This window comes from Hyaena hyaena, unplaced genomic scaffold, assembly GCF_003009895.1.
Source record: "Hyaena hyaena isolate Hyena2069 unplaced genomic scaffold, ASM300989v1 scaffold_90, whole genome shotgun sequence".
Lineage (NCBI taxonomy): Eukaryota > Metazoa > Chordata > Mammalia > Carnivora > Hyaenidae > Hyaena > Hyaena hyaena.
This window is the reverse complement of record NW_024080722.1, coordinates 1,143,211-1,287,389: the sequence shown is the minus strand read 5'-3', so window position 1 is coordinate 1,287,389 and position 144,179 is coordinate 1,143,211. Positions and strand designations below refer to the sequence as shown.

At 43.1% G+C, this 144,179-nt stretch overlaps 3 protein-coding genes across 7 annotated transcripts; 1 reads left to right on the top strand and 2 right to left on the bottom strand.

The window, feature by feature from the left end:
- Positions 1 to 983: 983 nt before the first annotated feature.
- On the bottom strand, positions 984 to 23,600 carry TRAF1 (TNF receptor associated factor 1). Of its 5 annotated transcripts, none has more exons than XM_039234660.1 (9): positions 23,509 to 23,600; positions 20,548 to 20,814; positions 20,395 to 20,448; positions 18,065 to 18,149; positions 8,802 to 8,867; positions 7,892 to 8,302; positions 6,241 to 6,418; positions 4,198 to 4,346; positions 984 to 1,967 (listed from the first exon to the last, which is right to left on the bottom strand). In XM_039234660.1, exons 2-9 carry the CDS (start codon positions 20,574 to 20,576, stop codon positions 1,749 to 1,751), a joined length of 1,191 nt encoding a protein of 396 aa, XP_039090591.1. In that variant the 5' UTR covers positions 20,577 to 20,814; positions 23,509 to 23,600; the 3' UTR covers positions 984 to 1,748. The 5 variants fall into 5 exon arrangements, with proteins under 5 accessions (XP_039090591.1, XP_039090594.1, XP_039090592.1 ...); XM_039234663.1 differs by lacking the exon at positions 23,509 to 23,600 and adding an exon at positions 22,886 to 23,044; XM_039234661.1 differs by lacking the exon at positions 23,509 to 23,600 and adding an exon at positions 21,695 to 22,754.
- Positions 23,601 to 33,366: 9,766 nt separating this feature from the next.
- LOC120233432 (39S ribosomal protein L30, mitochondrial-like) lies at positions 33,367 to 34,047 on the top strand. The gene has a single exon (XM_039234668.1). The coding sequence runs from the start codon at positions 33,482 to 33,484 to the stop codon at positions 33,965 to 33,967; it is 486 nt and encodes a 161-aa protein (XP_039090599.1). The 5' UTR covers positions 33,367 to 33,481; the 3' UTR covers positions 33,968 to 34,047.
- Positions 34,048 to 45,997: 11,950 nt separating this feature from the next.
- Positions 45,998 to 134,355, bottom strand: C5 (complement C5). The gene is made up of 41 exons (XM_039234608.1): positions 134,291 to 134,355; positions 130,118 to 130,310; positions 127,341 to 127,503; positions 123,688 to 123,758; positions 120,609 to 120,700; positions 117,934 to 118,016; positions 115,085 to 115,175; positions 113,128 to 113,242; positions 111,354 to 111,480; positions 109,044 to 109,159; positions 106,835 to 107,020; positions 105,351 to 105,554; positions 103,365 to 103,574; positions 103,076 to 103,228; positions 101,990 to 102,119; positions 100,909 to 100,971; positions 99,378 to 99,575; positions 96,722 to 96,812; positions 94,478 to 94,551; positions 93,617 to 93,756; positions 91,416 to 91,643; positions 89,889 to 89,949; positions 81,897 to 81,986; positions 79,588 to 79,800; positions 79,027 to 79,102; positions 74,921 to 75,080; positions 72,392 to 72,487; positions 70,961 to 71,132; positions 68,292 to 68,497; positions 66,570 to 66,722; positions 63,899 to 63,961; positions 61,963 to 62,044; positions 61,378 to 61,435; positions 57,012 to 57,114; positions 56,541 to 56,615; positions 56,084 to 56,189; positions 55,158 to 55,241; positions 54,134 to 54,223; positions 52,032 to 52,115; positions 46,983 to 47,121; positions 45,998 to 46,407 (listed from the first exon to the last, which is right to left on the bottom strand). The coding sequence occupies exons 1-41, from the start codon at positions 134,353 to 134,355 to the stop codon at positions 46,269 to 46,271; spliced, it is 5,043 nt and encodes a 1,680-aa protein (XP_039090539.1). The 3' UTR covers positions 45,998 to 46,268.
- Positions 134,356 to 144,179: the final 9,824 nt, after the last annotated feature.

Below are 144,179 nucleotides of genomic sequence, written 5' to 3'. Positions count from 1 at the left end.
TTTTACAGATGACAACACTGGAGGTGTGAGGAGGAAAGCCTGCTGCAGCTTTGGCAGGCAGAGGATGAGTAAGCTATAGAGGGCTGGTGGGGAGGGGAGTGAGGGCCTGAGCTGGAGCCCCGGGAGGCAACGTGATGTCCCAGGGTCCCTGTGGGACCCCCACGGTGGGAAGATGAGCGTGGGCCACAGCGGGGCTGTGACAGGCGGGCTCTTCTGTGTGGCATCCCCTCGGAGGCTCTCAGAGCTCAGCTGGGCTGGCTTTCTCCAGGAGAGAGAGGAGAAGCCCGGGGACAGGAGGGGACACACCTGGGTGTCATCTGCCAAACTGGCCGCACCAACCAGGACTCAGCGCCGGTCTTTTCCACCTCGGCGCCGCTAAAACCAACTCCCATAGCCACGCGCTTCAGGAAAGCCTCAACAGAAATGTACAAAAATCTCTTTTTTTGGTTTTACACATATTTTTTTTTAAATTTTTTTTTAATGTTTTTTTATTTATTTCTAGGAGAGAGAGAGACAGCGTGAGCAGGGGAGGGTCAGAGAGAGAGGGAGTCACAGACTGAAACAGGCTCCAGGCTCTGAGCTGGCAGTCAGCACAGAGCCCGACGCGGGGNCTGCATTCTCAGACTCTTTTTGTTCATGTTGCTACAGTGTCTTCAGACTCGGTACTGGTCACATGAAATTCCATCTGGTGAATTTGCCATAATTTACTTTCACTCTTCCCTTCGTGAGGTCAGCCATGGTTGTTATTTTCTTTTTTTTTCTTTTCTTTTTTAAAATAGTTTATTTATTTCTAGGAGAGAGAGAGAGAGACGGTGTGAGCAGGGGAGGGTCAGAGAGAGAGGGAGTCACAGACTGAAACAGGCTCCAGGCTCTGAGCTGGCAGTCAGCACAGAGCCCGACGCGGGGCCCGAACCCACGAACCGCGAGATCATGACCTAAGCGAAAGTCGGACGCTTAACCGACTAAGCCACCCAGGCGCCCCATGGTTTTACACATATTTAAAGGACAACGTCTGCTCGGTGGCTCGAGGCCCCGATCAGTCAAGAAGTAAATACCTTGCTTAGTTCAGTGACGTGACATGCAGGGAAGTGCGAAGGTGGCGGGGCGCCAAGGGAAGGAGAGCAGAGCGTCTGTGGCCCCTCCTTCTCCACGTTTCTTCTGGCTGCTCCTGGGACCTGAGCGACCTGCTTGCACCCGGAGGAGGTGAAGGGGGGCCGTGTGGGTGCGGGCACAGGATGCAGGGTCCGCGCGGCCCCCGCATAGCGAGGAACGGAGCTGCCAGACCCAGTGTGGCAGGTGCTGTGGGGGCCAGCCCGGCCCACCTGGGGGTCCTGAAGGGGAGTCAGGAGGCTGGCGGGCATGAGGTTTCTGGATGTTTCCAGAACCCTCTGCAAGTCCTAGGTCTCTTCTGGGCCAGAGGCTCAGAACTGGAGATGTTCTGGACTGGAAGGAAACTGAAGGTCTTCAATCCAAGCCCGGACTCGATGTCTTCCCCGCCCCGGGGCAGAGATCTTCCCGTCCGTCCGGAGAGCTCGCCTATGCTCCCCATCCACGCCCCAGCCCCAGGTCCCGCCACCTAAGCCGATGGCCGGCCGCAGTGGGTCTGTCAGTCCCGCTCAGACCCTGCCAGCCCCGCGCAGCATCGTGTCCTGGGATCTGGGGCGCCAAGGGCAGGACTTCAGTCATCTTACTAACCCCCCAGCGGAGCTGGCTGCGGAGTCAGGTGTGGCTGGCCCAGCCTACCCGCGCTAAGCGCTGGTCTCCACGATGCACTTGAGGAACATGGTGTCGTCCTTCACGTAGGCATGCCTGGGCGACTGCAGCCTGCTGAGGGGGAAGAAGAGCGGGCAGCCACTGGCCACGTTGGTCTCACTCTGGGGCCGCTGGAATGACGCGGAGCTCAGGTCGGGCCGGAAGGCGTCGATGGCGTGCTCACGGTTGTTCTGGTCGAGAAGCATGAAGGTGACCTGCGCGGCAGGGGACAGGTGGGACGTCAGACCCCGGGCGGCAGCGCCGAGGGACACCTGTACGGCCCCTCTGCCCCTGAGCTCAGGCTGACTAGCAGTCAAAGAAACAGTGTGAGGGCCACATCTGGCCTGTGGCAAGACCCGGAAAACGGAAGCATACGGCTTCTGAGCAGTCTTCAAGGGTTGCCCAGCGAGCAGGGATCAGAGGTCCTATCCTACAGGAAGGGGCAGAATTCAGAGCTATGGTCAATTCTGATGAGCGCTCTGGGTGCTAAACGTGGTACCGAGCGCCGACAAGGAGGCCAGGACCTCTGGGGCCCCTTCCTGCTCGGAACTGCTTGATCCACCAGCCACGCCTGGAACTTCCTGGGGCGAGGCTGGGGGGCGAGGACACACAGCCCTTCTGCACGGGGCTGTCAGTCCATGCCCTTCGACGTGAATGGAGTTTCTGGGATGCACAGATATGTGGACCCCGAGAAGCCAGGATCTACGTGTGACACACCCCCTTCTCCTGCACACGTCACAGAAAACACCCGTTGCCTACCACGGTGGTTCTCCAAGTGGGCTGCGCTTTATTTATTTTAAAATGTAGATTCATTTATCTGGAGGGGGGTTGCCCAGAGAATCCCAAGCTGGCTCCTCGATGTTAGCGCGGAGCCCGGTGAGGGGCTGGAACTCACGAACTGCGAGACCATGACCTGACCCAAAACCAAGAGTGGGACGCTTAACCGACCGAGCCCCCCAGGCGCCGCTGGCCGCACTTTAGAATGCCCTGGGAAAGCTTTAAAAACCCTGATGCTCCGGCCTCACCATTCGCAGGAGTGAGACCCGGCCGTTGGTACTTTAAAACTCTCCCTGAGAGCCATGGGAACCACCGGCCTGGTGACTGACTCATATCCAGACCGCTGTGGCGTCCCCACCCCTGCGCCACCTGTTTTCCCTCCTCTCACTCCACCCTCGCTGAGGTCTGTGTTCTCCACCGCACCCCTTCCTTACCCTGTCGCTCCCGCTCCCTCCTCCCCGCCTCCCTCCCGGTTGCTGTTCACGCTGTTCACCTGCAGGGAAGGCCTAGCCTACCCCCTCCCTCCTATTGTCCTTCTAAAGACTTTTAATAGGCTTTATTTTTTAGAGCAGTCTGTGCAGCAAAAGCGAATGGAAAATGTAAAGATTTCCCACATACCCTCTGCTCCCACACAGCCTCCCCGCACCCAGTCTCAGCACCCACACCAGAGGGGTACATTTGCTGACAAACCTATAGCGACACATCCTAATCACCCGAAGTCCATGGCTGACCACCGGGTTCACCCCTGGTGCTGTGCGTGCCTCCTCTGGGTTTGGACAAACGTACCATGACAGGTATCCTGAATTATAGTGCGCAGCATAGTTTCACTGCCCTAAAAATACCTGTGCTCTGCCTATTCATCCCTGCCCCCACCCCCACCCCAGGCAACTACTGATACTTTCACTGTTTCCATAGTTTTCCCTTTTCCAGAAGGTCATATAGCTGGAATCACACAGTCTGTAGATACCTTTTCAGACTGGTTTCTTTCACTCAGTGATTTGCATTTAAGGGTCCCCTGTGTCTTTCCATGGCCTGAAGCCTCATGTCTTTTTAGCACGGATAATATTATCCCCTCACCTACCGAAAAACATCTTGGCTACTTCCAAGTTTTGGCAATTATGACCGAAGCTGCTATGAACATCTGTGCGCAGGCTCTCGAAAACAAACGCTTTCAACTCATCTGGGCAAATACCAAGAAGTGCAGTTTCTGGATCATATGGTAAGAGTCTGTTTAGTTTTGTAAGTAACTGCCAAGTTGTCTTCCAGAGCGGCCGTACCGCATTTTGCGTTCCTGCCAGCAACGAATGAGAGCTCTGGCTGTTCCGTGTCCTTGCCAACATTTGGTATTGTCAGTCTTTTGGCTTGTGGCCACTCTAAGAGGGACACAGCGGTATCTGCCTCCTTCCCTTGTTTTCTGAAAATGCCGCCAATTCAGGCTAGCCCCCCCACCCCAGCACCTCCTCCAGGAAGTTCTCCTTATTCACACCACCATGTGAATTTCACTTTTGCGTGCCTTCCGGGGGAGCTGGTCCAGGCTTTTTAGTCCCTGGACTCATGATAGCCATGGATACCAGATGTGAACTCTGGCTCTTGTTTTATAAAAGGTGAAATGGAAACGCAGAGGCTTCCCCGCCCCACCCTGTCACCTCCCCACCCCCCAGCCCGTACCTTGTTCCGAAAAGGCCAGGGCAGCAGAGCATCATATTCCCCTCTCATGATCACGATGAAGAGGGACAGGTGGGTCCTCTTCCCTGTCCCATCCCCATTCAGGTAGAGCCGCAGACAGAGTTTGTAGCCGTACTTGGCAGTGTAGAATGCTGAAATGTGGAAGCCAGAGTCAGCACAGAGGTAGCTGGAGGGCGTTGCACCTGCAGATGAGGAATCTGGGATCTGTGGCCAGGCATGGCCAAGGTCAGTGGCTCACAACTAAGCAAGCCGGGGCTGGAACCCAGCACTCTTCTCCATTCTAGGGCATCAAGGAGGGCGAGGTTCTCAGGCAGTCAACCAGCCGTCAGAATCACAGACCGCCGGGCCTGGAGTGGGACGCACTAGTGCTGGGCGAGGCCTGAGAATGTGCATCTCCGATGGGGGATGGTGATGCTGTTGGCTCCCACACCACACTTTTGATTTAACCGACCTGCATTTTGCAATGGGGAAACCAAGCCCAGCAAGGGGAAGTGGCTGGCCCTGGTCTCACAGCGTGCCTGGGGCAGAGCCAGAACTAGGGGCCAGGGCTCCTACCTCACAGCACCGACCTCTTTCTGCTGCCCTAGGCCAAGTGGTTGGGGTCTCCTGGAGGCTGGGGGAGACCGAGGCAGCTCACAGCCCTGCCTGCCACCTCGGCGATGGCCCCCGAGGGATGAGTCGTCATCCCTGGGTGATTATGCAGAGGTGCCCATGGACTTGCTCGGGGGGCAGCTGAAAGGGCCATGCAAGCATGGGTGCCAGCGGCTGTCACCACGAGGGCCCCTCTGGGAGGGGCTGATGGAGGACGGTGTGTGTGTGTGGGGGGGCCAGGCAGAAAGAGGTGGAGGAAGGTCGGGCCGACAGGCTGACTCCTCTGTCCCCTTACATTTTGGTAAAACAGGAAGCCAGAGACAGTGCTTGCTTTTTCCTCTCTTTGGAAAGAAGTGAGGAAAAAAGGCCTACGTGGAGGAAGCGAGGCCACCCCACGAAGGGGCTGCTCCTGAGGAAAGGGGCCCGGCTTTGGGAGCCAGCCCTGCTCTGCCCTGTGGGGCAAAGGCCAGTGCCTGCCTTCCTCCCAGCCTTGTCGGTGGTGGTGCATCAGAGGAGCTGATGCGCAGGAAAGGTACGAGGCCGGGGCAACTGTGAGAGGCGAGGACTGTAATGGGCAGAGGGGTGCCGGGGTGGCTCGGTCGGTTAAGCGTCCGACTTCGGCTCAGGTCATGATCTCTCGGTTTGTGAGTTCGAGCCCTGTGTTGGGCTCTGTGCTGACAGCTCAGAGCCTGGAGCCTGCTTCGGATTCTGTGTCTCCCTCTCTCTCTGCCCCTCCCCTGCTTGTGCTCCGTTTCTGCCTCTTTCTCAAAAATAAATAAACATTAAAATTTTTTTAAAAATCCATAATAAGGTCGTAACTTGCAGAAATCCTCCGAATGATCCATCCCCTTACTTAGATGCACGTGTGTGAGGTGTGAGGAAAAGCACATAAGTCTGAGAATTTTGTGCACAACTATACACATCGTTACAGAAACAGATACCAGTTAAGTAAGAGAAACCTCTACTGAGTAACTAGCCAGGCCCAGGAGCCCCAGGAATGAATGAGAAGTGTCCCGATTTTACAAAGCACTCACTCGTGTCCTACCCACAACCTAGAAAAGTATTTACCTAACTCTCCACTGGCCTTAGTTCAGGCACAGGCTCCCTGACGGCAGGGCCCTGGGGCACGCACCTGTGGGAAGCATCCTCGGCACCCCTCTCATGTCCCCGAGCTCTGGCTCAAGCACTCGCTCACACCCCACATCCACATGAAGCAGGTGACAATCTTATTCCTATTTGCAGAATGAGACTGATCTCAGGGAGGCAGAAAGCGTGCCAGGGGTCAAAGAGCCCACGCTCCTTGGCCTGCCTCCTCCACGGTCCCAGTGTGGTCCCCGCATGGCAGTCAGAATTGGCTGCTGTCCCCGCTTGCTTCCTGGGTCCCGGAAAGCCTGCCTCTCCCTGCCGGTCTGTGCCCCCCCAGGGAGCCGGTACCTGGAGAGAAGAGGCTGACGGTCCGGCCACAGGCTGACTCGTGGCAGCGTCTGGTGACATTGGTGATCTTCCAGAGGAAGGTGCCGTCGAAGGAGGCCTCCTCCATGAGGCGGAGGCTCTGCTCCAACTTGCCCAGGGCCTGGTCTTTCTGGGCCAGGGTCTGCTGCAACTCCACCACCTGTGGGGGAAGCCCGTTCAGCCAGGGACACCGGAATGCAGCTTGGGGAAGGGGAGGGGACAGATCTGTTCCAAACATGCCTTCCTGACCACGCCTGCCTCATGCATCTGGCTCTGTTCGTGCTGGAAGTCCTTTGCCTTTCTTCTCCATCGGCCACCTTCTATTTCTCCATCAGGAATCTGATTGCACGGCCCTTCCTCTGGGAAGCCTCCAACTAGTGCCCTCGCTCGGCTAGCCTCTCTTGCACCTGTGTTCTACAGAGCCTTACCAACAGTTTTATAGGATACGTCTTTCTGCCCTTCCTACCAGATAGATGGTTCCTCCTAACGGAGGCTGGGCCCATGCTCATTTTCTCTCCGTGTCCGGCCTTGCAAAGTTCCTGGCCTGTGAGGGTAGAGCCAGGAAGGCTGTTGATAAACTGAAGACATGCGCTCACGGAGCCCTCCTTCTACCTGGGGCAAGAGTTACATAAAGAGAGGTTTTACTCGGTCCCTCAACCCAATGTCTTGCTTTTCTGGTGGGTTCCCCGGCTGACGTTTGGAAAAATACAGATTTATTCTTGGGTGTGCTCAGGTAGGGAAGGGAGTATCCTTAAAGGACATCGAATCCCTAATTTTACTGATGGGAAAGCTGGAGTCCTGAGAGGGGAAATGACTTACTCAGACCTACCCAGCAAGTTAATGGTGGAGCTAGAACTAAAATCCAGGCCTAACTCAACTTGAGACAGTGATATAGTGTTGCTGGAAGAAAAACCTCACCCCGTCACACACACACACACACACACACACACACACACACACACTCAAATCCCCCCAAAACCAAGACCCAACAATAACAAAAAATGACATTAGCATGGTGGCTGGTTATATCAAGAAAAGTATAAGCTCTGGAAGAAAGGAGGGCAAAGTCCTGCTCAACCAAGAACTATCAGGCGAATTAATTAGACTGAGACAGAGCATATAAGGACAGCATGAAGCAATATGCTCTGATGAAGGTGTGAACGTGCCGGGAGTGTTTAGCTTCAAGAAGGCAAGACTATATCTGAAGGGCTTCCATGGGGACTAGAAGGCAGATTTGTTTTGTGGGCCCTGAAGTGGGAGGCCAGGCACAATGCAGGGGAGACACAGAGAGGCTGCTTTTAGTTTAGTATAAGGAAGCACTTTCTCATAGTGAAAAGTGTCTACCAGTGGAAAGAAATGCTTGGGAAGGGACTATCCTGTCACAGCTGTTGTTCAAGCAAAGGAAATGAAGCACACTGGGCGGGGGAGTTTGACCTGAGCTATAATTTGAGACTCGGTGCTCTTCTAGAGGGTCTCGGAACACAGGAGAGATATTTCTGATGGGCAGGGGTGATTGCTCTGCTCAGGGAGGATCCTTAGAAGGCAGGCAGCTGGTCCACAGCTCTAGAGACAAGGGGGGGCCAAGGGGAGGCCCTGAGCCAGCCTGGAAGGTAAGCCCGCCTCCCCTGCTCACCCTCTGTTCCAGGCTCAGGATGTGCTCACGGTCGAGCTGGCTCTGGTGGATGGAGGCTGCTAAAGCCAGGTGGGAAGCCTCCACCTCCTTGTTGAGGACAGCGACGATGTTCTCAAACACACGCAGCTTCTCCTCTAGCTCGGCCAGGAGCTTCTCCTTCATTAAGTGCTGCAGGGCCAGCTCCTCCTGGCCGTCCGAGCAGGGTGCCCGGTAACAGTCGACTTCCAGGTCCCCAGCCACATCCACGGCCGCCTGTAGCTGCAGGTCTGACAGATTCTGCTCCAGGGCCATGGGCCCGGAGCCCAGGCCAGAGCCCAGCTGGGCCTTCCACTGTCTCATGAACGCCAACAGCAGGTTCAGGTGGCTGGTCTGGGAGGCGACCTCATGCTCCTGCATGAGCTTTGGGCTCCCCTGTCAAGAGAGTGGGCTAGTCAGTGAAAACCGAGAAGGTCGAGGAGAACCAGGGACCAGGGGAGAGCCCTGCGACCCAGCGTTGTCGAGGAAAGTCACATCCATTCACTCAGCACAAGGGAAGATGCTCTGTGCGTCGCAAGAGGGATTTGGATGAGGATCCTGGTATCAGACATGCCCAGGCTGAGCCTTGTGCACCCCAGGCTCTAGAGCAAGAATTCTGGCCTGCCCTAAAGTGCAGTGATCATTCAGGACCACGGAGAGAGGCACGGGGGCTGGGGGAGCATACTTTAGCGACACTACGACACTAGACACTACGGGGGCCCACGTGAGACATTAAGAAGAACTTCCCTGAGTATGGAGATGACTTACTAGTGGCATTAGTTACTCAGGGAAGTTCATTAATGTAAGGGACACCCAGAGGAGTAGCGTGGTGATGTGGGAAAATCTGGGAGAGGCTGAAGTGGGCACGTCTCCTTTCTCACATCCAGATGCTTACCTTGTAGGAGCAGCCAACACCAGCAAAGGGGCACCCAACTTCAGCCTCAGCCACCTCGGGGTGATCCTGGAAACAATACCCATGTCGTTAGATGTCACATGGGTCCCAGTGGCCACCAGTGCGCCTCTCTGCAAAGCACTGGGATCTGCCAGGCCATGAGCTGGGCTGGCTCACATGACTTGGCACATGCTGTTCCCTCCGTTTGGCTGACTCTCTGCCACCCTTAGAGCATCAGCCCTTCCAGGACTGTCCTTCAAAACAGGATCAAGGCCTCTGCCGCCATGCATGTTCCACTCGGCCCTACAGTCATCATGGGCTCTGTGGTGGGCCTGCTGGTCTGGAGGGCTGTGAGGGCCACAGCTGTGTTCCCAGCATGGAGGACAGCGGTCCACACACTGGGAACATGCTGGGCTGCATGACTGAGCACCTCCCTCCTCCTGAAGCCCGGGGGGCCTCTGCTCCCACGTGCACCCCTCCTTGGCAATCCATCCTAGACCAATTGAGGCATGTCTGCTCTGCACTGCTGTCCCTCACAGATAATGTGTACCAGAGGGGAGGGACATAGACAGGATTCAGTATTCAACCCGACTTGATAATACTGTTAATCTCCTATGGGTCTGAGGAGTTTACAAAATGCTTTCATGATCACGATTCTGCCCAGGGCCCCTAACAACACTGTGAGGAAGGCAGAATGGGGTTCTTTTGTTCCCATTTTACTGATGAAGAAACTGAGGCTCACAGAGGGGGAGGAGTTTGCCCAGGAAGGAACAGCTAGGGAGCAGCAGCACCACAGAGCTCTTCCCATACAGTATCACCATCTCTTATCAAGAATAAGCCCATGCGAGGCTGAGCCTGGGTGGCTCAGTCAGTTAAGCACCTGACTTCAGCTTAGGTCATGGTCTCATGGTTCATGAGTTAGAGCCCCGCATCAGGCTCTATGCTGACAGCTCAGAGCCGGGAGCCTGCTTCGGATTCTGTGTGTGTGTGTGTGTGTGCGTGTGTGTGTGTGTGTGTGTGTGTCTGTCTGTCTGCCTGCCCCTCTGCCTTTCAAAAATAAATAAACATTAAAAAAAAAAAGAATAAACCCATGGGAGATTGGCAGAAAGATTTTTCCAAAACATATTATCTAGAAAGGGCTTGTATCCAGAATAAAGAAATCTTACAATTCAATAACTAAGACAAACGACCTAATAAAATGGGCAAAATAATGAGCAGATACATTGCAAAAGGAGCTGACAAACCTATGAATAGATGTTCAATGTCACTCATCATCCCAGAAATGTGAATTATAATGAAACACCACAGTGAAATACCACGATCTACTCATTAGATGGCCAAAATTAAAAAAGAGGGACAATATCGGTTTTTGGTGAGGATGTGGAGGAATTGGGAGGGCAAAATGGTACACCTAACTTTGGAAAACTTGATGCAAGTATATCATAAAGTTAAATCATACTTAAAAAGCAACTTTCTTTTTTTAAAAAAATTTTTAATGTTTATTTTTGAGAGAGAGGGACAGAGCATGAGTGTGGGAGGAGCAGAGAAAGAGGGAGACACAGAATCTGAAGCAGGCTCTACGCTGTCAGCATAGAGCCCGACACAGAGCTCGAACTCATGAGACGTGAGATCAACATCTGAGCCGAAGTCGGACGCTTAATCAACTGAGCCACTCAGGCGCCCCAAAAAGCAACTTGCTTAGAAACTATGCATATAAAGTTACTGTGCAACCCACACACTGCATTCCTAGGAATTTACTCGAGAGAACCTAAAACAAATGTCCCTGGGTGTATGTGAATGTTCAGAGTAGCTTTATCCATAATGGCCCCAAACTGGAAGCAAGCCAAACATCCATCAAGTGGTGACTGCACACGCAAAGTGTGGTGTATCCATGCGCTGGAATGTTCTCCAGCCATCAGATGGACCAAGCTGCCAATATGTGCAATGACACGGAAGAACCTCAAAAGCATTACGGTAAGTGAAAGAAGTCAAACACTACAAGAAGTCAAACACTACTACGTACTATGATTCCATCCTTATGAGATTCTAGAAAAAATAAACTCTAGCAACAGAAAGCGGATTCAGTGGCTGCCGGGGGCCCAGCTGGGGAGACGGACAGGCTGGGGGGCACAAGGAAGCTTTTCAGGTGCGGAAACATTCACTCCCTTCGCTGTGATGGTCACACGACTGTATACGTTTCTTGGCATTCGTCAAACAGTACACTTGAGTGATTTTTATTACATATAAATCATATCTTGATTTTCCCAAGAGGTTTGTTGTTGTTTTTTAAGAAGAATAATGTTATGCGGCAGAATGAAGGGAGATTTGGAGAAAAGTGGGGGGAAAGAAGAGGTCTTTTAGGCTGAGCAAATACAAGGCCATGCTAGTTATTATTCTTTAAAAGTAAAATAAACAAGAGCCGTGAGTTTAATGAGTACAGTTGGTTTGGAGCACAGAGCACAGCTCAGCAAAGGGCCACCCTCCCCTTCACCCCCTGCCCTGGGCTTCAAGCACAACTTGTTCCCAACAAGGAATAGAACACAGATGTTTCACTGGGGCGGGGGCGGAGGGCAGCTTTGGCAGAGACCGTGCTGGCTTCATGGGGCGTGTGGTGACGGGGCCTCTCCCAGCAGGTAGCCTTCAACACTTGGGACAGTGGAGGGCCTGAGGCTAGGTGTGGACCTGGTTCTTGGGTAAGCTCCTGCGCCCTAAGTTTGAAGCGAGTCATAGAAGGGATAAAGAAGCAAAAGCGATGAAACTAAGGGTGGAATTGCAGATGTCACCAGCGCGTGGAGGGGCACATGTTCTTCTGGCCCCTGAGCCTAGCCGGTGTGGTTTGTGCAGGATGGAAAGCGCCATCCGGATGTATTAGGATGCGCGGATGGGAGTGGTCTGTGATCGGCCTCCGATGGCTGACAGAGGACGGGCAGGTGGACCCGGGAGGCCTTCAGATGCCTCGGTGGCCTCCAGGCTGCCCATAGTCCCACCGCCAGTCAGTCACTCGCTCCTTGGAGCCCACGCGGGTTAGTGGGCTCTGGAGTCAGCCCGAAGGAGTGTAAAGCCCATCTCAGTCACCTCGTTAACCTCTCCCTGCCCCAGGCTCCTCATCTGCAAAATGGGGATAATAATAGTACACCCCCCAACGGCCCCCATGGAGTTGTGAGGATGGCATCGGATAATATTCGGCCGGTATTAGTTACTTATTGCTGCTGTAACAAAATACCACAAACTCAACGGCTTAAAACAACACAAATTTATTCTCTTAACAGTTCTGGAGATCAGAAGCCATAACGTCAAGGTGTCGGCAGGACTGAGTTCCTTCTGGAAGCTTCAGGAGGGGAATCTGTTCCCTTGCTTTTTCAGAGGCCACCGGCATCCCTCAGCACACAGTCCCTTCCTCCACCTTCAGAGCTGGCAGCACAACATCTGCCAAGCTCTCTGACTCCTACTCTTTTGAGGACCTTTGCAATCACCCTGGACCCATCTAGGTAATCCAGGGTAATATCTCCATCTCAATTCAATCCTTGATATAATCACATCTCCAAAGTCACTTTTGCCATTGCTATGGATGGTGTGTTCCTCCTCAGCCCTCCCCCCCCCCCCCAGAACATGACTGTATATGGAGACAGGGCCTTTAGAGAGGTAGTGAAGTTAAAACCAGGGCATTAGGATTGCCCCGAACCTGAAATGACTGCTGTCCTTATAACAAGAGAAAGTTGGTTGCAAGGGAGGGTGATATGAAGATACTGGAAGAAGACAGCATCTTTTAAGGCTAGAGAGAGAGGCCTCGGGTGAAACCCACCCCATCTTCAGATTCTTGCTTCCAGAACCATGAGAAAATAAATTTCTACTGTTTGTGGCAACGTGGTCTGTGGTGTTCCCTGACGGCGGGCTGAGGAGACGAATCCGGCCACGTAAGGTGGCACAGTCCCAGATTCCGGGAGTTAGGATGTGGATGTCTGTGAACACTATTCTGCCTACCATAGTGTTCAATAAACGTTAGCCGTTAGTAGCGGCAGTGGTATTGTTATTCGTCTTTTTATTCCTATGGATTAAGCACTGCCCTTAGCACAGGTTTTTCCCTTTCTCCCGTTGCTGTCACATACGTGCCTCTCACCTACTTCTCACATCTCGAACTCTTGATAACGAATTCTGTAAAACCCTATTTTGCCACTGGATTCCTCGGGGAGTGAGGCACATCCTCGGCGTGTTATCTGTCCTTATACTGTACCAAAGCACTCTTGAGTGTTATCTCGGAGGGTCCCTGCAGTGGTCTCTGAAGGCAGGCAGGGTGCAACCAGCCTCGTCTTCATGCAAGTGGGAAACTGAGTCATGGCTGGCTGAGGTGACACCAGGCTTGACCACTGAGGGGCCGCCTGGATCTGGATCCCCTGTCCCATATTTCTGGGACCCCGCGATGGTTTGCTGCTTTCTGGGCACCTATGTGAGCACTGCCCCATCAGACCTCACGGCACTGTGAGGAGGAGGTTGGGGCTTTGAGGTCCTGCTTGTCATCCAGGTGGGGAACGTGAAGCTCAGGGACGGCCAGTGATCGCAGGGCGCGATGCAAGTTCAGGGCAGGGGCGAGGTAGAGGCCAGGGGCCTGGAGTCCATGACCAGTCCCGCCTCTCTACCGGGGAGTCCTCGCCTTCACCAAGGGGTGGCCTCACCTGAAGGCTGGGGACCGAGGGGGCAGGAGAGGGAATCAGGCTGGGGTCACAGAGGAAGAACTAGGCCTCTGTCCCGGGCCAAGCCTGGTACAGGTCTGGTGCCACAAGCGGCCCCTGTATGAGTGGCCTCATTGCCTGCAAACTGCTAAAAATAAAATTCGCAGTGGAATTTTCTCTGAGGAGGAAAGAGAAACAGAAAACAAAACCCCAGCCCTGAGGGAACACTTGTCCTTCTGTCTGGATCCGAGAAGTCTGGGGGCGTGTGGTGTTCCCAGCCACCCTGCTTACCCAGGCCCTTTGTGATGGGGTCAGCGGGGGCGGGGGGCATGCAGAGGCCCCCCCCACTCGGGGGCCTGTGGGCTTCTGAGAATGTGAGCATTTAGAGAGTGCCAGAGCAGAAGAAGGGCCTCTGTGAAGCCACTGCACATAGCGCAGGGCCTGCAGCGGGCCAGGCGCTGACCACACTGCTGCATGAGACACAGAGGCTGGTTCAGGTCTTGCCCTGGTGTCAGCTGAGGGACAGGTACTTTACGATGACAGGGTGGGCTGGGTCAGTCTGCATCCACCTGCCAGTTCCTGCCCTCCTCTGTACCTTAACCGGTTTCCTCTTTGGTACCTTCTGCTCAGCTCACCACCTCCTCCAGGAAGCCCTCCCTGAGTCTCCTAGTAGAAAGCAGTCTTGCCTATTCCTGTTTTTCCACAGCGCTTGGTGGAGTCCAGTAGTTAGGGCTGACTGTGTTATTTAAACCTGCATAAAACACTTGGGGTGATCCACCAAGAGAAGACGCCACCAGCCTAGGTTTGCCCCCACCCCTTTGTCATATGACTTTGGTTAAGGCACACCTTCTTACTGAGCCTCAATATATTACCTAAAATCTAGGGAAAATAGGGCTATTACCACCACCCATGACTCAGGATGTCATGGGGTCGACAAGGTTACAGATGCTATGGTCAAGTTCAGAAGTGTAAGGGTGCGGGGGTTCATTTCCGGGCATCATGCATCAAGAGACAGTGAGGGATGGGAGAAACAGTCACCTCAAATGCATAGACACTGGGGACAGACTCAAGAGGGACATGGTCAGTGTCTTCTCACAGATGCAAGCTTGCTTTGGGGGACAGAAGGCTGAGTGACTGGCCTTTCGTGGCCCCAAGGAAAACAGACTTCAGCTCAGTACAAAGAGGAACACGATGCAAGAGTCCCAGCCCCCCTTGGTAGAAGTGATTGTTTCATGGGGTAACGAGCCCCCGGCTTATTGTAAAGCCACCGGCGTCGGGTGCCAGCTTGCTTTTGGCCTTCCTGAGCGGTCTCCGAGGGAGGAGAGTGAGAGACGCCCTCGTATTCACAGTGTCGCAGGCAGACAGAATTGAACATGATTTTCCAGCCACTGCGTTGTCCCCTATTTCACTTCTATAGGAAGGTCATTCCAGACAAGAATGCAGCCTCTAACTAGGTCAACCGTGATCCTTTAATACCTGCGTCTTACGTTAGCTAATCAGCCCATGGCTGTGAGCATTTCTGGAAGGGATATTAATCTAACGAAGTCAGAAGACAAGGACATGCCGATAAGCAGATGGCATGGAAAGTGATCACAAGGCTGGGCGCCCCTGGGCTGGACTCGGCCCGGCTCTGGCCACCCTGCACCTCATCCACCAGGTTTCCCCGGACGCACAAACTTCAGAACGACCACACATGTGAAGTGCTGACTTCTGATCAGCTGCTTTGGTCAAAAGTCCCCCAAAGTTCCCATCAGTGGCAGGAGTCAGAGGAGCCGCTTTCCAGCGTGTGGCTTTGTGCAGGTGTGAGACTACTGGCTCGTGCTGGCCCCTGGCTTTTCGCCGGGGGTGTGGTGCCGACCACCTCGGGCGGGGAAGCCGGGGTGGGGATGGGGTCTACCGCTGCCTGCACCCAAGAGGTCTTTACCTCCCGTGCAGACAGCACCCACTCCCACCTCGAAGCATGTCAGGTACCTATAATCCCACCATTGGAGTCATTTCACTGGATTGAAGGCGACAAGCTTCAAACTGTGCCCTGTAGGCCTCCAGGAGCCCCCAGAATTCCTCGGAGGCTGGGACAGGAGAAAGAAAGGGGACCACTAAAGTTATGGGGCGCCAGGCTCACCCTTAATCAGAGCACTTGTACTCTCCTCTTCTCTTTCACATTCACAAAGATGAAAAATTAAGCCCCCTGGAGAGATCCAAACTGTCTCTTACCTATATTACCCAAGATTTGTACAATGAATGCATATTGATTTTGTTAAGAGGCAAACGTGAAACAAATTGGAAACAATCTTCCTGGAGCACTCAAGCAGGGAGGCACTTCAGAAGGCATGTGGCATATGGCCTCCCCTCGGCAGGTGGAGTGGGGAGGCCCCCAAGGAGCCAGGGGGCTGCTGGGGTCTCAGGGTTAGCTCACTAACACATCCAAAGAGGGAGGCCTGCCTCAGTTTATCCAAATAGAGCTTACACCACGTTGCAGGGTGTACAGTTCTGGGAAAATACATCGGGTTCTCACTCTTATTCTATTGAGGGTCTGCGGAGGGGCTGCTGAGGAAAGGGTGGGGGACCCCTCAAAACCAGCTCTGAGTGGGGGAGGGGCAGGAAATTCCTCCAGCTCTCTGAAGGAAGGGGGCCAGAATGGAAAGGGAGAGGAAGGTGTGAAGCCTTGTCTGCCTCTGGCTTCCATAGGTGGGAGGTAATCTGGGCACCACAGGTCCTGGAAAGGCTTCACAGAAGCCAAATTAGCTTCTTTTTTTGACAGATGGAGAAGCAGACGTGGACATTATCTTGGCCGTGCACTGAGCCTACAACCTCCCTAGACACCAGGCTCCCGGTCGCTGGGCCGTGGCTTCCGGACAAGGAAGGAACTTAGGCTGAAAGAAGCCAGGAGCCTCACAGATAGTGTGGGTGGCCAAATGGTGAGACCCTGGTCACCAGGGAGTTTGACGCTAAGACTTCCCAGTGGGTGTCAGGGCCCTGCGTGGGAGACCCAGAGGCTGGATTTGGAGCTACGGTTCTTACATCCTGGGACCAATTTTTTTGTTTTTTGTTTTTTGTTTTTTGTTTTTTGTTTTTGTTTTTTAAACCAGAAGATTCACCTAAAGACTGCCACTTTTTTCTTTTATCTTACCAAGTAAACACTTTATCAAAAATCCTATCATCTACTGTCACCATCATTTCATTTGTACAAAGGCACACATACAGGGAGGACGTGATCGTAGGGTAAAGATTGATTCTACAAATGGAAGTGATTCTAGTTTTATGAAAAACCCACTACGATTTCCTTATTCTTATCAGTCTTGTCATGTACTGGTGCGGCTGGACCAGCTCCGGCTGGCACGCGGGAGCCTGACCTGGAGGGATGATCGGTGAGGGCTCTTCCAGCTTAGCAGGGCCAGAGATCGAAACTGTGCAGCCTGAGAATGTCTTTTTGGCCCCTCACACTTCCAAAGCTATTTCTTTCTTTTTAAAATGTTTTTTTTTTTTTTTAATTTATTTCTAGGAGACAGAGAGAGAGACAGCGTGAGCAGGGGAGGGTCAGAGAGAGAGGGAGTCACAGACTGAAACAGGCTCCAGGCTCTGAGCTGGCAGTCAGCACAGAGCCCGACGCGGGGCTCGAACCCACGAACCTCGAGATCATGACCTAAGCGAAAGTCGGACGCTTAACCGACTAAGCCACCCAGGCGCCCCTCCAAAGCTATTTATTGTTCCTAGAAGCACAGCAGAGCCTGAGAGATAAGCTGAGAATGACTTTTCCCTGCCCCTGGGGCAAGGGCAGAAAGAACTGTCTGGACCAAGAGGGGATGAACCTCTTCACATAGGGCCAGATAGCAAATATTTAGTGCTTTGAAGTCTCTATTGCCATTACTCACCTCTACTGCCGTAGGGCAAGAGCAGCCATGCATGATACATAAAGGAGTGAGCTGTGGCTGCATACCAATAAAACTTTATTTATGGACACGGAAGTCTGAATTTCATAAAATTTCCATATGTCACGAAATGCCATTCTTCTGACTTCTTAAAACCATTTGAGGGGCACCTGGGTGGCTCAGTCGGTTAAGCGTCTGACTTTGGCTCAGGTCATGATCTCGTGGTTCATGGGTTCGAGCCCCACGTCAGGCTCTGTGCTGACAGCAAGCTCAGAGCCTGGAGGCTGTTTCAGATTCTGTACCTCCCTCTCTCTTTGACCCTCCTGCGCTTACGCTGTCTCTCTCTCTCTCTGTCTCAGAAATAAGTAAAACATTAAAAAATTTAAAAAAACAAACCATTTGGATTATAAAAACCATTCTTAGTTTTGAATTGCTCGTGGGTCATGCAAAAACAGGTGGCAAGCTGGATTTGGCCCATGGGCTGAGCTTGCAGACCTCCGGTCTGACTGGTGTTCTCACCCTGAATCCATCACAGATCTGCAAGATGTCTTTGGGTAAGCCCCTTTGCCACTGTGAATGTCAGTCTCCCCACTGCTTACAAACTGGTGCAGTCTACACTCCAGACTCCAGACAGTTGCCTGCCACAGACTTTGTGGGCTGCTGCCCGATGGCTTCAACCTCGACAAAAGGAAAAAACGGACAAATACTCTTTCCAGGCCATGCCACGTACCTTCTCCTGAGACAGAAGGCTTCCTGGGCTTCCAGACTGGGGGTCGTCCCCTCTGCATTTCGGACACCTCCGATCCTCGCCGTTCCTGGGGACACATGAACAGACCCTGCTGAGTGAAGCATTCATGACTTCTTGGCACCCACCTCCATCCTCATCGCTGCAAGAGCCCAGGCCTTGACGTGTGCGGTCCACAACCCCACACCCACCATTCCCACACTTCCAAAGTACTGGGCACCTGGTATCTTCCCGCAGTTTGCAGTGAGCTCAGTTAGCGGCCAAACCTGACCCGGGGTGACGGGAGGCCATAACCACACTTAGCTACCCCACTTAGCGTGAGCACTTCTGTTTCACTGTGGAACTATTAATAATGCCCCTGTCCCCGCTGGAAGAATTATGTAGTAATGCACTCACTTCCTTTTCTAAAATCTGAAAAAGTCCTGAATTCCAAAATGTATCTGAGCCCAGGGGTTTAGGGAAGGGATTTGTACATGTGTGGTTATATCTACTCTTCTTGACTTCCTCTGTTTGGCTCTGGGTCTCTTATTTCCAGTAATTATGGATGACCACAGTCAGTTAGAACATGATAGAACACGAAGGGGCCTCGGTAAATCTGAGGTTCTTACCCAGGAGTGGGTATCAGGCCCTGAACGCAGTGACACATGGACCTACATGCTTTGAGAAAGCTCCCAAGGGGTTCTGACCCACAGTGAGAGCCAATGCTCAGGCCCGTCTTACACGAAGGGAAATGAGGCCTCGGGGATGTATGGCTCGGCCAAGTGCAGACTGATTTGGGAGCTGGGCAGAGCTCTTCAGGCCCCGGGCCTGGGTCTTTCTGACATTCATTGAGCCAAGAAAGCCACTGCAAAAGCCTGAGATGAACCCTCCCCCACCCCCCGCAAATCAGCTTGAGTGAAAGCAGTCAAGCTTTGCTCCCCACCCTCCCCTCCCACCCCGGCTTTTCCACGGCCACATCCTCTCCCTTCATCACAGCCTCCCCTTCGTCAGAGTACTTGAGCTTCTTGAGCTCGCCTGACTCAGTTTTCCCCTCTTCTTAAGCTGTGAATCCCCAATTAAAGGTCACGCTGGCGCGTGGCAGTTTGGGAGCACATTGGCTGGGAAACTGCCCTGGGACAAGCTGCCCCAATCTCTCCATTAGGCCTCACTGTCCCCATCTGTACAACAGGGTGATAATGGTATCCACCTTTCCAGGTTCCTCTGAAGATCCAAAGAAACAGTCTTAGCACATAGTAGGTGCCTTAATAGTTGCTTCGAATGGAATGCTGATGATCATCCCGAGTTATTTATATTGTAACTACAAATCCGAGTTATTTATATTGTAACAACAAATATAGACATAGTTTTACATATACATATACATGTATATCATATATGATACATATGTAAAATGTGTATTCTATATACATACACATATCCGTATGCATATGCAGATATACACAGTTTACTATATTACACGGAAATAGACAAATACAGATGTGTATAAACATAGGTGTCTGTGTCCCCTTGAAAAGCACTGCCAGCACCCAGTACAAGGCGGTGGTTGGTATCGCGGAAGGATATGTATTTTATGGCACTTGGCATTCGCCACGGGAGCTTATGCTCACCGTGACAAGAACTTGCTTGCATACTGACTGGGCCTCGTACCAATCCTGGGAGGCAGAAAAGAGCTTTGCAGGCCTTTTACAGATGAAGAAGCTGAGGCTTCTAGGTGTTGGGCGCTTTGCACAGGCCACACAGGCAGAAAGTAGCCCCGCTGGGTACAGAGTCCTCCCCACCCCACCCCCCTGGTGGCTGTCTGCAGCCGGGGCTGACAGCTTTCAGAGCCTGCTTCTCCCTCTACCCCTAGTCAGAAGGGCCAGCACCATGGACTGCATGGAAAAGGTGTGGAATCAGGCCCAGGTGGGTGGTCACCTGCCTAAAGCCTTCGGTGCTTCTCAGCCTCTCCTCCCGTCACGGATCCCTCCCTGGCACCTTCTCCTCACCCGCCCTTTGCCCCTCCGACCCCTCACCTCACGTTCTCAGAGAGGCAGGCGGCACAGCAGAGGGCCTTGGGCTCTGGTGGGTCCGGGCAGGCGGTGGGGGGCCACCCAAAGGGAAACTCGTTCTCATCAGGGGCCGGGCGGGGGCTGCTGGCGGAGCCAGACGCCATCCCGGGGTCCCAGGCTGGCCAGGGCGGGGACCAGCCCTGTCAAGTCTGTGCAGAGAGAAGTGAGTTCTCTCTGGTGCGCAGGAGTCTGACAACTTTATCTTTTCGCTGGCTTGTGTGGTTCAACGTCACGGCTGAGTCACAGCAGGGATGGGGCAGGAATTACCCTTTGTGGTGCAAAAAATCCCCTGGATGGTGACTGAAGGAGTGTCCAGTCATTCTTTAAAGTGAGAGAGAAAAAGAAAACAAGTCAGAGAGAAAAAAGAACTGCGCCGCGGATTTTCAGGAACTGCAGTCAAGAGTTCCCCCCTCTGAGCACCTTGGGCTGCTTCCTGCGGGCTTCCTCATCTTCCTCCTCCTCCCTGGGGACTTTGGCGGCACACAGTCACAGCTGGTGACTTGTCTGTGTTCCCTGGCATCCTGAAGCAGCCTAGAATTCTCGGTGGGGGTGCTCACCGCCCCGGTGGAAATCCCCAGATTTCTGGAGGCTGGTCCAAAAATGCAAGTTCCAGGCGCTTTAGCTCTGTGCTGGCCATTGGGTGTCAGGTAGAGGTCACTTCCTCATAGTGCGTCTCAGTAACCTCATCTATAAAAAAGAAAAAAAAAAAAAAGGAGTTGTTACAGGTTGTCGCCAAGGCCCCTCTGGGTTCAGAGATTGTGGAACCCTGTGGCCAAGCCACCTGAGGCAGCTGGGAGGCTTCTGATGTCCTGGCCCTGCCCGTGGCATTTCTCATCAGTCACAGTGATGACACAGCCCCCTCCCCCACCACCTTTGAAATTAGGCCTCAGGACCACGAACTGCTCAGGGCCCTCCCCCGGCAGTGCCCCACTCAGGAAGTCACAGGTAGCTACACACTTGGGTCAGGCGCTACCACTTCCCGGCTCTGAGGAGAACGAGGCTCGAAATAAATACTAGGTTGCAGGGAGTTGGGCTCAGTGGCCAAGAGGGACGAGATCCATGGCTGTGTAGGAACTAGGGCTCTGGGCATGTCTACTGCGTGCTGGGTGACATTTTCCCTCCTACTCCTTACAGCAACCTGCTGAGGATTTAACAGCCACGTAGAGGCACAGAGAAACAAGGTGCCTGGTCCAGAGTCACAGCCCCTGGTAACAGAGCGTTAGCAGCAGGTCTGTGGGACTCCAAGATCTGAGTTCTTTTACCCACATGAGAGAGACAAGAACGAGGCGACTTGGTGGCACTTATACAGCTGGGATGGAGAGCAGAACTACCAGCCTGTTTTCTCATCTACCGGATGGAAGAGATGATCTCTCATCTTCCTATCCAAACATCTTCCTGTGCAAACTTCCATAGTGGTTTCAAATCATGGGCTTTGAGGTCTCACAGGTCCGAGTTGGGATCCTAAGTCTTCCATTTACTACCTTTGGGTCCTGGGACGTGGTCTTTAACTTCTCTGAATGTCAGTCCTTGCCTCTGTGAAATGGCATGATAATAGTATCGACCTTACCCATGTGTTGGTGAATGAGGTGAAGGGCGGAAACCTGGCATGGTGCACGGCCCAAGCGGACGGCTTGGAAGGCTTTGACATTGAATTCCAGCGGTGGCCACAGCCCTTCCAGCTCCTCAAGATCAGGGAACAGAACTAAGATGGTAAATTATGCTTACATGGCGTTTCCATATCCATCAACTTTACTTGAGCCTCTGAAGTGGGCAAGTTAGGTCTGACCCTAGAAAATTCAACTGCCCCCCCTTCCCTGGAACAGTATTGGGGCTCCTGGCAAAGAGGGCATGGCACCCTACCACTGCAGTGTAAATTGGGACCTCTCCCCTAACCAGGGCCAGCTGTGCCCTGGCCCTCTCAGCTAATGACCTTGAGGCCTACCTCAGAGAAAAGACCATCGGAAATGCACCCCCTCCCTTAACCACATACCCCAAACCTGCAAACTGCCCTGCGTCCCCACCAATTCTCGCTTTCCCTTCCTTTGGCATAGATTGGCACTTATCTCGCTATCCAAGGTCTGGGTCCCTCTGTCCCTAGTCCCTTTTCTCTTCCCTGTCTTCTATGCCTCCCTATCAGCTCTTCCATACGAGCATCAAAATATACACAAGCTGTTCCAATCATAAAAGTGAAAAATGACCATTAGTGCTGTGTCGAGTACTTTTAACCGCCTCGTCTAATCTTCACATGCTCCCTAAGAGGCACAAGTGTTGTTCATCATTATCATCATCATTCCCATTTTACAGATCAGCAAGTGAGGCACAAACTGGTTGAGTGACTTGCCCAAGGTCTTGTAGATAGTGCATGGGGACTCCTGACCCCAGAGCCTGTGCTTTAACCACACATCCTGCTTTTAAATCCTGCTCTTCACCCTTACCCCAAAGTCCTATCCTGCATCTACACTCGCTCCTCACTTTATCAGAACTTCTGGAAAAGACTGTCTACATAGAGAAATCCTCGCTCGAATCTCCAGGAAACACCTCCCCGAGATCCTCAATGTTGGTGTCACCGAACACCCAGGACCTGTCCCTGCTGCTATCCAACTAGCCCTCTGGCCAGCACCTGACGCCACTGTGGGCTCCTCCTGTCAAATTCCCTTCCTTCCCTTGGCTTTCGCACCCCCCCATGTACTTCCCCCCTTCCCCACGTATCCGGAAGCTCTTTATCTTCTCCTTGACCCCCTTCTCTTCCGCTCTGAACCTCCACTGGCCCCATCTCCGTGGCTCCTCGGCAGGATCCGCTCGGTTGGAGTCTTTGCGCCGCATACACCCAGTTCCCACAACCGTCCACTTGAACTTTGGGTGCCCACTTGACCAGAGCCCTGGGAGTCTCTGTGGGCTGCCCCACAACGGGGTCGGGCGCCCGGCTTTTCTATCCCATAGTGTCCCCAGCCCGAGCACAGCCCCCTGCCGCCCGGCTCGATGATGCCAGAAGATTGCCTGTCTATGCCCCCGCCGCCCGTTTCGTGCTCCCCCCCCCCCCCGGGCAGGTGACTGTCGCCTCGCCACCGCCACATCAGGTGCGTGCCCAGGGCAGGGAGCAGAGCAGCGCCCTCTTCGAGGACGGGTGAACCCCCGGGCTGCCCCGGCTGCCCGCAGGAAGGCCTGGCGGGGGAATCCGGGGGCGGGCTCCGCGGCCGCGGGGTCCCGGTCCCGGTCCCGGGCCGCGCCGGGCGGGAGGCGGGCGCGAGGGGAGGCCCCCGCGCGAGCGAACGCCAGCCGGGGCGGCCCGGGGCCGGGGAGCGCGGGGGCGGGGGCCGCGGGGCCGCCGGCAGGCCCGGGGCGGGGTGGCCTGGGGTGGGGGCGGGGTGCAGTGCAACCAACCTCGGCGCCGCCGCCGCCGCCGTAGCCTTCCCGCCGCCCAGCGGGAGCTTCCGGTGGGGCGCCGGGGACGTGGCCCGGGAGGCGGAAGCCGGGGAGGCCGGGAGCAGGTCCCCGCAGCGCCCGCCGGCTCCCGCGGCCGCCCCGGGGGCGGGGCCAGCGCTTCCCCGAAGGGGAAACTGAGGCTCGGGGCGGGGTCTGCAGCGTAGGGACTGGCACGCCGCCCTTGCCCTTGCCCTTGCCCTTGGCACCAACGCAGGACTCAGTAAAGCATTCGCAGAGTAAACGAATACAGACCTGGGACCCCCCCCCCCCCCCCCCCCGCCCCATCCTGCTTGCCTGCAATCCCGCGTGGGGATGGGGAGAGCAGTAGCAAAAACCCCAGTCTTCGCTCCCCTGGCTTCGTGCCAGGAGCCCAGCCCAGTGCCAGGCTCGCTCGGGCTTCGCCGCGCTGGTTTGCAGCAGGCCGCAGAGAAACGGGACAAAGCAATCCAAGGGCACGCCGCGTCGGCAAAACTGGATGTTTTAAGGAACCATTTCTGATTTCACCTAAATACACACACACACAAGGCCACTTATTCGCTATGAATTTGTGTATATGAGTCGAAATAGGTATGGAGCTTAGTGGAATTTTTAAGAGATACGAACAGCCTTTATTTTTATGAATTTGACAAAGGTTCCTTCTTCATCACACCTCTAATATCTGAAGGACTGTTAGCTGAGGGAGGAGTGAGGCTGCCCAGCTTGGTGGTCTGGCTTTGGTCGTGTGTGTGTGTGTGTGTGTGTGTTTAGTTACTTGGAGGCACCTAGTAAATTCTCTTTATGTATCAGGGTTTTCTGTGTGTGTGTGTGTGTGTGTGTGTGTGTGTGTGTATAGCCAACTGGAGTTGGGAGCTGTGTTTTTATATTTTTTAATGTTTATTTATTGAGAGAGAGAGAGAGAGAGACTGAGAATGGGGGAGTGGCAGAGAGAGAGAGAGAGAGAGGAAGAGAGAGAATCCCAAGCAGGCTCCACACTCAGCCTGGAGCCAGAGGAGAGTCCCGATCTCATGAACCCTGGGATCATGACCTGAGCTGAAATCAGGATCCCGATGCTTAAGCACCTGTGTCCACCCAGGTGCCCCTGGTTTTATTTTTTTTTATTATTTTTTTTAATTTTTAATGTTTTATTTATTTCTAGGAGAGAGAGAGAGAGACAGCGTGAGCAGGGGAGGGTCAGAGAGAGAGGGAGTCACAGACTGAAACAGGCTCCAGGCTCCGAGCTGGCAGTCAGCACAGAGCCCGACGCGGGGCTCGAACCCACGAACTGCGAGATCATGACCTAAGCGAAAGTCGGACGCTCAACCGACTAAGCCACCCAGGCGCCCCCCTGGTTTTATTTTTTTAACCTGAGCTGTCTTTAAGCCTCCTACCCAGAGCAGACCTTCTTCTGGCTTCTGAGGGAGGAGGTGATGCTGTAGGCAGGGAGCTTTGTGGCTGAAAGGCGACCTTCAGGTCCTCCCTGGAGGGGAGACCCCTGCTCAAGCAGAAGGTCCCGGGCGCCTCCAACACCGGCTGTCTGTGGGAAGTTTGACCAGTGGTGTCCTCTGTAGGGTCCTTCAGTTCTAAGGGAAAAGGATTGAGGTTTGCGTCTCTGGTTTAAAAACTCATTGATCTGGGGCATTTGGGTGGCTCAAGTCTGTTAAGCATCTGACGTCAGCTCAGGTCATGATCTCAAGTTTGTGAGTTCGAGCCCCGAGTCAGGCTCTGTGCTGACAGTTCAGAGCCTGGAGCCTGCTTTGGATTCTCTGTCTCCCTCTCTCTATCTGTCCCTCTCCCATTCGTGCTCTCTATCTCTCTCTCAACAATAAATAAATGTTAAAAAAATGTTTTTAAATTAAAAAAAAAAAAAACTCCTGATTCTTAGTCCAGTCCATGAAGGATTTGGGACCTGTGAAAGCCATTCTCTGGTCCCACCTCTCTCCCAACCGCCCTTTCCTCTCCGCCCCCCAAAACAAAGCAGTGTAAGTGAACCAGCAGCCTGACCTCACTCTCTTCATGTGTCACTTCCTGTTTTCAAATTAATGAGCTCATTTGGTGGAAATTCACCAAGGGAAATAGTTTAATTTTGGAAAGTACCAAAAACTTATCTGTAGTCATTTGGCTTATTTTGGGGGGCTCTTGAAATTGAGGGGGCATCACCAGAGGACTGCTGAGTGCTCAGGGGGACGGCAAGGCTGAAGAAATTGAAAGCCAAGCCCTGTGAGGCTGAATCTGACTCAGAAAGGAAATGAAACCTTTTGGAGACCACTCATCTCTACCCAGTAGAGACTTTTTTTTTTCTAAAAATAAGTTTAAAAAGAAATGCAGTCCATCTGGCTCAGCCCTGAGATCTGGTGGTCTGAGCATGCGGCCGTGACTGAGGCACAAGAAAGCGAACACAGGGAAGCAGGGAGTGTTTGAGCCTCTGCGGTTCCTTTCACATCCAGATCTGCTGGGTTTGTTGTAAGAGGCACCAAAAGACCCGTTCTCCAGCTTTGCCCCAGATCTTCAGGCACCGCGCTCTTGATATTGAAGTTGCCCTCCCGCTCTCCTAGCCTTTGAGCCTGTGGCTCCTGAAAGGAGCTGTGAATGACCAGAAGGATGCTGGGTAATTACATTTCTGTGAGCCGTGCCGCACTGTTTGAGCACACATGACAAGCCCCTTATGTGTCCGACCACCTCCTGGCCCGCCCTATTTCCTAGCGCAGAGATTTTTTTCAATCCCTTCTAAGACGGAGAATAGGAAAACGGTAAGAGCTGACCAAACTCTGACAATTCGGTCCTGGGAGGGAAGGAATTCTTATCTTCCCCATCTCTACCCCCACGTGAAATCTCTAAGCCATACACTGGACGATATATTTATATATTGGACTGAGCACTGGATTAGAAGTCAGACTTGTGTTCTGTTTGTTTTTTTCTCTCCTCTAAACCAGTTGTTTGGGATAAATAAATGAATGCTTAAGAGTTCTAAAAACATAATAGTTCATAGATTTTTTTTTATAGTGGAAAATAACCTTAAAGATCATAGAACCTGTTGGGTTTTTTTCAAACTTTGTATTAGCTGTGGGACTGTATCTTTGAATGCTTTCTCTCATGGAGCCCAGATAGACAAAACTACTAGAAGCAGAGATGATCTGTCAAACAGAGGAGGTGGCCCAGAGCCTGTGCACTGGGCTTTTGTCAACCCTAGGCTGACCTCTGGGCTCTGGGGACGTGGTTTGCAAATCACGGGCCTAATGAGGGCTTCTCAGGTCCCAAATGTGGAAACTGGGATTCTCTCCTGGTCTGACTTGCCTCAGCGGTCCCAGACCATCCACCCTGTACTCTGACACCCGTGGCTTTATGTACACTATATAGTGCAGCTGCTCGTGACCCAGAGCATTAGAGGGAGGGAGACATTACCCTGGCCGGGTCATCAGCCTTCTGGGCAAAGGCAGGATTAGGTTGTAGCCCAAACATCTGGAGGATTGAGGTCTGTGGTCCTGGCAAAAATGATAACAGCGACAAGAAGGGAACAGTTAACTCACGGGGACCCTTTGCACGCCGCGACTTTCAGCTTAGAATCCAGGTCTAGGGCACAGGTAAGTGAAGTGGGTCCACCTGACTCCTTGTTCTAGATCAATATGGCAGCCCGCTCTCCAGCCCCTTAATTCTTGACTTTTCTTGAACGAGAGACAGCTTAATGTCTTCTTCAGGGAGAGGAGAGGAGATGAGTCATGGTGATCCATTTACAGGTCAAGAGGAGCCTTCCTGAGGGTGGGTTAGAGGAGAATGAGATCAGAGAGTCCATTCTAGGGCGGGTGGGGAATAGAAGGTGGGTCACAGTGGCTGCAGACATTTTCACTGACTTCACCCCACATATATTTGTTGAACACTTTCACGGTGTTAGGCCATAAGCAAGGTCCCACACTACAGCTGTGAATGACACCGACATGGCTCCTTAGCCCCATCACGGCTCCCATCTAGATGTACGTGAACCCCCTGCGTGAATCAAGTCAGCTAATGACAGCCAACTGGGTGTGCTCCTATTTGTCAACAGCCCTTAAAATATGGAGCCCAGAATGGGCTATCCTCCCACCTCTAAATACCGAGGGCTCCTAACTTTGTCCATATATTCCTTCTTTTTGTTGCTAGTAACCTGCCTCGTTCCTCATACTCACAGCTTGTGTTTAGTAAAAACAGTTAGTGAACAGCTTTCCCGTTAGCATTACCTTAATCTCCTCTGATAACTGCTGATTCCTGCGCCAGGAAATTTAATTAAGCAGATGATTACAGGCTGGCTGTCACCTAAGAGAGGAGGAGACCAAATTATACTGGGTTCTTCAATCCAAATTCAGTACTTCTCCGGCGTGACTTTTGTACCAGGGATAGCAGCAACAAAATAAACAAATACACCAAATGATCTTGTGAAAACCGTAGCCCGTAGGATGCACTTTCTGCTTTGGCGTGATGATTAAAAATGTCCCAAGTTTCCTTCCGTTAGCCTCTGTTAACCCTCCGTAGGAAAATTATAATACACTCACGGTAACTGGCGATTTACAAAACGTGCCTATTTGCAAGTTTGTTTTTTCTTTCGGCCCCACTAGAATATAGGAATTATAGGGATATAAGAAATTAAATGGATGAAAGTAGAGCTGTATTTGACTTCTACATTATTGTCAGCTCAGCACAGTGCCGGGCACATGTGTGGGAGGCATTCGATAAACATTTGTTCCATGGGGTCTGCGATTCAAGACACTATCCATAAACATTTTCAGGGCAGGCGAGCATCGTTAATGATGTTTGTGATCATCAGAACACATTTCAGTACCTTTTGGCCATTTTTAGGGTATTGTGAAGACAGAGGCAGCACTCTAACGAAAATGAGATAAGAAATCTGGGGTTGTTTGTTGAAGGGAGTTTCTACATCTGGTGACTTTCACCCTCTTAACAGATTTTCAGACTGTAAGGCCGGGAACAAAGTGCCTCTGAAGTTCCTTGAATTGTACGCTTCAGAGCTTTCTCTAGGGTTTTCCCAATTATTTGTGGGACTGGCCGCTTTGAAACTGCAATGGGGATTTCAATTTATGATACAAATGCCAATGATACTCATGGGGATAGAGACGTGGTTTAGGCAAAGACCTCGACTGATAGACCCTTGGATAAGTACAAGCTCCTGAGAGGCCAATAATGAAGAAGGCAAACGTCTTTGGATTAATACTAGTCGACCTACACCTTCTCTTCGCTGTCTCTGGCCACCTGTGTGCCCCGCTCTAAAAGACTGGGTTTATGTGTGTTAAATTTCTTCTTTCACGGACTCTGACCATAAAGAGTCTCCTAAAGGTGGACACCCCGGGTCCGGCCTTTTGCTGGGCGACAGACACACTGCTCCGCCTTTATACATACTTTTGAGAGACTGGGTTTCCCGGGCTTTCGGCTGGTGCAAAACAAGAATAACTGGATGTTTTAGCTCAACAGCAGTCAACCTCCGGCTAAGGAGGGGCGAGTCTCACTCCCTCCTAAGGACTCAGCCTGAGAGAGAGTGGGAGTTTTTGCTTAGGATTCAGGACTGGGGGGAAAGTCCCTCCTATCCTTGGGCCTCACTTTTCCCCATCTGTGAACTTGGGAGAATGACCTCAGAGGAACCCTTCAGGGCAAACCCTTTAGCCACTCAAGCCCTGGTGCTGGAGAAGGGGTACTGCTCTCCTACCTGTCTAGGGGCTCCTCTCCTCACCTGGACCAGGAACCCCTAAACGGATACCGGAAGCTTCCACCGGATGCCTCGTCTTTTTGGACTCCAGACTTTTTTTTTTTTTTTTTTTAATAAGAGGAAACAATGTGAAAAGCCTCCTCTGATGAATTCTTTCAGAGCTCAAGCCAGATGAATTCCCAGCACAAGTCAAGACTTGGAAGCAAGAATGTGGGCTGGGGAGTAAGAGGCTAAGAGCCAGAGTTCCAGCGAGTACTCCCTCAAAAAAAAAACAAAAAACAAAAAACAAAACAAAACAAAAAAAAAACAGTGCCCAAGCTAGGGGCTGGGAAGGCTTGTAAGTGCGGGGTTGGTATTTGTCCATCTCTTCTGACCTTCTTACCTTACAGAGGGGAAAATGGGGGCCCAGGGAGGGAAACGAGCTTGTACAGTAAGTCCTGGGCCCAGAGGGTCTTCCTCTATGTTCTGATGCTCATTTGTCCCAAAATGTCTCAATAATACCCTGTCCTGTCTTGTTCCAGCCTACGTGTTGCACACAGTGGGGGCCCGGTAACTATCTATCATGAGGGGCTGATTTGTCATAAGAGGATCCAGGGATGGTAGGAAGACGTCAGCCCTGCCGTTCACACCTGGAGGTTCCCAACGTGTATTTTAACAAATGCATTTTTAGCTTAAACCATGAGCCTATTTGCTCATTTTATTATTTATTTTATTTATTTTTAAAGTTTATTTATTTTGAGAGACAGAGACAGAGAGAGAGAGAGAGAGCAAGCAAGGGAGGGGTAGAGAGAAAGAAGGAAAGAGAATCCTAAGCAGGCTCCACGCTGTCAGCATGGACCCTGATGTGGGTCTCGAACTCCTGAACCGGGAGATCATGACCTGAGCTGAAATCAAGAGTCAGTTGCTTAATTGACTGAGTCACCCAGGAGCCCCTATTATTTATTTATATTTAAAGTGGGCGTGGAGCGCCTTTGTGGCTCAGTTGGTTAAGTGTCCAACTCCAGCTCAAGTCATGATCTCATGGTTTGTGAGTTAGAACCCTGTGTTGGGTTCTGTGCTGACAGCTTGGAGCTTGAGGCCTGCTTCTAATTCTGCATCCCCCCCCCCCCGCCCCTTCACCGCTCATACTCTGTCTCCCTGTCTCTTAAAAATAAATAAACATTAAAAAAATTAAAGTGGGCTCTACACCCAATGTGAGGCTTGAACTCACAACCCCTACCTAGATCAAGTGTCGTGTGCCCTACGGACTGAGTCAGCCACAGGCCCCCTATTTTCTCACTTTAAAAAGAGCCGTAGTATATACAGTCAACAACACTTTCTGGGGAGGTCGTTGTCTTAATCATTCTGGAGCTATAACTGAGGCATTTTGGAAACGCAAAACTCAAACAGGCCGGAAAGCCATGCCATCCAGCTGCCACCCTCAGTTACTATCATTGGTAACCAGTGTCCGGCCACACAGCCAGAGCCCTGGGTAGGGTCCGTGGGCCTCTCTGCGCCTCTGCTGCCTGAGGCTGGCGCTGCCCCGGGAGGCTGGGGCCCTGGCACTGGCCTCTGCCCAGGGCTGCTTCTCCTTTCACAGAGAACATGTCTGCACACAAGCCCTCCTGAGCCACCTTGGAGTCCCTCCAAGGTCAGACCTGGAGGCCAGCCAGGAGCGAGGGTGCTGCTGGGAGGGACACATCCAGGGGAAGCAGAGCCCGTGGCCGGCAGGCACACGCATACAGACGCTCGCAGGAGGTTGGAAGAAAAACTGGAAATCTGGATTTTTATGCGGACTGTCCTGATGTTTAAAACGCTCCGTGAGCCACAACCCAAACCCAAACTGGGTGAGTCTCCCCACAAGCTATGTCTGTGGCTCCTACTCGCGCCCCCTGATGGAGTCTGGCACATGTACGGCCTGAGCAGAGGTCACCCAGACTTTGCAGGAAGTGTGTACTCGCCCAGGTGCAGACCTTGCAGGCACGTGATGGAGAGAAGTCATCAAACATTTACATACACTTGCTGTCTCCTGTGGTGTCACTGTAGTGTTCACTTTCCAGCTAAGGAGACTGAGTGTCGGAGATCTCCAAAGTCGCGTAGCTGGTGGGCGGCTGGACTTGCACCCCGGGCCACCTGACCGCAAAGCTAGTGAACGACCACACAAACCGCCTCCCAGGTGCCTTTGCTCCGAACTGAAAGCCTGCTGATTTGCATCCCTTGCTAAACTCAGCTCCCTGCGCTTACAGACTGTGTCTTGTCTATATCTGCATCCCCAACCCCTAGCACAGGGCACAGCGGAACATAGCAAGTGCTCAATAAATACTTGGTTGGAGGCGTTGCCCACCGGCAAATGGGCAAGTGTGCACAGACGGGCACCTATGAACCCACCTACCTCCACCGTGCCCGGGAACACCTGAACGCTGTGGCCTCCACAGGAACACCCCCCCTCCCCATTCCCCACTTCCCAGGGCAACCAACCGAGCTGGGCCTCCCTGAGCCTCCCCGCCAGCCTTGCCCCAAACCTTCACAAATCGTTTCCTGGAAATCTCAAGACGGCTGCGGTGTTCTTTTTCCCTAACTCAGGAGACAACTCAGCAGTTTTGTTTTTCAAAGTCTGGGACTCATAAACCTGGAACTCTTTCTTCGTTTTTTTCCACTAGAATTTTCCTTGGCTGGATGCCTTTCCCCAGGGCCTTGGCCAAGAGGTTGCGCTCAGCACGCCCTCTGCCGGGTGCGGCCCTCCGAACCCAGTAGGCAGTTGCAGAGGGGGAGAGACGGGAGCTGTCTCAGATGCAATCCCTTTACAGATGGGGAAACTGAGTCAGACAGTGGCAATGGGGAGAGGCTGGGGAAGGTGGGCTTTTTCTGAGTATGTGCCGATGCATGTAACTACTAAGTGGCCTTGTGATTTTTAAAACTTAACAGAAGACCACGGGGGGAGGGAAGGGGAAAAATAGTTTCAAACAGAGAGGGAGGCAAACTCATCAGAGACTCTTAAATACAAACTGAGGGGGCATGTGGGGAAGGGGCGGGGGAGAGGTGAAACATGGGTGACGGGCACTGAGGAAGGCACCTGTTGGTATGAGCACTGAGTGTTGTATGTAAACGACGAATCACGGGAATCTTCCCCCTGAAACCAAGAGCACACTGCATATATTGTACGTTAGCTAACTTGACAATAAATTATATTTAAAAAATAAAATAAATTTTAAGAAATGATAAAAGCAGAAATAGCTTCCAGAGCTCAGACATTGCAGGAAAGGCCCTCTGCTCTCGCTGGCCTCTGTATGGGGCAGAAGGCAGAGGTTTGGGAACTTGGTCAGATTCATCTTCTTCCTTGATTCCCTATCACATTTAAGCGGCAAGGATATCAAGACATGAGAGATGTCGGGGGAAGGAACAGGAATAATATTCCCAGAGCGGCGGCTCTGCGGTAGTGGTGTGGACCAGCTCTCTCTTGCTTAATCTTCACACCAACCTGCTGCTGAGGTAGGTGGTTTTGTTTCCATTTTACAGATTAACGCATAAAGGCCGAGGGAGGTCAGAAAGGGTAGGAGCAAAGCTGAGATTTGAATCCAAACCTGATGTTTTCTTGCCTTTGCAGCCTCCTAGAGTTTTCCCATTTCCCTTCAGTGGGCCCAGGGTGAAGCCTTTGTGGCTGGGCTCACGGACGCAAGGTTTTATGGCCCTGCTGCTCAGAGAGAGCGGCCCTCCCCTCGGCCTCTCCCAGAGCCGGCTTGGGGGCCGCCGGGAGATGGTTGAGCAGCCCCATCGGGCTTGAAGTGAGGGCCCCGGGGCTGGAAGGGGGGTCCTGGCACTTCCAGCTGTGCCAAGGCCCCTTAACTAAGAGTGGAAAGAGGATCGGATGTCTTTATAAGCCGAACTCAGGAGAAGATCCAAAGGGCAAGGGTTTTCCTGGAAAAGAAAGCAAGTCCTGGAAGGTTTTTGTTTTGTTTTTCTTCTTAATGGGACCCTGGTTAATGACTCAAGGAAATGAAGAACACATTTCACCAACAAGTAGTCACTGCCTTTCTCAACCCATTCTGCATCTCGCTGCCCTTCAGAACTGACTTCCTGCAGACAAAGAGCCAGACCCCTTATCCTGTTGCTTTGGGGTCTGGCTTGGTCTTAGCTTTCGCTTGTCCCATTTAAACAGACTACTTAGGGTGCTCTCCTGTCTGCTCTGCTTTCCCTCGAAGTAGGCACCCGTCCATTTCCAAGACATATTTGACCCATGGATCTATTTTATGCTTGTCACAGCCTTTGAAGAGAACAGCCACCACACTCATGGCAGGGATTTTGCGCTCATTAGTTCAGAGACCCCCAGGCAGACTCCAAACTGTAACAAAAGGTGTGGAGTCTCTCATTTGTACAGATTGGATTCGTCACAAATTTACCAAGTCAAGAATTCCAGATAAAGTATTTCAGCCTTCACCTGCAGATCATGAAAAATATGGTGGGGATCCACAGCAGCCTCATAAACTACATATTGTTACTAGAATGAAGAGTACAAAAAGATGTCCATATTGGGAAAAAGATATAATAAAGATGCTTGGATTAGAAAAAGCACATACTCCTCAAGTTCACAAGAATATCCCTTCAGTGAATGCAAAACTGAAAGTGGTTAAACATTTGATAAGAATCAAGCCCCTGAAGTTGCCACAAGGACTTCCAGCAGAGGAGGACATGTCTAACACGTGCCTCAAGAGCACTGGGGAGTTAGTGGTGCGGTGGCATCTAAACCCTGTAGATCAGGGAGCAGTTAAGTCCTAATGCCAGAGCAGGGTCATATTGAAAAATGTGCATCATTTTTATTTAAAGATAGAAAATGTTCTCATTAAAATATATTTTAAATACTAAAAAAAAATAAATAAAAAATAAACAGACTACTTAGTGGGGTCTGTACATACCTCCCTGATTCCACCACGAGGCATTTATTCACACAATTCCCTCTCTGCAAAGACTTCGTTTCAGCTTATGCTTATCTTCCTCCTTCTTTGGGACCCAGCTCGGAGGCTGCCTTCTCCATGGAGCCTTCCCTACTGTGTCCAGCAGGGATGGTGCCGCCTCAGGCTCACCTTATGGATACAGTTCCAGTTCTCCTAATAGACTGAAATTCTTGAGAAATGGTGGTAGGAGCATTTTTGATTCCCTTATGTGAGCACGTGTGTGTGTGTGTGTGTGTGTGTGTGTGTGTGTGTGTGTGTCCTGCATGCTACTTAGCGGTACAGTGCGATAGCAAAAGCCCCGAGACCCTTGGGGCTGGCTTTAGATTAGAGTTGAATACTGTGTTGGAGTGAGCTATTGTGTGTCTCCCTTTCTCAAGTCAAGAAGGAGGGGCTTCTTTACACCTGAAACTAATATAATATTGTATGTTAATTATACTGAGAGAGAGAGAGAGAGAGAGAAGGAGGGAGGGAGGAAGGGAGAGAGATGTTCCATGGAATCTACTCAGAGAGCTTAATATATGTCTATGGTAGTTTGAGATGGGGAGACAGGTGGACTGGCCTCTGACAGCCACCATAGGAATCTGAAGGATGAGAGGGGCGCTTGGGTGGCTCAGGTCATAATCTCACATTTTGTGAGTTTGAGCCCCGCGTCAGGCTCTGTGCTGACAGCTCAGAGCCTGGAGCCTGCTTTCGATTCTGTGTCTCTTTCTCTCTGCTCCTCTCCTGCTTGGCTCTGTGTGTGTGTGGGTGTGTGTGTGTGTTTCTCTCAAAAAAAAAATTAAAAAATTAAAAAAAAATGTTTAAGGGATGGGAGATGGGTGTCATCATAGGGCAACAAGACAGAGGGGGAGGTGGCACTGCTCAGATCTCCCTGAATGCCCCGAGATGGTTTGTGCAAAGGATGCTGTTCCCAGGGACTAGAAGAGGGCCATGCATTGGAAGAACTGACGTGAAGGCCTCTTAGGTGTGTCTAATGGAGGCACGAGCTGAAGTTATCTCTGGATTTTTAGGGTCACAGAAGGAGTGAACAGCAGGATCCAAGGTGGTGCCATGCCCACAGAAGGGTGAGAGGTCCTCAGAGCTTGCGGGACAAGCGTCTGAAAAGTCTATGGATGTGTCCACACAAGAGTCAGCTTTAAAGCCATCTTACGATAGTGTTGGTCAGGGAAGAGCTCGCCTTTTTTTTTTTTTTTAATGTTTATTTATTTTAGAGAGAGAGAGAGAGAACACGAGCAGGGGAGGGGCAGAGAGGGAGACACAGAATCTGAGGCAGGCTCCAGGTTTTGAGCTGTCAGCACAGAGCCTGAGGTGGGGCTTGACCCATGAACCACGAGATTGTGACCTGAGCCAAAGTCTGATGCCCAAATGACTAAGCCACTCTCCTTTTTTTTTTTTTTAATGTTTATTTATTTCTTTTTGATATATAGAGAGCACACAGGAGGAGCAGAGAGAGAGAATCCCAAGCAGGCTCTGCACTGTCAGCGCAGAGCCCGATGCAGGGCTTGAACCCACGAACCATGAGATCATGACCTGAGCTGTCCAAGAGTTGGACGGTCAACCGGCTGCGCCACCCGGGCGCCACTCCTGCTCTCCTTTCTTCTGCCTCTCCTCACCTCGCCACTCCCCACCCCTCTAGCCCTGGAGAAGTCAGAGTCACAGTTAGCAAAGTGGGGAAAAGAATCAACTGTCCACACCCCCGTCCCCAGCTATAGGGTCCTACCTGCAGCAAGCCCTGTTGGAAGAAAAGGCAGAATTTTAAATCAAATTCGGGATTTTGCCTTTGTTTGTGACTGAGCATCTCATGTATGAATAGTGTTTGTTTGGTGATTGAAGTGCTCCCCAAACTTCTCATTTCCTGGGAGTGAGCGGTCAGACAGGTTGGAGGATGCTTGAATTCTCACGAAAGGGCAGAGAAAGGGCGTCCCTCCTGCAGGGGGTTGGGAAATGAGATTAAGTTGATTTACGATTATACACTGTATTGTAAAATAGGCCATCTTCCTTGGTTATATTTTTCTACTCACCGGGGTTTGGTGTCTGCTTCTGTCACTTCCTCCAAAGCAATCAAGTCCCTGTGCTTGCCTTAGATAAAGTCACTTAACGGCAGTAACCATTCAGCTGTGCTTCAGGCTTCAGATCCTATCTTGAGGGAGATTTTAAGGAGCCTCATGTCCAAGGGCAACAGACTTGGTATCAATTTTCCTTTGTTGCACATTCCTTTTTTTTAAATTTTTTATTAATGTTTTTTTATTTATTTCTGAGAGAGAGAGACAGCGTGAGCAGGGCAGAGTCAGAGAGAGAGGGAATCTGAAACAGGCTCCAGGCTCTGAGCTAGCTGTCAGCACAGAGCCCGATGTGGGGCTCGAACCCATGAACCATGAGATCATGACCTGAGCCGAAGCCGGACACTTAACCGACTGAGCCACCCAGGCACCTCTGAATTTCTCTCTTCTTACAAAGATGCCTGACATATTGGAATAAACGCCTACCCTTCTCCAGCAGGACCTAATCTTACCCTGACTAGTTATATCTGCAATAACCCAATTTCCAAATAAATTTACATTCTGTGGTGTTGGGGGTTAGGGTTTCAACATACCTTTTTTTAAATGTTTATTTATTTTTGAGAGAAAGAGAGAGCAGGGGAAGAGCAGAGAGAGGGGGGAACAGAGGATCCGAAGTGGGCTCTGCACTGATAGCAGAGAGCCTGATGTGGAGCTTGAACTCACGAATCATGAGACCATGACCTAAGCTGAAGTAGGACGCTCAGCCTAATGAGCCACCCAAGCACCCCTCAACATATCTTTTTGAGGGGGACACAGTTCAACCCTTAATGTCTTTCCTTCTCACTTCCCAAATTTTCATCTTCTCCTGTCTTCCCCAATGGTATAATTGGTACCTGTAGTAGCTCAAGTCAAGAATCCATGAGTAATCCTTGATTTCTCTGCCTTCGTCACCCTATCCCAATTCCTTCTACGAACCTTTATAGCCCTTCTTCCAAAAATATCCCCAATCCAGCCATTTCTCTTCTTCTCCATTTCCACCCTGCCAGTTCAAGCTACTATCCTTTTTTACTGGAATAGCTGCAAGAGCTCCTAACTGGTCTCTTTGCCCCTTTCTCTTCTACAGTCTGTCTCATACCCTTGGCTTAGTATTTATTATCTACTGAATAAAGTTCAAACACCTCACCCGTGCTTACAAAATCCTATTGATCTGGCCCTCCCCCCTCCTCCAAACTCATTTTGGATCACTCGCTTTAATGATCAGCTTTCTTGCAGTTCCTTGGACCACTGGCCTCCTTTTCTGGAATATTCTCTTCCTGACCTTCGTATGGGTGCCCCTTCTTGTCCTGAGAATCTCAGCTTAAAGATCATCTTATTTAGTGACATTTAAGAGGCCTTCCCTGACCACTTAATCAAGAGCAGCCGCTGAGTTATTATCTACCACAGACCTTTATTTTAATTCTCTGCAGAGAATTTTGTAAGTGGATTGTTTTTCTCTTTTATGTAGGTATTTATTGTCTTTTTTTCCCAAATTAAAGTTAAAATGTCCTTCCTAGGAGAGCAGGGACCTTGTTGACGGTTCCACCATCTAGAACTGTGTCTGGCACACAGGAGGAACTCAACAAATATTTACCCGATGAATAATTAATCCTGCACAGGGGATCTTTGTGTATGAACTCCCCCTCTCCCTACCCACTTTTGGAAATTTATTTTATCATAAATAATCCAAGAGGGGAGGATTCCTGGATCAAGGAATAGAAACATAGTTTGGCTCTTGTAATGTACTGCCAAAAGTGGTTTGCAGAGATGTAAGGTCAGTTTTCATTTGTTAGGCAGCGTTTAGAGTCCCAAGTGCCAAGGCAGTGGTGTCTGGTGTGGGGGGGAGAGCGGGAGGGGGGGGAGGGCTTCGGCCACAGTAGGGATGGCAGGGTAGGGCTGCTGTGGCTCATGGGCCAGGCCTCGGCGGCAGCAGAGATCAACCATCCAGCAGGCCCTTCGTTCCGGTGCTGGTTGGGAGGGAGGCCCGCCTGCAGCTGCGCACACAGGGGGCCTCATCTGCTGCACGAACTTGGGTGCAGCTGGAGGAGCCAGACTGAGCGGAAGAGCTGGATGGTACACCTGCTCCTTGGCGCAGTGGGGCCTAGTTCTGGAGTCCAGGTCAGGAAGCAGAGAGGGTGTGGAAGCTGAGGACACACGGTGGGGCTTGCACCCGGTATACTGGAGGCCCCTTTGCAAAGGTTTTTTCTGGATTGGAGCTTTTCTGCTTAGAACATGGAGTCTGGAACTTTAGGCGTCTGAGCGCCTGCCTTGCACAGTTCTGCACACAGCCAGGCCCACGCAGCAGTGCCTTGTCCTGTCTCCTCAAACTGCTGCAAGAGCTAAAATAGCAGATACACGTAAGGCGCTCAGAATAGGGCCTGGCACAGTATCGGCATCATCCAAGTGTTGATTATTGGTCCTTTGCCCTTGCTCCTCATGGGACAACTGTAAGCTTCCTGATGGCAGAGACTATATTTGAGGCAGAATAGTGTAGTGCTAATGGGTCAGGCTGCCTGAGTTCTAAATCTGGGCTCCAATACCTACGAGCTGAGTGATCCTGGGCAAATGACTTAACTTCTCTGTTCCTCAGTTTACCCCTCTGTAAAATGGTAATAATGAAAGTACTGGCCTCGTTGGGTTTCTAGTGGGTTAAGTGAGTTGATGAGTGTAAAAAAGCACAGACAATGCCTAACATATGGACAGCAGTGGATTTAATGACTGAGTGGATTTAATGGATGCTCTGATCAGCCCTGCAAGGGCAGCCTATGCTTTCCTTAGTGACCTCCTTCCTTCTCTTTTTTTCTTAAGACCTCTTTCTCATTGCCGCCCTATGTTTCTCTGGCTCCCAGAATCCCTCAGCCTTTCCTGCAACCCATTCCTGAAAGGCCCGTGCATAATTACTGTTAACTAAAGTGTTGGCTACTAAGAGGTTGCTTCTGTTCATGCAAAAATGCTGACTTTATGGGACACTTCGGGAACCTTGCTGTGTCTGAGAACCAGCACCATGGGCACCATCTGGGAGATGCCAAATCTCAGGGCCATTCCAGACCTACAGAATCAGAGTCTGCATTTCCACGAGCTCCAAAACAGTTCCTCTTAAACTTTCATGTGCCTGTGCTTTTCTTGGAGATCTTAAAATACAGATTTCTAGGCTCCACTCGGAGTTTCTGTTCAGTAGGTCTGAGGTAAGGCCTGAGAATCTGCATTTCTACCAGGTGATGGGAATGAAGCCCGGGGCGCCTGGGTGGCTCAGTCGGTTAAGTGTCTTAACTTTGACTCAGGTCGCGATCTCACGCGGTTCTTGAATTCGAGCCCCGTGTCGAGCTCCAGGCTCACAGCTCAGACCCTAGAGCCTGCTTCAGGTTCTGTCTCCTTCTCTCTCTATGTCCATCCCCTACTTGTCTCTCTCTCTCTCAAAAATAAATACACATTAAAAAAAATTTTTTTTTAAAGCAATGAAGCCCAAATAGGAAAACTTTGAGGCCCTGTGGGAGATGGCTTTTTAAGACAGCAGACCCCTTCCCAGTCTTTTAAAATCCCATCAGGCAGTCTCTGCCTGTGGGATCTTAGCACAAAGTTGCTTTTGATGATTAATGCTATTTCCATACTTGTTCACAATTCTACAGCTTATAAGTTCTTTCATGTGTTTGATCTTATTTCATCCTGCAACCACCCTGTAGGTTGAGTCAGGAGAAAGGCTCACCTCATTTCCAAAAGAGAGCACTGAGGCACAGAGAGTTACAAGACATAGAAACCCCACAGCCATTGGCCACCACAGACCGCGTTCCCTGGGCTGGCACTGAGGTTCTATTTCTCATCCTTGAAACCCCCCCGAGGCTGATCATGCCAGTCTGTCTTCCCAGAGAAGCAAACAAACTGAGAGGCTTGCTGACATTCAGGAACGTTCTTGAGGTCACAAACAACGGCAGTTCTTACTTCTTCACCATAGTTACTTCCCCTTAGTAACAGGTCCTGTCTCTGTCACATACACACACACACACACACACACACACACACACACACACACCCGACAACCCCAACTCCAGCCAAAATAGAACACCCTCTTTCTAAGATAGTTCTGACTTCTCCCATCTCATCTGCTGAAAATGTTAGCCCTGGACCCCACCGGGGGCTCTGGCCTCTGCTGGCCGGTTAGGCGCTAACAGGAAGGAAGAGGAACCTGGCACTCAGGTTGTGGTCCTGACTCCCCTGCGGGAGCCTTGAAGAGTCCCTGCCCCTTCTTGGTCTGTTTCCTCATCTGTGAAATGGGAGAGGTTGAACAGATGATCTCAGGGGGATCTTTAAACTTTCATATGTTATGATTCTGTGTAGGAGGTTCACAAGGGAGGAAACCTCAACCCTACTGTCAAATTAGAGTCCTTTCGAGGGCAGGAGGGGGAACATGTCAATTCAGAGTTCTTCAGGTTGTATTGTATCCATGTGGGAAATGATTTCAGGACACATTTGGCAGAGTTCATCTCTGGTGGGGTCTTACTTCGATTTTGCACACCAACCCCAGCGTTCCTTCTGCCCGTACCCTGTACCCAGAGCCCTCATCGGCCACACTCTGCCCTACCTGTGTCCCAGTGTGGGGTGGGGTTGGGGGTAGGGGACAGCTTTGGGAGCATCCAACAGAACACACGCGTTGGTTAACGGGTGCTGAAGCCCGGGGAGGCAGAGACTGGGCCAAGGTTCCACTCCTTCCAGTGTGTGAGAAGGTCGTCCAGCTCGGTGGCTAGGAGCCTGGGCCCCCAGGCCCAAGAGCTGCCTGGTCACTTGTGAAGGTGTGTGATCTAGGGCAGATTAGGCTCCCAGACCCTCCGCTGTTTGCTTCCTAAAAGTAGGAATGGCGACAATTATGTCGGTAGGTGCTCCACGAAATGCAATCAGTGTGGTGCCAGGCAAGAAATGTGTTAATGTCGGCATCCACGGTGTGCCAGGGATGTGTTCTTAGCCACCCAAGTTACATTCGTCATGCCAGGCTCTGTGTGCATCACTTTCTGTGCGTGATCTGTATTCTCCCATTGGGAGGCAGAAATCCTCCCAAGGAGGGGGGGGGATTATTAGTATTCCCATTTTTCAAATATGAAAATGGGGCTTAAGGAAGTAAAGCAGATGCTTTTGTTTCTCCTAATGACCTCTCTGAGTTGAAGGCATGTTGGACATCATCGGGGCAAACCTCCCACACTGAATGGTTCCTGTAACAGTCCTGGAAGGGGTTAGTGATGGGACACTAACTCAAGAGCCTGGTCTGTCTTTGAATGGCTCTGGCTGGAGGAAAATGATTCTTTGGAAGGAGCCAAAAGCGATTTCTCTGTAACTGCCCCTCATTTGTGTGGTGGAAAGAACGCTGGGCTAAGAGTCAGATGCCTTGGGCTGGTGTCCCAGCCCTTCCACTTGACAGTGTTCTTACCCCCAGGAGGCTGCTCCTCTGGGTCTGTTTTCCCAGGTGAAAATGAAGGAGTTGGATGAGATGCACTCTAGGTCCTTCCTGGCTTGGACATTTCAGGATCATATAATTCATGAGTCTCTGTGTGTGTAATGCACACATATCTGATTATAATGATGGAAACAGTGAAGGGGTGGACACTGTGTTCCAAGGAATAGATCTACTTCTGCCAACATGTCTGTCAGGGCGGGGACACTGCCAGCTGAGAAGAATCCAGAAGGTTCTTAGAAATGGAGTTCTCATCTTGTCTTAAACCTTTCCCTCCCTCCTTCCCTTCCCCCTCCTGCTCTTCTCCACTCTCTCTCCTTCATTCTTTCCTTCCTTCCTCTTCAATTCCTTTCGGATTCAGAACCATAAAGGCATATTTCAATCTCCCAAACAGAGTTAAAAATCACGTCCCTGGTGACTCGTTTCTCACATGACACCAAGCGTGCAGAATCAGTTTGTTTTCAGGAGCAGAGAAACCTACACAAACGTGACACAGAGCTGCCTTGTGTCTCCAAGGGCCTCTCCCATCGAGCAGCCGAAATCCCAGCTCCTGAGGCAGGCATCGGGCCCACGCGTGGACTGTCACGGGGGCTCCTGGAATCGGGTGCAGATCTGGGCACTGTTTGTGAATGTGCATTTTCTAGGAAAAGGAGTCTATGCAAGAGAAGACAGCTGGGTGCTAGGCTGGTAGCTGAGCTTGGTGACCACAGGGTTTGACCAGATATTCAGAGTTAGGCTCTCCTGGTGTCCGTGTCTGATGCCACAGAACGTAAACATCAGACAAAATGGATCAAGATGGAGAAAAAAAAAAAAGTGCAAACTTTTCCATTATCATGTTTGAGCAGAAAATAAGAACATTATCCAAACCACAAAAATGACCAAACATCTCCCACTTTCCTGGGTAATGTGACTGTTGCTACTTCTCTTCCTTCCACTTAGATAAGAATTCAGATACTCGTGGGATTACTGCTGCTTCCTGACAGCGTCCGATCCAGGGCAAAGCCCTGCTTCCTTAAACTCTCCCTAAAATCATCCACCGCAATCCCGAATCCTGTAGTAAGTCCATCTAACATCCTTTTCTGAGAAGCTCCGTGGTTCCCATGGTGTGTGCTCTCCTTCATCGCAGAGTCAGCGAGCTCCGCCTTGTTCGGTGGCATCTCTTGTCTGTTTTACAGCAGTGGCTCCTGCCACGCTCCTCTGCTCAAAGCCTTGCAGTGGCTCCCCTTTCCCTCCGAGGAAAGTGAACGCCCCTTCCTTGACTGGCCTGATTTGGTGTCTGTGCTTTGTCTGGCCTCGTCTCCACCCACCTCCCCCGTGGCTCACTCTCCGTTATACCAGCCTCCTTGCTGCTCTGTAGGACACCAGGCCTGATCCTGCTTTGGGCCTGGGTACTCAGGGCTCCCTCTGCCTGGAATACTCTTCCCCTAGGTGGCCACATGGCTCCCTTTCTGACCACCTCCAAGCCTCCGCTCAGGTCTCACTTTGAAGCCCACTCTGACCAGACTGCTCTACTTAAAACTGCAGCCCCTCCCTCGACTACTCCCTGGCTCCCTTACTCTGCTCTCCTTTTCTTTTCCCCTTCAAACAGTCAGGGCCAGGTGCCCAATTATGTCTTTACTGTTCATGGTGTGTCTCTCCAGCCAGGATCAAACTTCCATAAGGGTGGCGATCCCGGTACCAAGCACCTAGAGTTGGGCTTGGCCTACAATTACTAATCAGGGCATGTTTGTTGGATGTTGCTGAATAAATTAGCATCATCAGGGCTGGAACGTAAGACTGGACATGACTTTGGCTCAGGATCCCTCGCTGAGAAATACAGAGCGAGGCTGCCTGCCTCAAGCTGGGGTGCACAGTCAGTTCCACATATTTTCTTAAGACAGAGTTGCCTAAACGTCAATCTTGTACATGCAAACCTCATGATTTTCTCCCTAAGAACAACTTATACTCCTGTTTACTTGAAGCTTTTCCTTAAATAGACTGACTTTTTGACAAATACATTTATTTTTGAAGAAAATTGTGTATCATGGCTCTGAGGTGCTAGTTGTATTTTTTCTAATATATGTTAACACAAACATAGAGTTCAATCACTATTATTATCTATCTGAGACTAACATAAGCCTGTATACTAACGAACTGGAATTAACATAAAAATTAAACAAAAATAAACATCTAGCTACTAAAATGAACAGCATTCTTTTGTAGCATCATCTAAATCTTTTTCCTGCCTCCAGTGGAAACCTGCCTTATGCTTTTCCCTTCAACGGGAAAGATCCTTCTGCCTCCCTCTCCCTACCCAGGTCTGCCCAGCCTCCTTTCAGAGGTCCTTGGAAAGCCCCCCAGCTCACACACTCACTCCTTCCTCTGGGCTCCCTTCGTACTTACAGAAAGAGACACATGCCATGCTTACATGCCTTGTGGTTTTGTTTTCTGTTTCACAACATAGGATTATCAGGTACCTTCTTCCAGCCATAGAAAGGTGATTGAGTGTTCCGCTCCCTTGTTTACAGACCACCAAAGAGAGGAAGAGGCTTGTCCCAAGTCCCTGCAGGGGCAAAGCCAAGACTGGACCCTGGGCTTTCTGATGCCCCACACTCAGCGGGAGTCTGCAGACACTTAAGGAGTCCCTGTAGCGCGTCCCGCGTTGCTCCAGGCACCGGGGACAGTGTGAACAGAACAGATCCAGACTGGCCCACACAGGGCTTACAGTGGAGCTAGGCAGCTGCACGCTGAATAAACAGTATACGTGATTACAGAAATAGCTGCCAACGCCTTAGGAGAGACATGCAGGGCGGAGTAGCTACCCAGCCTGTTTGGAGGGTTGTGAGAGCCTCAGTAGAGAAGTATGTTTAAACACACAGGCGTGAGGTGAAGAGGAGCTGGTGGATTTCTAAACGGTGCTGGGCGAACGGGCTAACTCACAGAGTTCTGAGTTGATGTTTGAAAGCGCTGAGGCATCGTGGGCTGGTGGGTCCCAGCCCTGCAATGGTTCACTCCTCCATACTGCATTCGGCAAGAAGGGGACAGGAGACGCTTCGGGTCAACTCTGGAGCGGGGGGTGGGGGGGCTTACCCCTTGCTGGCAGAGAGACGGGGCTCATTGGACACATTGGTTATTTTTGCCAAGGGAGTGCCCACAATGTGAGCCTTGACATTAATAAAAATAAATTCTCAGCTCCTGGAAGTGGAAAATCTTAGTATTACTTACAAGGCGTACTGCAAGCCTCGTGTGGTTTCGCCTAACTGGTAAAATGCAGATTTTATAAACGGGGAACGCATTACAGTCACTGTTACTGCTACATCCAGAGTTTATGTTTCCTTGTGGGATTCCAATGGAGCCGGTTAAACTATACCTAAGAAACTCCAATGGCGTCCTACCTTGGTCTTATAAATTAAACCTGATAAGCATGGGATGGTCATGATGTGGAAGAGGGATGGGTCTGGACAGAGGGAAAGCCTTGGGGTTTGGTCTCTGGCACGCCCCCTTACCAGGCCGGGAAAATTGCTTCACTTTTCTGAGCTTCTGTGTCCTCCTCCATAAACTGGGGATAATAACCCCTGTACCTTGTGAGATTCTTGAGACATTAAATGGGACTCTATGGGGAAAATTCTTTCCTAAGATCTAAAGTGCTACAGAAGGTCAGTTAGGGGCACCCGGGTTGGCTCAGTTGGTTAAGCGTCCAACTTCGGTTCAGGTCCTGATCTCATGGTTTGCGGGTTCGAGCCCCGCGTCGGGCTCTGCGCAGACAGCTTAGAGCCTAGAGCCTGCTTCGGATTCTGTGTCTCCCTCTCTCTCTGCCCCTCCCCTGCTTGTGCTCTGTCTATCTCTCTCTCTCAAAAATAAATAAACATTAAAAAAAAAAAAAAGAAAGAAATGAACATCCTGTTATAGACCCTCTTTTAGCAAAGCTCAAACACGGCTCCGAGGCCTGGTTAGGGGCCAGCACGAAGGTCTCCTTCTCACCACTCGGCTTCTCTTCACCAGGCTGCTGCCACCTAGGGCAATTCTTGGCAAGGGCGAGTCCCTGGGGGAAACCAACAGGTGCTGGGAGGGAGCGGAGGGGGTTGTCGGACTCCCAGGGGGTGGGGTAGAGGAGGCTCAGGGGTGGTTGCTCCCACCTTCTCAGTTTGCTGAGGGCTCTGAGGTTGGGCCTTCTCAGGTCTCCGTCTCTCAACTTGCCCATCTGTGTGGGTACAGCTGTGGCCTCGCATAAAATAACAGGCTTCTTCGCTTTTTCGCACATTTCGAAAGCAAAGGCAGGCTTTAATGACCAGCTCTCTGCTCCTCGGTATTTTCTTTCAAGCAAAGGCCATGTTATTGTAAGATACTACATTTCAATGGGGGCTATTCTTTGGTCCTCAGAAGACATTCCTGAGCGGTAGGGTTTAGGAGGCGGCCCAATTTTTATTGCTTCTGGTGTCCGATAACCTTGGAATGGGTGTCTGTCTCCATGCCCCCCAAGGCTGTGTTATTTCAGAAAGTTACAGCTCTTAAAATCGTTCTCTACTAAAAGCAAAGAGCCACTAATTCTAAGTAAAGTGAGCTTTCCAAATAAGACCAGCTGTGAATGTTTAAAAAACAGAAAAACAAAAAAGAAAAGGAAGACACTTGCACAACGGGAGTCCACAGCGAAAATGCCACATGGTTGACCTTCTTCAGGGGTTTTCACAGCCATTTAGAAAGATGTCTTCAGCAAACTCATCTAAATTGGCCAAGAATGCCTGGCATGATGGACACATTGTGTTTGTAGGCCAGTATTCAATCCAGGTGGACGAATCCAAAGGGTAGATGTACCTGCCGACAAAAAAGGAAAATGAATAGTGATGAGCTCATTTCGATGGCGCTCAGTGTGCTCAGGCCACTCTGTCAACCACTCTGCTGGGCCGGCCTCTCCTGGGAAGGGCGACAAACCCACAAATCTCGTGAAGCCCCTTGGGGCCCCATGACTAGAGGCGGGAACGGCATCTGTTTCAAGATCTATTTTTTAAGAAGAGATCATACGATGCATATTTAAACATCTCCTTCTTTACAAACAGAATAGTCTGAAAACTCATGAGGGGGCAGATGTGGCGGAGAGGGGTCGGAGGGGTACCTTCGGAGGCATCCACAGACCCAGGTGCTCAGTTGGTTTATTCATCAGTGAGTTCTCAGCTGCCCTGATGGTTATAAATAGTTCTTTGTTTTCCATTCTCATTGTTTCATTGCTTCTTGACCTTTTGGCTAAGGTCAAGGGTAAATTCAGATTATTTTATTCATGCTCCTAATGGTTTGTTGGTTAACAGCAGGACACATGAGAAACATATAGTGTATTAAGAGTAAATTACACCTAGTTTTGAAGGAAAGATCAGAGGGACTCCAAAATGACTTACTTGAAACTGAAGTTGTATTTTATCTGGAGGGCTTCTTTACCCATAATCAAATATTGTCTTCCTTGTTCCAGGTCAGCGTTAGCACACGTTGCCTTTTTAATGAAGGTGATTTCAGAGTCTTTCTGGACAACAGCTTCGCCTAAGAGGCACACATGTGAGGTTATCACATTCATGTTACAATGTCACGATCATAAACTCTCTCAACAATTTCAGTTCCTCATGGCTATTTACTGAAGAGTATATGTTTATACTGAGTGGCTATTGGAAAGTGACAATGTCTATATGGTTAAGACTTCGGAATCTGGAATCAGGCTCTCTGGGTCAAGCCTCAGCTCTGCTACTTGCTGGCTGTGTGAACATGGACAGATGAGGCTCAGCTCCCTCATCTGAAAAATGGGAATGATGATATAACCCACCTTGTGAAACTGATGTGAGACTAAATGGGTTAACATATGAAAAGTGCTTAGAACACAAGTGCTATGTAAATAGTCGTTATTATTACTCCTGTAGAACCAGGAATTAAAGGAATGTCTCTATAGTTGAACAATATTAATCCCCAGATGTTATATAGCAAAATAAAAAAGTATTTGTGTAGCTGGCAATGGACAACTGTGTAGAAGGGTGCAAGATGTGTGAAAGACTTGGAAAATTTGAAGGAGGATAACTTTGGGATTCCCAAAGAACTTTGAGGTGGGCAAGAAGCTGTCTCCCCTACCTGGAATGCATTTCTCCCCATGTTGTCCTGTTGAATTTCTATCCATCGTTAAACTCATCATCAATTCTGAAGGTATCCAGTAAACACTCCTAGATGTTCTTTCTCATAAATAACTCTCTGTCTCTCCCTTATGCCCATTATACTTGAACTTCTATCACAGTGTTTCACCCCACATGTGTCTTCAGCTAGGCTGGAAGCTTCCTGAGGCAGGGACTGGGTCTGATTCACTGAGATAGATTCAGGACTGATGATCAGTTATTAAACTCTGACAGAGCTATCCTAAGTATTAAATCCTGAAAACCTTTGGAACCTGTCCATAATAGTAACTACATCAATGGTAAACTTTAATTAGTATTATTTAACTAGTGGGCACACATCAGCTCTCCTGATGACCATTAAGACATGACTTCTCTGGGCGGCAATATCTAATCAATATTCCCAGCACCATTTACCAACTCAGCCCCTGTCATGGCCTTATCATTATTTTTAAAAGTCTTTGGTTATGGAAAATTTCAAGCATATTCAGAAAGATGGAGTTAATTAACCTCGGCTTCAACAATCACTGATTTTTTTTTTCCATTTATATCTTCACTCCAAGCACCCTGTGTTTTAGGGGAAACACCAAGTTGTCATTATCCTTGAACTGTACAGTTGCTTTTTGTTTTAAATTGTTTAGGTTTTAGTTTGGCTTATTGTGAGTGTGCAGCAATTTTGGGTAAGTGGTAAATGTGGTTTTTTGATATTTATAGACATTTAAAATTCATATATATTAAAAAATAAACACCCAGAAAGAAGAGATAATTAATTATGCAAAAATGTCTTAACATTTCCTTTTAAATGTCATAAATATGAATCTTCTGAATGGACAGGAGAACAGAAAGACTTGATATTAAAAAAGAACTACAGCTTAGGGGGCACCTGGGTGGCTCAGTGAAGTGCCTGGCTTTGGCTCAGGTCATGATCTCGTCAGGCTCTGTGCTGACAGCTTGGAGCCTGGAGCTTCTTCAGATTCTGTCTCCTTCATCTCTCTGATTGCTCTCTGTCTCTCAAAAATAAAAAAAAAAATTAAAAAAAATTTAAAAGAGCTACAGCTTGGGAATCATCTGATACTGCATAAAATTCAGAACGGTCTGGAATGTCTTTTGATACGGTGCAAGAATTGGTGCAAAATAAAACAAATAACTTGTATTTCTGGAATGAAAAGCACTTGATTATTTCAGTTAAAATAGGAATGGCTTATTATTGCTCATAATGTGAAAGCTGGATGCAAATGGTGCTCAAAGTTGGGCTGCGAAACGATCGAAGTGCTAAACACCTGTTTTGTCAGAATGACAATCATGGTTCAAATAAAGAAAACTTGCGATCATCAATGAGAAAAACATAGAATGAATGACATCATGTCAATTTCATACAGTGAAACATTTGGAACAATAAAAACCAGAAAAACATTTTATCAGAGTATTGATCCAGCAAATTAAGATTTGGAAAGTATTGCTAGAATCCAACTCTAGTCTATGGCTAACAATGATTAGGCATTTTCATACTCAAAACACTGGATAGAATTTCAAAAGAGAAAGAAAATCAATATAAACATATAGTTGCAATTCAGATTTATGGTCCTACTTATTGCAAAATTTGTATCTACTGAAATGAGAACATAGCTTTTTGGAAAATCTAAAGAAGGTAATAAAATTAAATTTCAATCATTTTTTAGTAAACTCTTTCTTAAAATGTTATTTATTTGTTTATCTATTTTGAGAGAGAGAGAGAGCGCGAGCACACGACAGTGGGGGAAGGGCAGAGAGAGGGAGAATCCAAAGCAGGTTCTGCACTGTCAGCACAGAGCCTGATATGGGGCTTGATCCCATGAACCCTGAAATCATGACCTGAGCTGGAATCAAGAGTCAGATGCTTAACTGACTGAGCCACCCAGGTGCCCCTTAAATTTCAATCATTATTGAGAAAATCAAGTACTTAACATCAAAAGTGTTTAAAGTAAATGTAAAATTAAAAAACTGCAGACTTTGAAGATCAATCACTTAATGGGTTTTCTGGTATCAAGGTACTGGAGGGAACAACTGATCAACATATCAAACTGTCTGAGAGAAAAGGAGTCAGTGAGGAATAGCCACGTGAGCACCTTACTGGTACAGATGTAGTGCCAAAGAGGAGTCTGGGCTTCAGCAAAAAATTCTGAAATTCCTAGCTGTTCAATCTGGTATTAACTGAATTACCTATCAAGTAGATATCAGTTGTCTCTAGACAATTAAAAGATACAGACCAAGCAAAAGATTGCTTTAAATATTGTCTTCATAAATTTAGTGTTTACTACCACATACTTAATACCCACTAGACAGGAGTAAGTAATAATAGTAAAGCTTTAAAAATTGCAATAATGAAAAAATTGCAAAATAGAAATTGCAAAATTAGAAATATATTGGGATTTTGATGGGCAGCTGGTAGTGCTAGAATCATGAAGGCAGTCTGGAAATTGTAAGTCTGATAGATTTGCTTCAATAGGTAATTGTGTTATAGGAGCAAATATTTAGGAAGTGGATAGATATACTTTTTGGTGATTTGCTTGTGATAGTCTAGCAACTTTAGCTGTTCAAGAAAAGATATTTCAGCTTTGATAAGCTCACAGATTAGAAGACAATGAAACTATATAAAAAATAAAGGAAACTACAAAAGCAGAGCAAGAGCTGTTATAAAATCAAGAATGATCATAAATTTGATAAAAAACAAAATAAAATCAAATTAAGGGAAAAGCTAATAATATGAAAATATTTTTGTTTTAGTGACAAGAGTAAAATATGTGACAAACTTTTCAGTTTTTAAAAAAAAATTATGCAGTCTAAAACTGTGCCTATGACATTTGTAAAACTCAGGGTTGAAGGGGAATAAAAATTAAGAAAACTGGGAAAACTAAATATGACATTTCAACAAATTGTTTTTATGATTCAACAGAGATATATTGAAAAATAAAAATGTCAGATAGTATCCAAAGGACTAGAAACATTTTGAATGTAATTACTACCAATTTAGCTTGACCTGAGAGAGACTTTGTTACCATGAACAATATTGTCACTATTAGGAGAAATTACTTACTGAGATTATAGGTTATGTAAAGACTATCAGTGAGTGCAATAAAGATGCAATTGGTTCCTCATTGTCAAGTCAAAGCTCAGACGGGCAATTCTATAGTGTGTCAAGCAAAATAAAACCGACAATTTCTAAAAATTAAAAAAAAACTTATTTGGAATTATTAGAATGATTTAACGCAGATGCCTGTGTGACTCAGTCAGTTAAGTGTCCAACTCTTGATTTTGGCTCAGGTCATGATTTCACGGTCCTGAGATCGAGCCCCACATCGGGTTCTGAGCTGACAGCACGGAGTCTGCTTGGGATTCTCTCTCACCCTCTCTCTCTGCCCCTCCTCAGCTTCATGCCCATGCACTCTCACTCTCTCAATATAAATAAACATTAAAAAAAGAATGATTAAATGAGTCATTTGTGTGGCAATTTATATAATTTGACTAGCGGTATTATAATAGTTATAGCTTAGTTTAATTAGAGAATAAAAGGGAACATATTTTAAAGTGTTTTATATGTTATTTTACATACGAGTTCATTTTATTGTATTATTAAAACTCTCATTTATCCTCACTGGTTCTCTAGCCCAAGGCTCTGCTCTTCACAGATGTCCTTAATTGGTTTCCCTCTTTCTACTCGTGTTCTCCCTCTGAGAAGTCAGAGTAATCTTTTAAAATCATAAATCAGGTCATGCTATTTGTCTACCTCAAACTTTTAATTAGATTCCCTTTGGACACCTAGAATAAAATCCAAATTTCTTGCCATGCTTTATAAATTGTTATATGGCCTTGTTCCTTTCCCTTTTATCAGCCTCATCTCATGTGGGGTCTCCCTGCCTCGTTACAGCCCAATCACCCACTGGGATTTGTCAGTCCCCTGATGGTGCCAGAGTGCTTGCTGCCTCAGGGCCTTTGCATATTTGGTTCTCTTTCTGCCCTGTCCCTTTAAGAATGGCTAGCTCCTAATATCACCCCTAAACGATGCTGTCTGTTATCACCCTACAGGAACTTTCCATACTAATTCCATATCTCAAATATAGTGCTGGTTATGATTGATAATTGTTTAACTTGTTTTTTCATTTCCTCTTTAAAACATGTGTCTCCTTACATTATGGAATAGAAGCTTTATGAAGGCAAGAACCCTGGCTGTGTTATTCAAGTTGTTTTCTCAGTGTCTAATGTAACGCCTGGCCTATTATTAGAATGATATAATGTTGGTGGAGTGAAAGAATGAATGCTCACCAGCTTTGTAGATATCCAGGAGGGTTGCAGTATACTTAACAAAGACATTTTCTTTGGTGATGGATGTGATACGAACTTTATAGGCTGGTAGAAGAAACAACACAAGAATTCATGCTTAATGTCACTAATTCCATGTCCAGCAGAAGCCAGTGTTTGTCAAACAAATGAGAAAGGAAGCAGAGCAAGCTTTTACAGTCACCCTGAGTTGAATCTCATTTCCTCCAAAAGGCCTTTCTAGATGCTCTCAGTCTGATTGTACTGATCATGACTCATGATTCCACGCTACTTAGGACAATTTGCCCTCGCCACTGCTACAGAACAGGATGTTCGGGATAAGAGCAACATTAAATTAAAAGACAGAAGCACACTAAACAGACAAAAATATGCCTTTGTTAGATGGAAGGTTCAGATTCTGGTCCTTTAAGTTTAGTTGGGTCGCGAGCATGAGGAACGTGGAGGAGATCCTTGCTTCTCCGTAGGCCCACAGAGGGGTTAGCTACCATTTGGGCCTGTCCTGTGGGCCTCCTCTCCCCTTGCCTTGATTCCTTGGCTACCTCCACTGGCTTTGATCTTTGGATTTTGACAGGATTCCATTTTCTGACTCATCTTTGCTCAGATTGACAGCTGTCTGACATGAGACATCCCCTATCCTGGTTTCTTCTCTTCCTTCAGGAATTACCTTTTATCCATGGTATTTGATCTGTTTTGGAATGAATGGGCAGCTTGAAGAGACCTACCCCTTCTCTGCGGCCTAAGAAAAGATCTCGTTTTTGCTTTTGATGGGGTTGAAGTGGATGATCTGAAAGGTTTGCCCAGTTTTGAGATCTTAACTAGCTAGCTAGATGAATGAACTCACTGTGCCAGAACCAAAGGCTGAGTGAATTAGTAACTTAAAACACATGTTAAAACGTCCCTAATTTCAGATTTATGTCTCTATGGTGCCGTATGGGCAACGTGCCTGCTCTGGGCATAGGTGGAGAGAGGGAACTATTTTATTTTGTTTCTATTTTATTATTCTAATACCAACCCATAGTCTTCAAAAAAGCCAGATAAGTCTTTTCTTGAGAATAATAAACTAAGTCCAGATTGCATTTATTCTATGTGTTACAATAGGTTTTTGAGATTTAATAGTTAAAATAGATCTAAAATGGAGGGAAGAAATAATTTGGTGAAATTTTTATTCATTAAAACAGTATAGTATTTAAGTCTTAATGTATTTTAAAAACTGTAGTGGGTCTTGGCTGAGTTAGGCAGCTTTTTAGCTGGCAAAATATAGGTAATTCTCTGTTACCTCAAAGAAGTCTTAGAGGACCCCAGTGAGGAACCATATATGAAAACAGTTGGTAAACACAAAGTGCTGAATTAACTGTACTTATCTTTCATTTATAAATAACACCCTACTTTCACACACACACACACATACAGGTTTGCGATGGCATACGAAATGCTCTCTTTCTCTCACTCTTTAAAAAAAATCAGAAATAATAAACATTGGAAACTATGGATAGAAAACAAAGAAGCTAATTTTCTGAGGAGCTTGAAACAGGAGTATAGCCTTACGTGGGCATCTTACTTAGCTTTGTGCTCTGGATAACCAGAAGAAGAGGCTCCTTTTGAAGTGAAAGATTGCAATTCTGCATATATTTAAAATGACTTAGTACTGATATTTCTACCTTGTCTATGAAGGGAGTTTGAAAAAACTCTAAGTCCCCAAAGCACCTTTGTCTCTGTCTCTCCTCTATTGGCTAGAAGAGTACACTAGTGAAGTCTTATACCTTTGTGATTTCTCAAAAGTTTTCTTTAACTATATTTTAGTTCAGTTTAATTTGATATGTTTAATTCAGTGTGATCCATTGGAGTAAAATATCTTGGCTGAGTGTGTACATCCCTCCTATCATTTTAAACAAAAGTTACATTTCTTTGCTGAAGGACAAATAATTTTTGCATGTTAATGCTGAAAATTGATGGCATTTTCCTTTAAGGGAGCACATGGAATACAGCATTCAAATGATCACTGTGAAAAGTTGCTGAACTTTCTAACTGATCACGTATTCATAACATCTCATGTTTCATGGAACTCGATATTGAACCTTTGAACTTACCATAGGCAATGTCTGGCTTACATGCTGTTTCTTTTCTAGTATCTGCAGAGATTGTCAGATCCAGTTCTGTCTGCATCTGTCCACAGTCAGCTGGGTTTTGTGAAAAATGCTAAAAGTTAGGTTAACGTAAAGAAGCAGCCATTCCCTTTGCATTAAACACAGTTCTCGTGAGCCCTCAGACAATCCAGTATAACCTTACAAATACCAGACACCTACAACCTGCCCATTTTCTCCTCTTCCACAAAGTGAAACAGTATGCAAAGCCAAAACAAAACAAAACAAGCACAAACTAAATCTTGAACATGAGGGCTTAGAATGGGTAGTCACTCCACATTTGCTTCTTTAGAAATGTAGATGCTTTCATGGAAGAAAGGAAGAAAATTTCCCATTTTGAGTATAATTAAAAGTCCTTTGGAGGAAACAATATGATAACTGGACAGATTTACAGCTATAAAATGTATGGTGAGTGCCTAAGGAATGTATAGATGTTACAGTTTCTGAAAAACAAAATAAATCCAAACCAGCCCAGACCCACATGGAATTGGTTGTTGACTATTATTGAGTTCTGGGTCTTTTTCTCAATCAGGAAGACTCTCTTAGGTTTATAGAAGACTGTAGGTAACAGGACATTAAACAGAGATGTCACAAAGTGGGAAGGACAAAGGGGGGGGGGGAAGAGGAGCCAGTGGCTCAGTGTTGAGCCTCTGTTCCCTTAGGCTGTGGTCCTGTTACATTAAAAAGACCATGTGAAAAGTAAGAATTTCACATCATGTTATCCTGCTGATATCCAACAATCGTCTAGAAGATGTCCCCCCCCCCCCCCCCGCCGTACAGTAGAAGTTAGCAGGCTGTTCAGGCGTTGTCGGGAAGCAGCTTTATACTATTCAAGGAATCAGATTTCAATCAGCTGAGATTATACGCCTACTTCTGAGAAATGAGTTTGTCAAACAGCTTCTGTAAGCCTTGGATGATGAGTGGCTGCTTTAAACAAACATGTAGGCTAAATATGTTAAACGAAGTTTACCTTCTATGCATTTGCACGTTACTCCTTCACAGACTTTCTGAAGTCTGGCATCGAATGGGTTATAAAACATGGTGCACTGCTTATCTGTGGCAATGAAAGCACAGTTAGGAGAGGTGGCTTGATTAACACTCAATCAATCATAACACTCATTATGGATCAGTGAGTCTCCCATGGGGACCTGGAGATCAAACCGTTTGTTTTTGTAACTTGTATAGGGAGGTTAAATTGTGAATTGCCTCTCCTAGCATGGGCCCCCTCTACCCTCCTTCAAAGATTTCCCCTTCTATGCTTGAAATTTTACTGTTCCATATTTATTTCTTAGAATTAAAATATTTGGTGCTTCCATAAATGAGAGTAAATAAATTGTGTTACATGAGAGTCTTTTGAAAGAGCAGTAATTGTTTAGGCTGAAGAAAAACAAGGGAAGAGGGGCTCAGTATGTTCCAGGTGATTCCAGAAGATACAACTAGAATGAGTGGATATGAGAGTTTGGTTCATTTTAAGAATTTTTTTGGTAACATGTAGAACTGCCTAATGTGGAGTTGTCTGTGATGTGACCCAAAGAGCTCTCCAATCACTTAGTATTCGAGGCTGAGTGATCAAAAGTGGGGTCATTCATTCAACGTTTCTCAATACGTGTTATATACCGAACATAGTGTTAGCAAGTAGGGACATGTGGATGAAAGCCTCTGTCTGGACTTGGCAAGAAAGACAGGCACACAGATAACGACAAAGCAATGTGATAAGTGCTACAATGGAGCCCTCAGCAAAATGTGACGAGAATATAGGTGGACAAGGTGATTCTGGGAGGATGAAAGAAATAAGGGGGCGGGGGAAGTGGGCTTCTCCAAAATGGAGAGATGCAGTGAGCACTGTAATGAAGGCAAAGTCATCCTCGGCAGAAATCTTCGAGTCGAGCTGATTACCTGGCCTGTGGTATTCATACACCGTGAAAGTAGCAGGATTCAGAAACCCAACTTGAAACAGCTCAAATATCCGGAATCGAACACAGAGGAAGTCATCGGAAGGAATCTGTCCGACAAATTCAAGGTTTGAGGAAATTATGGAAGAGAAGAGACTCAGCATTTTTTAAAATATTTTAAAAATTTATTTCTAGGAGAGAGAGAGAGAGAGACAGCGTGAGCAGGGGAGGGTCAGAGAGAGAGGGAGATACAGACTCTGAAATAGGCTCCAGGCTCTGAGCTGGCAGTCAGCACAGAGCCCGACGCGGGGCTCGAACCCATGAACCGCGAGATCTTGACCTAAGCGAAAGTCGGACGTTTAACCAACTAAGCCACCCAGGCGCCCCATTGACTCAGCATTTTTAGCCTGTACATTTTGGATAGGGATTGGAAACAGAGAATGGTGGGAGGTGGAACTTACCGAATTCAGTTGCAGAATAATATGTCCATCTTTGATTTGGTAATCAGTTAACAGCTGGTCCACCCCTTCCACAAGCTAAGAGAGGAAAGAGAAGGCTTGAATTAAATTTCATGATTTAAAAAAAAAAAATTTATCAAAGTTGATCTTTTTGCTTAAATGCATTCATCCGATATTGGGATGTTAGAGATGGGGATGTATACCACTATTCAAAAAAGTTGAATAGAAGCTCCTCCCCTTGAAGAAGTCTGGATGTGTTATCATTTGCACTCTCATTTTGTTCAGACCACGCACGTATGTGCCCCCACTTTACTCTGAGAAATCAAAGCTTTGGTAGATTGTTGGTTAGGAAAGAATATTCTAGGTGATTCCATGAAAGCGATATATTAAAAGGAAAGGAAATAGCCTTATCTGTAAAATAATGCAGCAAAGAAAACCAAGCATCCATAACCATATGTAAAAGACAATATTTACAGCTTTTAAATCATCCTGGTTTGCACTGATTCCAGTAGGCAAAGAGATATCCATCACCGCATGGGAAGACCCTGATGATGATTCTTCTTTGCTGGGCTTGTAGCTAAGAGAAATTAGAAATTAGGAAATGCAATAAATAAGTGGACAAGATTCTTTAAGAAAAGGCTTTATGTCTTAGTATCCTTTAATTTTTAATTAGGGTTTCTACTCCCTTGCCTCTCTATGATACATGCATTGCAATCTCTAAATTTTAAAGTTGCAAGCTACTTTTGAGTCATCTATTCTAACTATTTGCTCACTTGGCCGATACTTTAAATGGACCACCATTCTGGAGCTGGAAAAAGTCATAGAAGGCATTCGGTCCAAGCTCTTTAATCAACTAGTTGAGGAAACTGAGGATGAGAGTAAGGTACTTGTTCAAGGTCACATGACTAGTTTACCCCAAAGCTGCATAAACCTCTTGACTTCCATTCTAGTTCTTTTTTCTAACAGCACATTTGAAAAAGAAAATTTGTTCTATATTGGAAAGAGACTCAATAAGCATGTTTAGGAAAAGACTAGAAGGAAATACCCTAAAATGTCACCATCTACTTTCTCTGGATGATGAGATATAAGTGATGATCTCTTTTCTTACCCATGGTTTTCTATGCTTTCTACATTTTCCACAATAGATAATTTATTTTTAAAATTTTTAAAAATGTTTACTCATTTTTGAGAGGGAAAGAGAGAGAAAGAGAGAGAGAGAGAGCGCACAAACAGGGGAGAGATAGAGAGAGGGAGACACAGAATTTGAAATGGGCTCCAGGCTCTGAGCTGTCAGCATAGAGCGTGATGTGGGGCTCGAACCCACGAACCATGAGATCATGACCTGAGCTAAAGTCTGACGCTTAACCAATAGAGCTACTCATGTGTCAGAATAAATAATTTATTTTTAAAACATGTTTTGAGGACTATCCTTTGTCTAGGAATTGTGCTTGGGAGGAAGCTAAGGAAAAAGCAAAGGGGGTAAAATGGGAGATTTGGTGTTTTTTTTTTGTTTTTGTTTTTGTTTTTCTGATAAGAGAGAAAGGAAAAGACACTGAACTGGGGAATCAGGAAACTTGGGATTCACCCCAGTTCTGCTGAGAGATTTCCCCAAATCATTCTCCCTTTCTACAGATAATTTTCTTTTTTGTAAAATAAACTGTGAAGAAGAATAAACTTGTATGTTAAGTTGACCTTTATAATTCCAAGGCTTCGTTTGGAGTGGCAGAGGTTGGTGCTACCATTAAGCAGAATTAGAAGATTTAAAAGGGGCAAGTTGGCAGGTTGGGGACTGGGGAACTGGGGACAGGGGCAGAGTGTGGTTCTGCAAAGATTGAGTTTCAGGTTCCAGCTTCACCTCAAGATGCTTGACAGGTAGCTGGACTTTTGAGAGTAGAGCTTAAAGATCAGTCAGGATTAAGGAAAAAACGATGGAGAAAGGATCACAGGGAGGGAAGAAAAATTGATCTCACCTGAAGGAATGAGTATTAATTAAATGGGAGGTTTTATGAGTTAGAGAGTTGGCAAGGGATCTCTTTCTCCTAGTTGCACCTTCTCAGGACAGACCCCATTAGTTGTCTTGTATGTAATAGTTACTATAATAGCTAAAGACATTATAAAATCTCTGGTTACAAAAATTTAACCCATTCTTCACTAAATTAACAATTAACAACAGACTGTGAGACAACGTGGAAGTGTAAAATGATATCTGGACATCTCCCTGTAATTGAGTGGGTGAGTATCACCAGAAGCAGAGAACTCTTGCTCATAGATGCAAATACTCTGCCAACAGAATGGAAAAGGGCCTCCTGAATGGAGAATGTCTACGAAAAGTTGCTGGAGCCTTGATGACTGGTTGCCATGGTGACTGTTTCAACCATGGAACAGAAACCTTCCTTTCAAGAAGCCCTTTGCCTGCTGCCAAAGACAGCAATCTCCCCCAAACGCATTTTGTTCAGAGAGGAGAGAAATGAAATCCTTTTTTCCTTTCTTATGGATACAACAGAGAGGTTGTAAGAAGCTAAATACAGGAAAGAGCCTCCCTGAATACAGAGTCTGTATGCTGGTGTTTTTGTTTTTGCTTTTTTTTTTTTTGCTTTAAATCAGAAGAGAGAATATTGGAAGGCAAAGAATTTTTCACATGAATAAGTACTACACAGTTACTTTTTGGACTTTATCCAACCTAACTTCAGCTTTACAGAGCCGAAGCATGTTCCCCCTGGCTTTTTGAACATTCTGTTCCCAATGTGTAAAAGTGAAAAAATAGAAAATTCAATATTACATCTCTATTTGCCTTCTTTTGTATATTAGCAATCTGGAATTAGACCTCCTGTCAATGAATTCAAATGAATGAGGTTTTTTGGTTTTTTTTTTTTTTAAGTTTAATTATTTTGACAGCAAGAGAGCACGAGCAGGGGAGAGGGACAGAGGAGAGAGGGAGGGAGAGAAAGAATCCCGAGCAGGCTCAGAGCTGTCAGTGAAGAGCCTGATGTGGGGCTCGAACCCACAAACCATGAGATCATGACCTGAGCTGAAATCAAGAGTCAGAGGCTTAAAGGACAGAGCCATCCTGGAGCCCCTCTTTATTTCTAAAGTAAGGGATTACAATATCATCCCTAAAATCCTTTTCAGCTTGAATCTATTACACTCTGAGTTATCCATACTGAGTGCTTTGGCATCACGTGATTTTCAGTAAAATCTGCAGAATACCAACCATGGAAATCAGTTATTGAGAATGTGAAGAACAAGGAAACAGTCCAGCAGGAGGGGCTGAGGGTTAATGAAAGGAGGAAGGAAGAAGCATGCGCTGTCACATGGCTTTGCCACTGTCTGACTCAGTGTGATCACTAAGGTATGTACGCGTATTTTGAAAAGCCTGCACTTTAAGAAGCATCTTAAGATGGTGGATGGGGTGAGCGGAATAATGGCCCCTGACGATGTCCACATTCTAATCCCTGAACTTGTGAATATGTTATCTTATGTGGCAAAGCGGACTTGCTGATGTGATTAAATTAAGGGTCTTGCAATAAGAGGTTGTTCTGGATTATCTGCGTGGGCTCAGTGTAATCACTAGGGTCTTTATAAAGGAGAGACGCAGGGGAGGCGGTAGCCTCCAGCATCTGGAAAAGGCAAGGAAGTGGATTCTCCCCTAGAGCCTCTAGGAGGAAGGCAGCCCATTGATTTCAGGACTTCTGACCTCCAGAATTGTAAGAGAATAAATCTGGGCTGTTTAACCATTAAGTTTCTGGTAAGCTGTTACCGAGCAGCAACAGGAAACCTTTACAGTGGCCACTTTGGGGCTCTGGAGTTAGCCTGTGGAGGGTGGGCACCATGGCTCTCAACGCTGGCTGCCATCAGGATAACCTCTGGGGGTGAGGCCAGAATTCTGGATAGTTCTAAAAGCTCTCGAGCTGACTTCCATGTGCAGCCCGAGTTGAGAACCGCTGACTGTTAGTGGCTAGGGAATTTTCTGGGTGAATGGGATCTAAGTGAGAGAGTAGAAGCTACTTGTAAGAAAATCTTCTGCTTTTTCTTCTCCTCATCCTTCTACCTCCTCTCTACCTTTCTGGAAGACATTAAAAAAAAAACCAAAACCCTGGATATTATAGTGTTTGAATTAGAAGAAGGCCAAACATGGGGGTGGGTGGGCGGGAACAGCAAAAACGAAGCTATTCCATAAAGTAGCTGTCTAAGATTACCCGTTATGCCCTGCATTTTATTTTATTATTATTATTTTTTTAATGTTTTATTTATTTCTGAGAGAGAGAGAGAGAGCGAGCGAGTGAGCAGGGGAGGGTCAGAGAAAGGGAGACACAGAATCCAAAGCAGGCTCCAGGCTCTGAGCTAGCTGAGAGCACAGAGCCCGAAGCAAGGCTCGAACCCATGAACTGTGAGATCATGACCTGAGCCGAAGTCAGATGCTTAACTGACTGAGCCACCCAGGTGTCCCATGTCCTGCATTTTATTTTATTTTATTTTTTTTAATTATTTTTTTTTAATGTTTTATTTATTTCTAGGAGAGAGAATCAGCGTGAGCAGGGGAGGGTCAGAGAGAGAGGGAGTCACAGACTGAAACAGGCTCCAGGCTCTGAGCTGGCAGTCAGCACAGAGCCCGACGCGGGGCTCGAACCCACGAACCGCGAGATCATGACCTAAGCGAAAGTCGGAAAGTCGGACGCTTAACCGACTAGCCACCCAGGCGCCCCTCATGTCCTGCATTTTAAAAAGTGTGCACAATTTTGCATCTTCCAGCCATCTTAAAATTCTAAACAGTGTAAAGAGATAATCCCATGGCACAAGGGAGGCCCTGGGTCTGAGTTCGCCTCTGTGGGAACATGCTCACCTGGCACATGCTATTATGCGCTTGAAATCCATGTCGTCGTAGCGCCTGTAGTTGGATGCTAGCACATATGACAAACAAACAAGCAAACAAAAAACAAGAGTGAACCATTTTTAGCCATGTTGTGCCCTGTTGCAACAGAATAATTAATGAAAAAGTCTCTGAACACACTTAAACGTGAGTTTTGATTTGGAAGCTGGCACTGATGGTGATTTTAATGGCAATTCATGGCTACCGACAATACCAATAATTATAACAGTTCTCTGCTCTCAAAGAGGTTATAATTTAAGGAAGGAGTTATTGAAGGTAATGGGTATGCGGAAGATTGGAGGGAGAAAGGGCCAATGCCTGGATATGCTGGTAGCCGAAAAGTTTCCCGTAGGAACAGACCTTTGAGCCACAAATGGAAGCCACCAGGGCAGAGGAGAGCATGCACCCTGACCCCAGGGCTGGGGTTAGAGGGGTACTTCAGGGCGCAAGGGGGCTTGCTTTTAGAGTGGAGGAGAGTACCAACCCACCAGGAGAGGGGTGTGCAGGCCACAGGTAGAAAAAAAAGGCACACAATTACAGCATAAGTCATTGTTTTACCTTCTATGTCTTGGGCTTCAATCTTTAAATGAAAGCTGCAAACCTCCTCAGAAGTACTGGTTTTTTGAACCACAGTTGTTACCTACATTGGGACATGTAAACAACAGTCTATTTAAAACAGGACAGGGTAACCACTATGGAAAACAGTGTAGAGGTTCCTCCAAAAATTAAAAATAGAATTACCCTATGACCCAGCAATTGCACTACTAGGAATTCATCCAAAGGATACAGGAGTGCTGATTCGAAGGGGTACATGGGCCCCAATGTTTATAGCAGCACTTTCAACAACAGCCAAAGTATAGAAAGAGCCGAAATGTCCATCAATTGATGAATGGAGAAAGAAGATGTGGTTTATATATATATATATGTATATACACACATATAAATATATTCCATTATATATATACGTATATACATATATGTGTATACATACATATATGTATATACGTATATACATATGAAATACTGCTTGGCAATGAAAAAGAATGCAATCTTGCCATTTGCAACAAATAGATGGAACTGGAGGGTATTATGCTAAGTGAAGTATGTCAGTCAGAGAAAGACAGATATCACATATCTTCACTCATATGTGGAATTTGAGAAACTTAACAGATGACCACGGGGGAAGAGAAGGAAAAATAAGACAAAAACAGAGAGGAAGGCAAACCATAAGAGACTCTTAAATACAGAGAACAAACTGAAGGCTGATGAGAATGGGGAAAATTGGTGATGGACATTAAGGAGGGCACTTGTTAAGATGAGCAGTGGGTGTTACATGTTAGTGATGAATCACTCGGTTCTACTCCTGAAGCCAAGACTACACTGTATGTTAGCTAACTTGGAATAAACAAACAAACAAACAAACAAACAAAAAACAGCACAGTGGGAAAGGCATCATGGCTGCACTGTTGCTGTGGATGGAATGCCTGAAGTATTGATTCCACAATCCAGTACAAATGGGGTGCAGTAAAGACTCATTTCCCAACAGCTGGACTTTCAAATTCCACAATTTGAAACATACCTGAGAAGCCCCGGTAGGCCAAAAAAAAAAAAAGACATCTAGCCAGGCAGAATCTTGCCAAATCCCACATGGTCAAATCTGAGTGCTTTACTATACAGGAAAGTTCCTAAGCCTCCTCTCCTTGAACCTGTACACTCTCATTGTATGCATAACACTTCAAGGCCCAGAAGTATGGTTTTCTCCTAACCCCCATACCACCATGGTAAATGACAAATTATAGGTGTGCAGGGAAGGACAGGGGTGCTTCCAGAAGCAGTTATGATGAGAGCAACTAGAAGTGACAGAGAAGTCCACAGTCCATCTCCACTCCCCCCAACCCAACCATGCGGTCATATAAAATCTTACAAGTATGAATGTGCTATAGGTAGGAGCATAATTGAAATCAGTACAATGTTAATTTATGCTTAGAATATGTAGTTCATCTTAGCTGTTTGGCAGTCAGTTACACATTTCTCTAAGCTGTTTGTGTGTGTGCATGCAGGCTACAACTAAAATAATAGAAACCTAAGACCTTTCATATATACATCAGTCTGCAGTGATGCTGGAGAGCTGCAATGTGACTATGTTACTAACCACAGAAAAGAGGGATATGTACGTGTGTATATACACGCACATGCATCGTATGTACATATACATATAGAACCATAAAATTATACATCTATATGTATAATTATATATATAATTCCACAAATACAAAGACATATACATACAAGGATTAACATAGCCATCTGCAAGAAGAAATCGCGAGGACTGCTACTGAGATAGCTAAAAAGAACGAGATAAACGAATCCTGCTTTAGTCATGATTACCCAAGCCTAGATTTCTGTAACTTTGTGGCAAAGTCCCTAACTTTCTTTCATGTTACTTAGTACAAGCAGACATATCACTGAAATTGGCTCTCAATGAAATACTTACGTGCACTGTAGCCAAGCCATTGCTATACCCAGTACTGACGATGAGGTCATCGTTGAGAGGCACCTGAAAAGGCGAATGAGAAACGGTGTTTTGTTTCCTTCTTCAATAGGCGGGGAGGACAGAACAATGAAAAGAGTGGCCTGATACCTGTCAGGCTCCTCTGTCTGAGCTTTTCTGAGATTCAATGGATAAGTAAGTGAAGACCCTGGAAATTCCCCTTTCCCTCATCCATGGAAATTTGAGCTCCCCTGAGCAAGCCCGCAAAACCAACATAGCAGAAGCCACTTTGGGTTATGTCTTCCTTTATATAGGGTTATGATAGAACTGGATCTTCATCTCTTTTTGCCAACAGAATAAATCCCTTCCAGTGCCTCAGGAGGGCGCTTGTCTCCTTCACTTCCTGCTGGTCTTTTTATAGAAACCCATGGCCCCCCTGGCACCTCCCTTACGGCTGCCAGATCCTTATGTGCTGACGCTCTCCTTCCCATCCTTCCAGGAGGAGAGTGGAGGTAAGGACTGCGTTAAGAAATTCTCTGTGGACTGCGTTAAGAAATTCTCTCTCCCCTCCAGAAAGCTTTATTGTACAAATGCCCTCTGATGTGTGGAAAGCATGGGAGAGGCCATTCTGGGCAAGAGGCCCGAAGAGTTGGTTCCTTGCTCGCTCCAAGGCTGTCCTTCTCTCACTTAGCACCCTTTGGCAAAGGGGATTTGGGGTGCATGAAGAGCTGTCAGCCTTTCCTCTAGATTTTAGTAAATGTAGATAACAAGGCCAACTCTCTTGTTCTCCCTGATGGAGCAGCATTTACTGAAGTGCCAGTGCATCAAGGGGCTTCACGAAGAATGGGTTCTATGAACATGAGTGACAGGTAAGTTTGGGAAATGAACACTGTTGCCCTGCCCCCGTCCCCATGTCCCTCCATTGCCCATTCTTCCCCAGAGTCACCACACTTATCCATATACACATGAAAGGTGAGGTAGGTATCCCTCTATGAACAGACTTGATTAACTTCATTTAAACCAGACTTTTCCACAGTAACTTGACCACCAAGCCTTTGTTAGGTAATGCATTTCAGGAAATGCTGGCATAGAGATATTCCAAACTAGATACTCATAGCCTGAGTTTTATACAAAGACAGCATCATGGGCTGAGGTTTACATTATTTAAAAAATGGTGAGAGATCCTTCACCACATCAGTCCTGTAGAGAAGAACTAACCGCAGCTGTATCTCCAGTGGGCCCGCCATGTGGTGCGGGTCAAGAGCTCTTCATGAGAGTTTAGACCACTGGCTCGGAATGAGAATCTCTGGTGAAGTCTACACGCTCCCAGAGAAAGGGGATACATTACCAACTCTGGGCAGGGGGGTGGGGGGGGTATAAGCACACATGCCTGCAGAGGCCCAGGCACCAAGCAAGGGCAGACAAAGGGCACAGACACTTGTCACGTGACTGCCAGAACTGGGCCGACTGAAGAGTGCCTGCTGTGGCCAGTACCCTGTTGCCACATCGTCTGTTTTTTTTGAGTTTGGAGGCAGACTTTTCTTTGAGGTCTCTGGACTTTCAAGTGTTGGAATATGTCTATATCTCTGTCTATATATCCATATCCATACCTATTTTTTTTAACTATAGGCCGATAGTTTTTAATTTTTGTATTCAATTTTATTTCTCATGCCTATTTACTTCTCCCAAACATGGATTTGTAGAGGATACAGACAGTTAAAAACTATTTCCAGTCATTTGTACATTTAAATATGACCTAAAATAATCTAAAATGTGGTAATCAGAAAAATATATATTAGCAGCTGTTGACTGGCAGCTACTATTATTTTTTTTAATGTTTTTTTTTTTTTTTTTTCTGAGAGAGAGAGAGAGACAGCGTGAGCAGGGGAGGGTCAGAGAGAGGGAGGTACAGAATCTGAAACAGGCTCCAGGCTCTGTCAGCACAGAGCCCAACGCAGGGCTCGAACCCACAAACAGTGAGATCATGACCTGAGCTGAAGTTGGACGCTTAACTGACTGAGCCACCTAGGCGCCCCTGGCAGCTACTATTATTGACACAGAAACTAGTTTTTCCAACGTGTCCTTTATTTTGGGAAATTTTCATAGGCCATTGAGGTTTTCATAAAAAAAATCCAATGAGGTACACAGGGTAAGCTGTCAGGGGACCCAAAGGCCAATCTCCCATGTTGGCCACACTTTGCGTGTGTGGCAGGGCCATGTGGAACCACGGTGGATGCCCACAACATGTCTTCCCTCTTTCTCTACCACTGCACCTTTGTGCATACTGTTCTCTCTGTCTGGAATGTTTCCCTCCCTTTCTCCACCTGGCTAAGTCATTCTGATTCTTCCAGATTTAACCTGTGCATCTGGATGCACTTGACAAATTCCTACCTCTCAAATTCCTACCTTGGGTCAGGAGGCCCTGTTCTGTCTTTCCATGTCCCTATCAAGACTCTTAGTTTTTACTGTCTGTTAAAACAACGGTCTCCCTGAGTACATGGTTTCTTCATATACTTGACTTTTGAATTCCTAGGGCCTAGGACATAGCAGGTACCCCTGCCTAGGACACTGCAGGTACTCAATGTATTTTAAAGTAATAAATAGATAAATATATAAAATATGATTTCAAAGGGCCCATCCAGTTACAAAATATTATAAAAAGTCCTCCATTTACCTCTATTGGCTTCCCAAGGAAATTCTTCTCTGTCATCTTATAACGGTAGAAGTCACCTTTATGCTTGTAAGAAACATTGATGTCCATGTTCAAGTGGAGTTGTTTAATCAGGAGTGAATATTCTGTCAGGCCCTCAATGGCATTAATTGTATCCTATCAACAATCAGCAAAGCACAAAAACAGGTTTAGCTCATTTATATATTCCCTGTATTTACAAATTCCCTTTCTTTGTTTTTTTAAATTATTTTTTTTAAGATTTATTTATTTTTGAGAGACAGAGCATTAGCAGAGGAGGGACAGAGAGAGAGAGAGGGAGACAGAGAATCTGAAGCAGACCCCAGGCTCTGAGCTGTTTGTCAGCACAGAGCCTGACGAGGGGCTTGAACTTACAAACCATGACATCATGACCTGAACTGAAGTTGGGTGCTCAACCAACTGGCCACCCAGGTGCCCCTATAAATCCGCTTTCTTATGAGAGGCTGGGGATGTATTGACCAGTGTGGAAACTTGAGCTGACTGAAATTGGTGAAGGGTCCCCAGGTGGAGGTGTCTCCCCCCCCAGTGAGGATGCTGCTGCTGGCGAGAAGAGGAAGGAGGTGCGGTCTCAGGTCCAGGCTCTCCGTGTGTCCTGGATGCATGACCGCAGGCAAGTCTCTCTTTGCAGAATGCCTCCTAATCCTTGCATGACTGTCTCCTTTTCATCTTTAAGTCTCACCTTAGATATCTCCAGAGTCACGCCATAAATACACTCTTCCTCCCCATTTCTTATTCTGTTTTAATTTTCTCTTTCTGCCCACTGTATTGTAAGATGCCTGGAGGCAAGTCGTATACCTTTCTTGGCATCCATTACATTTAGTAGACACACATGGTAGCTACTCAACAAGAATTTGTTGAAGGAATGAATGGATGGACTTTATTTTTCTAGGCCTCATCTTCCTCATCTATAAAACTGGGAAATGTGACTGACTAGGTCAGAGATGTCATATATGTGGCTACCCCATCTGCCTGTGACATGGTGTGCTAATCAACAGCACACTCTTCCCTGCTAAGCCTACACTTGTCTCCAAGATGAAACCCATTTGCCTCCTCAGATTAGATAATCACTAAAGTAATCCTGAAGGACCCCTCTAGCTCTAAATTTTATAAACATGTCCAGATACATTCCATGATCATCCAAACATCCAAGGAACTGAGAAGATGCTAATATTTGAGCTCATCTTTGAATACAGAGGCATATTATACAACTATGTAGCAGTTATAAAATATAGATACATGAATGAGTTTACTTTGGTAGCTAGATAAACCATAACAATCAGTATTTCTCTCACTTTTTATTTATTGGGGGGGGGGGAGGGAATATCAGTACTTTGGTCCACATGGTAGCCGCTGTTTCTTACATAGGATGTGACAGAATCGCTGATAACCTTACTAACCCTTCGTGATCATTAAGAATCATAAAGGAAGTCCTGGATTTAGAGCCAGAGGCGAGTTTTGATTTTGGCTGTGCCACTATCTCCATGAGTGAACCTCTTGGGGCTGACTTCCTCCTCTGTAAGAGAAGGGTGTCACTGCAGATAATCTCAAAGAGTCTTTTGATTCTAGTCATATATTCAGATCTCATGGGGCAGACAAAAGCATGGATGCCAGAATGAATGTGGCCCAGGTAGTACGGGAGGAGGACAAATGTTTTCAGGAGGGTAAATCAAGACAGAGAAAAGTTACCTGGGTTGAATAAAAGCCGCCTCCATACCTCTGCTCTTCAGATAGCCATTTGATGATTGGGTTAACATAGTTGATGTCTTTCAGGTTCAGACTGGCAAGTAAAGCATAGGCAGTGGTTTCTACCATGTGAGCCGTACTGGGGTTGGGTGTGGACCTGCTTTCCTGTTGAAAATCGTCTTTCCAAAAACGATAAATGACTGGATCACCTGAACGTCAACAAATCACATTCATTAATGTATTAAAAAATGCGAATTTGAGGGGCGCCTGGGTGGCTCAGCCCAACTCTTGATTTCAGCTCAGGTCATGATCTCACAGCTTGTCAGATGGGGCTCTGTGTCGGGTTCTATGCTGACAGCATGGAGCCTGCTTGGGATTCTCTCTCTCCCCTCTCTCTCTGCTCCTCCCCTGCTCATGCTTGCTCACTTGCTCTCTCTCTGTCTCTCAAAATAAATAAATAAAAATTAAAAAATGACATGTAAATTTGACATAATTCTAGCAGGTTTCTAGAAGTTATTTCCGGTAGTGGCCTTTTGATTTCTAGAAGTTTTTTACTCTTTTGTAAGAAGAACTTCCTTGAGGTGACCTACACAAAACAAGATCCCTTGATACAGTGCTATTTGTCTTTACTCAAAAAGATCCTCATGCAAAGTCCACATGTACTGGGGAGAAGCAGTACAGTAGAGGGAGAAGTATAATCAATTGGTAAGTAATACACCCAGGTTCTAGTCTCTGCTCTACTAGGAACTGACCAGGTCAACTTGGAAGAATTCTTTTTTGTTCTATGGGATTCATTTTCTAATAAAGTGTACATAGTACTTATTTCCTTATGGTAAAAATCAGGTGAGATACCAAATGTAACTTTTTCTCAACCAGACAACACTGTACACCTAGAAAGCTTTACTGTTATTATTATTTAGTGTTATTGTTATTATTATTTAGTTATTATTTAGTGTTATTATTGACAACTTTGAGATAAACTGGAGAACTTTTCTCCCTGACAGAAAAAAATCCCAAAACCTTGGTTCATTTTATTTTAATTTCTTCGAGTTTAAAGCATGAAAGATAATTTCATGCTTGTGGCGCTTCTCATAAATTAGGTTCTAAATTATATTTGTTATTGGTCTAGTAATTTAAACTTGTCATTTTAAGTCCTTTTTTGCACACATTATTTTTGAAAAAGAACAGTAAGGCATATTTGGAAATAATTTTTTAAGATTAGTCAAAATTTTGATGTATCTGTTTACAATTCATAATTACATTATTTACATGACTTTGGACAATGCTTTCCCTCCCTCTCAGAGACTCAGATTTGCTGTATTTAGAATGAAAGATTTGTTTTTTAAAGATACTTGCAGTTCAAACATTATTTGAATTATTAAGACCTCTTCTAGCTCTTAAATTCTGTGATTTTATGATCCCTACCTTACAAGACCCAAGACATTTCTTTTGTGTTATTTTAAAACCACTGTACAAATGGTTTTGAGGTATACTTTATGACTCAGTCATTTTTAAATGATGACAAATCAAATCTTGTAAATAGTGATACACCTCATGTCAGATTTATTAAGCTTTTAGAAAACCTCAGTCAGGAGAGGGCTTGGAAGTACCCAACCACACCCATGCTGGTGCAGGCATGCTGGCCAATGATCACTGCTACCCTCTTACTTTCTTTACTTCTGACCTAGGAAGTGGTATCTTTATTCTCAAAATGAAATACATAGATAGCCAGCTCAGTACAATATAAGCCAGAGTGGAAAGTGCAATAAACTGGTAATTAGTACACCTCTGATTTAAAAAAAAAAATCCTCCAATGTCTTCCCTTTTCACTCAAAGCAGAAGTTAAAGGCTTAGTGCTTCCACTGCCCCTCCCCCCTCGCCCTGCCCCCCACCATCTTGATATGAATGAGACACAGGTACCCTTTGTTCTGGACAGAAGCAGACGCAAACTGGGATGCATGGCTAGGGGGATGCACAGGCTGGATTTCAGCCTCAGTTCACTGGCTTGGGTGGGAGCTGTGTGCATTGCACAACTGTACACAGGAGTCTTGCAGAGCTCCTGTGATGACCTCCAAGGCTGTATATGACCCTCCTTGTCATTCTTGGAGCTCCAGGCACCCTGCTGCCTCAGGCATTTGCACCTGTGGCTTGTCCATCCAGAACAACCCTCAAGATAGCCACTAGCTTGCTTCCTCACCTCCTTCAGGTCCCAACTCAAGTACCATCTTCTCAGTGAGGCTCAAGTCTGACCACTGTATCTAAACTTACAACCTACCCCTTCTCCTTGTCTTCCTTCCCTTCTTTATTTTTCTTCATATCAATCATCACCAACCTATTCACTATATGCAGTATTTTACTTACCATGTTTGTCTGTCTCTCCATAACTAGAATGTAAGTTTCACGAGGACCTGGATTTTTGTTTTGTTTTGTTTTGGTCTGTTGCTTTATCTCCAGAACCTGGAACAATAGCTGGTACATAGGAGGTACTCATGTACCTCCTCACATACACATGCGAAATAAATGAATAACAGCATTTATTGTGATGGTTGGTTCCTTGAGGGCAGAAATTATGTCTCACTCAACTTTGCCTGCCCTAACCTCCTTCCCAGGATTAACAGACTCTACAGGCTTAGTAAACACTTGCTGAATAAATAGTACGAAACAAGTCATACCTTTAACCAAAGCTTTCTTCTTCAGGGCTAAGACAATTGAACGAAACTGTGGGTGGGTTTTATCTCCCATGGAAAGAGCGTAAGCACCAATGGCCAGTGTAAAGGTGCTCTGGGCTGAGAGGGTATTTTCAAGCAGAAAGGTTTCAGCTTTAGTTAGAGCCGTGCTGATTTTCTGGAAACAAGAGCAGAGGGTACCTAGATTTGTTAAGCATCAACCTATCAACTTATGTGAACCACCCCTGGGGGCCACCATCCTGGGGCAGGCAAGAAGAGTGTCCTCACAGAAATGGATTGTGTCTGGCTGGAATAAATCCCTCTGGGCAAAGGAGCAGAATATAATCCCAGAAGGGAAACTGTGCTTATCCAAATGGGGGTAAGTCTTTTGCCCCTGGGTTCTCCTCTCTGTAGAGGTTTCCTTCTTTAGTTTCTGCTTCCCACAGCGGATGTAGCCCCCGGGAAGAAGAAGCCAGGCCTAGACTTTCATCACTCCACCTCAGCAGAGCTGGGACAGACTCACATTTTCAAACAGAGTTTTACTAAATAAAAACACAGATAGCAGGAAAAGAACCAGGCCGCCACAGTGCTTTTTGACCCTAAGAATTCCGGGGAACATCGTCTCTGTTACTTTGTCCCTGAAAGTTATTTGGGATAAGTGGGTGAGAAGGAAGCCTGTGTGATGCTGTAATCGGCTCTCCTGGCTCCGTCTGTCCAGCTCCACTGTCCCTCCCTCATGCACCAGTGGGTGCCAACTGGTCCTCTAGGCCCCTGGGAACTTGTCCTTGTTGACTGTTTTGTCTTGTTAAGTATAGATAACAGTTCTCTTGAAACAAACTACAAACATTATTTTGTTTTGTGGCTGAAATCCTATACCCCACCCCACCTTGGGATTTTCCATGTCTGTTCTGTATGCTGGTTTGAAGGACATGTCTGATTCATCTCCAGTTTATAAGCAGGTGCATTTGACTTCAGTGTGGGATGGTCTCTTCCCAGATCAGGGAAGCATCTGCCCCGCTGGAGTCTTCCAACTTGATCCACACAGGTGAGTCCTCTCCTTTCTGCCCCCAAATTCCAAGGAAGGGAAACAGCACAGCCTGAAGAAGCAGACACACTACTGTGTGTTCTCAGAGGTTCCACAATATGAGATGCCTCAGGTGTAGGGTAACAGTCACATACTCAGAGATGCGGGCAGGAGGCGGAGGACATACCGCCACTTCCCCATGTCAGCCACAAGTCACTGGATCTAATGTCAGCTCCACAGTTTGGTGGCCTGTGACACTGGACAACTCAATTCACCTTACCCAGGGTCTCTAATACCTATCATAATTCTGAAATCCTTTGATCCTGAAGCTAAATTTATTTTCAAGGTGGCCCCTCCCACTGAATGCTACAGAAACAGATGATGGGTGTTGGAGAAAGGAAACTCTTACTTACCATCATGGGGCATATATTAAAAGCCTTTCTAATTCCAATCACAGCAAAGGCTGTCAGATATAAAGTGTTCTCCCGGGCTTCCACAGGCAAGGTACCCTACAAGTAAGTAATGTTTTAAAAGCAGAATGAAATGGTGTCCTAATAGTAAAATGACCTGGGTCTAATCTCCGTTTTGGGCCTAATCTCCCCCTCTCCCTGTATCATCATTCCGGTTGGACAGCTTGCCATTTCTCAGTAAGATCTGGGTCTTTCTTACTTGCATATGTTCACATGCCTTTCTCCCCTTCACCTCCCCACTCTGAAGCTCCAACTCATACTTCCTCACAACAAACTCTCCCCCTCCTGTGAGGGACGCCTAGGTGGCTCAGTTGGTTAAGCGGCCGACTTGAACTCAGGTCATGATCTCGTGGTTCATAGGTTCAAGCCCAGTGTTGGGCTCTGTGCTGAGAGCTCAGAGCCTGGAGCCTGCTTCAGATTCTGTGTGTCTCTCTCTCTGCCCTCCCCTGCTTGCGCTCTGTGTCTCTCTCCCTCTCAAAAAAATAAACGTTGACAAAAAAATTAAAGGGGTGCTGGGTGGCTCAGTCGATTAAGCATCCGGCTTCGACTCAGGTCATGATCTCATGGTTGGTGGGTTCAAGCCTGGTGTCTAGCTTTGTGCTGATAGCTCAGAGCCTGGACCCTGTTTCAGATTCTGTGTCTCACTCTCTGCCCCTCCCCTGCTCACACTCTGTCTCTCTTTCCCTCTCTCAAAAATAAATAAACATTAAACATTAAAAAAATATATATATATATATATAAAGACCTTGTGAAAATGCTACCTCCTCTCTGAAGCACTATTCAGCCTCTGTTCTCTCATGGGCAGTAACATTTCAATGTGATGCTTACAAGCCCTTCCAAAGTGTCCTCTATTTACTTCTCTAGTTTCATTTCTAGCCACTCACCCCCTAGCCCTCTTAGCCTCAGTTATTTGAGTGACCCTCCCTCTCTCTCCACTTCAAAATGCCAGGCATGTGGTTTGCGCCTGGCGGAACACTCCTCCCGCCTCCCTCCTACGTCTTTCCCAGGACCCTTACCAAGTCATGTTTTTCAATTCCCTCACATCAGATTAGATCCCTTGCTTTCAGTGAAACCGTATTTCCCTTTTCTTACCGTGCATCACACACTTGAAATAACTTGCTCGTGTCTGACTTCTCTGCTAGAACATAAGCTCTTTGGCCTCGGTGACCACATTAGTGTAGTTTGCTGTTGTGTCTCTACCATGCAGCATTTAGTGCACATGTAATAAGTGTTTCTTGTATTGATAAATGAATGCACACAGTTATATGTAGATTAGTGTTGCCAGTATGTACAGCCTACTTTCCTTACCAGTGTGTGAGCTTCTCTGTGGCAGGCCATCCTTCCCACACCTCCTCCCAGATTATGCTCAAAATAGACCCTTGCATGTATTGGGTGCTCAGGGAATGGTTGTTGAATAAATATGGATACAAAGATGGGTGGATGGACAGATGGATGGATGGATGGATGGATGGATGGATGGATGGATGGATAGGTGGGCATCTTAAGTAAGAAACTGATGTAGTATTTTACTCTTCAAATAGCATCTGGATGGTGTCAGTTGCCCTCCATTTTTGTGGGGGTCCTAATCTGCTATTGGTGCAGCAGAGGAGCATTATGGGTCCCCTGTTAGCCAGGGCACCATCTATGCCTGATAGCATGGAGAGGGATTGGATTAGGGCAGGCGAAAAAAAAAAAAAAAAAAAAAAACAGTCGAATCCTAAAGAAACATTCTAAGGAGTAGAAGATACTATAGTGATATCTTGGAGAGATACTATACTTAGTTTGTAATTCAAGTTTATAAGTANTAGCATCTGGATGGTGTCAGTTGCCCTCCATTTTTGTGGGGGTCCTAATCTGCTATTGGTGCAGCAGAGGAGCATTATGGGTCCCCTGTTAGCCAGAAAAAAATCTAAAAAAAAAAAAAAAAAAAAAAAAAAAAAAAAAAAAAAAAAAAAAAAAAAAAAAAAAAAAAAGCTGTCGAATCCTAAAGAAACATTCTAAGGAGTAGAAGATACTATAGTGATATCTTGGAGAGATACTATACTTAGTTTGTAATTCAAGTTTATAAGTAGATTCTAACCCCAAACAACACTTTGTTGCAGTTTAATAAATGGACCCTTATGTCTCTCACCAACAAGATGTAAATAAGGTCTCACCTTTCATGACACCACCTTGCAGCCTTGACCTATGAGAAGGCTCTGAACTTTAAGTACAGATCCTCTGCCAAGGGTATATGGACAGATTAGTACCCTGTACCTGTTCTGAGATCTCTAGCACTCACACCCCTGAGCCACCGATGCCTGTAAATTTTCTGAAGAGCAGGACGAGAACTTTCATATTGGCCTGTATGCAACAGGACTTTCTTAAAGGGTTACGTATGTTTTCTCTTCTTCAAACTCCTAAAATAGGATGAGAACAAAACTCAAACTTGTAAATAAAACTGTTGCTAATCTGTATATTTGGTTTCCTTACCTGTAATTTTATTGGTTGATAGTCTGAATTCTCCTTGAAAGATCCATTTTCTAGTTGACAATTCTCCACCAGCCACAATAAAGTATTACAAATTGAATTTTGGTTCTGTTCTATGTATTTATTTAATTGTCCAAGTACTCTTAAAGCAAAAGCGGTTAACCTGTAAGACAAATCACATGACTGATATTTAGATGTGCTATCCCTATGGGTTCCCAATTTATAGTGTGTTTTAGTTAATATAATATTTATTCTTTAAAGGAAAATAATATTTTTTTTTAATTTTTTTTAGCATTTATTCAGTTTTGAGAGACAGAGAATGAGTGGGGAGGGGCAGAGCGAGAGGGAGACACAGAATCTGAAACAGGCTCTGTGCTGACAGCTCAGAGCTGACGTGGGGCTCGAACCCACGAACCGTGAGATCATGACCTGAGCTGAAGTCGGATGCTTAACCAACTGAGCCACCCAGGCACCCCAGGAAAATAATATTTTAAATCATACAGTTCTAAATTAAGTTGTCACCATTGCATAGGTGAAGAGAAGATTTTAGGAAGATCTCCAAAAACATTCAGTCAACAAATGTGAATATCATATCTTTTGTGATTGCAGTATTGTTAACGAGCACACAAACTAAAACGTGGTGCCTGATGATTAAAAACAAAATTACTCTGAAGTTAAAGACAATAGTGGTGAAGCAAATAGTTTTGAGTCAGGACATGGATACATGAACATGAGACATTGAAGAGGAAAATCCTAAAACTCAAGATTGTAAAATGGGTAAAGCTGTCTAATCTAACATCTTATCCAAGGCCTGAATTTCCTTCCCCAACATTTATGGGAGTGTTTACCTTGCTTCCCCTTGAGCCATGCCATTGATGCAGAACTCACTACCTCACAAGGAAGCTTGAGCTCTCATGATTACTGAGGTGGTTTTTTTGTTTTGCTTTTTGAAGCAATTTCAGTCTCTACTAAATCTCTTTTTTTTAAAAAATATATTTTTATTTATTTCTAGGAGAGAGAGAGACAGCATGAGCAGGGAACGGTCAGAGAGAGAGGGAGATACAGACTCTGAAATAGGCTCCAGGCTCTGAGCTGGCAGTCAGCACAGAGCCCGACACGGGGCTCGAATCCACGAACCGCGAGATCATGACCTAAGCAAAAGTCGGACGCTTAACCGACTAAGCCACCCAGGCGCCCCACTACTAAATCTCTTAAAGAATATGTAAAAGCATCTAATTCATAACCCCACAATGCCTCTTACTCCCTTCTCCCGCCTCTGTTCCCTCACTCTCTGAGCGGCCAAGAGCTACCCACTCTTCAGCTCCTCAGGTGCTTCTGAGTCAGCCCACTTGGCTGTCATCCTAACTTAAAAACACTTATTTTCATTTTTCTTTCTCAAACAAATGATATATTATTCTATGTACTTTTTTTCTTTCTTCCTTATATTTCTCAAAAAAATATTTTGTAAGTATTCAGGTACTGACGATTTTCTTCTGTGTATACATTTCTCTGAAGGAACTTGTAGAGTTGAGTCTGGGGAGGTACCCAAATATTTCTGTGTTTCTGACTGAACGCTGTCTGCTCAGTCTTGCCTAGAACTCTTGAGAGGTGTCTATTGAGAGGTGTCTCCAGGCATCTAGTCCCCAGCTGCTGCTGTGCTGGTTTCCAGTCTCACCAACACCCACCCTTTGCATCCTGGTTGGTATCCTCCAGTCAGCACGTTCCAAAGGTCTATGTGTCTTTTAAAATGTGCCACCCACACATCATTACACCCACTTCTAAGGTACAATCCGTGGGACTTGACGACTGTTGGATATAGAGCCAAAAGGAAGGGGAAGATTCAAACTTGTATAGAGTATTGCTGCCCACATACTAAGGAAACAAAAACAAAATAATGAATGTGGCATGGATTATGTTTGAAGGGCCTTTGACGCCCAAATCCCTAGAAATATGGATCTGGAGCTTAGGAAAGAAGTTGGGCCTTGAGACATTAATTAAGGAATCATCTTTGTAGAAATTATGGAAAGTATGGGCTAAGATGAAATTGCACAGAGACAAACTACAGAAAATAAGAGGGTCAAGGATGAAATCCTGGGGACTCTAGGTAGTTAAAAGGGCATAATATAAAAGTCGATTATTCCAGATTGTAAAATCCTTTTTTTTAAAAATGTTTATTTATTTTTGAGAGAGAGAGGACAGAGCGTGAGCAGGGGAGGGGCAGAAAGGAAATGAGACACAGACTCAGAAGCAGGCTCGGGTTTCTAGCTGTCAGCACAGAGCCTGATGCGGAGCTCAAACTCACAATCCATGAAATCACAACCTGAGGCAAAGTTGTACTCTTAACCAACTGTGCAACCCAGGCGCCCCAAATGCTTAAAAATGTTCACATAGTGGGCTCTACAAAGCACCTGACACACCATGTTTTCATCAGATATTTCATCAGCACATGATAGCATTTTTTGAAAGCAGATTGCCATGGAGACTTTCAATTAATTCCAAAGAATTCAATTTCCCTCAAATCATCAGAAATAAGGAAGTTATTACACTTCACTGAATAAGCACTTAGTGAGCACCTGCTATGCATCAGGTGTGTACCAGGCACCAGGAACACTTGGAACTGCCCACGTGGAGAGTACATTCTAGAAGCAAGACAGACTAAAGTGAGATAAGTAAGAATGTTAATGATAGATTTTCAGGAGAAAGGGAATGCATGGGATGAAATGTTGGGATGAGAATGGAATTAGAATGATTCACAGAGACCTTGCTGAGAAGGCGACTTTTGGTAAAGACCTGAGGGGGGGTAAGGGGACTAGCCACTGATGCCTGGGGAGGAGCATTTCGGACAGAGGGAACAGTCAGTGCAGAGGCCCTGAGGTGGAAGCATGCCTGTATGTTGAAGGAACACCGAAGAGGCCAGTAGGGCTGGAGTGGAATGAAAGGGAGAAGTGGGGGTGCAGCTGGAGAGGTGAGGCGAAGCCAGACCATATAGGGTCTTGTGGTTCACAGTAAGAACTTTGGTTTATACCCTGGGTAAGATGGGAAGCTCCTGAATGACGTGGCCTAACTTATGTTTTTTTTTTTTTTTTAAATATTTTTATTTATTTCTAGGAGAGAGAGAGAGAGACAGCGTGAGCAGGGGAGGGTCAGTGAGAGAGGGAGTCACAGACTGAAACAGAATCCAGGCTCCGAGCTGGCAGTCAGCACAGAGCCCGACGCGGGGCTCGAACCCACGAACCGCGAGATCATGACCTGAGCGAAAGTCGGACGTTTAACCGACTAAGCCACCCAGGCGCCCCGCCTAACTTATGTTTTAACATGGTCACTCCAGCTGCTGTGTTCAGTATAGACAAAGAGGGGCAAGGCAAGGGCTGAAGACAAAAGACAAGAGGAGGCTAGGGCAATAATCCAGGTAAGAAGAAATGAGATATTACTGGGCCATTAAAAAGAATGGAATCTTGTCATTTTCAACAACTTGGATGGAACTAGAGTGTATTATGCTAAGCAAAATAAGTCAGTTAGAGAACAACAAATATCATATGATTTCACTCATGTGTGGAATTTAAGAAACACAACAGATTGCACATAGGGGAAGGGAAGTAAAAATAAGATAAAAACTGAGAGGGAGGCAAATCATGAGAGACACTTGAATACAGAGAACAAACTGAGGGTTGCTGGAGGGGAGGTGGGTGAAGGGATGGGGTAAATGGGTGAGGAGCATTAAGGAGGGCACTTGTTGGGGTGAGCACTGGCAGTCATATGTAAGCTATGAATCACTCAATTCTACTCTTGAAACCATTATTACACTATGTTGACTAACTTGGATTTAAATTAAAGGAAGAAAAAAAAGAAAAAGGAAAAGAAACAAGAGTGGTTTGGACCAGGATGGTGTGGTGGGGTTGGTGAGAAGCAGTCTAGTTCAGGATATATTTTGAAGGTACAGCCAGAAGTATTTGCTGGATCAGACGTGGCTTGTAAGAGAAAGGGCAATGAAAAATAACCAGACTTTTAGCCTGAGCCACTGGATGAATGGACTTTCCATGAAGATTGTTATTCTTTAGTTAGATAGGTAACCATTGTACGAAAATGCAAATCAAAACCTTTATACTTACCAGGTGCTAGCACTGCTGCCCTTCCACACGCTGTAAGAATAGTCAGCATTTCTGTAGGACATGATGCTCACCATCCCTATGGGGCACCAGAGAAAGAACACAGTGCTTCACTGACCTCTACTTCTATTCACTGACCTCTACTTCTATGCACAGAGTGCTTTATCGGCTCCTGGGAATGGTAAACTTCCTTGGGGGCTGGGCAGCATGCAGGTGCTCTGTGGCCAAGATTAAATTTCTCAAAAGAGGTATATGAATCGCTTGGAATGGGAATTATCAAGTAGAACATTCTGAGCTCATTCAAGGAGGAAGGAAGTGCTCTGTAGAGGCTGGAATGCAGATGTCTTGTCCCTCATCCAAGCATTTTGGTGAGTTAAGCCAAAATGCTACAGAAAGTGGTGTTTATTTATGCAGTTGTGTCTACTTCATGATTTTCCTTCTGTAGAAATGCTTTTACAATTATGTGCTTGTATAATGCATAAAATTATATGTTAGTTTAACTGAACCATTGGTTTAAGAATCACAAGATTTTTAGGTAGAATTTGCAAAATGAATTTTCTTTACCTTCCTTTAATTTTTTCTTCAGGTTCTCTTTTTGAGTAAATGAATTAGTAGAAAAAATGTTCCAATTGCTTCCTGCTTCCAGGTAGTGAAAAACATAGAATACTGGGACCACACTCATCAGTTCTGCTTCTGCACTCCCCTTGGGGAGGTGGGTAAGAATGTCGATGCCTTCCTGACTCAGAACTGTAGACATGATCTCTCCTATAAGCAGTCCTGTAACAAACAAACAAACAAAAGCTCAAGGTAGACACAGTCAATTTCTATCAGCCTCTGAGTAATGTTATATTTTAAACAGAGAGAAGACTTGGGGCGTCTGGGTGGCTCAGTCAGTTAAGCGTCTCACTTTGGCTGAGGTCATGGTCTCGTGTTCATGAGTTCAAGCCCTGCATTGGGCTCTGTGCTGACAGCTCAGAGTTTGGAGCCAGCTTTGGATTCTGTGTCTCCCTCTCTCTCTCTCTGTCCCTCCCCCACTCACACTCTGTTTCAGTCTCAAAAATAAACATTAAAAAAATTTTTTTTAATGAGAGAAGAGCAACTCTCTCTGTTCTTTCCTTTTTATCTAAGCAGTTGAATTACTTCTCAGCTGGGGAGAGACAAAAAAGATCTGGTCAGGAATATGGATTTAAAAGAAACACCAAGGAGCACCTGAGTGGCTCAGGTGATTGAGTGTCTGACTCGTGATTTTGTCTCAGGTCACAATCCCAGGATCGTGGGATCAAACCCCACCTCAGGCTCTGCACTGAAAATGGAGCCTGCTTAAGATTCTCTCTCTTCCTCTCCCTCTACCCCTCCTCTGCTCTCTCTCTAAAATAAAAATTTTTTAATAATTAAACGAAAAGAAAGAAACAAGAAGAATAGTCTTAAAAATACCACTTGAATATGGTGGTAAGATGGTATAATGTAGTGGGTAGATTTCTGCATAGAGGACATGGCAAATTAGTTGTTGTTCAACTGATAGCTTTAGACACTGTAAATCCTATTAATCAATTGCTCCCACAAAGCAAAGCAAAAAGCCCGGACTATGGAGGCTTTGTCCATAACTCACCATGCGATGTTGGGCAAACCAGTATTTACATATCCAACAGGACTGCACATGACTTAAAAAGGTTTTCCCTGGGGTGCCTGGGTGGCTCAGTCTGTTTAATATCCAACTATTTTTAATTTTTTAAAAAATTTTCCTTTAATGTTTATTTTTGAGAGAGAGAGAGAGAGAGAGAGAGAGAGAGAGAATGAGTAAGCTGAGCAGGGTAAGGGCAGAGAGAGACACACACAGAATCCAAAGCAGGCTCCAGGCTCTGGGCTGTCAGCACAAAGTCTGATGTGGGACTGGAACTCACGAACTGCAAGATTACAACCTGAGCCGAAGTTGGATGCTGCTTTTTTTTTTTTTTTAAACTTTTTTAACATTTATTTTTGAGAGAGAGAGAGGCAGCACGAGCGCAGGAGGGACAGAGGCCGAGACACAGAATTGGAAGCAGGTTCCAGGCTCTGAGCTGTCAGCACAGGGCTCTAACCCAAGAACCAGGAGATCATGACCTGAGCTGAAGTCGGACACTTAACTGACTGAGCCACCCAGGCGTCCCTAACCATCCGACTCTTGATTTCAGCTTAGGTAGTGATCTCGAGTTTTGTGAGACTGAGCCCTGTGTCATCGCTGACAACAAGGAGCCTGCCTGGGATTCTCTCTTTCTCCTTCTCTCTCTCTGTCCTTCCCCCACTCATACTCACTTGCATGTACTCTCTCTCTTTCTGTCTCTCAAAATAAATAAATAAACTTACAAAGAAAAGTTTTCCCCAGTACTAACATTCTGTGAGTCCAGAGCTCTGAGCTAAAATGCAGTCAGGACATTCTATTATTTTGATGATATGTTATTGAATTATAAATTCAATAGAGACCAGGGAAAACCTGCCAAAGCTGCCCCTTCTGCAAATGTACCAGACAGGAGAGAACCCCTTGGGGACTGATGTTTCGGCGGAGCAGTGCACCTATAGTGAGGCCATGTGGAGGTCATAAAGCCTTCTCTGGAGCAAGCATGGTTGCTAAGATCATGAAAAGTTTTAGAGAAGTCTTTGGTGTCAATCATAGCCCCCCACTGTCCATCATGGGAGAATGAACCTCTATTTAAATCAGGCCAATGGAAGAAGACAATTGGAAAAGTGGTTGGGGGTTTGAAGGTGGAAGAACTAGAGATGAATTTGTAGATGCTGCTGAGGAGAGAAGAGAAGAAACAGAATCATCAGGAGGATATTTGATGGTAGTTTGAAGCATAACGTGAAATGAGAAATAAAACTGGCATATGTCAATTTACCTTTTACACTCACAATCCTTTTGACTTTTGTTTTGGGGACCAAATCTAATGGTATCCTGAATGGGAACTCTTTTCGTCTACTAATGACACCTGAAAATTAAAAAAAAAATTATTAGATTGGGGTGCCCGGGGTGTTCACTTGGTTAAGCATCTGACTTTTGATTTCAGCTTATGTTGTGATCTCACGGTTCATGAGATTGAGCTCTGCATTGGGCTCTCTCTCTGCCCCTCCCTCCCTCCCTCCCTCAAAATAAATAAATAAACATTTAAAAAAATTATTAGATTTATACAGGATTCTTGAGGGAACACCAGTAGCAGATTATTTATAATATACAGCTTCCAAGGAATTGCTTTAAAATAAAAGACTCTTTTATAATAACATTAAAATCTAAAAAGGTAGTTAAAAATAATCAAGGATTTTTATAAAACCCTAGGCTTATGTAATCTCTTTAAATAGAGTATTCAATTTAACTTTAGGCTTCTTGGTCATTACAAGATAGGAAATAAATAAGACATATAAATTTTATCCACCAGAAAAAAGGAGTGTGCCTTTATGTCCAAAGAGAGAAAATTATTCTCAGAACTGAAAGCTAAAAATAACTAATGTAATTCCTTTGTCAAGGATACATGGGATTATCTTCATTGGGAAGCATGTCCTGAAATTCTTTCCACTTTCCCTCAATTTAACTTAGACATTTTTTCTCTATGCGCAATAACAAAGTTTTAGCATACCTGTAGCAGAGCATTTTTTTACTTTAATCATTGGTTTATTTCATAAAAATGACATCTATCATTCTCCTGATAGAACACTGAGCACTCTGGTAATCTCTTAAATGTATTGTTATACCGGATCCTACAACAACCCTGTATGCTAGGTCTATTGTTTTTATTTTTATTTTATAGATGAGGAAACTGAGGTTTGGAAAGCAAACTGCTCAAGGTCACAGAGCTGGTGCATATGGAGCTTGGATCCTGAGCTCAGGAAGCTTTACTGCTTTACTGCAGAGCCCAGAGCAGTCAAAACAAAGGGATCCCCCTCCCATGGTCCTGCCAAGAAAGCTTTGAGGACAGGACCCATCCCTTATCAAATGCTGTAATGCCAGCATTTAGCCCAGTCTCTGGCACAGGGCAGATGCCAAAAGAAAATAGTGACATTTTGCCATTTAATGGACAAGCCAGAGGGCTTTGCAGAAGAGACAGGAATGTTCCTCAGGTAACTTCTTTCTTAATTAACTTTAATAAATGCTGAGGATATAATATTGAAATAAAACTCAGTGAAGACATTTAAGAGGTTTGCGGTGTGGCTGGAAGAGTTCAGAAGGAGCTCACTCTATATGTTGCAGCGGGCAGGGCATTCAAGCTTTCTGTGCCTTGCTGTGTTCCTCCGATCAATAGAGGCAATAATATTTTCCTCAAAGGGTTTTTGTGAGGGCAAAAATAATATAGACAAAGAGCCTGGCAAACAGTTCATGCTCAATATGTTGTCCTTAATGATAGTAGGCTGTCTGAAATTGTCTAAATCTGATCCTCCACTATTTTGCCATTGATACCCACCCTTGACTATTTCAATTCTCATTAGCAATAGTGCTCCCAGATGGAAAAGGTATAGATGAGAAAACTAAAACTAAGAGAAGTCTATTTTACTTCTTGTCAGAAATCATGATAGAAGACTCATGAAGACATCACATATAAAGGTAGATGCCAGAGATGGGGTGCCTGGGTTAAGCATCCTACTTCAGCTCAAGTCGTGATCACAGTTTGTGAGTTCAAGCCCTGCGTCAGGCTCTGTACTGACAGCTCAGAGCCTGGAGCCTGCTTTGGATTCTGTGTCTCCCTCTCTCTCTGCCCCTTCCTCACTTGTGCTCTCTCTCAAAAATAAACATTAAAAAATTTTTAAAAAAAAAAAAGCACAAGTCCAAAATCTAACAGCTCACCTAAAAGAGCTAGAGGCAGAGCAACAAGAACGCCCTAAACCCAGTAGAAGAAGAGAAATAGTAAAAATTAGAGCAGAAATAAACAACATAGAGACCAAAGAAACAATTGAACAGATCAATGAAACCAAGAGTTGGTTTTTTGAAAAAGTAAACAAAATTGACAAACCTCTAGCCAGGCTTATCAAAAAGAAAAGAGAGAGCACCCAAATAGACAAAATTATGAATGAAAATGGACTTATTACAACCAACCCCTCAGAAATACAAGCAATTATCAGGGAATACTATGAAAAATTATATGCCAACAAATTGGACAACTTAGAAGAAATGGACAAATTCCTAAACACACACTCACTACCAAAATTCACACGGGAAGAAATAGAAAACCTGAACAGACCCATAACGAGTGAAGAAATCGAATCAGTGATCAAAAATCTCCCAACAAATAAGAGCCCTGGACCTGATGGTTTCCCTGGGGAATTCTACCAGACATTTAAAACAGAATTAATCCCAATTCTTCTCAAGCTATTCCAAAAAATAGAAGTCGAAGGAAAACTCCCGGACTCATTTTATGAAGCCAGCATCACTCTGATTCCCAAGCCAGACAGAGATCCAACAAAAAAAGAGAACTATAGGCCAATATCCTTGATGAATACGGATGCAAAAATTCTCAACAAGATCCTTGCAAATCGAATCCAGCAGCATATCAAAAGAATCATCCACCAAGATCAAGTGGGATTCATTCCTGGGTTACAGGGCTGGTTCAACATTCGCAAATCAATCAATGTGATCCATCATATCAATAAAAGAAAAGATAAAAACCATATGATCCTGTCAATAGATGCAGAAAAAGCATTTGACAAAATACAGCATCCCTTCTTAATAAAGACTCTCGAGAAAGTTGGGATAGAAGGAACCTACTTAAACATCATCAAAGCCATCTATGAGAAGCCTTCAGCTAACATCATCCTCAACGGGGAAAAACTGAGAGCTTTCCCCCTGAGATCAGGAACACGACAGGGATGTCCACTCTCACCACTGTTGTTTAACATAGTGCTGGAAGTCCTAGCATCAGCCATCAGACAACAAAAGGAAATCAAAGGCATCAGAATTGGCAAAGAGGAAGTCAAACTTTCACTCTTCGCAGATGACATGATACTCTACATAGAAAACCCGACAGACTCCACCAGAAGCCTACTAGAACTGATCCAAGAATTCAGCCAAGTTGCAGGGTACAAAATCAACGTACAGAAATCGGTTGCATTTTTATACACCAATAATGAAGCAACAGAAAGAGAAATCAAGAAACTGATCCCATTCACAATTGCACAAAAAACCATAAAATACCTCGGAATAAACCTAACCAAGGATACAAGAGATCTGTATGATGAAAACTATAGAAAACTTATGAAGGAAATTGAAGAAGACACAAAGAAATGGAAAAACATTCCATGCTCATGGATAGGAAGAATAAATATAGTTAAGATGTCATTACTACCTAAAGCACTCTACACATTCAATGCAATTCCAATCAAAATTGCACCAGCATACTTCTCAAAACTAGAACAAACTATCCAAAAATTTGTATGGAACCACAAAAGACCCCGAATAGCCAAAGTAATACTGAAAAATAAAACCAAAACGGGAGGTATCACCATCCCAGACTTCAGCCTCTACTACAAAGCTGTCATCCTCAAGACAGTATGGTATTGGCACAAAAACAGACACATAGACCAATGGAACAGAATTGAGAACTCAGAAGTGGACCCAAAAGTATACAGCCAACTGATCTTTGACAAAGCAGGAAAGAATATCCAATGGAAAAAAGACAGCCTTTTTAACAGATGGTGTTGGGAGAACTGGACAGCAACATGCAGAAGAATGAAACTAGATCATTTTCTCACACCATGCACAAAAATCAACTCAAAATGGATAAAGGACCTGAACGTGAGACAGGAAACTATCAACACCCTAGAGGAGAAAGCAGGAAACAACCTCCTTGACCTCCACCGCAGCAACTTCTTACTTGACACATCCCCAAAAGCAAGGGAATCGAGAGCAAAAATAAACTGTTGGGACCTCATCAAGATTAAAAGCTTCTGCACAGCCAAGGAAACAACCCAGAAAATTAATAGGCAACCAACGGAATGGGAAAAGATAGTTGCAAATGACATATCAGATAAAGGGTTAATATCCAGAATCTATAAGGAACTCACCAAACTCCACGCCCGAAAAACAAACAACCCAGTGAAGAAATGGGCAGAAGACATGAACAGACACTTCTCCAAAGAGGACATCCAGATGGCCAACAGACACATGAAACGATGCTCAGCATCCCTCCTCATCAGGGAAATACAAATCAAAACCACACTGAGATACCACCTCACGCCAGTCAGAGTGGCTAAAATGAGCAAATCAGAGAACTCTAGATGCTGGCGAGGATGTGGAGAAACGGGCACCCTCCTGCACTGTTGGTGGGAATGTAAACTGGTACAGCCCCTCTGGAAAACAGTGTGGAGGTTCCTCAGGAAACTAACAATAGAACTCCCTTATGACCCAGCAATAGCACTGCTAGGAATTTACCCAAGGGATACAGAAATGCTGAGGCATAGGAGCACATGTACCCCAATGTTCATAGCAGCACTCTCCACAATAGCTAAAACATGGAAAGAGCCTAAGTGTCCATCAACAGATGAATGGATCAAGAAGATGTGGTTTATCTATACCATGGAATACTACATGGCAATGAGAAACAATGAAATCTGGCCATGTGTAGCAACATGGATGGACCTTGAGGGTGTTATGCTGAGCGAAATAAGTCAGGCAGAGAAGGACAAATACCATATGTTTGCACGTATAGGAGGATTAGGAGGAACTTGACGGAGGACCAAGGGGGAGAAGAAGGGCGGAAATGGTGGGGGAAAGGGAGAGAGGCAAACCATGAGAGACTCTTGAATGCTGACAAAAACTGAGGACTGATGGATGTGGGGGGGAGGGGGGGATGGGCATGGAGGAGGGCACTTTGGGGATGAGCACTGAGTGTTATGTAGAAACTAATTTGACAATAAACTATTTGTAAAAAAAAAAAAAAAAAATTTTAAAAAAGAAGGTAAATGCCAGAGAGATTAAAACATTTAAAAATTAAATCTGTAAAACCAATAGGATAAAATCTGCAATATCTTTGTGAACTAAGGATGGGGAAAGGCTTCTTAAAGATTACCCCCAAAATATATAATAGCCTTAAAGTAAAATTATAATGAATTTGACCATATAAAGGATTCCTGTTCAAAACCCACTAGGGTTCATTATTCTCAAAAGAAGTACACCAGAGATAAGCATCTTAGTAATGTGCTACCAAAGCAAGCATATCAGAGACAAAAATCAATATGAAATAGACAAGAAAATCCAAACGGAGAGTAGGAAAAAGTGCAAAAGATAAGAAGAGGCAATTCACAGATGGGAAGCCCAAATGGCCAACAAGCATGTGGAGAAATGTTAAAAATCATTTATAATCAGAAGACTCCGAATTAAAACAATGAGACATTTTATGCCCCTCAAAAGTAGCACGTTTTGTTTTATTTATGTATTTTTATTTTTTTAAGTACACATAATGTGTATCTATACACATAATGTGGAGCCCAAACTTAACAACCCTGAGATCAGAAGTTGCAAGCTCTTCTGACTGAGCCAGCCAGACGCCCTCTAACAGCACATTTTAGAGATGCAGGTAATAATACCAAGTGTTGGTGAGGGTGTAGACAGATGGCAACCTTTACGCAATGCTGGTGGCACTGTAAGTGCTCAGCCGTTCTGAAGACCAGTAAGACAGCCTCAGATGATATTTAGGATATGTGTGCCCTGTGACCCAACGGTCGCACTTCCGGACACACAGCTTAGCTGGAGGCTGATGCAGATTTGTAAAGAGAGACGTATAAGGATGCTCGGCATGGTTTATGGTGGTGGAGAGCCTGTCACTAAGAAAAACCGTGGTGGAATGGACTCTGAAACATTATGTAAGAAGCAGTGACTATTTCTTTAAAACAGAATGTTGAGTTTAAAAGCTTGAGACGTAGAATCGGATGTAGGCTAGGATTTGAGTGGCTGTGTGTGAAGGAAGGAAAATAGAGTAGGGGTGGGGAATGCAGGGAGAAAACATGAGAGGGGCCTGCCCAGACCGCCGATGTGGTATGCCAGGAAGAGAGGGGGGTGAGGACATGGACTCCCCGCGGCCCAGGGAAGAAAACATCTGGAAGCAAAGGGCACTTTGGGGAGAGAAAGCAGGAACTAAACATGAGGGCTTGTGGGACCGAGTTTCCACATTTAGTTCTCATTTTCAGCTGATGTCATTCCATTTTAATTACTATTACTTTACAGTGCGTTCTGATACTTCCTTTTCCCTCACTGATATAAATTTTTTTCAGATTTCCAGTGATGTTACTGTCCATTTACTTTTCCAAATACATCTTAGCCTTTTTTTAAAAAACGGAATTCTAGGGATGCCTGGGTGGCTCAGTCAGTTAAGCATCTGACATCGGCTCAGGTCATGATCTCACCCATGTGTGAGTTGGAGCCCTGCGTTGGGCTCCTTGCTGTCAGAGCCGAGCCTGCTTGGGATTTTTTTTCTTTCTCTTTTGCCCCTCCCCAGCTCATGCTCTCTCTTTCTCAAACAAAACAACCCAAACATTTAAAAAATATAATTCTATAAAGTATTATACTGATATAGCAATTCCATTATATAAATATTGGAAGTATTTAATAAAATCTCCAAACTCACTGGACAGGATTACTTGTCATCTTTTCCCTATTTAGCTCTCCAGTAAGTCACAAAGCTGTTTAAATTGAAGTTGTCTAAAACACCAAGGGAAAAAGTCAGATGGCAAGATTGTAAAGAGACATAGATATTACTACTACTACTACTCCTATTGTTTTTATCAAGATTTTTGATGGCGAGATTTATCTCCAGATGAAAGATCATTCCCATCTCATGGCCCTGATGTCTGCACCTGGGATGTGTAAGACAGGGCTGTTTGGGGTATAGGAGACATAAGGGTAAAAAGGAAGAAAAGCCAAAGATGCAGTGGCTCTGAGGCTTGATTTAACTGCATGAGGCCCCAAACCTCAGAATTTGAAATATCTCTACCCACAGATCCTTCACAATGGACAGGTTGGAAGAAGGTCTGTGGGGAGATAAAATTAAAGAAAAAAGTTAACATATGCATGTAGGATGAATTTTTCTTTTTTGTTCTCTGTTGAAGTCATCCTAGGTAAGCTTATGATTCTGAGCTGATTTAAATGTAAGGGTCTGAATTCTTTGCTTTCTCAGAGGAAACCGCTCTCTGAGTATAATGGTCTCGATTGGTAAGTAAACTTTTTTTCTCATCGCTCATTGCAAGAAAAGGAAAATGATGCAATGCAACAAGGTACATTTTAACCATTTAATAAGGACTATGGAAGGCTGTCTTCTGTGTTGTTGAAAAGAATTGTTAATTGAACACATTCTAAATTTCATATATATTATAAATATAACTATTTATATATTTAGTTCATGTATGTATATAATTAGGCCTTAATTAGATGTTCAAATGTTTGCAAAATTCTAACTGTGAGAAGATTCAGAATATCTTTATTGATGGGTAAAATCAGAGAAGCAGTGACAAATGGGTTAGTTGAGTGATTAATCAGCATTATTGTGTTTTCAAATAATGCATGTTAAATAAGTACATAAATGACTTTTGCTTAGGTGTTCTTTGGATTGATGGTTCTATAAGAAGGTATTGTAAATTATTATTATGATAGATACAAAATGACTAGTATACAAGAAAAATCATGCAATTATTACTATTTCAGTGCTTTACACTTAAAACTAATGGAATTATTTTTCTTTGTTCTAAACACATCCAGTTTATAGCACAATACATGCTATCAAGAATGTCAGTGAGCTAAGACGTGGATATTTCTGATCCCAGACAATTAACATTTTGAAAAAGTGTTTCAGGTTACCTATACATTTGAATTTCTAGGGCAAAAGATGACATATAAAATACAAAATCATTTTGCCTACCATAAATACCCCTTGGGTCCAGAGTAACACCAGCGTAACTTTCCTTTTTGACACCTTCTGGCTAAAAAGGCAGAAAACATTCAGTCAGGAATATAATTAAATTTAACTCCCTCAGTTAACTTGTTCCTCATTTAAGTTAACTTGTTCACTGGATTTCAGACACCCCCTTCAAATGACAAAAGAATATAATTAAACTCACATGACCTGAGTTCTTGGATCAACTTGACCACTTTCTGATTGAAAAATCATTTTTTAAAGGCCAGATATGTTTAAGTACTTATATTAATACATGCAAGAATAAGATTTTTGGCTATTCTCATAATAGAGCAAATACTTAAATAAAAGTTATTATAAGCTGGGTAATTGATTTCAGTGCTTTGTATGTAGTAGCTCATTTAACCTCAAAAAATACTCTATGAAGTAGATGCTTTTATTACTCCCATCTGATAGGTGAGGAAAATGACGCATAGAGAAATCAAGAAACTTATCCAATGTCACACTGCTAGGAAGCGGTGGAGCCAGGGTCCAAACCCAGGTAGCCTGTCTTCAGGGTCTGCGCGTGGAACCACCACACAAGGACGCACAGAGCACGCCTTGCACAAAATAGGTCCGTATACATTTACTGAAGTTATTTCATGGCTGAAAACCGCAACCAGGGAACAAAGACCTAAGAAGGCCCAGTTCTGTCATTAACTAGCCAAATGACTCTTGGTAAGAATCTCGATCTTAGTAAGATAACATGAAAACACTCAACAGACTATGTGGGTAAATAGTACTTTAATAAATGATAGTTTTCTTCCTCTTTTAGCCTGTTTACTCATTTGCAAATGGAAATTTTTTGTAGACTATAAATCCTAAACTGTAAATGCATGGGCTGTGTCTTATCTATTTTTCTATCTCCAGTACCTGGCATAATGTCTGGCATGTAGATTTTAAGACCTTCTGAAGGTGTTAGGGGGGAAAAGCCTGAAAGGCTTTATACCAAGTTGTTAAAGTTGGATATTTCTGGGTGTGGATATTCTGGATATTTCTGGGTGTGGGAGTTATCAGTGATTTTCATTTTTCTTCTCTGTGGTTTTTCAGTATTCTATTTTTTCTACAATAATCAAGTATCATTGTTTTATTTAAATTTTAAAACACCACATCAGACTTCAGGGAAAGTTACTAGAATAGTAAAAAAAAAAAAAAAAAATCTGAGATAAGCTCCCCCGCAGTTTCCCACAAATGTTAACATTTTATTACATTTACATGATTCTTCTTTCTGAACCACTTAGTAATAAGTTGCTGAGATTTTTTTCAGACTGAAAAAAGTTGGGTTTTTTTGCTGTTATTCTTTTTCTTTCTTTTTAAAAAATTTAATTCTAGTGTAATCAACATATATCGTTATATTAGTTCCAGGTGTACAATATAGTGATTCAACAGTTCTATACATTACTCAGTGCTCATCATGATAAGTGTACTCTTAATCCTCTTCACCTATGAAAAAAGTGTTCTTAAAGAGAATCAGAAAAAGCATATTTTTCTTACCACCACTCGTAATGTTTTTACTAAAATTTCTTTTCCAAGTGAAGTCTCCAGTGAAAAGTTGATGTTGTGGAGGCCAATTTCCAGGGGAAGCACGCTGAAGGTCACCAAGTGACTGGAGGAACCTTCTACTGTCTGGAACAGACATTTGGAGGGATTCCTGCCCTGGTGGTCAATGGCTTGTCTTCCTGATGTACAGATCCCCTCCACGGTAGACATTTTAACACAGAACTGAAATATCACCAGTAAGCAGTTATATTAAAACACTATCATAAGGAAAGTATGCCCAGACTATGTTCATCTGGATACAAACTCTCCCTGATATTTTTCCAGTGTTAAATAATCCCTTACATTCTAAGGCAGAGGAGAAATGTGTATCAAAATCCTTATACAATTTTAACTAAATACACAAGCAATTACTTGACACTTTGAGTCTTATAATCATAGAATTTAAATATATTTCAATTTCAGGGGTGCCTGGATGGCTTAGTTGGTTAAGCATCTGACTCTTGGTTTCGGCTCAGGTCTTGATCTCATGGTTCATGAGTTCTAGCCTCGCATCGGGCTCTGCACTGACAGTGTGGAGCCTGCTTGGGATTCTCTCTCTCTCCCTCTCTCTCTGCTCCCCCCTAACCCAGCTTGTGCTATCTCTCTTTCTCTGTCTCTGTGCCGTCCCTTCTCATGCTCTCTCTGCCTCATAATAAATAAACTTAAAACATTTTTTTGATTTTAAATATCTACTTTTTTTGCATCAAAGTACGAGGGTAATCAATAGGAAATATTCAAGCATAGCATATACAACATTAGGAGAATGAAATGGAAATATGCCTTCACAGAGAAAGGAATTGGTATTTAATCTGTTGGTAATTACAGTTTATCTGAGTATTTTAAAATGGAATGTTATGGCATTTAGATTCTGCTATATTTAGAAGTTTGATATAACCAGTTCATTAAAAATATTAATATTTAAATATTCCAAAGGTTATAGATTTGCATATTTTTTTTGAACTTAGGATGAAAAATCTTAAATGCTAATTCAAAATTTGTCATTGGGGCACATGGCTTTCCCCTCAGCATTTAGACAGCATGTAAGCAAAATTTTTGGAAACCACTGAGAATGAAATTAGAGCTTTAAAAAAATATAATTACATGGATGGAACTGGAGGGTATTATGCTAAGCAAAATTAGTCAGTCAGAGAAAGACAAATATATGACTTCACTCATGTGAGGACTTTAAGATACAAAACAGATGAACATAAGGGAAGGGAAGCAAAATAATATAAAAACAGGGAGGGGGACAAAACATTAGAGACTCTTAAATATGGAGAACAAACAGCGTTGCTGGAGGGGTTGTTGTGGGGGGGTCTAAATGGGTAAGGGGCATTAAGGAATCTACTCCTGAAATCATTGTTGCACCATATGCTAACTAACTTGGGTGTAAATTAAACAAGAAATACATTTAAAAAAATAAAAATATAGCTAGATTTCTGGGCACACTGAGTTCCCATATAAAGTTTTGTGACTATGATTTTCAAACAAAATCAGTTACTCTATTTTGTAATTCTCTTTGGCCGTGTGCTGGCAAAAAGAAGAGAAATGGTGGGTTCAACCATGGTCAGAGTTTTTCAGGGTGTGTACCCTGGAGTGAGAGAGAATTAAGGGAATTAACATGATTTTAGTTAGTGTACTTTATGATTATAGTGGTAGTTTATGGATTCTAACCTGGACAAGGAGTGAAGTAAAGGTAGAAGAGAGCTAAGGAATAACAAAAGCGTAAGGAAGTCAAGGGATTAGAGGTTTCAGTGATGTGCAGGCCTGTAGCTACAAAGTAACAGGGTGCATTGTCTGAAATAACAACTTTCAGAGGGGATGACCAGATCTACAAAGAGAATATGAGAATGAATGGCGAAGACAGAGACAAGGAAAGGATTGTCAGATGCAAGACGATCAAGAAATTCAGAATTCAGGGAAACTCAAAATCCTTTCTCTGAGCCTCTTCGGCACACTGATTATATTACAGACTTGTATTCTTCCTTAAATTGGAGTTGTAAGGATACATGTCTTAAGTCTGCCTTTCCTCATCTGTTCACTGAGCTGAATTTTTGTTTTTTGTGTATGTGATCATTCCATTGATAGAATTCATATAAAATCAGAGAAATCTTCCTTTTTCCATTTATCTGAACATATTGTAAATACCTACTTACCCGTATACCAGACACTCTGTAGTTGTAAACAGTTCCTTTCAATTGGATCTGCTCCCCTCGTACAACAGAATATGGTATATTCATTTCCAGGAAGACATCTTTGAACACCTGTGCCTTGAGAGTATCAGCAACACATATACCTTCAGTCCAAAGTGAAAGCAAAGTAGAGGCATATTAGGGAATTCCTATAATGCCTTATTAGGACTACTATGTCTCAGAATTGCTTTCCTTCAAGAAAAAAGGAATACTGTATCATGTTTTTCTCTGTACTGTGATGTCCTTGAATTTTCCACTCATTGATTTTTATTTCAATAATTATCAGTATTAATAGAAAACTTCATTTCTCCAACAAATATTCAATTTTATTTAAGGCATGAGAATGTTTATCAACTCAAGTACCAAATCCTTTTTTAGATATTCATTATCAGCTCTATTTAATGGGTATAAAATTTTGATTGTGGAAACCAAGATTTCAAAGAAATAAAAAATGCAAACAAACAAATAAAACCAACTCTGAAGTTATTCATAAAGTATCTGAGCTAAATCACCACAAAAGGGAACTAACCGAAGGGAAAAGTAATACATTTGCTTCTAACTCCACTCAAGCTCTCAGTCACTGAGAAAAGCAAAGGAAATGGGAACTTGACATCAGTATTTATAAAATGATGGTCAATATGGTCAAAGATATGGACATATTCAACTCTTTTTGTAATATATTAAAAAGATATTTAACAAATGACACCACTGAAGTCCTGGGTGAGCTATATAGATTATAACAACAACAAAAAAAACAACAAAACAAAAACGCATTTTGCTAATGAAATCACTCCTTAAATGAGTATACAGCGTAAGTTTGCTTACCACTATCTGAAATGCCAACACCTTGAATTTCCCAGGTAGTTAGAGAATCAGGTAGCACAAACTGCAATTGGCTTCTGAAAGTTAATATGTTAATATTCAAATACAGTGAAACATTGATTAGCCCAATTTCCCAGCATTCTCTAAACAGAATTTTTGCTGCCTACTGCTTTAGAAGCAAGAAAAAAGTCACAATTAAAAAAAATGACATCAGATACTAAGGAAAAATCAAGCAGGAAAAATATATTCATTAACCCTCCTACTTGTTCCTTGTTTTTAAATATTTCACTTGTATAATGAGAATTCAAATTTAGAAAGATGCCTTTGAAAAATCACAAATTCAAAACATACAGAAAAAATATTTATTATGTGGTATATTCTAAAATGGAGAAGTAAAGTAATGCATCTTAACACTGCTCATAACAAAGTCAACATAACTAAGAATTTCTTTTTCTTAATGTTTATTTATTTTGAGAGAGAGTGAGAGTGGGGGGGAGAGAGAGAGAGAAGGAGAGAATCTTATAAACAGGCTCCATGGTGTCAGTGTAGAGCCTGACCTGGGCCCAATCCCACGAACCATGAGATCATCACCGGAGCCAAATTCAAGAGTCAGATGCTCAATCGACTGAGCCACCCAGGTGCCCCCATAATAAAAAAAAAATCTGATTAAGATTAAGCTTATATATTTATATCTTTGACCTAACAAACAGCTATTGTCCATCATCTCTGAGTCAGGCATAGCACTAAATATTGAATATGCAGCACTTACAAGATACAGTCTTGTTCTCAAGTAGTTTATAGTCTAGTAGAAGAAACAGTTAAGTAAATAAATTGTAATTCACTGTAATAACTGTACCAATAAAGCATTTAAAAAGTTCAGAGGCAGTGTGCATTGATTCAACACATTCAAGCTGGACCCTATGCCAGGTCCGGAGTATAAAACAGTAATCTGAATTTAGTCTTTGCCCTGAAAGTATCATTTTCATGTGGAAGACAGGCAGGTAAACGGGCCATCGTAATAGCATGATTTAGGCAGCAGGGTTGATTGGTAGGGGTAATTAACCCAGACGCTGACAGGGTGGGGGAAAGGGGTGGGAAGGCTTACCAGAGGAAGTGCTGGCCCGGGGGCAAGGCCAGCTGAATGGACAAGAGAGCATGAGGTAGAGACGAGGAGATCCATTTTAAGACTGGTGCCAGGCTTGGGCCTCAGGGCTTGAAAAGTCAATGCTTTGAGGCCCCAAAGAACGGTGATGCTCAGGGACTCAGCACTGTTCCTCACTGCCTCCAGTGCCTGGGACAGAGTCAGCATTCCACAAGTGTGTTGAAAAGCAAGAAGAGGGGCGCCTGGGTGTCTCAGTCAGTTCAGCGTCCGACTTCGTCTCAGATCATGATCTCATGGTTCATGGGTTAGAGCCCCGCGTTGGGCTCTGTGCTGGCAGCCAGCTCAGAGCCTGGAGCCTGTTTCAGATTCTGTGTCTCCCTCTCTCTCTGACCCTCTCCTGCTCACGCTGTCTCTCTCTCTCAGAAGTAAATAAAACATTAAAAAAAATTTAAGAAAAACAAGAAGAGAATCTTCTTAATAATCAGTTTTTATAATACAGATATTTCAGGATGAAAATGCCTGCTTAATTCTCTCTCTGCCTCTCCTCTGTTCTTTCTCTCTCCTTCAAAAGTAAATTTTAAAAAGAAAAATAAATAAATAAGTAAAAAAAAGCAGTGCCTGGGGAGTTAGTTGGTCAAGCATTGGACTCTTGATTTCAGCTCAGATCATGATCTCAGTGTTCATGAGTTGGAGACCCATGTTGGCTCTGCACTGACAATGTGGAACCTGCTTGGGATTCTGTCTCTCCTTCTCTATCTGCCTCTCCCCTGCTCTCTCTCTCTTTCTCAAAAAAAAAAAAAAAAAAAAAAAGGAAAAGAAAAGAAAATAGTTGCTTACTGTAGCATATAGCACATACCTGTGCTCAGTAAAGGCTTACTAAAGCAGGATAAAATTAAATAGAATAGTACCCTTCCTCACCAAGAGTTAATTTTGCCTTGGAACCAATGACCACAGCAAAGCACACATTAAAAAAAAAAGAAAAAGAAAAAGAAAAAAAAGTAAAGCAAATAAAACAAAATTTAACCAAATGGTATATTGTCTTAACTCTTAAATAAACTATTGGGAAATGGGTAGTTTCCAGATTTTTGGCCATAATATTTGTATTTTCCCACATTTTTCAGAGGAATGTCAAAGAAGTATAATACCTTCTGGGGACATGATGAACTTCCCATAACCAGCTTTCTGGAAAATAGCTTCGTATTTCTGGCTTGCTCACTGGTAACAGGGTCTTTATATCTGGGGGGGGCAGGGGGAGAAAGTATATGTGATTATGAAAAAACAACATGAATTTTACTTAGAGCCGAATTTTAAAATGTGGGTAGACATTAATCTATAACTTAAATATTTCCTGAAAGGCCAATGAAACATTTTGTTTAATAATTTCAAAATAGAGCTTTATAAATTTTTTTAATGCTTATTTATTTTGAGAGAGAGAGAGAGTCAGAAAGCAGGTTGGGGAGGGACAGAGAGAGAGGGAGACACATAATCTGAAGCACGCTCCAGGCTCTGAGCTGTCAGCACAGCTGACAGCAGACATAGGGCTTGCACCTACAAACCATGAGATCATGACCTGAGCCAAAGTCAGACACTTAACTGACTGAGCCACCCAGGTGCCCCACAAAATAGAACTTTATTTATTTTTTAATAAAGTTGATTTATTTATTTTGAGAGCGAGAGAGCACAAGCAGGGTAAGGGCAGAGAGAGAGAGGAGAGAGAGAATCCCAAGCAGGCTCTGCACTGTCAGCACAGAACTTGTTGCAGGGATTGAACTCATGAACCATGAGATCGTGACCTGAGCTGAAGTCGGATGTTAATGGGCTGAGCCACCCACAAAATAGACGCCCCACAAAATAGACGCCCCACAAAATAGAACTTCAAAGGTCTTGGAATTTCTCCACTGATAGCACTGACAGAATAAATAAAGCATAAAAATATCTTCAATGATTTGTTTCTTCAATTGCTAACTGTTTAGTGTTCCTGAGATTACAAAAGATATGGATCAATCTATCAAGTCATTTGCATTTTTACAATTACTGTAATTGTGTTTGTGTTATGAAATAAGGACGGTTTACATAAGGGAAATTTATTTCTATTTCCCTTAATAAAATGGACAGAATTTCTGCTTCTGTCCAAGATGCACTGATAAGAGTTACTCTTCTGCCTTAAAAAACATTAAACAAACAAACTAAACTAAACTAAAAAAACCAGGCACATTACATAAAACAACAGTTTTCAGACATGAGAGCGTAAGTGACCCAGGGCCATGATTCCTGAGAGAGGGAGACTGATTCGTTGAACCCTAGAATTGTCCAGATTTTCTGTCTGCAGGGAGTTTGCAGGCTGCAGAGCAGGGCAAGAAGCTCATGTAGACCTTTGCAGAGTTGCAAAACCCAGAGGAGTTTTGGGAGGCCAAGCTGTCTAGAAAGAGGGGTAGAGTGGAGCACCAGAGAGGTGGGGACGGGGGGTGGGTGGGAAGAAGCAGAAGCTCAACAGTGGAAGCCGAATCCGATGACCATAGTTGAAAAACTGGACAATGAAAAATATCTGTACTAGATGGTTTGTGAAGATGCTCCTTGAAATAAGCAAACATCTGAAAACCACCTAAATATATCTAATAACATGGTTTTGAGAAATGGCCACAAAAATTTATGTTTGCCGAAATATATCCACTCGGATAGATGCTGCTTAAGACATACTGTTAAGAGAAACAATCAGATTCTGAAATGAGAGCTTTTGTTCCTTTTGTTCTGATTACGTATAAATGCAATGAAAGCCCTGAAAGTTCTGAAAGCATATTAATGAGAGTTCTCTAAGTCCTGAAAACATGTTTTATGGTTGAAACAGAAATACGATTTCATCTTTTGTGTAAGTACACTTAACCTCATGATTTAGAAATCATTTGCTATATTTGGTCAACATAGGCATCAACAAATTTTTTTTTTTTTTTTTTTTTTACAAATAGTTTATTGTCAAATTAGTTTCTGCATAACACTCAGTGCTCATCCCCAAAGTGCCCTCCTCCATGCCCGTCCCCCCTCCCCCCCTCATCCATCAGTCCTCAGTTTTTGTCAGCATTCAAGAGTCTCTCATGGTTTGCCTCTCTCCCTTTCCCCCACCATTTCCGCCCTTCTCCCCCTTGTTCCTCCGTCAAGTTCCTCCTCAACAAAATTTTTAATGGTTGTAATAACAGAGAACCCTAGAATTCTAGAACTCAAAAGTATATTGGAGATCATCTAAGCCCAAGCTTCTTGCTTTAAAAATGAGGAGATGAGGAGGTTGAGGCTCAGAGAGGATAAATAATCATTCAAGTTTACAGAAAAGGTGGCCTTATGCCCTGGGTCTTCACTGTGGGCTCGTGTACTCTGCTCTATACTACATACGCCTCCTTTGATTCCCAAAAACAATAGCTGATTTTCTTCTAATAAGCATTTTTTTCCTAATTTCAATTAAAATTTTTTTCTTCTTTTATGTTTATTTATTTTTGAGAGAGAGTCAGAGACAGAGAGAGAGAGAGAGAGAGAGAGAGCATGAGTGGGGCAGGGGCAGAGAGAGAGGGGGACACAGAATCTGAAGCAGGCTCCAGGCTCTCTCCAGCACAGAGCCCAGAGCAGGGCTCGAACTCATGAACTGTGAGATAGTGACCTGAGCCGAAGCTGGCCACTTAACTGACTGAGCCACCCAGAAGCCCCTGTCTAATTTCAATTTTAAATAGAACATGAAAACTGCCCTGTTTTAGCAGAACAGGATTACACAGGATTCCCTATACTGTGCAGAATTCTGATAGAAAACATCAAACTCACGTAGCCTTCCCAGACGGATGTCTTTATAAGACGCATTATTACGGTGCTGATATGCGATGATACAACATTCCTTGAAGATCTTGACGCATCTGGGGCCTATCTTGATGCGGGCAGCACGCTGCTCACAGTCCTCATAGTCGTTTCGATGGGCTCCATCGTAGCAACACTTCTTCATCATTGCTTGTTTGTATTTAGCAGCTGAAATGGTAATGATGCAAATGTCCTTGATTAAGCACAGAGTCACAAAACCTCAGGTTCAGAAGGGCTCCTGAGAGGTCCTTGGGTTCTACAGGCACACAACCCCGTCCCCGCCTCCAACAACAGTCAAGGACAGGTGAGGGGCCCGCCACACTCAGCTGGCTACCCCGGGAACGGGAACAGGGAGAATGTGATCTCACAAGGCACATCACTCTCACTCACACTAAATGGTTAAAGAGCTTCTTGCAATTGAGCTAAATACTAACTTCTGAAACTGGCATCTTGGGTCCAGCACCCTGTGAGTGAAATAAGTTAATGGAGAAGGCTTCATATATTTGAAGATGGCTATCAGCACTGTATAAGTGTTTCCTTCTTTAAGCCACATATCCTGCTTTTTAAAACTTTTCTTATAGGATGTGGTTTTTGGACTTCCATTGGTGGCATCATAAGAGTTAATATTTAAAAAAAAACCTTTTTAATGTTTATTTATTTTTGAGAGAGACAGGGCGTGGGTGGGGGAGGAACTGAGAGACAGGGAGACACAGAATCCGAAGCAGGCAGCAGGCTCTGAGCTGTCAGCACATAGCTCAACACGGGGCTTGAACCCACGAACCATGACATGAGCCAAAGTTGGACACTTAACCAACTGAGCCACCCAGATGCCCCAATAAGTGCTCATAGTTTATCATAAGTGCCCAAACTACTCAGTGTCTTTCATATTGTTAGAACTTAGAACAAGGGTTGGAATTAAAATAACTCATATACGGATGGAAGGAATTCTTATATTACCCTAAGCATGATTATTAGTTGAACTCTGGCCACTGACTTCCAGTTCAACATTCTTCCTATTTTAGTATCACCAGTGATCATATTTCCATTTAAATAATTGTTTAAAAATAATTTCTGTTAGACTTATTTCCCAAAGAATAATCCAAAATACTCTTAGATGTTAAATATACAGAATAGAAGAAATATGTTTCTAGGTGTACTTCAAAGTTAATCAAATTATGACTTTGGTCAGAAGAAAATGGAAGAATGTAACTTTAATTGCCAAATGAAGCCTATACAGAGGAAATATTTGTAACAAATAAAAAGTTAACCTTTTAATTTTAGAGATAGAAATGATAGTTATTTTCCTCAGACTGAGCTTATAGCAAATGAAGTAGATTTATTTGGATTAATCTTTCTGAGAGAGGTAAGCTAGACATCTGTACATGTCTTTCTTTTCACCCATTCCATTTGGATTAGGAATAATTAGATAATGTTCATTTTCCCCAGATTTTTAATAATAGGATCATAATCTCTTTACAATTGCATCAAACTTTTAGAGTACCTTCTTCCTCTATTTTCTTTTGCAGCATCCTCTTTGGCCTGAGAATTTCTTTACAAGGCTTATCTGTTTAAAAAAAAAAGAAGTAGTAGTAGTAGAAGGAGGAGAAGGAAAAAAGAGTTAAAATGTCAAAAAAAGAAAATTCCATGAAATTGTTTAAGTATTTAAAATATTCACAAGTCATTCATTTATTCAATGAATTCTGAGAGCCCGTTTGACTAGGCACTATGCACCCACATCTTAACACTTACCTTAGAGGAGCTCATGATCCAATGTCCTCTAGTTTGACTGGTTTGATCTAAGTTTGGTTTTGAATCCTGCAACCTCTTTGATCCACTGATTACAGAGAAATATCTAAGCATTTAAAGTGAGCAAAGTTTCCACTGGGTATGCTACTTTTATTATTTGCTCTTTGTGCTCTGTTATGATGAATAATAAGTCAAATATAATTATGAACAGTTTTACAGCCACAGAAAGAATATGATTACGATGTGGTCCTTGTTCTTCAAAAGCTCACAGTGCAGTGGTTGAGGCAAAATGCATAACTTAATGGAAAAATGTTCGGTGATGACCTGCTACTGTGTTACTTATACACAGAGCTAGTCCCCATGGTATTCTCTCTGTGAAAGGAGGAGGGAATGACCCATTCTGTATGGGGAAGAGATCTTACAGAGGAGGAGATTCTTTCACCAGGTTCTCCAGGCTAATGCAAGGGAAGTAGTTGTGATGGGGAAAGGCCTAAATGTATAAAATAAAAGAGCAGAAAGTCACCCCTAGAACTACACTTGGGTCTGCACAGCTTAAACATCAGGTAAGGTAGAGCCAGACAAAAGATAGTTGGAGAGAACTGGGGAGAAGACTGTGGGAGTGCCCTGAGGGTACACTAAAGATTTTGTACTTTATCTTGATGGTCAGTAAAACATTTTGTACTGGGGTGTTACATAGTCACATCTCTCTAAGATCAGCATAGAGAATATTGTGGAAGACAGTTACAAAAATGATGTCCGGGAGGCAAACAATCAATGTAAATTTCAGTCATCAATTTGAAGAATAAACAAAAAAAAAATAATGCTGAACATTTTACCGTCTTCTTGGGTGTCTTCTACATTTGCATTGGTGAGAAAGAGGAGTCCAGCCAGATAGAATACCTCTGCATTGTTGCGGCCACCACCTGCCCCACAGCCCAGGTCGCTCTTCTCTAAGACTTGAAATACCTGTCCAGAGGTGGTTAGCCAATTTAATAATTCTTAGGAATTAACTCAAGGCAAAATATGGAGTCTACTTAGATGCACGAATCATTTCCCTGAAGAATTAAAGGCACAAGGTGTCACATGGGTATAACATATCAGGCCATCATTCATCTGTCAAACGGCCAACGGCCAGATTTCCCAACTTCATTATTTTAGTGTGTCCCTTTATATTTATAAATATACATGCATTCAAAATCAAAATAAAAACTAAGTTTTAAGCTTTTGTGAGAATATTCTTAGGAACCAACCCATGCTGTGTTGTACATAGAATGAATGCTATAACATCAATATAACATCCAAACTAACTAACAAATAAATAAATGTATGAATGACTAAATTAACAGACAAATTAATTTTTAAGTTGCTAAAAAGAAATGAGCACAATCTCTTATATTTGGGGGAAGAAGGGATCTAGGTTCTAAGAGAGTGAGAACTTGTTTGGGGAAGTTTATTCCAGTTTTGATTTTGATCCCAAATGTTTTCTTCTTTTTTTCTTTTCTGAATGGCTTTAATTGTATAGTTTTCTTTCTTTTTCTGGTCAAAGAAATTCAAGCCTACAAAATAGTTAGCAGGGCATCAGGGAGATAAATGGGAACTTAGGGGAACTGAGCAATTCTCACATTCTTTCATGCCACAGATTTTCATCAGAGTAAAAAAGAAAAGAAAATATCAAAATCATCCAAATTGATGGCACTTTTGCCCCAGGAATATAATTGTCATTATGGTCATGTGCTACTCTTGGAAAACCAAAAGGGATGAATCAGTAACATGAGGATGGCTTACCTTCCTACGAGCCATTGTTATGAGTGTATTTACAGAAAAGCAGATCCAGTCTTCCCTTACTTCTTCCCCACAACCTACCCTAGGGGCCACACAGAGCCACCCCATGCCCCAGCCACCAAGGCCATGCACCACTTAACTCTTTCCAGAGGTTTCTTGGCTCTTCTTTGGAGTGCATATATAGCACTGTCCACTGCTGATAAAGCCACCCAGGAACTCGACTCAGTTGCCACATTAAGAGATACAGGTTGGGCGGGAGAATATGACATATCTGTACTTGGAGACAGATGAACCTAAAAGATCATTTGGAAAAGAAAAGAAAAGAAAAGAAAAGGTTATCTGCATGAGACAAAACTTCACAAGTAGTTATATTCACAGTCTCCTTTATTCAGAAGAACATCTGATTGTGACTCATAATTTGTGGCTTACCTGGACCTGATTGCCACACTTTTCTTCGATATTTATCCAGACTGAGTCAGATACTAACTCTGCTGTCTGCTCTCCTGTGACGATGTAATAGACCAGGAGACGGGCTGAAGGAACCATGTTTTGTGTCACTGGAATGTTTATGTTTTGATAGGTTGAATCTGGAAATTTCTCTCTTGTGCCAAAGTGAACAATTTTGCCCTTAGATAAAATCTAAAAATAAATAGCAGTAGTGACCATTAAAAACCAAAAGCTTTGCTTCAAGATGGAGCTTGGAGCTGGAGTAGAAATTATGTTAAAGATAAAGAAAGTTAACAAGTATGGGCCTGCTATGTGTCAGGGATGTTTCCGTTTACTAATTCTTCTCTTTCTCACAAGAATTGGTAGGATAGGAATATTACCTCCCACTGTGCAGATAGATAAAGGGACTGGGACTCAGGAATTAGCTAAATGTCATAATGACTTTAGCTCAAAATCACATAACTAGGAAATCAGAGAGCTAAGATTTGACCCCAAATCTGTTTAAAGTCATCACACTGTCACTAAAATCTCTTTTGTTTTATTGGTTAAAACAAAATAGATGCATTAGTAGAGTGCATCTTATTTGGGAATTAAGATTTTTAAAATTATTAAAAAAATTTTTTTTCCTTTAATGTTTATTTATTTTTGAGAGGCACATGGGGCAGGGAGGGGCAGAGAGAGAGGGAGACACAGAATCTGAAACAGGTTCCAGGCTCTGAGCTGCCAGCACAGAGCCTAACGCAGGGCTTGAACATAGGAACGGCGAGATCACAACATAGGCCAAAGCCGTATGCTTAACCCACTGAGCCACCTACATGCCCCCCCCTTTTTTTAACTTTTAATGTTTATTTATTTTTGAGAGAAAGAGAGAGAGAGAGAGAGAGAGAGAGCAAGCAGGGAGGGGCAGAGAGAGAGAGGAACACAGAGTACAAAGCAGGCTCTGAGCTGTCAGCACAGAGCCTGGCATGGGGCTCAAACCTATAATCTGTGAGATCATGACCTGAGCTAAAGTCAGATACTTAGCCAACTGAGCCACCAGGCACCCCTGGTAACTAAGTTTTAAAGCCAGATAGTAGGTTCTGTATTGGAGGCATATAGTTAGAAAATAAGTTACAAATCACATGAAGTCAAAATACAAATCACATGAAGTCAAAATGTCCTCAAACTTAAATTGTCCTGGGAGAGCAGGACTTCATATGTGGTTCTGGTGCAGAGTTCCTAAACAGGTCCCATAGTTCTTCATCTGTCAACGTGAGCTGTATACCTTACCTACTTTTTAAAATTTCTTTCTCAAAAATGTTGAAAAAGCTATCACCACCTGTTTGTCCTGGCCACTGGACTAATTCGAATATTCCATTTCTTTGGAGATATTAGGAAGCCCTTAACATTTCCCCCACCTTCTGTCCTAGGTTTCATGTATAGGCTTGAATGGCCACCTTTGTTTAATATGAGGGATGTAATAGGGATGTTGCTAATGGGTAGAACTGGGGTAGATATCATATGACTCAGCTCTTAAGAGCAGGATTTGAGTCTCCCTTTTATGCCAATGAAATGCACATTTTGAAATAGGTTTGGGTCTGTAATCTTTGGCCATGAAAATAGAGCAGAGGTAATGTGAGAATTTAATCAGTCTCTGTGGAGTAATCAGGCTCTCTTTGGGGAAAGGCATATCAGATAAGGAATCAGAGGTTCCCAGTTCAAATAAAAAAATCTTCATTTTCCAAGCTGAGTGACCACGGTGAACCTCTTAACCTTTCTGTTCCTCAGTTTCTTCACCTGGGAAGTAGTCATAAAAATCACAGCCCATCTCAAAGGCTTTTGAAAAAAATGATTGTCAAATTGAATTATGCTCTTGAAAATACTTTGTAAAAACAAATGTAAGGGGTCATTCTAATGTTCCTCATAAATAAAGAGAAATGTTCCAGGTGGGGGAATTGACAGTTGTAAATCTATCATTACTGTACTTACCAAGTAATTATAGTGAGTTATTTTGTCAATATATGGACTTCTGGGGGTAACAATAATATTCAGATATTCTCCCACAAGCAAAGGTTTATAGTTTCCAGTCCAGTCAATATAAAGGTAACTTTGGCTGAGAGATGAATATGCTATTGCTTGGTAATCTTTGCTGGCCTGATTGTCTTCTGGAAGATCTGGGTCTTCAGTCTTGACCTGAAAAGGAAAATTTCAAAAAAGACATGTGGACTGTGATGAAATATTTTCTATGAAACATACCTTGTGAATTTCTTTCTTTGTTTTATAAATTTCTAAATTTCAAAACACCAAATGCCGAAGAAAAAACAAACCTCCACTACTCCAATGTTTGTACAGCTGTGGTATCAAATAACTTTACAAAGACTATGGACAATAATTGGAATAATATGGGGCTATGAGCTATGGTGGGAAAGTCTGGTGAAGGGAAAGGGGAAAGATGCTCCTGGAACAAATACTGGCACTCTTCCTGAAATGTCATGGCAAGTTGGGGACTCCTCTTCCCATGGGTTGGCAGGGATTGGGGGGTAAGAGGAGGGTAGCAATGAAGAGGCCTTGAAGACTGGGGACAGGAATTGTAAATGAACATCAGACTTTCTGGTCCAGTTTCATTGTGAAGTGGCAACATGGAGGTGTTCTTATAAATATGGAATGGGGCAGAAATTATGTCATGGCAGTAATATCCACCTTTGACAGCAAAGGGGTTATTAGCTCATGCTCTGGAGTGAGCTATGTATTGGTTTGCATCTCAGGGCCGCAATTTATTAACTCTGGATAAGTTATTTAATCACAAGAGAGGTTAGAAACCTAATTTCCACAGCTGTAAAATGGCAAAGATAATATTCTCTAACTCAGAGCTGACTAACTGGGTATTAAATGTGTCCAACATAAAGCTCTTAGCATTTCCTAAGTGCTTAGTAGATGGTAGTGAATGTATGCATGCCATTGTCATAAATGTCCATTATTAACTTATTTTGGGGGGTGGGGTGGGGATTGAGAACTTAAACATTTGTTGCTGAGAGAGAAGCCTGTTAACTGAGCTCTAAGGTAAAGTGGCTTATGCAGCTAGGAAAAAGGGAGGCTTCCACGTTTGACCTCTCTGTGTTCCTGAAAACAGATAAAAAAGGTGGGTGAGGGAGATGATGTTTCTACCACTGACTTGCACTGCTATACCTATTCTGAAGCTTATAGATTAGAATAGTCTTACTAATGTAAGAGAAAATCATTAATTCCCAAATAAAAAATGATATATTTATCTTCCTCCAGAACCAGTCAATGGATTAGCATATTGCCTCTGGTGATTTTTTTTTTTTTTTTTTGGTTCCTTTGGATGCAAAATTGTGGATCTGTTCTCTGGACTCATGTTTAAAATCTGCTGCATCTGTTCTGCACACTAGCCAAAACACACAGTCAAAAAGCACACATTGTCCCAGAAAATTTAACAGGAGAATTCAGCTCACGTTAAACTCCAGCATCCTTGTTCCAGATGGAAGATTAACTATAAACGAAGCTACTCCATCATTGGAATGTGTTACGCTTTTCATCAACTCCAAGTTAGACATTTCTTGGTTTACATCGATGGTTTGTGCGCTCAGGGTCACCGGGACCCCTCCTACCAACTGGTCTAATGAATCCTTAACTTGCACCTGTTTGCCAGAACAATTCAGATCCATTTCAGCAGCTCATCGTTTTTTTTAAGCAGAACAATTTCCGAAATAATTTTTCTTCCTCCCCACCAAAGTATAAATTATTCACATTTAACTCAGTAGAGAGAGGTATGTTCTCAGATTATAGAAAGGTTTGATTCTATTTAGATACTTCAAGCATGTACAAAGCTGGCTTTAGCTTGGTAAATTGTTTTAAAAGCTGGTGACCCACAGTGAATATTAACACATTTTAATTATACTAAAGTTGATATTTAATAGTAACATGTTTTCACAGAATAAAAAAGTAAAACACTCTGCTTTAGTGTAAAAAATTTTTTTTAATGTTTATTTTAAAAATTTTTTTAATGTTTTATTTATTTTTAGGAGAGAGAGAGACAGCGTGAGCAGGGGAGGGTCAGAGAGAGAGGGAGATACAGACTCTGAAACAGGCTCCAGGCTCTGAGCTGGCAGTCAGCACAGAGCCTGACACGGGGCTCGAACCCACGAACCGCGAGATCATGATCTAAGCGAAAGTCAGACGCTTAACCAACTAAGCCACCCAGGCGCCCCTTTAATGTTTATTTTTAAGGAGAGAGAGAGAGACAGAGCATGAGTGAGGGAAGGGCAGAGAAAGAGAGAAGGAGACAGAGAATCCAAAGCGGGGTCCAGGCTCTGAGCTGACGCAGCACAGTGCTGACGCAGGGCTTGAACTCACGAGCTGTAAGATCATGGCCTGAGCCAAAGTTGGATGCAAAACTGACTGACCCACCAGCCGCCCCTTGTTTTAGCTTTCTAAGTTAAGGACAGGGAACAAAAATTTCCATCTTAAAAATATAACATGTACTATATATAGTGAAATATAAAATACTAAATAAAATTTAAATAGAAAGTCAAATGAACACATTAAAGCTATAGTACCAACACTTTAAAAAAGAAAAGTGGAGGGAGGAGAGAAAATATTAAAAAGGAAGGAGGAAGCAGAGAGAGAGAGAGAGAGAGAGAACAGAGAAGCAAGGACAGAAAGAGCCAAAATGGAAAGGATGAAGAATAACACAGAGAGAAGAGATGAGACAGTTATGTGCAAAGACCACAGGGGCAGACTGAAGAGTACAGAAATGCAAACACAGATAAGACACACGGGAAGTAAAAAATGGGGAGAGAAAGGGGATTTATTTTCAAGAAATGATATTTCTGTTTTAAAGCTTTTGAAGAATATGCCACCAAATAATTTTAAATGTTAATATTTATTTTACTGGGTTTTTTTAATTGTTTCTTTTTGAGAGACAGAGAGTCACAGAGCATGAGGTTGTGGGGCGGAGCAGAGAGAGGCAGACACAGAAACCAAAGCAGGCTCCAGGCTCTGAGCTGTCAGCACAGAGCCTTCCACGGGGCTCGAACTCACAAACTGTGAGATCATGACCTGAGCCGAAGTTGGACGCTTAACCAACTGGGTCACCCAGACACCCCAAATGTTAGCATTTTTTTTAAACTATAGATTTCTGGGGGCGCCTGGGTGGCTCAGTCGGTTAAACTTCCGACTTTAGCTCAGGTCATGATCTCACAGTTTGTGGGTTCGAGCCTCCACGTCGGGCTCTGTGCTGACAGCTCAGAGCCTGGAGCCTGCCTCAGATTCTGTCTCCTCTCTCTGACCCTACCCTGCTCACGCTGTTTGTCTCTCTCTCAGAAATAAATAAAACATTAAAAAAAAATTAAAAAAAACTATAGACTTCTGGTGTTTTATTTACACATAACTCAATGCAATGCTTTTTAAGGGAATGCCTGCCACAGGCTACCTAACTACCTACTACATACGGGCACTTGCTCTACGGGCTGAAACCACTCTGAGGCTGAAGCTGGCTAGCATTTTCCCACCTCCTTCTGCATCTATAGGAGCAGCATATTTTACAAAACGAATTCCCCCTGTGATTCCCTTCCCCAGCACCCCTCCCCTGTTTGCCATCCCCGTGCTTTCTGTAAACAGAAAGAGACAATCATATTCAGCAATCTTCCCTCCTTCATCTACCTTGATAGAATATGGAATCCCAGGCTTCACAAAAAGAGGAGTGGCAACCAAATTCAGTTTGTAGGGAGAGAGGACATATTTGATGCCAGGAATTTCTGCCTCTTCAGAAAATCCACCTAAAGAAATGACATGCATCACATTGACCTTTTTAAGGAATATGCCAATCCCTATGGGGATCTATTTTACCTGTGTATGTGTCCACAGACTTACTCATCCATTCCTGCATGCATTTATTTACCAGTAGTCTTGGTTCAAAGGGGGTAGTGCAGAGAAAAGTTTAGACCTCAGGTGTGTCCAAAGCCTTATCCAAGGCTTGTGCAAGGAGAGTTACAGGGTTGGACTGGGAAGGAAGGTGAGGAAGGGACACCACTTTTTCTCAGTGGCCTGAGTTTCGGGTGAGTACGTACAAGGGATTGTGGAGAGAGGGAAAGGACCAGGCAGTGAACTTTGCAGGGATTCACCTATAGAGCACAGGGGTATAGAGAGACATGGAGAAGAAGACAGAAAGAGAGTGCCTGAGGTAGAGGGAACCCTGAGAGTCCACTAGCAAGGGCCCAATAGCATACAAAGCTCCAGTGACTCCAGAGTGCTTTCCAATATTACATCCTTAACACCTCTATGCATATTCTATACTTCGGCCAACCTGATAATCAACCGGATAACCTCAAAGATCAAGTCGTGTCTGCTAACTGTGGTATGTTCTCTCTATGGACGGTGTCCCATTTCTCCCCCATCTACATTCCCATCTACATTCCTGCCTCAAAACCCAACTTATCCTTCAAGATCGATCATTTTCAGGGTGCTGTACTTGGTTGCTCAACAATCATCTAGGAGCTCACCTTCCTCTGAAGGTCACCATCCTCTGAAGCATTAGGTACTTTGCCTAGAGTGCAATAGAATTAATTCCTGCTTATGACAGAATTCTTTGTTTACCTGTCTTACAGCTGATGCTAGTTTGTAAACTACTTGAGTGCTGGGATTATACATCATTCATATTTGTAAGCCTGTATGTTTAGCAACACTCTTTGAATATCTCATAAGTGTAGCTTAAACTGAATTTATTTGAAATAAATTGAGAAAATATAAAAGTAAAAAATAAACATTAAAATAAGGTCAAAAAGTAACATCCTGGGCAAGGATTATCATTCTCCAACATCTATGGATCATCTGATAAATACAAGGTACTCAATAACTGGATAATTATCTCAATTCTTTATTGTACTACCTTTGAAAGACAAATTTAAGGAGGTGGAAGGGACCTTAGGGATCATCTAGTCTACCTTTCATTTTGCCAAGAAAAAGGTGGGGGGGCTAGTGTGTTTAAATAATTTGTTCAATTTAGTTTAGGGGTTTAATATAAACCTGAAAATATAAAGAACATCAGTAATCAAGACACCAGAAGTTAAGACAAATTGACCTAATTTGGAGTAATAATGAATGACTATTACAAATGACTGGAGTTGGGGTTGAGAGCACTAGATAAGTTTTAAGGATGCTATGAAAGTAGTAGGTGGAAACAAGAAGAAAGAGAAGGAAAAGAAGGAGGAGGAGGAGAGGGAGGAGGAGGGGAAGGGGAGGGAGGGAGGAGAAAAGAAGGTAGAGGGGAAGGGAGAGGAGGGGCGGTTAACACCTTAGGTGGTATTCAATAGCTGACAGGTATTACTTTCTTTTAAATTTTTAATGTTTATTTATTTTTGAGAGAGAGACAGAGTGCAAGCAGAGGAGGGGCAGAGAGAGAGGGAGACACAGAATCCGAAGCAGGCTCCAGGCTCTGAGCTGTCAGCACAGACCCCAACGCGGGGCTTGAACCCATGGACACAAGATCATGACCTGAGCAGAAGTCACATGCTCAACTGACTGAGCCACCTGACTGACAGGTGCCCCAACAGGTGTTATTTTAAGTACTTTGCATACAGTTACTCTCTGATCCTCACTACAACCCTATAAGGTGTATGCTATTACTGTACCCATTTTGGAAACATCACCTCCGACTTTATCAAACATTTGTATATACCTAATGTCATTTAGATTTTTATTCTTACTGGGTGAGAACATTGGGGTGCTAGATGTTCAAGCCAGATAGCCTGCCAGGCTACTCAAGACATCACTTGGGCAGGTGCTATCCCAATTTTGCACGTGGGTGATAGAGACCCCATGATAGAGTGGCAGGGCTTTACTCTAATCTGTTTTTAATGATGTGAAAATAATACTTAACTATGGAGGAAAATAAAATATGAAAGAATTATAGAAATTATTTATACTTTTAATATGCTGTATAAATATTATTCAAGTAAAAAACAAAAACCTTACCTGTAGACTCTATGACTGTTACACCAATATAAAGGTACTTGTTGTTTAAATCTTCCAGACTTGCATAGGACAGTTCCTTAACTGCAACTTCAGAGTTAAATGTGACTTGAGCAATTCCATTTATCAACTTTTAAAAAAGGGAAAATGAAAGAAGTATTTCAGAGACAAACTTACTGGGAAAAGTTAACAAAATCTGCCTTTACTAGCTTCTAAATAGAAGGTAACTTTCAGAGGAATAGTTTATTGTCACACCAGTAGAGTGAATGATGGAGTTGACAGTTGAGCCCAGAATACTATTTTGTAACTTAATTTGTATAGATGTATAGGAAGAGTCTTAAACACTATATGGTTCAACAAGTTTTGTTGTTGTTATCTGTTTTTTGTTTTTTATACTAGCTGACGCAGATTCTCTCTTCAAATCTTTGAGTTATCATCCATCTTTCTGGGCCTGCTTTTAGTTTACTCCTTAGAGTTTGTTGGGTTTTGTGATAGTTAATTTGGGCTTCACTGCATACACATCAAAACACTCATTTAAAAACACATATGGGTAAAGGGATATAAAGTTAAGTCATATTATATTATTTAATTATTAACTACAACAATAGTGAAATAGATGTTGCCTTATTTTTCTTCTAAACTTGAGTAGCTTGAGGCCAGGGACTTTTGTCTTATTTACCTTCAAATCTCAATATCCAGCATGAAATCTTACATTAAAAAAAGGTATTTGATTTATAACTTGAATAAATAAAACTCTGGAAAAACATAGGTTAAATACCTGACTATACAAACCACACGAATATGCAAGAGTCAGCAGAATGACATGAGCCCTTATCATCTGAGGTATACTGTAGAGAACTCTGAACAAGGGATAAGGGGGCCAGGACTCTAATCTGAGGTCCAGCAATCACTATCCCTTGACCCTGGACAGATAACTTCCCAATGAGTTCATCCACTCAGAAATATTCATAGAGCGCCTACTGTTTGCCAGGAACCAGGTTGGCTCTGGGCATATAATAGGAAAAATTTAGATGCACAAAGAGTTTAGTGTAGAGAATGAGAGAGAAGGAAGTAAACCATTGTAGTAAAAAAGGGCTTCTCAATCTCAGCCCTGTTGACATGTTAGATAGGATAACTTATTGTTGGGGCTGCTCTGCACATTGCGGGAATTGGGCAACATGCTGGCCTCTATTCACTAAATGCCAGTTGTACTCTCCTCCTTCCCAGTTGTGACGACCACAGATGTTTTCTGGACATTGCCAAATGTGCCCTTTGGGGTAAACAACATTTCTGGTTGAGAACACTGTCATAAAGTATGATACACACTCCAGTAAGGGAGGCTGGAGACCCAGCAGGGGCAGCCAACCTAATTTACAGGAGTCAGGGAGACTTCCCAGAGAAAGGGTGTTAACTCTGAGACTTAAAGAAAAGAAAGGATTAGCGAGGCCACAAAGAGGCAGAAGCCACAAAGGGGAAGAGCATCCCCAAGCAGAAGGAATGGCATTGCAAACACCTGGGGGCAAGAGAGACTAGTGAAAGTTCCAGGAACTAGGTAGAGGGGAGGAGGAAAGGGCAAGAGATAGGCTGGTGAGGGGAGCTGATGTCACTGCAAGTGGACTTTATCCTGAGGCCCAGGAGAAGCCAAGAGAGCATTTTAGCTTCAATTTCCACACCTGTGTAAATGAGGGGTTGGACTAGATGATTTGGAAGTGACTTTTCTCCAGCCTTCATGATGCATCTTTAGGTACAAGTGAATGTATGTGTCTTAACATCTTACCATTGTGTTTTGCAAGGCTTTTTGCATCATTTCTTTTTGATCATCTTTTAAGTCGTCTTTTATTCCGAAGGTGACATAAACTTCAGCCTCAGTGACAACTTTATTATAAAAATATCTGCCAAGCAATAATATCATAAAATTGTTTTGCTAACGTGGGTACAATAATAAAATTCAGATCAAAGGTAACAATTTGAAATTACATAAAGCACTTGATACACTTTAAAGTGTCTTCCATCCACTCTTACATTTCATCCTCATAAAACTATAATAATAAAGCCGAAGTGCGGATTTTTATTACCTTGTGCTAGATGAATAAACGGATCTTGAGGAGATCAAAAGACCTCAGGTCCGGAATCAGGACACTTACTTCCTTGATGATTGTGATATCAGTAGGGCGCTGTCCCTATCTTCTTTCACATCTTTAAAAGCAGCACGTTCAATCTCATTGATAGGGGAGATAAGTTCTTTTTTAACATTCTAACTTCCTATTTCCTTTTTAAATGTAGAATTAAAGTGAGGCTAAAAGAAATTTGCCACACAGAAAACATTACTATAGCTAGAGCTAACCTCTCTTATCCATAGTCGGCAGAAATAAAGTGTCTCCATTAAAAGAAGCCAGTTTGTTAATTCTCTATCAAATGAGCCTTTACGTTGGTTTAGACTAAGTAACACTCTATCTTAGGAATAAATGCTAATAAGAAAGGCAGTGTAGGATAGTGTTGAAGGGCCTGAACCCTGAAACCAGACAAACCATGTAACTTCTTAGCTGTGATATCTTGGGAAAATTACTTAACATGTATGTACCTCTGTTCATTTGTAATATGGTGACAGAAATAGTAACTATCTCATAGAGATTTCATAAGGATTAAATGAGCTAATATATACAGGGTTCTTAGAAAGCTGCTCAACATATATAGTTATGCAAATTGGTTATTGTTACTAATAATGATATTATATTGTCATTTTTAAATGACCTGAGCTTTTGTGGGAGATTGCTTGCGAAACTAACTTCCAGTTCTCCACTGCCCCATATACCCACCACCTTTGGAGTTCCTTGTGGGTGAAAGGTATTAAAGGGCATCTATTTCCTGTGGGCTGGTCATGTAACTTGCTTTGGACAAAAGAATGTGGTAGAAGTGATGGACTTTCATGCCTCCATATTCTTTCTCTGAGCATTGCTGCTACTACAGGCTAATTTGCTGGATGGTGAGAGATACACATAGTCCAATTGTCTTTGTAGTTTCAGTCAACTGTTAGTCAGCTGCCACACATGAAAGTAAGACCCCCCCCCCAGACCAGCCAGCCCCCAGGTGGCCTGCTTACTGACTGCAGGCACATGGGTGAGCCCAGCTTGCATTCAGCCTGGCCCAGATCAGCAGAACTGCCCAGGGGTCTTGTAAATGGTTGTGATTGTAAAGTGTTGGTTCTTGAAGTAGTCATGCAGCATTAGCTGGTTGGTTAAGCCATTAAAAAATGACAAGAAGTAAACACTTCATATCTTAGCCTCAATATCCTACATCATGCTGGTTTCTAAAAACACACACTAAACTTAAAACTTTAGGATTTTTTTCTTGCTGTTGAGTAACCAACAAAACTAAAATCAGAATCAGCAAAAAATTGAAACAAGTAAATAAACTATAGGCCTGATGTTTCCTCAGTCAATCCCAAAGTCATGGAAAACACTGCCAATAAATCACAGATCTCAGCAATATATATGTGTATTAGATCAACACATCATACACCTTAAATTTGCACAATGTTACAGGTCAATACTATCTCAATAAAGTGGGTGGGGGGAATCACACTTCTTACTTTGGGCAACTATCACCAACCAGAGTTGGCACTCAATTTAGCTGGATAATCTGGAGAAAGAAAGAAAGAAAGAAAGAAAGAAAGAAAGAAAGAAAGAAAGAAAGAAAGAAAGAAAGAAAGAAAGAAAGAAAGAAAACTTTATTACCTTGCTTTTATAGTAATTTCAAAATGATTGAAGTCCTTATAGCCAATGAAACTCTTTTCTGGTTCTATTGAGATAGAAAAATGTGGCAACACTGAAAATAAAAACAAAGAGGCAATTTTACCATTTAAATTAGAATAGCCTTCTTTCTGATTGAGTTGGACAAGCTGTAATATCAACACAACATTCATCTTGTCATCATCATCCTCCTCATCATCATTGTCAACAATATCTGTGGGAGACCTCCTCCTCTACCAATCAGAGGTCTATCCAGTTCTATGTACCAGAAGCACTTTGCCTACACTTTGATTATCGCATTTATTCAATAGAGTCTGGGCTTCTTGAAAACCAAAAAGACTGTATTCCCTGTATCCTTATATCTCTCCCCCTCCTACCCCTCTCACGAGTTTTAAACGTAGTGTATGCTCCATGAGTTTTCTTAAGTTTAAAATAGAAAAGGAAAACTCTTGCTGCTTTAACTGTTCCCTTTTTTGTCTTGTAGATAAATCCATCCAGTGTCCAAATTCCAACATAAAACTCTGACTTTATTCAAGAAGAGAAAGCTTATAATTAGCTAAAAGAAAGAACACCCATGCAAAATTTAAAATTAGGGCAGATGGAAGGAGTTCTCTCTCTCTCTCTCTCTCTCTCTCTTTCTGGTATCTTGATTGCCCAAGAGAAAAGAATTCCACCTGTCAAAATGGCACTGCCTTCTCTTTATACTAAGATTATGTAGCAGGGCTTATGGATTCTTTATTAATTTTTTCTTAAGAGAGAGAGTGCTCGAGTGGGGGAGGAGCAGAGAGAGAGAGGGAGAGAGAGATCCCAAGTAGGCTCCATGCCCAGTGCAAAGCCCAATGTGGGGCTTGATTCCATGACCCTGAGATCATGACCTGAGCTAAAATCAAGAGTTCAACACTCAACCAACTGAGCCACCTAGGGGTCCCATGGATTCTAGTTCTATTAACCAGCACAACTGTTAATAGAAAATTGGGTAACTGGGTAGCTCAGTCAGTTAAGTGTTCAACTCTCGGTTTCAGCTCAGATCATGATCGCATGTTTCATGGGATGGAGACCAGCATTGGGCTGTGCTGATAGCATGGACCCTGCTTGGGATTCTCTCTCTCTCTCTCTCTCTCTCTGCCTCTTCCCTGCTTATGTGTGCACACACTCTCTCTCTCAAAATAAATAAATAAATAAGCTTTATTTAAAAAAAAAAAGAAAATTGGGTAATTGAGTGGCCCTGATATTATGGACAAAGACTGACACATAAGTGTCAGTGAGACAGTTGAGTTCAGGTATGGACTGTGTTTGCTCGATGGAGAAGTCTAGAAATAAAGGAGGAATGCACTTTATTGTTCTAGGGTACATTCCTATGTTATCAAAGAAGAAGGTAGGTGTGTTCTCTCTATGATATGAGGTAGAGGAAAACATTTCACCTTTTCATCTAATACCTACTAGCTGTGTGGCAGGCACACTCCTATTAACAGGGATACCCCAGAGAACAGAAAGACACAAGCCCTGGACTTAATGAGCTCATAGTCAAGCAGTAAAGATGGTGGTAAGCAAATAATTACACAGAAAAACGCCTATACCACAGTTATGAAAACTAATATGCATTACAGGGAATCCTTCCCAGGAAAGAGAAGTTAAGGTTTGCTGAATAAATGGCTTTTCAGCTGAGACTTGAAACATGAGTAGAAGTTGGCTAGGTAATGGGGGAGGGGAAGAGTGTTCTGTGCAGATGGGACATTGTAAGGCTGAAGAGGAGGTAGGCAGGGGCCAGCTCAAAATAAAGATTTTGGTTTTGATTAGCAAAGGAATGAGGAGCTATTGGAGACTTTTCAACAGAGAAATAACATGATGAGATTTGCATTTGAAGATTATTTTGGCCAATACCAAGTGATAATAGTTTGGAAGAAGGGATAGCACTTAGGAGACTTTTGCAGTACTCCAGGGTGGGGCGCGGGGCTGGTGATGAATTGATGAGAATGACCTCAGATGGTAAGAGGTGGATGAATTCTAGATATACACGGGAAGCAGCAAAAATACTTGGAGGAAAGGAGATCAGATAGGATTATAGGTTATTGAAAGCCTATTATCTCTGAAGCTGTTTCAGTATAACAAATTGTTTTTTGTCACTGTTCTGTTTGCCAATTGTTAAAATCTGTGCATTTATTCTCCACATTATTATAAGTCTCCTGGAGGAATAAAAAATGACTTCAAGCAAAAGAAAGTTAAATTTGATCTCAGAGCACATAAATACAAAAAACAACTGTAAGAAGGGAAAGATAAGCTATTTATATGTTAATTATTAGTCTATTGATATGATTGATTTCAAAATAAGAATATCTTAAATTTTCAGATAACTATATTAGAGATTAGTGAGTCAGGAGGAAAATAGTACTGAACTAGAGGGGTGGAAACCCAATCGTTCTGGTTCTCTCACTAGTTGGTTGTAATGACTTGAGTAAATTATTAGTTTTACTGGTTTTGCTCACTTCATCTCAGTCTACTTAAGTTTCTCCTAAAATCATAATTTTTGACCTTCATTAGTCAATCTCCCTGGGGGACTAGATCTCTTCTGGCTCTGTGATGAGGAACACAAGTCCAGAAAGGTTTGTGAGTTTATTGGAGGGAAATGGAGGGTAACAAAGGCATGCTGGAGCTGAAGCCTAGGCCTTCCAACATCGAGCACTGCCCCCCACCTCCTCAACCACTGCTTCCAAGCATGCCAGCCAGGCTGCCTCATCTTCATCTCGGGGTGATTCTGCGGCAAGTTCACTAATGGAAAGCATTATTGCAAAAACACTAACTTTTTTACAGGTAAACTTTTAATGATCACAAATTACCATATTCTTTAATTTCAAAATATGCGGTTGCAGTCGTTGAAAATTCCTCTTTATATTTAGCTTGGATTTTCCACACACCGTATCTGTGGAAGCAAAATATTTAAAATTATAGATGTCATCAAAAAGTTTTAATATGCCCAGAGGAAATCTAATCGATTCATGCTTTAAAGAGGAGAAAGTAAGTAGAGATGTATTTAGCCTTAGTAATATATTTTATGTAGAACTTTAAGTAATAAACAGAAATAATTGAGTATTTTCAGGATAATAGGAGTTGCTTGGTAATTAGTTCTTCATACATTGCTATTTTTTTCAGGTGTTTTGATTTCAGGCTTTGATTTGAAGAGCTTATGAAACTTGAGGATTAATTTAATTAATCTGGACCATAATTATACTAACATAATACTAAAATCACACTAGAGTAGGACAATGTCTATAGAAACATATAACAAGTCGAGCTTATCCAGATGATATAACTCACACCTCACTAAAAGAAGTTATGGTTAGAGATAAAGCATGGTTCATTTAAAGAAGAAAATGACCTGGGTTTAATTAACAATCTCCATTTGAAAATATTTACTGAGCACTGGAGTAAAAACTGGAGATAAAAATGAACAAAACAGAAGAATTTCTGTCTTCATAGAGCTAATAGTCCATGGGATTTCCAATTGCCATTTTTCCATTTACTGGTAAATTGGATTTGGGCAAGTTGCTTCACTTCATTTATGAAATGAGAAAAGTAGTATTTATCTTGCAGGTTGGCGATGCAATCAGTATACTTAATATTATAACTATCATCATCATCATCATTATTAATTCAATGAATATTTGCCAAGTGCCTGTTAGGTTTAAGTACTGAAGATACAACAGTGGGAAAAAACAGACAAAACAAAGAGGCAAATAAATAAATGTGATGTTGAGATAAGTACCATGAAGTAAATAAACAAGAGAGTAAAGAAGAAAGAGAGAGAGAAGCACTATATTAGATTGTGCATCCAGGAATAGCCTCTTTGAAAAGGGAGCATTTACTTTGTGTCCTAAAGAATGAGAAGAAGCCAGCCTTGTGAAGAGCAAGATGAAGCACATTCTAAGCAGAGGGGACAACATATGCAAAGGTACTGGGGTAGAAAAGTAGTGATCATGAGAGGCTACCATGTCTGACATATAATCTGTCAAGGAGCAAATGTCACAGGATAAAGTTGGAGAAATGATAATACTTATAAGATGATAAGATCAATCTGTCATAGAACATGTAGTATTTTCAAGGAAGTATGCAATATAAAAATTAAATCCCCAATTTCACTCAAATTTCTAGAAAATCTTCAGTGAATTAATTGCAAACAGCAAATTAACTGCAAACTTCCTTCCAGAGGTCAGAAAAATGACCATAAGGAGATGTTACTTTAAAGTTATATTTAGCCATTTATAAGTACAATTATTTGTCTTACTCTATGATAAGTTCCATGAAGGCAGGGACTGTGGATTATTCATTTCTATTTTGTGTATTCATGTGCTTTGCACATACCAGGAATATGTTCACTAAACATTTATTACACTGAATTCTGTTTAAACATGTTCTTAAATATATTTTTTAAATGTTTACTTATCTATTTTGAGAAAGACAAAGAGAAAGAGAGAGAGGGAGCAGGGGAGAAGCAGAGAGAGAAAGACAGAGAATCCCAAGTAGGCTCTGCACATGGGACTTGAACCCATGAACCTGAGATTATGACCTGAGCTGAAATCAAGAGTTAGATGCTTAACCTACTAAGCCATCTAGGTGCCCCTTTAAATCAGGGAAAAAGAAAGAAAGAAAGAAAGAAAGAAAGAAAGAAAGAAAGAAAGAAAGAAAGAAAGAAAGAAAGAAAGAAAGAAAGAAAGGAAGGAAGAAAGGAAGAAAGGAAGAAAGAAAGGAAGAAAGAAAGGAAGAAAGAAAGGAAGAAAGAAAGGAAGAAAGAAAGGAAGAAAGAAAGAAAGAAAGAAAGAAAGAAAAAGAAAGAAAGAAAGAAAGAAAAGCAGGAAGAAGGAAGAAAGAGAAAAAGAAAAGAAATGGCTCTGAGAACACTCTCCCACTCTCCTTCTTGAAATCTGCTTTCCAGTAGTCCATACAGACAAAGACTATGGAAGACCAATATTTTTATAACTCTTAGAGCAAGGCCATACCAGACTTTTAGACTGACAATCTCTTAGATTCCTTGAAGGGCAGAGGGTTGATAGTTTTAATCAAAAGAAAAATATCCTGGGGACTACTTCTGCCTCTTCCAAATTTTTATTTCTTTATATAAAGAGGATTCATGAGAACTATTGGGGGGGTTTTGTTTGCCAGAAACTGAGCCTCACTTCTCATTAGACTTAACATTATTTTTCAAACTTACATTGTATCCTTTTTGTCTAAAAATTTTTTGGGGTCTTTCTACTTTTTTATTATTTATTTTAATTTAATTCCAGGTAGTTAACACACAGTGTTATATTAGTTTCAGTGTACAATATAGTGATTTAACACTTCCATACATCACCAGGGGCTCATCACAAGAGCACTATTTTGCATAGCCTCCTTTCTTTCACACTTATACCCTTCATTAGCACTAGGTGGCTCCATTTGACTGGTTATCTGCCTCACAACCAAAAGTTCCAGATGTGCTTTTTAGAGAAAACTTATATTAACAAATACTTTAAAATACTTAGGATTGGACGGAATCTTGAAGTCAGGAAAAGAGATAATTCCAGTATAATCATTTTCTTCCATCATGTCCACTTCTGATCCTTCAGGATCCTTTGAACAAAAACAAACAAACTCAAACCACATAAGCCACATTAATCAATTGGTGTATACTATCTTTGACTTACTAGAAATATTTACTAACAAATATCTATGCCTCCAAATTAAATATGAAAGAAGAATATCACTTAAATGTTGTGAAGGCAAATATGGTTCATTTAAGCTCACTTTTTTAAATCTCTCCTCCATGTTCTGCCACAGGGGAAGAGAGAGAGAGAGAAAGAGACAGAGACAGAGACAGAGAGAGAGAGAGGGGGAGGGAGAGGAGAAAAGAGGGGGAGGGGGAAGGAGGGGAAACAGAGAGAAAGAAAGACATAGAGAAAAAGTGGGGGAGAGAGGAAGAGAGAGAGAGAGAGAGGTAGGTTTATATTGATGTTCAGGATATCCTAATCTCACTTATCTGGAAGAGACTCAACTTTCTATCATACAACTAAAAAAACAAGTGTAACGATAACTGATGCTATAACTAACCAAATGTGAACTTGGACTTATAGGCACCACAATCCAAATTCCATATCTGTTCATTTGAAGTTTTCCAAAGCAAACATGCTATTTACTTTCTTTGGACTACATGTAGAGGTCCATTTTGACCTTAATCCAGAAATTTACCACCATGTGCTGTGACTGTGAAATTCATGGTCAGGATTTTAAGGTGTTTTTTTCCCTCTAGTTACAAAGGTCTATTCTGAACAAGTATCAGGATAGCAGCTAGATATCTTCTGGGCTGTTCTTTATCCCTGCAGGTGATCCAGCACAGTGTTTCCATGATGATCTCTCCTGAGCACTATTTTCAGGACAATTCCTGTATACTGATTCTCTGTGGCTCTGGGGTCAGATTCCTCAAACCTCTCTTCCTGCAGCAGCTCATACATGGGATGACTGACATCCAGTCTCCCTTGTACCAGGATTTTTTAGCACTGAAGCTCGACTGGGAGAAATAAAACAAAAAGCATCTGCCCACAACCTCTAGTATTTTCTGACAGTAAAAGAGCATTTGAGCCTCTCCTCACTGTTCCCTTCCAGTCTCCCATACTACTCAGCCAATGTATTTGTGAGCTCATTTCTTACTCCTTCCTGCTGCCATTGGAAAACTCATCCTGTTTCCTACATAGGAAGTTCTCCACTACTTTTTACAAATCTGTGTCTATTCCTTTAATTGAAACCTATTCGATTCCAGAAGGATCACATCAACCCCCCCCCCCGGCCCCCACCACCTCCATTTAGTTTTCCCTCTGATCTCATGTGTCATTTGCCCTACTGTATAATTTGTTTGGTTTATACTCTGATGTGTTTTTGTCCTGTAGTATCTACTCAGTATGTATATCTATTCCTCAGCTCAATTCTTGGGTTCCAGATGAAAAGGCTCACAGTTTTAGGACAAGCCAGCCCATGCAGACCCACTATTCACTGGTAAAGTCACACCAGCTTCCTGGTGACTGTCAACGCCACTCTTACTGGCTTCCTCTCCTCCCCCTCCTTCAGGCAGTGGGAGAGGCCTCTGTCTGCATTTCTTCTGCTGCTGAGACCACACCTCTCCCTGTACCTAGGTTTCTGAGCCCAGTGTGGGGTTCCCTACTACACATCCTTTCACTTCTACTGGAGCGGTGCTCATGGCTACAAACTTCCCTTCCACCTTTCCCCAGGGGCTCGCTACAACCTGCCACGTGAACTCTCAACTTCCAGGTCTGGTTATTCAAACCTCTGGTGCCCTATCCTAACTTTCAAATCTTATTGACCCTTCTCTTGCCAGGGATGCCTCCGCTCTGGAATCAGATTGCTTTCTCCTATCCAATCCCATTCACCTCTGACTCTGCTCTCTGTTGCTCCTTTCTAGCAACCCACCCATGTCTTCTCCACTGTTCTTAGTTCTGCTCATTGTTGCAGGCCTAGTCCAAATCTCACTGCTTCCTTGACCCATCCCTTGGCCTTCCTAATCTCTTTTCTGGACTACCAGACTACAATCTTTACCAATAGTTATCAGGCACAGTCTTAGCACACGCTGATGTTTCACAAGTAATTCATTTTAAAATAGTCAGAGGTTAAAGTTTGTTAAAAGTTTATGATTTTTGTAAGCTATAAATCCTTCAGAGTTATCCCTGTACATCACTCCTTTATACTTGTGTTCTGGTAAGGTTTTCATCTTACAGGGTTTTTTTGTAGGAGAAAAGGTGCTGCAGCGTACAGTGAAAGGCCATGACTAATATACCTACTGTTAATAGGTGAGTGGTTATTTCCTCACAGAAGTTTTGTAGGGCTGTGATACAAACTGGGTAAGACCACGGGAGGCATGTCTTCTGTTATGCATGTCATGGCTGATAAAGGGTTGAAGACTGCCTATCCTTACTTATCTCATGGTTTAACACCATTTTTCATATGCGTTAGTATGTGACTAAGCTCTGGGTTTTTTTTCAATGTTTATTTTGAGAGAGAGAGAGCAAGTTGGGGAGAGGGAGAGAGAGAGAGTGAAAGAGAGAATCCCAAGCAGCCTTGCCATTGCCAGTGCAGAGTCTGATGCAAAGCTCCATGTCACTAACTGCAAGAGATCATGACCTGAGCTGAAATCCAGAGTTACACACTGAACTGACTGAGCCACCCTAAACTCTTAGTTTCTTAAGTGTAAGTGGCCCATATTATAATTCTTTATCTTGAATGGTACAAACAAAAAATCTCATATGTAATATTCAGTTAATGGTCAATCAATTCTTAGTGATTGATCAATGCTCTTTAAGAAAGAAATCATGAAGGATATATTTAAAGGATTTAGCTCAAAATCACAACTTGCTGAGAGTTAATTTTCATGAGTTTTTTTTTATACATCTATTGTCGAGGTATAGACTTACAATGTTATACTTACAGAAGATGTTCAATAACCATTTACCAAATATTGAATGAGTTAGTGTGGGGTTAAGGCAGAGTTATAGAACAGTATACCTAATGCTGAAAATGAGTTAAATTATTATTTAAATAAATAACATACTTACTATGTAAGTTAAGACAGTTTCTCTTCTGGCTGGCTTCAAGTCATCATTCAGTGAATAAACTCTAACCTTTACTGTAAGAATAATTGATATTGTCAAAATCTATGTTAATCACAAGGGTATTTTGATTTTTTACAATAATCATCCTTAAAAGAGATGACTATAATTAAAAAAAAACTCAATCACAAAAATCAATACATAAATATACATTTTAGAAGAAAGAAAAAGTTAGTTTACAGACATGTACATTACTGAAGATTATTTTCTTTTAAAGAGAATTCTCTTGGATTTCTTTAAAAAGCTACTTTTCCTAGTGAATGTAAAGTACGGGTCATTTTGTTAAAATGTATTTCCATACAACTTTTTGGGAACACACATTAGGCTACTGTTTATCAAGAAGTTCATAGTAAATAAAAGAAAGAATTTCATAGTAATCTCTACCATATGGTTATATGGGAGTATAATATATTGTCATACTAGAGTTGAAGATTTTAGTGGAAAATTAGGTAGTTTGACTTCAATATTACACATTTTTGCACTTACAAAAACCAACAAGGTCCCCAAAGTATCCCTTATTGTTGCTAAAGGCAGCTTTGAATTGTATGGTATTGTTAGATTCATTGAGCCAGATCCTACAATTGTTCTGTCATTGTTAAATGTTTAATGGCAAGGGCTCAAGAACAATTAGTTCTCTTCATTTGTTTCCATTAGTTAATAGATCTCTGCCTTTTAAACAAATGCATCTGCTTAGAATTGAACTCTTAACTGCTTGAGACACGCTGGTCTAGTTCCTTCCAACAGGACATACTGTAATTTCTCTGATGTTCATTTGCTGATGCTCAAATCATTTCATGGCCAAAACCTTACCCACAAAATAAAATTGAACTGGAGTCATCATCCTTTTAAAGGGTTAGTATCACGCAAGCCTTATGTAGACATAAGGAGCCACATTAAGCTCTCTAAAATTGGTTTCAATAAGGTCAAAGCAAAAAGTTCAGTAAACCCCCCCCCCCCCCCCCCCCCCCCCCCCCCCCCGCCCATACACGCTCTGCTTTCCCCCTTCCTCCATCCCTCTCCCACCTCGTGTCCTCCCTCCTGTGTGAGGGACACACCCAGTTCAGCCCGAGTGTCACCGGGATGCCGCCAGATGTAGTATGTCCCACACAGTTAAGAGTTCAGACCCTGGAGGTCAAAACTTTGGTTTCACTCTGGGGACGACCACTTCCTAGCATGTCCCGGAGTGGGAGACTTAATCCCTCTGTATCGTAGTTGCCTCATCTGTGAAACAGAACCGCTAGTATCCGCTCTAGAGAATTGTGAGGGTCAAATGAGACAAAGCTTTTGCATAGCCTGGCACATAATAACTACTCAACAATGCTTATTATTTTTATTCTAATATTATTATTTCAACAACTGCTATTTATCTACTTTTTAACCTAGTTTCTAGATTAGAAAATTAATCTTGTCCTTATGGCAACAGTGTATTGGAGGCAAGATCAATAGGATTCTTTAGTACCAAAGATAATGGTTTATTAGGTTTTGGAAAAAAAAAAAGTATTGAATGCCTTCTATGTTGTAGACACGATGCTAGACTTGGAGATAGGGCCGTGAGACCAATCAGACATGGAGTGGAGGGTAGAGCGAACACATGATGTCACAAGTGTATGTGCAGTCCAGGGTGGGAAGGGCTACAAAGACACTGCCTGGCTTTCTGGGAGCACAGAGAGGGAGATCTCTGAAGCAGGCATGGAGGTCAGAGAAGGCTGCACACTATGCATGAGATGTAGGGATTGAGAAGCCGTTTAATGAGGTAGGGGGCCATGCATGTACCAGGCAGAGATATATGGGCGTTGATATGGGTGGGAACATAGTGTGAGAAAGCAGCTGGAAAGAGGTCAGTTTGCCTGGTTTCCAGAGATGAGGGGGAGGGGAAGGCAGGACACAGGCTGTATGGAAATGAAGGATTTTGGTTAATATTCTAAAGTCCTTAACCTACAAAGCCTTGAAGGCTTAAGCCTTTAGCTTTAAAGATGCTTACACTAAAAATCCCTCAAGGATCTTCAGATTAAGACGTTAGATCAAGACGTTGGATCAAGACGTTAGAGCTATAAATAACAAGATGTAATCAATTTTAAGAGAATTACTTTTCAGTAATTCTTTTTCTTCTTTGTAAATAAGGCTTTGTGCTCTTCCACAGATCAAATAGTAATGGAAAACACTCCCCTAGTGCTTACTCTGAGCTAGGCACTGTCTTAAGTGCTTTACCCATATGAATTCACTTACCTCTCCCAACAATTCTGTGAGGTAAGTTCTATTATTATCTCTATTCTACAGATGAGGAAAGTGGGGCTCAGAGAGGTTGAGTAACACATGCAGTGTCACAGAGCTCACAGGAACCTAAGCTGGGGTTTGAACTCAGACAATCTGGCTCCAGAGCATCTAATCTTCTAAATTAGTCCTTTGATATAAGAGGAGGACAAAGGCAAAGATATGTTTGTTTCTAGGTATGATTACGTTTCAACGGGCCTGAGCTTTACGGGCTCTGTGTACATGCTAAGTCCTCTTCTTGGGGTCAAGGGATGCTACTAGTCTGCCAATGACAATCTGTCTAAGCTGACAGCAATATCCCACCCTTTCCAGGCCTTTCCTTTCTGAGTCTGTCCGAATAGGTACTCCTACCACAGTGGTCGTGGTTAGGCCTGTTCCTTCCTACTACTGTCATCACCAACATCAACCAAAATTAGCAAGTATGCACTGTGTGAAAAGTGCTTCCCAAACACTGGCTGGTCCTGCTTCCCTTCCCCCACCCTTCACCAATAATAGCATTATTGAAACTCCATAAACTCCCCTCCCACTGCAGTTCTCTTATAATTCCATCTCTGATATACTCAAAAGTTAATGATGGCGAGAGGGAAAGACAGAGGATTCAAATGACTGCAGACATGTGACCATATTTGAGTAGGATTTACACTTTTTTGAGTTCTACTTTTGGCTCACTGTGAAAAAATCAAGTCATTCATCAGTCATAGAATTTTGACTGCTATCCTGCCCTTTCTCCCACTAACAGAGGAACCACTGATATGAAGCAATATTCCATTGGAAACTTTCTTAGGTACAGTCCCTTAGAAAATTAACACCCATATATTTCTGTGATCTAATTTCTTCTTTGCTGAAACATCTGATTCCCTAAGGTTGGATTTGTTTCCTGAATTTGAGGAATAGCTCCAAAGTCAAAGAAACTTTTTAAAAGTGAAAATGGCTCTGTAATAGATTATTTTTCCATTTCCAAAATTATATTTGCAGTTACATCTTATACTTGTTTAATAAAGAAGATATAACACAACATGTCACAATTTTTTAAAAAGCTTTTTTCTCCATGGAAATAACTAATGGGGCAGATAATAGAATGGTTCATTTTGCAATTTCCATATGAATTTAAAATTTATATTTAAACGGTTTATTTAGTAATTTCTATGTAAATTTTAAATTAAAATGGTATTTATAAATGTAAAAGTCATTTGGGAATTGAGACTCTTGATCAAGTTGGAAACTTGTCTCCACTTAATTTCAAGTGTTAAAAAACTCTACAATATAATGTCAATCACCACCCCTACCCCCATCTCCACCCCTAGAGGAAGAAGCATCTTATATCCTACCTGACTGTTGTGGAGTGTAAACAGGTTTGTCTGTATGAATGAAGAGAAATCCATTGTCATAGGTTATTGGCACTTTTTTTGATCTTGAAAAATGCTTTGATACAACTTCCAAATACACATGTGATGCTGGATTCTGTCCTCCAGACAAATGTTTGGGTTGTATCTGTTAAAGAAAATGTGGATGGAATAGGGTATAATTTTTAGGTTATAAAACATGTTGATTTTCTTAGTCCCAATGTCATCTCAATAGCACAAAAAAATGGGTATGAGTATTTAACCATTTAAAAAGTCGTAGAGGAGCCAGAACACTGAATAAATTTTTCCCGAAGCCTGTCACTGTCAAATATCATAGACAAGATTTGGCTTGAAGCAATTAAAAGTTTTTTGGTTTCCATGTTTCCTAATTTTCATATACATTTAGTAAAGCTACTGCTACAAAAACTTCTTAACAGTTCACTTCGTCAGCTCACTGGATTAGCCCATGCTCTCCACTTCCTCGGTGCAACATCCTACCTGGTGTTCAGGACACTTTGTACTCTATCTCCATCCTTCTGCTTGGGTTGACCTTCCTGCTTTCTCATTTAGTGTATGTAATTGTAATTATACACTTTACATATATTTGCCACAAATATAATACATAAAGAGTAATAAAAGAAAGAAAAGTGTTTCTATGAAAACTCAGGCTTTGGAAACATGGGATAAAAGTTAATAAAAACGTGGGATAAAGCCAACAGCTGTGGAATTAAATCTGTGAGAGCACTGTCCAAGTCTGGAAGACAGTAAAAACCTATAAAGACTCTGCTCTCAGATTGTTTTACAAGTCTTTAGGTTCTTTCTTTGCTTTAAAGAAACAGAAACTGTAAACAAAGATGATTTGTTAAAGGGGCAACACATAATAAATAAGATTTGACACTTCGACCAGGACACGCATGCTTAAGACCTTGGCACAACATCAAACAATTGGCAAACAAAGATACGTTGTAATGCAAAATTAAATGCAGAAGATATGCATCAAGTTTTATGATTGCCTACTTAATCTCCTCTTTCAATGACCTATCTTAAGTCTGCATGAGTCACGAGCACTGTCTATGATGATGTAAACGTTCAATATCTACATTGTCCAATATGGTAGCCGCCAGTCACATGTGGTTTTTTGAGCACTTGGAAGGTGGCTATAGTGACTGATGAACTGAATTTTTTATTGTAGTTAAATTTGATTGGTTTAAATTTAAAGGTAACAGCTACACATGTGTGGCCAGTGACATCAGAGTGTCTACTGAAATTAATTGGGAAAATATTTTTAATTCTTAATAAACCTGGTAAGTGTAAGTATTTAAGAGATTAGAGGATTTGCAATCAAGAACATTGATGAGGGGCACCTGGGTGGCTCAGTTGGTTAAGTGTCCAACTTTGGCTCAGGTCATGATCTCGTGGTTTGTGGGTTCGAGCCTCGCATAGGGCTCTGTGCTGACAATTCAGAGCCCGGAGCCTGTTTCAGATTCTGTGAGAGCCTCCCTCTCTCTCTGGCCCTCCACGGCTCGCATTCTGTCTCTCTCTCTCAAAAATAAATAAACATTAAAAAAAAATTTTAAAAGAACATTAAAAAAAATTTCTACATTTGGTTACAATTTATTTAGAGCAGTGTTTCTCAAACTTGAGTAATGTACAGACCCTGTTTAAAGGATAAAATGTTCTGGAGGACTCTCAGTGCTGACTCTTAATTATTTATAATATAATAAAAATTTATTTTTATTACAATGTTACTTAAATATGTAAAACCTCAGACTAGGTGTAATCTTATCCTTATGAATTTTATATAATTATAAAATCAAAACAAATTTACAGAATACATTCAAACTACTAAATATCTACAATTCTCATCTTAAACTCTTTTTTATTTTTATTTTTTAAAAGATTTTATTTATTTTTAAGTAATCAATTAGGGCTTGAACTCACAATCCTGAGATCATGAGTGCACACTCTACCAACTGAGCCAGGCACCTCTCTAATCCTAAGCTCTTTTAAAATTTCAAATTTAATTATTTTTTAAAGAGCTCACTTTAAAAAAACGCTGGTCTAAATGAGCCTCAGAGCACCTTCCACATATGGTTGTCTTTGATTTTTTGGTTGTTTATTTTTGAATTTATATCAGAATTAAAAACAATATTTTGAGTATGAAGTAATTTTTAGTTAGAATTTTAAATAAGAAATGGTTAAAAACATTACTCTAACCAAAGTACACTACAATATCTTAATAGAAGGAAAAGTTATTTGATGTAGAATGTTCTTTGTATTAACTACAGTTTGTCAATGAAAGCTGTTCACTTTAGTAACCGATAATGTATTTGTTTTGGAAGCTATAATTGCAGAATATTGGAATTCAAACTAACAAATGTTCAATGTCATTCCTGGGGTTTTGCAGACAATGCATTACAGATCAAGATGCATATTCATATTTTGCAATTTCCTTGTAATGATGATTTTCACAGTTAACAAGTATTTTCACTTCATTTCCAAATATTTTTGCATTAGTACAATTTTATTTTACAATACGATCATTACAATTTACATGCATTGCTCAAAAAACAGACACAACTCTTCAACTTAGAATTTTCTGTTTCATCTACATTATCAGGGGTGACTGACATCATTTAATAATTACACAGTGGTGAGTGATAATAATTGGCCAAATCTCTATATTATCAACATTCAAAGTTGGTACACATTTTGTGGCGACTATTCTGTATGTATAAAGAAAATGAAGGATAAATACATACTGTTAAGATTGCAGAGTTTTGGAATTTATTTTCTGTGGATAAAGTAACATAGCTTGAAGAGTAACTAAATTTTTTATCAGGATAACTTTTAAGTGAGATTGTTGCATCAAATGCTTCGGTGTATCCATAAACTTGAATTACAATATTTTCAGATGCTCCAACATGGAATATTTTTGGTGCTGAAATGACATATCTGTTGAAATAGGGAAAGAGAAGGGCCGATATCTTTAGGTGATTGCATTTTGTTGTATTTCTAATTTTTTCATCTCATTTGAGAAGTTCAGATCGGCACATTTTCTCAAAAGTGATATTTTTAAATCAAAGTTTATTAGTGATTTATGATAATTTCAGCATAGTTTCCAAGAAGAAAGACTTGAGAAACAGCTGGAGATGTAGCTAACACTTAGAAAGGTACTAATAACACTTTCCCTGAGCTACTGCCACAAAGAGAGACTTGTAATGCTGTTGACTGAAATATGTACCTAGGGTCGTTATATTTGCTCAATGAAGAAAAAAGGCAACAAAGGAACCAAGGATTGAATTCCAGTCTGTCCTCTACTGGCTGAGTGACCATAGTAAAGTCACCAACCCTTTCTAAGACCAAAATAATTTACCTGTGAAAATATCACCTTTTTACCAGTTTGCAGTAAGGATGCAATGAGGATACGTATATGAAATCACTAGCATGCTTAGTATCCAATAAAGGTTAAGTTTCATTTATTTCACTAAATGAGTTAAAAGGGAGTAATGTTAGAAGCACTGTGTGATACTATGAGTGGATAAAGAAAAGGATATAACAAAGGTGAGCTGGGGGAATGCTTTTAGAAATGGAAGTAATGATGGAGGTCTTTGAAGAATAGTAACAATCATACAACAATAATGATAATAACAGTTAATTTATGAGAGGCTGTATTAGCACTTTTATACAACTCTTAATTTTTACAACAGGCCAATGATGTAGATACTGGTATTATTCCTATTTTACAAGTGAAAAGAGGATAATTTTCCAAGGTCACATGGCTTATCAGTGAATGAGGCAGAACTTTATATTCAGGTGTTTCTCTCAGTCACTAGGTGTATAATTGAGGTCGAGTTTATAAGCTATGTTCACAACCATGAGCTATTCCCAGTTTTGTTTCTCACATGGTTTATACAAGAATGCAAATGAGTCTATATAAGTTTTTGAAATAAATTTTTAAATGTGTGTATTTTCATTGTTTTATTAAAAGAACACTTACAAATATAAACTAGGTTATTAATTATATTTCATGAAAGTGGCTAATTTGAATAGTGAGAGGCATATGTGCTATTACACAGGCAAAGAGAAGTGTGCTTCAACCCAAAAGGTCATAGTGACCGACTAATTCAAGTGGCCGAACAGGCCTGGAGGCCACCTGCCATGGCTCCTGGAGAATTATTGCAGACCCTTGTCTACAATATGACGTTTAAAAAGTCAGAAAGTCTTTAGTAGCAATGAAATTAATTTGGAAGCAGTTAAGTCCTTTTAAAGCATCTGGCAGTCTCCTATATGACAACTAATTTGAAATCTCTTACAGACAAATTGTAAAAGAGGGAAAAGATCTCCAGATTCCCAACCATCATGTGAATTCCTTATACGCTTATCCAGGAACAGTAGAAAATGAGAAAAGTTAAGCTCTGCTGATAATAAGGTACAATTCCTGAAATCTGTGCTAGGTACTGTTTTAACAACTAGATAGATAGATAGATAGATAGATAGATAGATAGATAGATAGATATGTTCCCTGTGTTGCTACAACCACTCTGTAAGCAAGGTGTTATTATTACTCCCATTTTACAGATGAAGAAACTGATCATTTACTTGCCAAAGGTCACACAGTTAAGCTCCAAAATTAGTAACTGGACCAAAGTAGTCTGTTTCCTGAATTAACAATTTCAATTGCCATACTTAATTGGATTTAGCAAGAGTTTTACAATCTGAAAAATCTAGAAAAAAAAAGCTATTTTAATTTCAGCATTCTTATAAGTTTTATCTTTTTCAGTTTAATATTATCTTAATTTTGAACTGTCTATGTGGCAGTGGTGGTGGTGACAAAACTTAAAGTGTTCAGTATTTAGAAGTCCCTATGATGGCTTTGGAATCACCCTTCATACAGATGCTGGTCTCTATTGGTTTATCAGTACCACAATCTAGTCACATACAAAAATCATACTTAAAAATATATCCTACTTTTCTTATTTTCTTTCAATAGTTTAAGAGGATCAGGCCAGGCGCGCCTGAGGGGCTCAGTTGGTTAAGTGTCTGACTCTTGGTTTTGGTTCAGATTTGTGAGTCTGAGCACCGCATTGGGCTCCCCACTGACAGTGCAGAGTTTGCTTGGGATTCTCACTTTCCCTGCTCCTCCACTACTCTCTCTCTCTGTCTCTCTCAAAATAAATAAATTAATTAAAAATATATCAAAAGAAAAAGAGGATCAGGCCACTGGGCTTGCAGAGAGGCAAAAATATGACTTTGGCCTCTACCTGGAATGTTCTTTCCCCAGGTATTTGCATAATTTACTTCCCCTCACTTCCTACAACTTTGGGGTAATGCCCCATCATTTCTGTACCATCTGACTCTATTTTTTTCTTCTTCTACTGATAACCACCTAATATTATTCATTCATTCATTCATTCATTCATTCATTGGTTCATTCATCCATCGTTATTTGCTTCTCCCAGTAGAATGCAAGGTTTATACCACCTACTACATCCTCAGTGCCTATCACATGGTAGGTGCTCAATAAATTTTTGTTGAATCAATCAATCAAATTAATTAAACTGTTTGCTATCCTGTAAATGGTACACTGTCACTTTTTCAGAGACAGAGAGGAGATGCTTATTAAGGGCCAGTACAATGTAGTAGAAAGAATTCAGTCCTAATTCTACTACTAATTTGAAGTCACTGCCACTTGTCTTTCAAAAAGTAATATATAAAAACTACCTAGGGAATCAAGTGATTGTGGCCATGCGAGAAAATCAGACAGGGTGGGAGAGTGTTGTAAATTTATGACATCCTGAGTATACATTTATATTTATAATATATTTTCAATACTTATGTATATATTTATGACAACATCAAAAAAATCAAAGTGCTAAAAAAATCATCCTTAACACAAGTCCTGCTTTTGTCTCCCTCTAGCATCATGATCTTCCGCAAGTCACTTTCCCCTCTGTCTGGGTTTATCCTTATATGAGAAATAAGTAGGTTCAATTAGATACTCTCCGGTTCCTTTTCAGTGCCAAAATGCTATTTCTAGCTACACAATCAGTATTTTTATTTATTTATGTTGAGAGAGGGAGTTAGAGTGAGCACAAGCTGGGGAGGGACAGGGAGAGAAGGAGACAGAATCCTAAGCAGTCTCCACACTGTCAGTGCAGAGCCTCACCAATTAACTGAGCTGAAATCAAGAGTTGGACGCTTAACTGAGCCATCCAGGTGTCCCCAAAATCAGTATTTTTTAAAAAACATTTATTTATTTTTGAGAGAGCAAGACAGAGCATCAGTGGGGGAGGGGCAAAGAGAGAGTGGGGACACAGAATCCAATGTAGGCTCCAGGCTGAGCTTTCAGCACAGAGCCCCACACGGAGCTCGAACTCATGAACTGTCAGATCATGACCTGAGCTGAAGTCAGATGTTTTACCGACTAAGTCGCACAGGTGCCCCAAAATCAGTATTTTTAAAACATACTTTGAAATGCACAATATTTCTATGACACCAAAATTTGTGAAGAATAAATTCAGAAATAATTACAATAGTTTTTCAAATCACAGTATTAGAATTGATCCCAAAGAAACGTGTGCTTTACTATGTATAGTGAGTACATGGGACATACAAATAAAATTATGAACTAAATAGAAATAAGCAATCAATGGCAAGAAAGTTTATTATCTTGATTTTCTGCTCTTCTGAAGAGAAATTCAAATAATCACTTATGTAGATTTTTTAAAATAACAATCCCATAAAGCTGCTGTGTTGTAAGCCACTCATCAAATCAAAATGTTTCCATGACTTTCTCATTCAGAGATGAGACTATTCACCAGATGCTCTGGGAAGTAGAAAGTTATTTTCAAATTAACACCATCTATTGAGCTTATTTTTCACTCATCACAACTAAGATGCATTGATAAATGAAGATGGATTCTTTTACTTACGTTTGTTCCTGTCCCCAACTTTTACCCAAGAAGATTAAAAAAACAAGTATGCCCCAAAGGCTCATGGCTGGAGGTATCAGTAAACCATTGATATAACCTTCTTGAAGTTACTCTCCTTTTAAATAAACTGAGCTTGAAGAATTTGGGTAAGTTAGTTTACTGGTTAATTATTAATGTCAGAAAGAGGGACTTCTAAGTAGGAAAACCAAAATCAGAACTGAAACACCCTTTAATGCCCAGATGTAAAGGCAGGAGATATTTTAGAAAGGGATTTACACCTAGAGATGTATTTTGATTAATACAAATAAGGAGATTCTAAGATGGGAATTTGGCAGTACAATGAATGGCTCAAAGCTAGAAGCAAGTAGGTGTCATTCATTGCCTTTGGCTTTATCCCTTTTGACCAGGACACCTGCTCTGAAGTTGTATCAATCTGTGAGCATGCCTCTGATAAATCCATCTGCTGTGATACTGACAGAGACCCACTCGGATTCAGTTTCAAAATGAGATGATTTTAGGATGGGTCTGATTTATACAAGATCATGAAGTAGTCTTTCTAGAAAAATCCTGAGTAGTAGTGTCACTGGCACCGGAAATGGCCTAAGGACAAGATGGGTCTGCAAAGAAGCTCTATGGAATTGTTCCTTGATCTGTCCCAGTCTAGAGAAGATGCTGACCATTAGGTAGAGGAAAGGTTGTAATAGGCAATGAAAATGCTGTGCTGAGGACACTGGCATCATTTTCTAAGAAATAATCCATCAAATACTTTTATATTTAGCCGGGAAGGGATGTCCTCCAAAATCTATTAATTCACATGACACAAGTTCCAAATTTGCATTCATTCAGATGCAGAATATCTTCTTTAAAAAATAAACTCATGTTTATACCTTTCAAAGAAGATTTTAATAATTTTAGTATAAGAGCTGAAGAAAAACAAAGCTTCCTATAACAAACAAGTTCTAGTAACTTAGAATGAAAAAAAATTTTGTCTTTGCAATTTGTATGTTTTATGTTTGCTAGAAAAATTTTTATATACAACCTTCCTTTTATTTGTACTCATCTATCTTAGTACCTAATAGGCACTTTATTCACAAGTAACAAAACAAATTTCAATTTTCAATCATTCAGATGTTTTAGGGTCATATTGGCATTCCTTGCTTTGAATTAATAAGGTTTTAACTTTACCAACACTTTAGTACTAAACTCATTAGAAAAAAGCCACACAAAGGAAAATTTGATATACAAATTTCACTAACAAGATTTCTTGCATATGTTATTGAGGTGACAAAAAATATCTGCCACGATTGTCCAACAATCTAGCCCATTTATTTCAAAAGGGAATCTGTGAAATGATTAAACTGGGTTACGAAAGATGGGTCAAGTTAAAACAAACAAAGGCGTTTGCCATCATTTTCGGGAAAAGATAATTTGGGAAAAAGCAAGAATACTCAAATCATCATAGATATCTGTGCACAAGGAAGTTTGTTTTATGGAGTCAAATATCATTTCCAATCCACTGGCACGTTTCTGTGAAAGAAAACATTTTTTTAAAAGAATGGATCTCAGGAGCCCCCACTAAAACCAAAATTCAATCCAAAGATTTTCAAGTGTTTTGAAACTTTTTCACTGCCTTTTAAACATGGCTCAGAAGTGGATTCTCCTTCACAGTTTTAAAATGTTGACTTTTGAGGGGGGGAGGTGGCTTTTATACAAATATGCATCTGAAAGAGGAGAACCCAAGTCTGGCAGAAAGTTTGCTGGTCATCTGACCCTCCTGCTAATGCCATGTGGATTCTACCCTCAGGACAGAGTCCACGTGACTTCACTTAGTTCACAAGGCCCCTCCTGATCTGGGTCCCACTTGATTCTTCAGCCTCAATGTTCCCCTTCTTCATTTTAGCCAAATAGCTCAGTTACTTATTATTATTCTCTGAAGTCACCTGACATGAAGGTGTTCCTATCAGCTAAAGAAACAGTCAACCAAATATTATCACTATTATTCTTAATCTATTTATATCCCCAATTTGGTGTGTCATCAGAAATATGGGATATATATGGGTTACTGCTACCAGCACTGCAGAATGCAGCCCACTCAGTCTATTTATAACAGCAGTGTGAGAGGGAATATTGGGGTACAAACTACATCTAATTGGGAACATTATATATAAATGTCTCTCATTGGTCACTTGTCTTCCTATATATTTAACTGGATTTGTAAGTTTCTTTATTTTGAGAAAGAGAGAGAGTGAGCATGAGTGGGGAAGGGGCAGAGACAGAGAGAGAGAGACAGTGGAAGAGAGAGAATTCCAAGCATGCTCTGCACTGTCCGCTCAGAGCCAGATGTGGGGCTCAAGCTCACGAGCCCTGAGATCATGATGTGAGCTGAAACCAAGAGCTGAGCACTTAACCGACTGAGCCATCCAGGTGCTCCTATTTAAATGAATTTAAAAAAAAAAAAAAAACACATTTAGCTACAATAGTTTACTGAAACAAAGTCTTGCCCAAAAATCCCAATGTGTAAAATAGTTGGAGAAGCGATGCTCTAGAAGAAGCACAGTGGGGTGAACCTGCTGTCTGTCTGTCTCCCCCATGTGGATCCCCAGGTGGCCTCTGAGGAGGCTCAGTGGGAACCCTGGGGTCCCTGGACACATGGTTTAAAAATTGTTGACTTAAAGTACCAACAGCCTCTTCTAAGCGTTCTTGTTTCACTTGGTCTATTCCTGTTACTTCTACCAACATCCTCAACTCTAGCTTGAAATTAGTTTTTCAGTTGATCAGGCCAAAGGAGAAACTTTCTTTTCATCTTGTGCCCAAGAGCCACTGATTTAGCTGCAAATTAAAATTCCTCTCCCAAAAGACTTGGGCTGTCAACACCAAGTCCTCTATAAGTCCCTGTTCCGTCACGATCCTGTACGTGTATCCTACAGCCAAGACCTCAGTATCCCAACATCGCTCAGCCATTCACCAGAGGCTCCAAGAGGCCTGGTGCAGGATAATGGAAAAGTGAAAACTCTAGGCGTAAACCCCAGAAAACTTGCACACATTTACCTAAAGAGACTAGTACAGGAATGCTCTTTGTAGCAATTGCTCTATATAGCAAAATTTGACAGCAACCTAGAACAACAGAAAAATGGTAAACACACTACTGTATTTTCATGCAATGGAAAGCAATGTTGGCTGATAAAACCAACCTGCAAAGTGACGCCAAGACCATAATAACATGAACATAAATTTTTAAAATGCAAAGCAATGTTACAGTCTATAGACATTTACGTCACTAGTAACAACATCAGCATGACTGTGAAATATAAATACTACAACAGGAAAAAGGGTTATGTCTGGGAAGGGAAGGAGAATTGGGGAAGGGGGAGGCAAAGGGTACACAGAATGCTTCTACTGTGTCCATTACCTTCTGTTTTAAAGGAAGATCTAAAGTCAGTATGGAATATTTTACAAATAATTCGGTGAAGTTAAGCAGTAGTTAGTTATACTGGTGTTTGATACCTCAGTCACTGTACTTTTCTAAAAGTTTGAAATACTTCATTGAAAAAAAAAAGAAAGGATGGTTTGAAGTGAGGCAGACTTAAACGCAAATCCTGACCCTGCCTAACTAGGGATAGGATCCTGAGCAGATTAATGAACCCTTAATTTCATTGTCTATAATGAAATATATATTTCATTGCTTTCATTGTCTATAAAAACAAATGATAATTCCTCATAGAGCCAATAGGAGAATGACATGAAACATGAATGTAGTTCATGACACATGACATGAATCTGAGAATGGTCACTATTCTAATCATTATTGGCTAGGACAGATTGATGACCTTCTACTCTGTTTTGAAAGTAGTGCACAGCATCGTAGCAATCTGTATTTGACACAGTTTCATTTTCCTGGCTGCTGCCAGGCAGAACACAACACCCACAGTAGCATGACTCTCAGGACGAAAGGTTATCTTTATCGTGAACCCAGAAGATTTTGCTTCCCACTTCTTTTGTTTGCTTCTTAAATGTCGATTAAAGGTCTAGGATTAGATGACTAACCTCTTAAAAGCCTATCTAATGGCTACATTCTGAGAGTCTGATATTCTAACTTAGTGAGCAAAGGAGCACAAAAAGGTTCCCATGGACCAGAACCTTTTTAGAAGGCATTTAAATAAAACTTTCTTTTGTTTATGACATTGATTTCCATTAGCAGCTTATGTCTACCCTACTATTTCCCTTGTAAACCTTAAGAAGGCTTTGCTCAAAAAGGTCCTCCTCACTCTGACCCTTATGAAAGATACTGTTTGAAGCATTTTATTATTTCACAGGAGGAGGTCTGGTAATTAATAAGGAAAGCCATAGGTGCGCTTGGGTGGCTCAGTGGGTTAAGTGTCCAACTCTTAATTTCAGCTCAGGTCATGATCTAACAGGTTCATGAGATCGAGCTCCATGTCAGCATGGATTCTCTCTCTCCCTCTCTCTCTCTGCCCTTCCCCCATGTGTGAGTGCTCTCTCTCTCTCTTAAAATAAATTAATATTTGAAGGAAGCAAACAGCAAAACTAAAAGGCAACCGATGGAATGGGAGAAGATATTTGCAAATGACATATCAGATAAGGGGGTAGTATCCAATATCTAAAAAGAATTTATCAATCTCAATACCCAAAAAACAAATAATTCAGTGAAGAAATGGACTAAAGACATGAACAGACACTTCTGCAAAGAAGACATCCAGATGGCCAACAGACACATGAATTGATACTCAATGTCACTTATCATCAGGGCAATACAAATCAAAACCACAATGAGATACCACCTCACACCCATCAGGATGGCTAACAATAACTATTCAGGCAACAACAGATGTTGGCGAGGATGCAGAGAAAGAGGATCTCTTTTACACTGCTGGTGGGAATGCAAACTGGTGCAGCCACTCTGGAAGACAGTATGGAGGTTCCTCAAAAAATTAAAAATAGAACTACCCTATGACCCAGCAATTGCACTACTAGGTATTTATCCAAGGGATACAGGTATGTTGTTTCGAAGGGACACCCCCATGCACCCCAATGTTTATAACAACACTATCAACAATAGCCAAAGTATGGAAAGAGCCCAAATGTCCATTGATGGACGAATGGATAAAGAAGATGTGGTGTATATATATATATACACACAGACATATATATATACACACACACAGACATATATATATATACACACACACACACACACACACACAATGGAGTATTACTCAGCAATCAAAAAGAATGAAATCTTACCATTTGCAACTATGTGGATGGAACTAGAGGGTATTATGCTAAGTGAAATTAGTCAGAGAAAGACAAATATCATATGACTTCACTCATATGAGGACTTTAAGATACAAAACAGCTGACCATAAGGGGAAGGGAGGAAAAAATAATATAAAAACAGGCAGGGGACAAAAACATGAGAGACTCTTAAATATGGAGAACAAACAGAGGATTACTGGAGGGGTTGTAGGAGGGGTGGATGGGCTAAATGGGTAAGGGGCATTAAGGAATCTACTCCTGAAATCTTTGTTGCACTATATGCTAACTAACTTGGATGTAAATTTTTAAAAAAAATTTCAAAAAAAATAAATATTTTTTTAAAAAAAGGAAGGAGGGGCATAAATATTAATTGAACTCAAGTGCATTTTAATAGGTGCTTTGTGAGAGGCAGGCATAGAGGACATAAAGGACATAGAAGACATGTTCCCAACCTTTAAAGAGCTTACCAAACAGGGGCAACATAATAGCCACAGATTACTAGCTCCTAACAGGTATCCATTATGGCAATAATGAAGTGATGTATATTGTCTTTTATCTTCACAACCCTCTGAAGGGTGCTATAACCTTCAGGTCAGCTACGAAGAAACTGAGGCTCAGAGAAATATTGAGGTTTACTTCAGGGAACACATCTAATAACTAGCAGAGATGGAGATTTGATTGTGGTAGGGTCAGTAGGAAAAAGAAGAGAGACATACCAAACCAGGCTGAAATCTTAGATTCTCTTTGACCCCTCCCCCAGCTATTTTTAATTGGTTCTCAATTTGATAAACTCTAGAATACTTTATAAAGCCTGATCTACACATTCTGATTCTTATTTACACACCATCGTAGATTCTAGACAAAGGCTCAAAGGTACAACATGGGAATAAGGCTGACATCAAGTGAAGGACTAGTCCGAATTCTGTCTGGTTCTCTCTTCCTCATGGGGTGCTGAGGTAAGACTAGCTGATGAGACAACCAGGCAGACGGTAGACTGGGGAGGTGACGTGACATGGCTAGAGGTAGGAACAGCCAGAGAATGACCAGGTAAGCCACACCCTAGGGAACATGGTGATTCAAATCCAAGGGTGGATGATCTTGTATTTAGGTCCTGAGAGAACCCAAGCCAAAATGACCCAGCTATGCCATTCTTGAATCTTTGTCCATGAAAACTGAAGATAGTGTTTGTTGTTATATGAAGCCACTTAGTGTGTGGGTAAATTATTACCTAGCAACCCTAAACTTGTACAGAATAACTGTTTCTCCAAAGATACAATGCTGGTGAAAGTTCCTTGTACTCATTACCACCACTAACGGGCACTTGCCTGTCAGTCAATAATTTGCAAGTGTACTTTAAGTTCTCCTAGAGCAGCAGGCTCAGACGGCTGCTTGAAAGCGCCACCTGCTGGTAAGTAACTTAACCGCATCCCAAAGCATGTTGGAATAACTGGTGTTGATGCTCAGTGCTAACACATAATGCCTTTCCAAGGTAGACTCCGGCTTCCCTTTTCAAGCCTTTTCTAAGAATTAGTTTCTTCAGTTCCCGGAGATAGCAATGCCTACCTAGCCTTCTTATAGGAGTGCTGAAATGTGATATCCCTGAGCGTTGGAAATCATATAAACATGTAAGGAGTTCTTACAATTATTTTTTTAAGCATCATATCTCTCCTGCTTTATCAATGCCTTTCTTTTTGCCTGCAAACATACAGAAGTCTCCATTAATTGGACAAAAAAAGCCAAATATCACAGAACCTTTCAATGGATTATTCTCCAAAAATCACTGCTAAACTTCTCAAAGCCTTAGCTCCCCGACTTTATATAATTTTCTTTTCCTCCATTTATCCATGGACTCCCCCTCACTAGAATGCTGCACAGACATCTTCATGGAAGTTATAGAGAAAGAAAATAAGGAATGAATACAATGATTGCCCAGCAGTAGAGGCCACTTGATGTTGTTTGCCATGATTTGGCATTATTCTCAAAGATCCTGATGATCAGAAAGGGCTCAAAGGAAGCAAGGAGGCCTGGAATTACACAGAAAGAAATAGCCAAGGCCACTCGTACAATTTGAGGGTCCCAGCGTGAGATGAAAACATAGACCTGCTTATTCAAAAAGTAAGAAAAAGTGTGGTATTTGAAATATAAAAAGCCTTTTCATTTCTTTTGTGGTCTCTTTCTCAACTTGCCATAGTGTTTTTTATTTGCTATTTTAAAAAAAATTTTTAATGTTTTATTTATTTCTGAGAGAGAGAGAGAGAAAAAGAGAGAGAGAGAGAGAATGAGCAGGGAAGGGTCAGAGAGAGAGGGAGACACAGAATCTGAAGCAGGCCCCAGGCTCTGAGCTGGCTGTCAGCATGGAGCCCGACACAGGGCTCGAACCCATGAACTGTGAGATCATGACCTGAGCCATAGTTGGACGCTTAACTGACTGAGCCACCCAGGAGCCCCTATTTGCTATTTTTAACATCATTCTAAGTCAAGGAAAATCAAAGGCTTAAATTAATGGCATGAATTTTACCATTCATCTTTATTTAGTGAGATGCCAGTTTCAAATGCAAATATAAGAGCACTTAATTCATATGCAGAATCACCAAAACCAGTTTGTTTTTCACAGCTCATACATGCATGTATATTTTGTTCCTACTACAACATTGGAAATGCAGCACAAAACAAACTCAACTGTTATTTTACTTTCTGATATGTGTGTATTCGACCAACACTCTACCTTTGCTTATTTAAGAATAGGAAAAGTCTGAGTGGAAAAGGAGCTATGGGTTATCCTATCTTTCCCCTTCCTTCTCTGTCATCATACTTAGTGTAAGTCGTTGGCTAATAACATGAGTAAGAAAGAATCTGATGAGCTTCCTCTGTCATTTGTGTTTCTTAGAATGCCATTGCTTTTTTTTCTGCATTCAAACCAAGTTCTGGCTCCAAAGGAATACATGGCCTCTAGGGCTGTCAGCACCCTGCTTGCTCAATCATACACATGACATACTTACTTTGTATTCACTTTGAGTTTCCCTCAACTGTGCATCGTGGGTCCACTGGTATTCTGTGTTCATGGGGTATGGTGCATGTTCTATGTGAGTAGAAAAGGAATGGTGGATGCGTTTGCACGTATCTCCTCTGTTCACATGCATGCTCCATTTCCCCATCAGACTTACAAGACATATGTTCAAAGATAAAGTTATTAATAATTTCAAAAGCAAATGTGGGGCCCTTCTGAGTGCTGGGCCCTATGTGACTGCACAAGCTGTATATCCGCAAAGTTAGCTCTGGAGTAGTGAAGCCAGGAGCAGAGCCATGTCTGACTCCAAAGGTAAGTCTCTTAGCACATCCCATGGGGTCTCTTCAAATAGCACAGGGCAAGTAGCGCAGGGATTGCAACTTGGGAGGAGAATGATAAGGAGGCACAAGTGTTCGAGAAGGAGATGGTTGTCAAAAGGATACAATAGCTCTGTTACTTGATGCAGACTTACAGACTGGCATGAGTTAGGAGTTATGACCTGGAAGCAAGCCAGATCCCAAGGGTGAGACAGACAGTGTCCTAGCCTGTAGATGTTTAGAAAGCATTCCTCTTGGCAACCAGCATCTACAGGGCACTTTTGGAAAGAGACAAAAGAGAGGCAGCCAGTGTCAGGGGTCTAAGAAAGTGATTTCATAACAGGTAGGTCACGTTGGGATGCATTCCTCCAGAGGCCAGTCAGAAAATCATGGTAAGGTGGACTATTGACAAGTAGGTAGGACCTACCTAACTATATGGCTGAGGCCAGGGAATGGCCAAGGTCGAGGCAGAGTCCCTTATCAAGAAACAGATCAGGAAGAGGAGTCATCATTTAATGGGCACAGAGTTTTTGCAAAAATGATGAAAAGGTTCTGGCGTATAAATGATGTTGATGGTTATGCAACATTGTGAATGGATTTGATGCCGCGGGGTTGTATACATATGAGTGGTTAAAACAGTAAATATTATATATATTTTACTACAAACTTTTAAAGCTGCAAAGAAAAAAAGGAAGAAAGAGAGAGACCAGGGAGGAGGCAGACATTCAAAGATCAGAATTAAGGCATATATAATATGAGGAAGGAGAAGTAGATGCCAAATCCTATATCACATGTACTCATCATTTAACAGCATCTTGCCTAGAATCATTTCTTGGAGTTCTGCACTTTTCCCTTAAGAAAATACGATGTTGGGGGAGACGGATGTGACCTGACTGGGGTGAGGGTGGGGCCTCTTATAAAGCTTTTCCTCTCCTCTGTTAGGGGAGCAAGAAAAGCAGCTCAGTGTGGACATCTCTGGGGTCCTCTTCACTTTCCTGGGCAGGATTCCTCATCTGAGCAGCTCCTGTGGGACAGAATCTGGGGCTGAGACCACAGGGATTTGGGAAAGGGGGAGGGCTAATTCTGCTGCATTAGGGGGGACCCTGTGCACCAAGCCCTGGCAGAGGCCATGACTAAAGGGCCCCTTGAGAACTGCTGAGGCCATGGTGTAGGCTTGGAATTGTCTCTAAGAATTCCCTCAGGGTCTTTGGAACCCCAGCCCCAGGTGCCACATGGGGTCTAGCTTCAAATGCACTTGGAGAGAAGGCCCATATTAGCATCCTAGCCTTCC

Bases quoted from the DNA above. Each gene is read 5' to 3' on its own strand.
- C5 (XM_039234608.1), bottom strand. From the start codon at position 134,355: ATGAGCCTTTGGGGCATACTTGTTTTTTTAATCTTCTTGGGTAAAAGT. The intron at 79,801-81,896 runs GTAAATTGACAT...TGTTTGTTACAG, and splicing joins AAGGATTGTGAGTGTAAAAG to GACTGCTTATAGGAGAGATC. The intron at 68,498-70,960 runs GTATGACTTGTT...GTTGACGTTCAG, and splicing joins GAAGAAAGCTTTGGTTAAAG to GTGATCCAGTCATTTATCGT.
- LOC120233432 (XM_039234668.1), top strand. From the start codon at position 33,482: ATGGCAGGGATTTTGCGCTCATTAGTTCAGAGACCCCCAGGCAGACTC.
- TRAF1 (XM_039234659.1), bottom strand. From the start codon at position 20,231: ATGGCGTCTGGCTCCGCCAGCAGCCCCCGCCCGGCCCCTGATGAGAAC. The intron at 8,303-8,801 runs GTAAGCATCTGG...CTCTCTTGACAG, and splicing joins GTGTTGGCTGCTCCTACAAG to GGGAGCCCAAAGCTCATGCA. The intron at 1,968-4,197 runs GTACGGGCTGGG...CCTGCCGCGCAG, and splicing joins CCTGGCCTTTTCGGAACAAG to GTCACCTTCATGCTTCTCGA.